This window comes from Anser anser, assembly GCF_964211835.1.
Source record: "Anser anser genome assembly, chromosome: Z".
Lineage (NCBI taxonomy): Eukaryota > Metazoa > Chordata > Aves > Anseriformes > Anatidae > Anser > Anser anser.
The window spans coordinates 36,492,365-36,636,543 of NC_139723.1; the positions used below are offsets into that span (position 1 = coordinate 36,492,365).

General features: G+C 41.7%; 1 protein-coding gene across 1 annotated transcript; it reads left to right on the forward strand.

Moving 5' to 3' along the window:
* Positions 1-8,989: 8,989 nt before the first annotated feature.
* MEGF10 (multiple EGF like domains 10) lies at positions 8,990-113,741 on the forward strand. Its single transcript, XM_083815993.1, has 26 exons — positions 8,990-9,104; positions 20,454-20,555; positions 35,213-35,339; positions 38,271-38,372; positions 39,314-39,414; positions 47,297-47,389; positions 62,764-63,010; positions 63,634-63,754; positions 65,723-65,859; positions 69,124-69,336; positions 75,216-75,390; positions 76,278-76,398; positions 79,336-79,499; positions 82,590-82,692; positions 92,788-92,934; positions 95,129-95,263; positions 95,649-95,777; positions 97,478-97,606; positions 99,252-99,380; positions 101,926-102,054; positions 102,588-102,824; positions 104,130-104,257; positions 104,415-104,538; positions 106,473-106,517; positions 108,179-108,385; positions 109,350-113,741. The coding sequence occupies exons 3-26, from the start codon at positions 35,230-35,232 to the stop codon at positions 109,508-109,510; spliced, it is 3,387 nt and encodes a 1,128-aa protein (XP_083672119.1). The 5' UTR covers positions 8,990-9,104; positions 20,454-20,555; positions 35,213-35,229; the 3' UTR covers positions 109,511-113,741.
* The last annotated feature ends 30,438 nt before the right edge of the window (positions 113,742-144,179 follow it).

Here is a 144,179-nt window from a genome sequence, read left to right on the forward strand (position 1 = left end):
GAACAGCCCCAGGCATGAGGAGATGCTGGGGGCCACCCACATGAAAATCAGCTTGGCAGAAAATGACTTGGAGGTCCTGCTAGACACAAAGTTGAACATGAACCAGCAATGTGCTGCTAAGAATGCTAATGGTATTTTTGGCTGTATGAGGCAAAGTTTCGCCAGTAGATCAAGAGAGGTGATCCTTCTATTCAGAATTGATGAGGCCACACCTGGAGTATTGTTTTCAGTTCTGGACCTCCCAGTACAAGAGAGACCTGACCAAACTGGAAAGAGTCCAAGGTAAGGCCACCAAGATGATGAAGGGACTGGAGTGTTTCTCCTGTAAGGAAAGGCTGATGCAGCAGGGACTTTTTATCCCAGGGAAGAGGAAGTTCAAAGAAGGTCTTATCAATGCACTTGACCTTAAAGCAAACTCTACTGAACTTTTGGACCTTATAGATTGTGATTTCTGTAATTCTACAAGCAGCACCAGTTATTAAATGAAGGAGACAATAGGTTTACTTCCAACAATGGGTATAAACGTGGTAAAGCATATCTGATTGATTATGTCAGTGATTGTGTGCTATTCATGGCTTTATTGCTCCAACAGACATTACTAGCTTGGCTGCATAAGCTGGAAATAGCTTCCTTCTATTGCCTTGACTGTTTCACACATCAGAAATTGGTCTACAGTCTAGCACAGAAACATAAAAAATCAGTGAAATTAAAAGATGCTCCTCTTCTGAAAATGAATACATATCTTTTAACATCTTATGTGGGAATACTGAACTTGAATTAAACTGAACTCATACTTTTGCATTAAAAAGATTTCAGAGACTAGATAACCAATCAGCCTGAAGTTCTGGCAACTTTTCTTACTCCCTCCCACTCCCTTCCCCCTCCCCCCCCCCCAACCTTGCATTATAAATAGTTTTTGTACAAGTATAAGCATTGGTACAAAGACTCTTTTGGGAAAGGTTGTAGCTCTGTTGCCCTGCAACAGAAGTGTACTTCACTAATGTGAATGCTTTGGAACAGTAGCATCATTTAGAAAAGAGAAAGTTTACTGCACATAGATATTCTTTAAATATGCTGTTTAGATTTTTAAGTGGAAATATGTGATTTTGGTCTGAGACAAATAAAAGGAACAGAAACATTAAATATTTTTTCTAAAGATAAAAGAACACCTGTAGCATTGTTAACTGAGGTGATGCTTAGCTGTTAGATGACCTGTTCAGATTATTCTTTCTATCACTGCGTACCACTTAGAGGAGATAAATGCAATATCATATTGAAATATATATCTTTGTTTGTTGTCTGTGCTAGGCTTGACCATATTCTGGAGCAGTATGAAGAAACCCCTTTCTGGCTTCTGCCACCAGCCTCTGTGCACTACTATGAGCTGTTGTAAACTAGCAGAAAATTTGTATTGTATTGTGTGATCTGAACTGCTCATTTATCTTCTTCCAGTTAGTCAATAGCAGAGAGACAGTGAGAAGATATGGGGGCACACTTGGACAGAGCATTCCATGGGGAAGGGGAGGGGGAGGGCAAAGTAGAAGTCTCCTTGACTGGTGTCACCTCTGATTGGAGTATAGTACCACCCTTGGGCATTATCATTTCTGTATACTGGAATGTTACAGAGCAAAATCTTATCTTAAAAAAGAAAATGTATTGCTATTACGTTGCTGGAGTGTTTTTTAAATAGAATGTATCTCTATCTCTGTCTGTAAGCCTGAAGATGCTGTTACAGCTGCTCTTTTTACCAGTGAGTAAAGTCTGAGATTTACTGAGAAGCACACAAGGCAATGCATTTCATTCTGAGGTTTCAGAGCAAAATAAAATAACTAATTCCAAGTTTTGGTGGTGGTGTGGGGTTGTGTGTGGGGAAGTATATTTGTAGCAGTGTAGAGGTCTGATACGGTATTAGCAAATAGGGAATCAGGATTCAAGGCATTCACACTCATTAGAGATGTTAAGATTGGAGGAAGCCTAGGCTGCAATGACCACACCCTGGTTGAGTTTGTGATCTCGATGGATGTGGACCTGGCTAAGAGCAAAGTCAGGACCCTGAACTTCAGAAGAGCCAACTGACAGCTGTTCAAAGAATTAGTGGATGAGATCCCATGGGACACGTTCCTCAGGGACAGAGGGTCTGATCAGAGCTGGCAACTCTTTGAGTATATTTTCTTTGGAGTGTAAGAGATCTCTATTCCCATATGTGATAAATCAAGCAGGGAAGGTAGAAAACCAGCATAGTTGAATAAGGATCTGCTGGTCAAACTTAGGTAAAAGAAGGAAAGTCACAGATGGTGGAAACAAGGCCATTGTGCCCTGGGAAGAATACAAAAATGCTGTCTTGATGTGCAGGGATTGGATCAGAGAAGCTGAGGCACTGACAGAAATAAACTTGGCAAGGGATGCAAAGAATAACAAGAAGGGGTTCTACAGGTACATTGACCACAAAAGAAAGACTAGGGAGAGTGTAGTGCCTCTGGCAAATGAAGACAGAGAATGTGTCTGATGACATGCATCCCAGGGTCCCGATGGAACTGGCTGATACAGTTGTCAAGCCTCTCTCCATCCTATTTGAAAGGTCTGGGCAGTCAGGTGAAGTTCCTGGTGACTGGAAAAAGGGAAACATCATTCTCATTTTTAAAAAGGGTAGAAAAGAAGACAAGGGGAACTACAGACCAGTGAGACTCAGCTCTGTGCCTGGCAAGATCATGGAACAAATCCTCCTGGAGGCAATGTTAAGGCACATGCAGGACAAGGAGGACAGCCAGCACGGCTTCACCAAGGGTAAATCATGCCTGACCAATCTGGTGGCCTTCTACGACGGAGTCACTGCATCAGCCAACAAGGGAAGAGTGACTGATGTCATCTACCTGGACTTCTGTAAGGTCTTCAACATGGTCCCACATGACATCCTGATCTCCAAATTGGAGAGAGACGGAATTGAAGAGTGGACTATTTGGTGGATAAGGAATTGACTCAATGGCCGCACCCAGAGGGTAGTGGTCAATTGTTCTACGTCCAGGTGGAGACCGGTAACAAGCAGTGTCCCTCAGCGGTCTGTCTTGGGCCTGTTTCTTTTCAGTATCTTCATCAATGACATAGACCATGGGATTGAGCACACCCTCAGCAAATTTGCAAAAGACACCAAACTGAGTGGTGCAGTTGATACCAAAGAAGGAAGAGATGCCGTCCAAAAGAACCTGGACAGGCTGGAGAAGTTGGCCCATGTGAACTGCATGAGGTTCAACAAGGCCAAGTGCAAGGTGCTGCACATGGATCATGGCAACGCCAGACAAGAGCACAGACTGGGAGAAGAACTCATTGAGAGCAGCCCTGTGGAGAAGGACTTGGGGGTTCTGGTGGATGAAACGCTCAACCTGAGCCAGCCATGCGTGCTTGCAGCCCAGAAGGCCAACTGCATCCTGGGCTGTACCAAAATAGGTGTGACCAGCAGGTCGACGAAGGTCCCCCTCTGCTCTGTCCTTGTGAGGCCCCACCTGGAGTGCTGCGTTCAGGTCTGGGGCCCCCAGCACAAGAAGGACATTGGTCTGATAGAGTGAGTCCAGAGGAGGACTACAAAGATTATCAGAGGGCTGGAGCACCTCTCCTATGAAGAAAGGCTGAGAGAGGTGGGGATGTTCAGCCTGGAGAAGAGAAGGTTCCAGGGAGACTTCATTGCAGCCTTTCAATACTTAAAGAGGTCTTATAAAAAAGACGGAGATGGACTGTTTACTTGTGTAGATAATGATAGGAGAAGGGGGAATGGTCTTAAACTAAAAGAGGGAAGATTTAGACTAGACACTAGGAGGAAATTCTTCACTGTAAAGGTGGTGAGGCACTTGCACAAGTTGCCCAGAGAAGCTGTGGATGCCCCATTCCTGAAGTGTTCAAGGTGAGGTTGGATGGGGCCTTGGCCAACCTGATCTAGTGGGTGGCATCCCTGCCTATGGCAGAGGGCTTGGAGTCAGATGATCTTTAAGGTCCCTTCCAACCCAAGCTATTCTGTGATTCTATGATACATATTTGGTCTGTTTTAAGCTCTATCAGTCAGCCAGTCTGAGCCTCTGTTTACTAATGTGTGTGAGATATATAAGAATCTCAAGATTATCTGAATTAATGCTTGCAAGAAGCTGAGAGGTTTTTGATAAGCAGTGTTATAAAAGAGTGAAGAAATATTTTTAAGAACTCTACTTAAGTTACTTCTGTTTGTCATTTTACTGGCAGTAGGATAAGCAGTCCTGGATTTTCCTATTACATTACCTTAATAACACAGCATGGCAACATTATTATTTTTCTAAGGAGGATCATTGCAATGTAAAGATAATTTTTCTGTATATAGAAAACACCTCCAAAAAGCCAATACTGTAAGTTATATCTTATTTCTGTTTATTTTGTTTTGTTGGGATGATTGTACAAGACTGCTTGTGTCTGCTGTACATGTTTCATTGGGCTTGGAATGTTAAGTAGTTGTCTGCTGGCAGTACTATATATTTATTTTTTTTTTTACCTGCCAGTGTCCTTGGGTGTAGCCAAGGTGACCAATGTAAAATGAATAAAATCTGGTTTTGAAGTTAAACATAGAATGTCTATTATTTCTTACACAGCAGAAAACTTAGGAATTCCAACAATGAAAGTCTTTATTTTTTGGCCTGTGTCTTCAAATAGTAGACAGTTCCATTATTACACTTAAGTTTTTGACATTTTTTATCTTACAGATTCATTTGAAAACCTGTAATGATACATCCCCAAGTCTACAACAAAAAGAAATTGAGAGCTTTGTTAAAAGAAAGAATTGTTGATTAGAATATTATGTTAAAAAATCATCATTGATTTTTTAACTGTTCCATTCTATTTCAATGTCACATGCCACAGAAGGATTACCTCTGCTACTCGTGCCCAGAAATAGGCCCACAATACTATACAATACAATACAATGCTGTAAAATGATAAGGAATGGTAAAAAAATATTGTTTGTCTTGAAATGCAGCATGGATTTAAAGACCCTGACAATTCAAAAAACATTCTTGCATGTTCTCTTCTGTATATTTTTTCTTACTCCTTTCTCCTTCCTTGTTCAACTTATTGCTTTGCCTTTTTATCCTTGCTATCTTTCTATTTTTCCACACTCATTTCCTTGCTTTCTTTACTTTTGTTCTCTTGTTTTCCCATCACCATTCCCCACAGCCTCTAACATTCAAGTTTATGGCCAGCTGATGATCATTTCAACTTTTACTTCTGAAGGCCAAAGCACAAATAGGAGGAGACAGACTGATCTCAGTGACCCCCTTCTTTCACTTTTTCTCTTGACTGTTTTTACAGTTTCTAAAAAAGTAACACTTCCCCTATCACGAAAAAACAGAGTATAAATGAACCACTCAGGGAAGGCAGCAGCATTACTCTGCTTTCCTGGGCCATTGAGGTTACGGGATGAGAAAAACACTTTGGACTGCGAGTCACACCATTTCTCTTCTTTGTACCTCATTTTCTGAGAAAGAATACGTCAACTTGAAATCATGATAGTGTGAAATTATAGACACAATCTGGACTGTGATTGCAGGTTTTGTGTTCTAATGAAACATGTTGCTGTGTTGCTGTTGAGTCAGTCAAGTTATTTATTTCCACGTGCAATTATTTTCAGATCAAATAATTTTGGTTGATAAATTATTGGTGATAAATAGAAGTGGTCCCAGTCTAGAAAATATTGGGTAGGTGTATTTGTAGATAACACTTCTTGTGCTGTATTTATACATGCATATTTTATGCCTATGTAATTCTTTTTCTCAGTACACAGTGTTCAGCACCTTTCCTCTTCTGGATCTCTACTCTTCCTGTTGCTGCTTTACTACTACCCAGTGTCTCTTAGGCGTGTTGTGTTACATTATGAGTGTGCTCAAAGGCTTTGAGATATTGGTATGGCCAACGACAATCCCCCTGTGATTTCTAATTGCTATCTAGAATCCAGACGTTCCACAAAATAAATTAAAAGTTTTTCATACTAAAAAAAAAAAAAAAGGAAAAAAAAGTATCACAGACACCACCATCATACAATTTATTTTTTCTGGGCAGTCAAAGAGTGAGAATGGCTATTTTCAAGAGGTACATCTGTGGAGAAATAATCACACTTACGTAGAAATTAATGTGGACCACATATGGACACTCCACCTGGAATGTTTTGAAACAGCCTTGTTGGTTGAACTGAAGGACATTACTGATACCGGGAGAGTGTAGACACGAGAAGTCTCATTCTTTGTCTAATCCTCAGAATTATTAATACTGTTTAGCTCTCATTAACAAGTCAGGCATTTTTATCATCTAGCAGTATTCAAGATATATAGCTTTCTTCTACAATTCAGAACAGGAATTACATCTTCATTGCTTCTACAGCAAAAGACTGCAGCTCACCATGAGCTTCTGGCTGGCAATCTGGATGCACTGCCTAGAACATCCCCGAGCATGCAGCATTGAGTGGTTTTCATCTCACACCACCTTTCACTGTCTGAAAGCTAAACATCCAATCTAGGTCGTGTTTAGTCAGCAGTGATAGACAAACACCTTTAGAGGCCGATTCACCACATCCCAAGAGTAGTGTCTTACCATAGCTAAGTTGAATTTCCCTTTGCAATGATGACTAGCTTAACCCGATGTTTAACTTTCAGTGATGACTGTATTTTCTTATAATGTTTGATCTTCTACAGGTACATAATTTTTAAAGCAACACATGAACTGTCAAATGAGTTTGAGCATATCCCCTGAAGTGTTACAAACTTTGTCTGATTAAGGAGGTCAGATTAGGATGGCTGAAATGAAAACACGATATTGTTCTACACTTGCAATTACTGAGAATAATATTCTAAATAACCATAAAACAGTGTAGGCTTTAAGACTGAGAAGTGGGAACTAGCTTCTAAAGCAAATAATGCTGTCTCTGTCCCTAATCTGTACATGTCACAGACCTCTAAAATGGACACTGATTCTTAACCTGATAGTAAGATGTAGACTTTCTGAAGATTTCAGTTGGAAGCGATACAAAGAAAGAGAGAGTGAGAGAGAGAGAGAGAGAGAGGAACTTCTCAAAGAAGATGCAGTTTTCCAGTAAAAGATCTCTGCATCACTTGTTGCTAAGTTTGTTAATTTTCAACTTGGTGTGTGCATTTCCATGACAACTGTGCTAAAGAGGAAGTTGTCTTCAAATGGGCACTTAGGGCCATATTCTTACAGCACAGTTCTTTCTGCAATTTCCCTTAAAGAAAATGATACAACTCACAGAAGAATGTGGTTCTCACTGCAAAAAAGGATGAGGAATATAAAGCACTTTTCTCACTATTTCATGTGCATATGCATACGTTATATTTGAACAAATGATTAAGAGAAACAGAGAAGATGTCCTCCAATTTATAAGAGATGTCAAGGAGTAGCACAGCACTGGCATAACTTTGTTTGATATGTTGACTAGGATCTGAGAATGAATATATACAAATATCCCTTTCTGACACCAAAAGTGGAGGAGCAGTGATTTGTAACTCAATTACAAATTTACCATTATTTGGAATGACTGTTGTGTTTTAAAACACTGCTAAGTTTTTAGGCACACATATTGAGAACAAACAAACTGATACATTCTCCCACGAAGGGCAATGAAGGTGAATTTAAGCAACAACCTCAGAAAAGAGAATAGTGATCTTTTTCACTTGGGTAGACAAGCTCCTTTTGCAGACAAATCCCACTTTGTTCTGGCTTGTCTTAAAAAGTCTAATCAGGACTTTTAATCTGTTTCAACTTGGAAATAAACTTTTTTATTTTTATTTTTTAATATTTGTCATCTTAATGTTAATTTTTTTTTTAATCACTTAGACTTGCGATCTGAGCACCTTCTAGTGGGGTTTGTTCCCATGGCAGGCGGGTTGGCATTAGATGATCTTCAACCCTTCAAACCATTCTGAGATCCTATGAAAACTGCCCTTAGTTCTAACAGGGTTAGACACAGGGAATAGGAGTGCACGTAAAAAGAGCGTTCGGGTCATCGATTTTCCTTTTTAATTTTGATTCCTGCGAGCTGAGTTGGAATCAGACCCGCGGACCTTCACCTGCCGGGTCTCCAGGCGCCCGCAGAGCCGCTGCAGCTCCGCGCTGTGCCCGAGGGAGGGCGGAGGCGACCCGTCCCGGCAGGTGTCACTGCTCCCCGCCGCACCCGGCAGAGGTCCTCGGGCTGAAACCCACCCGCTCTGCCGGGAAGCCGGCGATGCTGCCGTGGCACAGCTTCCCCGTGCGGGAACAGCAGAGCCCGGACCTCCAGCCGCGCTCAGTTTGCCCTGAGCAAAGGGTTTCCCCTTGCAACAGCCAATTTGGCAAGTTGCTTACTGTCCTGAGTATTTATGGTTGCTTTTTTGTATTTAAAGCGTATCAACCAACGCTGCAGAAGCTGTGTTAAGCGGAGTTTTAGGGGATAGGATTGCGTTTGTCAGTCCTTCTGGGGCTCTCTTCTGCAAAAAGACACAGGCAGTGCTTGCTCAGCTTCGCGAAACATTTTCCTTCCACGTCCGATTCACCTGAAACGTGTGGGAAACAACCCCAGACCTCTCCCCACTTAATTTCGCTTGAATATACGGCAGCGGAAAAGCCGTGATGTCCTTCCCCACCCAAGCGGTGCCGAGGCGGGGGACACGGGACGTCTGTCTGTCTGGGGAGGGCTTCGCCCCTCGAGCGCTAAAATCCACCCAGCTTTACCAAACAGCCTCCCCGGGTAATTTTCACGCCGCCCGAAAGGGACTGCACGGGGATTATTTGGGGAGGTGGTGCGGGTTTGGCAGCACCCCGAGCCGCGGGGGGCACCACCATCCCCTACAGCGGCTGAGTGACCGTCCGTCTGCCCGTCCGCCCGTCCGTCCGACGGGGCGATGGGGCCGGGGGCGGGGGGGGGCGCTGGGCCGGGCCGGCGTTGGGGCGGGCGGAGGGAGGGAGAGAAGGAGAGAAGGAGGGAGGGAGAGGAGGGAGGGAAGGAGGGGCAGCGCCTCGCCGGCCCCGCCGCACACACCGACCGCCCCTCGCCCGGCGCAGCGGCGGCGGGGACCCGGCGGCGGCAGCCAGCGCCCGGTCGGACGGGGCAGGTGGGCACAGGGGGGCTGCGGGACGGAGGGGTGCGGAGGGGGGCTGAGGGGTCCTGCGGTGACCATCGGTGTCCTCCTCGTCCTTGCGGAGCAGCTGGCAGCGGCTCCGTGCGCATCTCGCCCCGTGCCACCGAAATTTTTGGGGGTCCGGCTCGTGGCGGGGCTCCGGGTCTGGGGCTGTCGCTGCTGTCCCCCGAGCCCACTCTGCGGGGTAGGAGGCAGCGAGAAGCTCACCCCCGTCCGCCGGCTTCGGGCGCGCTGGTTTGAGCGGTTTTATATATTTTTTTAAAGGTCACCATCGTTGTCGTGGAAAGCTTTCGGCAGTCCTGAACAGAGACTGGAAGTAGGGCGTACAGGGAGGGAGAGGGATGTTTGTGTGCGTATGTAAATAAGCATGACCTGCACATGGAAATGCACATCTGCTTAATAGCTTGACTTCGTTCCAGCGGACGTCTTTCTGCAGAGGCTGCCTAGAAAAATTCGCACCTGTGTGGTATCCCGTACATATTCTGTTTTGGCTGCAGTCGCAGAAGTGTAAATATTTCCTATTTTTTGTTTCAGCCAAGAAGGAGGTTCAAACTGGAAATGTAGGTACAGATCAGTTAGGAAAAACGAAACACCCCAAAACAGCTGCTTTTCCTAGAATGAGCTGGGAATGCCGTTTTATTTGTAATCTTATGAATTACTTAAGTGTTGCTGCCAATCTCTGAGTGTTTTCATGTAGTCAAAGCAGATGTGCAATTCTAGTATCTCTAAATGAGCTCTGACATTTTCCTTGGGTACCCAACTTTTGATTAGAGAGAGAGTTTAAAACCTCAACTTGTAATACGCCATCACTACTGAAGGTGTCTGATGTTGTACTTTCTCAGGTTTGTAACTGAGATTTAGCAGCAGCAGATTAACATAATGACTAAATGTAGGAAAAATGTTTTTATCCACTGGCTTGGAAGCAAAAAAAAAGGTCTGGAGAGGGACATCTTTTTCCCAGCAGATAAGCTACAGACCCACGCGGAAAACTCTTAGATGCTTTGACTGACCAGCATGTCTGTCGTGAGACTGAAACTGAAAGCTGGCTTCAGGCTTCAGCTTCCCTGTCGACACCCCTAAATGACATTTGTGCCCAATAACACAATAACGAGAGAAAAGCATACATAATTAGCTATGTGTGTTCTTTTTGAAGTGAAGGAGGGGCATGCAACTCTGGAGACAGAATTTAGGGAAAAACAGGCTGGGTGGGCAAATTATCTCTATTGGTTGCTACTCTGTGGACCTGCAAATAAAATGGTGTTAGAAAGCCTGCTTTTGTCTTCCATCTCCATTTCCATAGGAGTTGGACTTGAGGACCCTTACGGGTTCCTTCCAACTCAGGATATTCTGTGATTCCCCGATCTCGAGTCAGAAATGCCAGCTGAGCAGGTGTGGTCTGGACTTTTTAATAAGCTGGACAAACAGTGTAATTTAGGTCCAAGTTCTTAGTTGTTCATACAACTCATGTGGCTGCACAGCTTGAGAACATCAGACTTAATCTAGTAAAATGTATTTCACTTTTCTTACAAAGTCAACTGCAATCACCATGTGCCGTTGTCATACGATCAAATTTAAATGCAGATCACTCCCACAAGAGGTAGATCAGTTGCATCATGCTCACATTGATTGTTAACAATGCTTTGGAGACAGCACGATTTTGCATTTGAGTTCTTTGGATGCTGAATTTGTTAGTGTTACAGATTTAAAGAAATCTCTGGTGGAAGCTGAGCAGCTCCCAGGATTGGCAGTGAATTTTCTGTTTCTTCCTCACTGGTTCAAATCCATATCTCGAAAAAAAAAAATAATCACAACTTCTGGCTGCTCAGTGACCTATGGGAAGTGAGTTGGTTGTGTCTATTTAATTTTCCTGGAAATCACCTATCATACTTGCACTGTTCTTTGGGGCAGGACTGTGTATGCCAGTTTCAACCCTCCATAGGCAGCATCAGTAGACAGAAGCTAATATATACATAGCTAATATATACATATAATAAATACATAGCTAATGCCTACACATATATAAACAAATACATAGCTAATATATAGCTAATATATATATATATAGCTAATATATAGCTAATATATAGCTAATACATAGCTAATGCCTACACATCAAACACGACTGTAAGCATGGACTTGTGTCCTCAGGTGGCGGGTGTCCAGGGAGGCCAGAAGGTGGAGGATGAAGGAGCCCAGGGGTGACAGTTCTGGCCTTGTGAGTGGTCCATTAGTGGCTTTCATAACCATGTTTTCCACAAAAGGATGTTCTACTAAATGGGGGTGTACACCCAGGGAAGCAAAGGCACTTTAACAAAAGCAGTTAGCTCAGCTGTGCAAAGAGCACAGGAACTACGCATTAACATACTTAAGTTTGATTAACATCTAACAGAGTTTGGAGTGGGCTTTTGACTGCAGCTGGTAAGTGTCCATTGAATTTATATTCAGATTACTTGGCAGGAGTTTTGCACCATGTCTGTACATACCTTTTTGTTGTCTAGGCATTTTCACTTCTTCTCATTAGGGAAAGTAAGTGGCTTTTGAGGAAGGAAAAAAAAAGATTCTCTTCACTTGTGCTACAATTTTAGTCAAAATTAGGGTAGGTTAATTCTTCTGTGGAGAATGCTGTAACATGGATGTGATCCAGTTTGTTCATTTTAAGGAATACAGAATATAGCAATAAAAAACTACAGTGAACCTTTCCTTAGGTGTGGGGTGGAACAGAGCAGTGGAATTACGGTCAAGGTTCTTACACCTATGTTCCTGTTAGGTGGTGCCTTGCTTGATGAATGATGCCAGTGGCACCAGATTTCGCTATACAGTAGTTATGTTACTGACTTACTGTCAGCAATAGAATTTGATTCTAATTTTTAATATTAAGAGATTGGTTTCCGAGTAATTGGTACTCATATTTCTCTTGAAAGATTTGAAACATGCACTAGAATCAATATATCATGAACTTAGACATCATTGCATTATTTTTTCATCTATGATTAGATTCTGTTTCTGGATATTCCAAATGTTTTTCTTATGAAAAGAGTAATGTCTGATCTAAAGCCATCTGTCAGAAAAGTAGGAGGAGTATTCTGGGCAAGGATTGGCTTTACTAGAATAGCTTTATTGATTGTGTCAGCATTCTTGTTAATTAACCCATTCAAACTGTCTGGATTTTAATTGATGTTTTGCTTGTGTAAGGATTTGTGGTTCATTCCTTTGGATGTACACATTAGGTTTATATTAAAATGTAGACAGCCAGCTCTTAGTGTTTTATCTGTGTTTTGTATCTGATTGTCAGAGAAATTAGACCACAGTCAGCAATGAGGTACTAATTCTGAGCCCTTTCAATATGCCAGACAATGAAAGAATATAGATTGGGAATCAAAACTCATAAATTTAACTTTGAAATTGACTTGCTGTGTGACCTCAGAAAAGATGTTGATTTTTTTTTTTCTGCAGCTGTAAAAGAACACTGCTTCTAACACTGCTACCAAATTATTTTAGTTGAAGAGATGCAAGTTAACATTTGCAAAGTTACTTGAATACAAAGACTTACTATAAAAGTATCTTATATTTAAAGTAGAAATACTAGCACTGCTAACAGCTGTAGGTTGTGTGGCTCTAGTAACAGGAGCTGTATAACAGCACAAAAACAAAAGCAAAAATGATCTTGCCTTTTGTAGTCTAAAATCTAAGACAAAAGACAATAGAAAAAAAATGAAGGACAATGAAATCATGAAAACAGCTGTCAAGCCACAGTCATAGTATTGTTTAGAAAAATCATGAAAATGTTTAAAGAGGTTAATATAAGTTTTTTCAGCTACTAACAGTTCCTCATAAGAGGGGGTCTTTAAACAGATGATGGCACAAACCTATTTCCCTGCAAAACTAGTATATTTCCAGTGAGGGCTGGTGCCATGGCCCTTCCAAAAAAGGGGTCAGCATATTGTTAGATACAAGAAATGATGGGTATGGGAAGAGGCCATGAAAAGCATGAGTTGTGAAAACAGGAAGCAATTGAGGAAGTGTTTCAGTGAAATAGCTGACATGTCACATAGAAATGGGGAAACATTCTTTGTATTAGTCTTCTGAAGGTATATGAAGACGTATTGATCAAATTTCCAATCCACCAAAAAGAAGCTTCAATGGTCAGATAGGTGTCAGACTGTACGAGAGTTTTGTGTGTGGATAGAAAGTTATAATTTGGACATTTGCAGGAAACATCCAGGAAATTTGAATTCAAAACATAGGAGTATTTAGAGAGAAAACTATGTCAAAGATGATTCACCAGATACTAGCCTAAATAGCTAAAAGGATGGTGTCCCACAGATACCGAGAAGGTTTTCAGAAGAGACGAGAGCACTCCAGCTTTAGTGGTAGAGAATTTCATGTGATGTCCTAAGGGGCAGTAAGTAAAATAGCTTGAGACTGTGTGCTGGCTCAGAGGAGTCATGAGCTTATGGAGATGCAGAAGGTGGAGTTGTCAGCCTGGTCTAGAGAAAACCAGCAGGGCTTTGTGGTGTCGGTGAAGGTGTCCAGACATGAGGATGGGGGATCCTGACCTTTCCTCGTGGTGTCTTTCAAGGGCAGTGCTGGTCCAGGAGGAAATGCTTGAAACAATGACAGGATGCTGAGAGCAGCGAGGGCTGGTCGAGGCACCTAAAGAAGAAACATGAACAAGAGAGCAATAATGTGTGCTTAGGGCGACTGACACATCTATGAGCAGTAGTAGGATAGAATATGAAACCTGGGTTTAGCAGCAGTTATGTTGCTTTAAGGGACTGCAAAGGAAAGAAGTATGAACTGGGCAGGAAGCAAATAAACAAGCTGGTAGTTTGTTGTTTCATGCACACTCCCACATCTTTTGGAAAGAAGCCATTGTTTTTTAAAGTTTTGCATACATTGCAAGCACTATACTGTAAGTTCTTGTTTTGTTGCACTTATCTCCTTCAGGGTTAGATCCCGTAAGCTCTCTTCAAAGTGAGTAGTACTATATCCCACAAGCAACAGTATGAGACAAATATATGCAGCACAAAATGCTTCAAAGAGACAGTGAAGACATGAGGATGTAGTTCTTAACATATTTCAATCTTAGCCTTGTGAGAAGATTTTGTATTAATGGAAACAAAGACGTGTTTAGGCTCAATGAGTTCAGCATGTGCACAGCATCTTTTGAAGTTTCTCTTACACTGAAATCTTGTTTATCTACTTTTCAGGACATTTGTTGTAACAAAGTCTGATCGGGTGCTCAGTAAATTTAAAGGATTTACGTAACAAGTAATAATATTTTCACCTGCTAAGTTACTCATTTATCTTGTAGAACTATTTTGATATAACTTTTATCTTGCAGGCATTTTTCTAAGGTACAGGAGAAAAATATTCAAGGTGGAGATAGCTTTGACTTAAAATTTTCCCTGTCTTGGCCTGTTATTTGGAACAAAATACTTGCTGATCAAAAGAGGTTAGGTAAAGTCATGATGAGATCTTCAGCCATAGTTTGCAGCATGTCTGGTGATGCTGTCCACTGGCTGAGCTCGGCAGTCACACCGCAGCTCTGCCACAGTGCTAGCCCAGGTTTTGGGAGCTCTCCCAGAGCTCCCCAGCTTCGGCTTAGACCGTGTGTGGGGGCTTCACATGAGGAACCAGCATGTGCTCGAGGAAGCCATATGCTGCAGTCTCATTGTGACATGCAGTTAAGACGTGGTCATAATTCATATCTAAAGATCAGGGCTGCAGGGTGCATCTGCCTTGCATTATAGACCCAGCCAGGAACAATGAGGTTGTTAGCTGGTGGAACAAAGGGGAGGAATTTGCAGCTGTGATGCTGTGCTTGTCTTCTCCTAAGCTGGATTTTAGGGGAATCCCACTAACATGGTGGTACCCTTATGACATCACATACTGCAAAGGTGAACTAGATTGAACTTTTTTCTATGTTTTCACTCAGTGTTGGCTTTATTCAGACCTTTTGTACCATAGCCATCTGTTTTCTTATTAACCACTTGAGTTTGATTTTGATTCATGCATAATGATTTAGCTGATGGTTATTTTACGTTATTTGCCCCTTTCTTTACGTAGAGAAGTTTTAGAATCAGTTGATTTGGATGACAGCTTTTGAATCCTTATGTTTAAAGTTTCAGAATTGCTAAACTGATTAACTGCAGGAGCGAAAGAGTCTTCATCACAGGGCTCTGCCAAAAAGAGCCCCCAAAGTGAATGTTTTGTGTGAAAGCATGCCTTGCAGTTTAAGCCTGGAGTGACAATAATTGTAACACAACACTGTTCATGTGACAGCCAGACAAAGAGGCCATTATGCATGGCTGGCTGGCATCAGATCCTCCGAAAACCAATAGTCAAACTAAGCTTGGTAGCCCTGAGAATGTGAATATGCTGGAAGCAGTTGCATGTTAAAAAGAAGGAAAAGACATGTATGTGTCTGTGTGTATGCGTGTGTATGTGCCAAGGTCTGGTTAAATTGTACTCCAAAATGACATAACTGGTTTGTGTATTGTTTTTGGAAGTTGCTGCCAGAAATCAGCAAAAAAAATAATGTAATGTAGAACTGAGAACAGACATGGTGGAAATCAGAAAGAGTGTGTCAAGAGACCATGCAGATCTTTCAGTTCCTTTTGCCCTGTGCTACAAGGTTGATTCCATACAGTGCACTTTTAAGCATGCATAATTGAGTTATAATTTCCTCTAGAGTGTTTACAAAACTTAGAACCGCACTGGTCTGTCAACACATACATGTTATGGTTACTAGAACTTATGCACAAATAATGGTCATGTGTGTTTGTGAGAAGCATTTGTTTGGTGACTTAAAATCCCTCTTGAAAGGGTTCAAGTTGATATATGAAGAAATGTCCTTGACAACTTGTGAACTGCAGCAATCTTGGCCCCAGAGGCAGCATACTTGCATCAGCCATTGTAAATGTACTTAAAAAATAGGATACAGCAGCTGGAGTGGAAAGCTCTTCAATTAGAAATGTATTTGTATAATACCAACTGTTCTGCCTTTGCAGCCCTGAGGGCTGGATTGTCTTCTCCAGCGCACAGGCGGTTGCACCCAATGTTGGCCAGAGCTGCTGGGGATCATGCCTGGCAGAGGTGCCTTGGCCTCATTCCCCACCTACTGCCATGCGTTACCTTTTTGTTTGAATTCTGACAGAGGACTCTATTCAACTTGCCCCTAAGCCCTCAGCTAAAGGGAAACATGATTTACAGGGGTCTTTGCCTATTTGTTGGTATATTGGTACTAGTATAAGAAAAAAGCACTATGAGGTCAGTACCTTAAATTTCCTGAAAGGCTCAAATATATGTTTTTCATTTGTGACTATTATAATTTTTGAATACAGAAATTCAGAATAAAAAATAATTCTGTATTCTGTGGTTGTGTTTTGTTTACACTGACGCATAATTCCTACTTTGTTTGCACTTTCCTAGTGAATATTTTACAATTTTACATTAGAAAAGCTTTTGAAGTGCTCAGAGAAACAGAAAGCTTCTTTTTTTTTTTTTTTTTTTAACTAGTAACAGAGTTGTATTAAATAATTCATCTTCCTATTTATTCAGTCCTTTGTCATAAGGCTTTTTAGTGGAGGGTTTTGTCTATACTTTTGGGAGAGGCTCTCACCAAAATTATCTATGCTTGTATTAAGAGTTTTGTGTCAGCAGAATTAAGCTGGAGAGGGTTAGGCTGTATTTTGTGTTTGAGGTACAAGTGATAAATCAAAAAGCATGGTATATTGATATCTGTATGCTAACGAATAAGTGCCTGGAGAGCTGATGTTTTTGTTTCTTGCACTTGCACCAACAAAGGTCCGAGCTCTGCCCTGCTTCATCCAGCCCTTTGCCACCCTCACTTCCCACACACCAAAAACATAACTGTCAGGTGTTCTTGTAGGCTGTATATGGACACAGCACAGATTATTTTTAATGACAAGTTGGTTGTGGTTGAGTGTCAAAACTGGAGACCTTAATGACTTTATCTGAATTTTATATTTCAATAAAAATCCCACCTAATTTTGACCTGACACTTGGACATTTTTTGGTGGTTGTTGCTTCTTTCTTTTACCTTTAGTACGCATGAAGGACACTGCAGAGTTTTGCTGGGAAAATACCAGGAGGTGTTAGTTTTGGGGATCACGACGGGTGTAGTTAGACTCCTGACCAGCTTCTTCTCCAATACTTATCTTACATATTTTAGTAAATTTTTGTGATAGAAAAAAAATTATAGTGAGGATACAATTACCTTAAAGGAGGCTATAGTGAGGTGGGGATTGATCTCTTCTCCCAAACACCAGGTGATAAGACAAGAGGAAATAGCTTCAAGTTGCACCAGGGGAGGTTTAGGTTGGATATTATTAAAATACTTCACTGAAAGGGTTGTGAAGTATTGGAACAGGCTGCCTAGGGAAGGAGTTGGGTCACCATCCCTGGAGGTCTTTAAAAAACATGTAGATGTAGTGCTTAAGGACATGGTTAAATAGTGAACTTGCCAGTGCCAGCTTAAAAGTTGGACCAGATGATCTTAGAGATCTTTTCCAACCTAAATGATTTTATGATTCTGTGATTCTATGATACAGGATACAGCCGAGCTGGCATCCAAGAGAGCTAATCTAAGAAATTCATCCCATTGATAAAGAAACCTTCTGGGATGAGTGGTTTGTGAGTGAGTCAGGTAAATAAAGTCTTCCCAGTGGTAAAGCTGGGCTAAATAGGCTGCTTTTTTTTTGGGGGGGGGCGGGGAGGGAAGGGAGGAGGGGGTTGTTGTTTTTCCCCAAACAGTACTCAAGAAAAGGATTTGGTACTTCGCCAAGGTACTTTACTTTTTAAACTGTGTTAGGAGGATGACAGCCTGCATAGGAGCTGGGCTTCCCTTTTCTCCTGCAAGTGTTATGGAAATGACGCTTGTGATCTCTGTATGTACTGCCACTAAAGGATGTTTGTAGGCCAAAGCACAGCCTTTTTACTGGAGTGGATTTTAATTATCCATATAATTACTTTTTTTTTTTTGTGCATAAGAATCTCTTCAATTATAATGTCATTTCTAATGTCTTAAAAGTGCACATCATATGAAACAGGAAATTGTCCTTTTCCTAAAAAACAGCAAAGCAAGAAGCCTCTTCAGATATGAAATCTGTTTTCTCATGTGGCCATTATTCTCAGTGAGAGGAAATTGTTTCGAAATACCAACATTTGGATTTGTACAAATGAACTCATGTCCCAAGTATGTTTTTCTGTTCAGATCACATCTGTCTGTACTGTGTTTGTTTCTGAGGCCACAAAAGCAGGACATTGGAGTATGTATTTTAAAAATTATGGGTAGGGTATAATGCTGAGATGGTGCTGTATGTTTCTTGTCTTTTTCATACAGTTTGGTGTCACTGTCTCTCATGACATAAGCTCCTGCAGTCCTGCCTGATGCTGTCAGATTCTCCCATTCTTTTGGCCTTTTCTAATGCATTGGAAGTATACAAATTACTTTGCTTGGTGACTATTATTATACTTTTATTACATATATATTTATCTTAATAAATACTAATATGTTTAATATATAAATAAACCAAAGTTTTAGTACATCAAAGCTTTCTCTTAGGCATATATCATAGAATCATCAAACAGCTTGGGCTGGAAGGGACCTTAAAGCTCACCTAATTCCAGTCCCCCTGACGTGTTCCCTGATGCCACCCACTAGACCAGGTTGCCCAGGGTCCCATCCAACCTCACCTTGAACATCCTCCAGGGATGGGGCATCTGCAGCTTCTTCTCTGGGCAACCTGTGCCAGTGCCTCACCACCCTCTCAGTGAAGAATTTCCTCCTAACATCTAATCTAAATCTCCCCTCTTTTAGTCTAAAACCTTTCCCCCTTGTCCTGTCATTGTCTGACTGAGAAAAAAGTTGCTCTCCATCTTTTTTATAAGCCCCCCTTTAAGTATTGAAAGGCCACAATGAGGTTTCTCCAGGGCCTTCTCTTCTCCAGACTGAACAGCCCCAGCTCTCTCAACCTGTCTTCATAGGAGAGGTGCTCCAGCCCTATGATATATGAGTGCTTTTACTTCATCGTGGTTTACAACAATAATACCAATATAGAAAAAATAAAGAAAAAATGAAAAAGGGAAAAATAAAGAAATGAAAAAGCAGACAAGTAAGAGGGCATTATCAGTTTCTTTAGAGATGACCAAGTAACACACACTATAATAATTATTATAATGTACTTGGTTATTATCATTGCCGTAGCAGATTCTGGTTAACCAAATGATTGTTTCATGTGCCAATTAAAAAATAGTTTATTCTCCTGACATAACAAAGTTCTTGACACCCATGACCAGACTGGTGCTGCTGCTGCTTTGTACCTGGGGTTGCCTTCCTGGCATAGCATAAAGGAAAGAAAAAATACTGAAAACTGCAGTTTCTCAGAGTCGTGTTTACAAGCAGGAGAACTGGAAGCCAAAACCCACCCCCTCTGGAGCTTCCTCAGCCTGTACAGACTTCACCACAGAGCTGGGCGCTGGTGGATGCGCGGGCGCTGTACCTATCAGTCACGCCCGGCCTGTGGGGCCTTGTTGTGAACTGTCAGCCCTCCCTGATTGCCTTCGCAATCAAAAAAAATCCGCGAAAAATCGATTCAGTTCCCTGTGCCCATGCCCCTCCTGCCGTGGGCGGCATGGGGGCTGTCTGGGCGCTGCTCCCTGGCGTTGAGGGCTCCCTGGCCCCTGCACCTCACGGCCCTGCCTGCCCCGCCATGGCGCTTTGGTGCTACCCAGGCCCGCGCCACATGCGGGTGGGTGACCCGAGCAAACCCTGTGGGAGGACAGAAGCCCTGTTGTGTGCTCGCAGAGCAGTTGCTCAGAAGCTGGTGTACAGCTGTGGCCAGGCTTGTTTAGAAGTGAAGAGTAACTTGATCCTTTCATCTTTTTTTTTTTTTCCCCCCAGGCTGATACTGTAAATAACAACTGTTTCTGAAGGGTATCTGCCAGTGAGATTGAAGTGTGTATTTTAAATTGAGGAATAGATGTCATGAATATTTATGCTGTCTGCAAATATATGTATTTTACATTCTACCTATTTTAATTTCTTCTAAAATAAAAGGCATAAGAGAACAGAGGCTGATGGCCTGATGTTCCCACTGGCGTCAAGTAAACCAGTCAAAGCTTAAGTGAAATCAGTGGTTAAGGGGTAGATGAGGTGAGGAACACGAATGCGGCATCCTCACACTTTGCCTGGGTAACATGCTGTCAGGTGTATGAGCATTCAGAGATCCCAGTGCTGCGTCCACAAGCAGAACAACTTGTCTCTTTTAACAGATTATTATTTTTTTTCTTTTATAGAAGAGCTGCATTGCCAACTCTGTGATGGACTCTGCTGAGGACGCATAACATCATTAGTGCCCTGTGTGCTTCAGAGTCGCTTTGGACGCAGAGCTAGGTGTTGTAAGTATTGCTGTGCAGGTATACAATGGGGCTTCACCACTCTAAGACAGAAGATGGCACTGAATAGAAGTGAATTTCTGGGCAAGCTACCTAAACCATGAACTCACAAAATAATCAATTTTTAATTATTGAGTAAGCATGTTGGGTGAGTAGCTGTTGAAAACCAAAACAAAAGTACAGCAAGGAATATAATTCCTCGCTGTAAATAGCCCTACTGCTGTCAGTAGATTTTTCCATCTCCATAACCCATTTCAGAGAGCCAGGAGACTTGGTCACATCTCTGAAATGGTATTGTTGTTCTGCAACTTGAATGCACTTTCAAGATGTGCTCAACCCTTTCTTGCTCAATGCTAGTTTATGCCAATTTGCATTATGTATGAATAATAACAGTCAGGAATTGTGAAGTGAACCTCCAAGGATGCAGTGATTTGGAAAAAAGTCCAAATTTGCAGTCCTTGTCTGCACCACTAAAATACAGATATATATATATTTTTTTTCAGTCTTTGAAAACTGTCAAGCTTTCTATGCACACCCCACCCTTTTACAAGTTGAATTCTGTTTTGACAGTGAATCAACTTCAGAAAATAGATTTTTGTTTGGTTTGGTTTAGTTTGCTAAAGTAGTATTGGGATGCAGGGAGGAAATGCTTTTCTCCTGGCAATGAGAAATGTAAAAATTTCTTAGCTTTCTGCTTCTTGTTATTTGGTAGGAAGCTGTTGGAATGAAGTAGAAATCCACTGCAGTCACTCCAAATATGTTTAGTGGAATTCAGAAACATCTGTGGAGTCTGCATGCGAGGACGTACTTGAAGCTTCCTTTTTCCTCTCCTGTGGGAGTCTCTTACCACACTTCCAAAAATTACCCTGCTTTCTTCTGTATTGCCTATCTCCAGGGAAATACCAAAGTTTTAGTACATGGAGGTTTTCTCTTAGGCATGTATGTGTGTTTTTCTTCATTGCAGTTTACAACAAGAATGCCAATGGGAAAAACAAAGAAATGCAAAAGCAAACAGATAAGGGGGCATTATTGGCCTCCTCTGAGACAAACCAAATCTGTTAAAAAATCCTCTCACTTGTGATTCTGTGTGCAGTGATTTCTTTGTGAATGCCCAGTACCCCCAAACCTGTGTTTCCTGGTTCTAATAATGATGCTACAGACATGGTAAGCACAATGTGGCAAAATAATATACTGGAGGCATTGAGTCCTGAGGGTTGGCTGAAAACAGGGACTAGGAGGCCTAAATTCTATTTTCCGCTCTGCTGTTGATGTCTTTTATGAAATTAAATAAAACATCTAGACAGGAGTCTAAATACTTTGTATTTGCGGTGTGGTTCATGGTAGTAGCCTAGAGAACAAAAAGCCTTACATTGTTGGAAAAAAATATTGTAGAACTTGAAGGGAGTTATGCTGATAAAAATACAATATGTAAGATTATTTCATGACATACACTTAAAAGTAAGTGTGCTTAAGTAAGCGAAGCCTAAATTAAAGAGAATAAGGGAGATGAGGTATTTGCAAAAGCCACATAAAAAGAAAGACACCCGCAAGGTAGAGAACCACACAGGAACTTGCTGGAACTCGTTGTAGTCTGGAGTAGCTTTGGACTCCTGAGAGCACAACAAAGACCTTCAGATAGTAGCAGAGAGCATCTGCCCTGGCTCATCTCAGCCAGTGGGGAAGACTTTCCAAAAAATGATCACTTATTGTCATGGAGGGAGTGAATTGGAGTGTCCCAGTCTGCCCTCCAGAGAGAAGAAAGGTTTATTCATGGATTAGTTCACAAGGCAGCTGATAGATTGGGTTGGATGAAGCGACTGTCTTTTGTCCCAGCCCATGGTAGACAGCTTTTTTTTGGCTTTCAACATCAGGACATCCTGGTGCCTTTCAGGAGAGGATGCAATGGATATTGGTAGAGTTTTTGTTGCTCTTTTACGCATTCCTACCTTTCTTCTGACTTGCTAGCGCAGAGCAGAAAATTAGTAAGGAAGGTCAAATAATCCCTTGCTCCTTACTGGATGAACTGGATGAAAAGAAATAATTTTAAGCAATATGGCAGCTGGCCTGTCCATCTTCCTTGGTAACAATAGCAACACACATTTCTGTGCATTTAGTAAAAAGGCTGTGTGAAATTGGAAAAGAGCAGTTAGTTGAGGGAGAATGCCTGAGTAAGCTCAGAATCATTTTGCTATGTCAGGACTGGTAGATGTGAATCGTTCGGATTTTAGAGCCAAAAGAATATCAGCTGTTAGTAAAAACACTGTAATAGTGGTCATATACCAGCCTGGGTGTGGAGTTGTCATAGTAGTCATTACCATGAAACTGAGTCTTCAGTTATAAGAAGTCAGCTGTCAGCATCATCCAGCATATCGCCATGGGCAGGAGGAGAGATGTGCTTCCTCCCAGCATCAGGCAATTCCTCAGGGTGGCTCCTTTGATTGCTCTCACTAACATGGGCTTTTACCCTACCTGGGTAACGGCAGTTAGGTTTGCTACCCCTGCGTGAAGTGCCCAGTTAAGATGCCTGGGTATCCTTGCTGCAGTCAGCCAAGTGACCTGGCAAATGCTGGCAGCTTTGAGCTGTTGGGCTGCTCTGTATCTCAGAGGGAACAAGAAGTTTCATGACTTAATTCAGGTTTCATCCCAAATTTCCACACCGATCAGAGGAGAGTGTCCATGTCGTTTTTGTTCTTCCCAGAAGCTCCCTGACTGTGACCGACTGTGCAATCCCTCTGCAAATTCTGCGCTGTTTTTCACTGTCCTCTCAGCTGGTTGCTCATCTGTTATCAAACTAAAACAGCAGTTGTACTACTCAATGTGAAATTTTGTCCTGGTTGGTTCTACGGATTGCTTATATCGCTCATTAATTAATGAGAGATGACACATTCACACATTCAAATGACCATTGCATTTCCTTCTGAATGTTGTAAATGCTTTAAAAAAGCACTTTTTTTTTTTTTTTCTCTTGATGAATGTCTGAACCAAGGCCAATGTTCATGTAACTTTAACTGAGGAGCAGCAGAAGTTGTAACAGAGATGCTGCTAATACCAGTTGGGCTATAAGTTATAACTCTGCTTACAAAGTTTGTCTGTTTTCTGGCATGGTCTCTGACACATACACTCCAATCAATCACAGTGAAGTGCCTAATAACAGATGTGGCAATTAAGCTGAAGAATTCTGTCTGTCTTTTAATTTTTATTACAGAGAATGACAAAGTACCTCATTAAACCCACCATCATAGAGATTCTTTGAATTTGGCATACAAATGTCTGCAAAAATTAGATCTCTGAATAGGGTGCCTTGTTACTAAAGGTGCTTTGTCAGACAATGCTATCAATAGACCGTTTTTGTAATGACTGATATGTGCTCATGCTACTGCTGTCCTTTTACAACCCATACTGCAAAGAGGTACAGATTTAAAGAATGCAACATGTGTCCTAAAGGATAACAATTTGAGGGATTTAGGGCCTTGTGCTCAAGTTAATAAAAATGCAGTCTTGATTCTTGTAGCTTCAAATTACACTGCTTTCAGCTGGAATTAGCAGCAGACATAATTTTTAGGAAGGTTTCAGATAACCTGGAACCGAAGTAAATTAACATATTTTAATAGGAAAATTTATCTTGAAAGAAATATTAATTAAAACCAGAAAGGTCTTCTTTTGATTGTTAGAGCTTCTAAGGCAATTGCCTTCATTATTTTCTTTTAATGATGAACCAGTCACTCTTTTTAAAGGAGATTCTGGTTCATCATTAAAATAAATGAATTTAAGAATGTAATAATTTGGAATGTATTCAAAATTAAGGTAAGAGAAAACTGAAAATGATATAAATCATGACTGGGAACTTTGATATGAAATTACTTTCATATTATCAAAGTATTTTTATGCATAAAATGCACAGTTGTTTACTTTGTCATTGTTGGAAAGAACATGTTTTATTACTACCAATCACTAGTGTTGGGTAGCAGTTTTATTTCTTTAGAAGTAGTATTTTTTCCCTAAAGCACAGCACCTTGCCTTCCAGCTGCAACTAGTTAGCCAGTAGTATAGTGAATCTGTATGTGCCTGCGTGCATTTACCTGCATCTATATATATGCACCAGCGTGTGTGTATGTGTGCAGGTGTTCATGCATGCAAACATGGAAGAGAGAAAACCTCTAGACCCCATAGGCATCTATCAAGCTGAACTTCTCTCCAGGGGTATCTTTTCTTCTCTGTTGACAAATAGGAACACCAAGAACTAAAATTACACGACCACAAACATATTTTTAAGTTTGATTTTTTTTTTTTTAATAATGAAGTGTTGAATTTAGGTGTCTTAAATGATCAGCTGTTCCCTAACCCTTTTCTTATTTATATGTCTGCAGATAGTACAGGCTACAGATGGGGCAGTGTGACCAATCCAGATTGTTACTCAGTAATGTCAAGGAGCAGTACAAATCAAACAAGCTAGTCTAAAGTAAAGGTCAGGGATTATTTAGAGAGAAGGCTTACACATACAAGCATTGTTTTCAGAACTGCAGATGTTCATAAGCTTTGCGAAGGGCATATAGTTAAGAGTAAAACAAAGTCTTGCCCATGCTCTCCTGGGGGCAGAGGCAATGAGGTAGAGTGACGACCAGTATAAATGGACACGATGTGATCACTTGGCAGCATCTCTTAGGGCCTTCAGATGTAGTAAATTAGCTGTGGTGAAGGAAAATAAGTGAGAAATGAAATGACAAGATGGGAAAATCAGCCTGATCTTGCACGTTAGTCTATATCTTGTTCCATTTATTCCAGCTAGTAACAAATCCAAAAGATGCACTGAAAGGAGCTCCTGCTGTTGTTAAGCCACTTTGCTGTGGTAACCATGGTCTCAACATGTTGTTCACTCTGTAGGTTAGCCTCAGCCGGTTATCTGCTAGGCTCACTGAAAGCTGTTCAGGGAAGAATCGCCTTTGACTTTAAGGGAGTAGGATTTACTCCTTTAACTGTGGGTTTGTTGAATAGAATTATTCAGGCTCTTTTGGTTTTGCATTATGGTCTTCCATTTTCCCCTTTGAGGAAAGAATGGAGGAGTACTATATCCATTCTAACTTTTGCAAAAGCCAAAATGTGAAAGAAGTGAAGGAATGAAATGTGAAGGAAGACATTTTCACAAAGTTCCTCATTCTTTCATCAGAATGTTTTGTATTTACTTTGTTCTGGGGAGGGGAGTCTTGTTCAAGTCATAGATGTTTTGAACTAGATTGCTGGAGATTGAAAACAAAAGTTGGTGAGTAATGCATTAACATGTTGAGAAGCTACATAGGCTGTTAAAATGAGTTGGCATCGGAATTATTTTTTTTCCTTTGAAACTTGAAGACTGTAACAAAGTTATGTGATAAGAATTTCCAGAAATGAAATGCTCAGTCTAAATCATGAAAAAAGGAGCTAACTGAAATAACAATTTTGTTTGCTGTAGTGTCATATGTAAATGACATTTCTTTGGGTGATTTAAAAATATAAGTGTACTGAAGCAGTATTACCAACAAACTTATTCACAAATTACAGCTACTTGTTAGCAAGTAGAAGATATAAACAAATGAGGGTGCTTATACCTGTGTTGTTCATGATGAAAGGGCACAGTGAAAGGCTGTTGCAAGTGTGGGGAACTGCAGATTGAAGATTTTTGTCAGCGATGACAGAGGCTATGACAGGAAAGGAGAAGAATCTAATATAGGAGGGCAATGTATGTGGAAAAAGAGAATGTGTATGTAATGGGGGAAGGAAAAAAACAACAGAGGAGGTCTTTGAAGAGAGCTGAAACAAGAAAGCAAAAGACTGTTACAGGAAGATGAACACATTTGAAATGGATCCTAAAATGCATAGGAAGCTAAAGGAATAGTCAGTCTTGTGGTTGTGCTACTTTATGCATTGGCAAAAAGTTGGATACAATGTCTGGAAGGCTGGTAATTGAGATAAAAGGAAAAGAAAGTTCACAAAAGCTACGGTCAAGAGAGGGTAAAACCATGAATGAAAATTTCCGCATAAGTGGAACCAGGGAATTGGTGTATTTAGGTGACCACAGGATTGTCCCAGGCAATTTGTCAGCAACCACAAAGTTTTCACAGTTGCATCCATGAATACAATATCCTTAGGAAAAAATAAATAAAAAATCAGATGTCTGGTCATGTTATCTGATAAAGGCACTATGCTAAAAATTCAGTAAAGATTACTTATTGTGTTATTCTGTTAAAAACAGAGCTTTTATACATGCCAGTAACATCTAACTTTAGAAATAATTAGCCCTAAACAAATGCATCTGGATAGACCTTAGTGCCTTCACCTGTACTATTGAAACAGTGCTGGGATTAATATACAGACTGATAGTCCAGGAAGGAGTACATTATTTGATTAAAAAGGGAAAAGGGTGGGGAAAGGTCTGTTTGTTTGGATATGGTTTCTGAATCAACTCCTGTGGTGTATAGCCTTTCTTAAAATGTATGTTATTTGCTTTCTGTTAGCTGTCAACAGCCACGCTGGGAAGGATGCCCAGGGCTGATGAGTGCCATCTGTGTATGGACTGAAAGCCGCTGGTGCATCTCTGAACAGTCCCGTGCCTGCCAGCCCAGTAGACTTGCGCCTAGTGCCTGTCCCCCACTCGCTGCAGCTCCCTGCACTGGTGGCATCATTCCAGCTGGGGGACGGCACCAGCCAGATCCCAGCTCCTGCATGTTCCTATGTCCTGCCACTGCTTTCTTCCAAAATGTGGTTGGTGGCTTCCCCAGGAGCAGCTGGCCAGCCATAGGGCCTTCAGATGCTGTGGAGAGGGGCTGGAAGGAGAGGAGGAGGACCTCGAAGGTCTGGATGGAGGGTGCAGGCAAAAAACAGCTGTAGTAGCTTGCTTGTGTTCAGGTGGTCTGCTTGGAAACGGTAACCTCTGAACAGCTACACAAAACTTGAGAGAAAGATCAGGCAAGACAGGCTCCTGTATGCACTTCACTTTGTGTGGAAGAGAGAGACCTACTCTGGGACCAAGGTTCTCCACTGGTGAAAGCTGCAGGTTGTAGTGACCCTGAGGCAATGCTGCCATCAACATATGGACACAACCTGTTAAGATTTTCAGTGATCTCTGTTTACAAAACTAGCTAATTATAAATTCTTTCCAGAACCAATTTCCGTTTGTTTGTTCTTACTCATTTCACATGTAGCTTCTCTGTCCATCACTTACTCTTGTTAAATTATTTGGCTTGGGATGAAGGAACATTAAACATCTTGAGGAATTTCCTTCTTTTTTTTTTTGTTTACTTTTTGTATGAGAGCTAAATAAATCATTCTCCAGGGATACCCAGACCAAAAATAGATACTAAGATACTAAGTACACTTACTTGACATGGTTCACTTAATGTTTCTTGTTTAAAAGAAGTTATATCAGGATTTATGCTCTAGCTGCCATTTCATCTTCTGGAAGTGTGCTTTTCAGATACTTTGGCTTAGATTCTAGACAGCTTTAACTGTCTTTATTTGGTAACTTTTCATCTGAGTAGAAAATAGGTGGACAGCACATTTAGCCAAAAGATTTATTTGTTAACAATTCATCCTTTCAGCTTCCTATGTGGAATAATCTTTAGACATGTTCAATGTGCCATTCACACAGTTCTGTGTGCTGTGACTAACCTTAATGATCACAAGCTTGTATGTTAAAGACCTGTACTTGTTATCTTCCTGGAAAAAGAAAAAAAACTTTTAATGTGAACAGTGCTCTGGGTTAGTTCACAATGACAGCTACAGTGAAATGACCCCATGCTTGTGATGTTTGGCAGCCTGCCCCAGAGGAATAATAATGAGTCCATCTGCAAAGGATCTGGCATGCTGGCATTTGTTCTTTACCATGCCTCCTTGCCCCGTGCAAACTTGACTTCCACTGAACTTTCTTTTCCTCTCCTTTTACTATTGATCTGAGGGAGGAGAAGGGTACTGATGAATGGATGTATCATCCCTGGCAGCTTAACGCCTGTGGAAGTTCTCACTGTGCAGTCAATGTGTTGCATGGCAGTAAGTGAGTCTGGTGGGCCAAAGAGAGTCTTGTTTTTCAGGAGGCCTGAAGATCCTAAGGAAACTCCTGTCTGGTCTTTTACAGTGAGACTGTATCTTGTGAAGAATACTGCTCAGTAACTTGCAGGGAAGTCCTGAGTGCTACAGGACCAGCTAGCGAGTTCATCCCGGTGATGGAATAGCACTGTGTTCTGTGTCTGTACTGCAGTGAGATGCTGGGCAGCAGCGCTGCGGGGTTTCCAGCTGTATGGGACTGTGCTGCAGCGCTGGGTGGCACACCTAGTGTAAAGCTGAAAGTTTGCTGAGAGTTAAAGATTTCTGATTCTTCCAAGGTGCATAGTTACCTTATTTCATTCTGGAAATGGAAATTTCCTTGTAATTGAAGTCTGAGAATTTATTAGACAGTTCTGGAGCAATGAGCAGTGTGACCCTAGCCAGCCTCTCCAGGTTTCCACCTGAAAGTTTTCATGCTTAAGTAGAAGGTGCCTATTCCAAAACATAATTTAACAGGTGCTTTCTGTTATTTAACATAAAATCATATATTATTCCACTTTTTAATTTTTATTTATTTATTTATTTACTTAGAAGGAGCAGTTCAGATATGCAGGCTATGAAATGATATCATTTGTTAAAGGATCCTGATACCACAGCTTCCAAATCAGGCATTTCTGTGAGTTATGGGCAAATAATGCCTGGTCATCTGCAGACTTGTGGGTTGTCAGTGGATTCTCTGAAACTTGGTGAATCAAGACTTCTTTCCCTCCATTAACGTCAGTTGAAATGACCAACAGATTTGGAATTTATTGGAACCATTGGGGCCAATACATATATGCAAATAGTGGGATTACATAAGCCTCATTTTTTTCTTTAGGAACCTCTATAATTAAAAAGAGACAGAAAAAAATAATAATAAAAAAGTAACTAAATCAAAAAACAGTAATTCATTATTTGTTTTTCTTCATAATGTTACCCTTGAAAAAAATAGCAAAACATCTGTCCCCATAAAGGAGAATTTTTCCAGCACACTCAGCCTTTAATTTGGTTATTTTTCAGATATCAGCCTAAATTCATGATTTTTCCATTTAATTTTCATGGTCTGTTTTAAAAAGCTTTGGACTCTTGAAAGTTTTCACTTTTTTCAGTTTGAATCTTAAAGATGCTAGTTCTTAAGTTTGAGACTCTGTCTGAGGTGTAGCTGTTCTTGAGTGTCTTAAGGTTATGCATGTTTTCATGCAAGACCTGCTAACAACTGAGAAGGGGTGTCTGGGACATTGCTGTGTTGCCTTGTAGGCTTAAACTTGTGTTAACTGGTGTAAATGGCTGCCATACCCCTAGATACCTCAGGTATGAAAAAGCCATTGGAAGAATAAATGTGTGAGAAGTGGAAGGCTGGAGGGACTGTTAAGTAACTGTGGCATTGTAGGATGTGGAATCAGGAAATCAACACCCTCTCCTGTGGGAACAGCTTGCTTGGTGACTGGGTTACTACATGTCATGGCTAGTCATACATCTAGCGTATTCAGCAAGCAAGGTCAGGTTGTCATTAAGCATGTGGCTGAAGTGGCGTGTCAGTTAGCAGACATCTGGATGTGCATTAATGCTTAAAAGTAAAGAAGCACAAGTTAACAGGGTTAACTCGATTAAGTTGCGCCAAGGAAGGGCCTTTTGTCATCTCTGATAATCAGGGTGTGAAAGAGTCCTGCAGTTTAGGGCCCTATTGGGTTATCATTTAGCTAATAGTCCCACACATGTTCTGTCAAGAAAAGTTCAGCCTTGCCAGATGAGTTGCAGTTTGGTCTCTTCTGCACTCCCCTAACTGGGGGTGATGCCTTTGGCGTGACATTTTTTTGAGCACTCTTTTCTTAAGACGGTTGCTTTATTTATGTTTGTTGTGATTTTTTGTTGTTTGTTTGTTTGTTTGTTTGTTTTCAGCCAGTCTAAGCTCTGCGTGATAATTCTGCTATTCATGCTAGTTCATATCTGTTTTATGGGTGAGGTTTCATGTGACACTGCATCCAACTGACTTCCAAAGGAAAATCACCTCCTATTTTTCATCTATTAATTTTCTAATGTACTCAGTAAAAGTCACTTTTTTTTTTTTACTTTTTTTTTTTTTTCTCATGGAAGTTAACATGGGACTAAGCATCACTGACAAGATTAGGTCAGGTTCAGATTTTGCTTTGCCTGACATTGGCAGTGTAGTAGATGATTTTATAAACAAATTGTGGCTCTGATGGAGGAGCTGAACTTTGAGAATGACAATACTATAATAATATGGAAAACACTTAACAGGAAGTGAAGAATCAAAGAATTTGCCAGAAAATCTTTACAAAAAGTCTTTACCTCATCTGGAGCTGTAATTTCTAGTGGCTACTAGCAGTCATTAAGCCTATTTTGGGTCTCTGGCTTAGTCATGGTATGGAGATGGTGAGGGCAGAGGTAGTAGCAACAGAGTCTCCAGTAATGAGTGTGTAGTTTACAGATTCAGTCTGGGAGTTCAGCTACAATGGACAGAATGAAGATTTTTTTAAATAGTATTTGCTGTATATATAGGATAGTGCAACGTAAGCATAATTAAAAACAACCCTTTGGGTTACAGCCCAGATAACATTGTTTGACATACTCGTGCTGTATCACTGCAGAAAGATGGAAATGAGTGTTGTAAAACCTTGGATACACCATCACAGAGTATGAAAAGCTCTTACTATCCTGAAGTTCTTCCTCTAGTTATATTGCATGTTCTTGCTGCATTTTTTATGTTGCAGTGGTAAAAATGCTTTTGAAACAGTAATGAGAAAGCTACATCAGCATTTCCCTTGCTCTTGGGTCCATTATGTCATGTTAGCAACTGTATCATCGTATTCTCTATTGCTCATGCAGTTCTAATCCTGCTTAATTCACTAGCAGTCCTTGATTTTGCTGACCATAAAATATTTGTTCACAGCCTTGAGCAACCTTCACTTTCATGTTTTGCATTGCTTTGTCTCTCTCTTCTCCCCCAATTCCACCTATTTTTTTACCTTTTGTGCAGACCAATGTAAGGGAGAGCTGTGTGCTCTGTGTTCTGCTCATAGCTCTGCTTGGGGCAGGTGGAGAAACTCATCTGAAATCATGACTCAGTTTTCAGTAGATGGAGGAGAAATGTTTGGTTTTATTTTTTAGTCGTTTACTCTTTTTCTAGTTTTGATTTTGGACTGTACAGGAAAAAATGTGTACAAAACTGGCAGCAGTAGTAGTCACAGAGAAGGTGCCTACAAATCTCAGATCAGGTGTAGCACTGCTTAACTGTGTTTATGCAGTACACATACAGGCTTTGCCATCTGCTTACTAGTGGGATGAATATAATTCATCAAACATATTTTAGGTGAATACCTGTAATTTGTAGGGGTATATTTTTGGGGTAACTGTACACCTGTTATACCATCTTAAAAATGAACTTGATAGTAATTTTAATATGCCTTGGGATGATCAGAAGAATTTGTTAATATGACTATTATTGATGACTATTAATATCTTCATTTGATATAATAGAGAGATCACTAGCTAAATTTATTTAATAGGAGTAGAGAAACGCATAGGAATAATCTGCAGATGCTTCATGCAGCTGTGCTGTTCTCCTCTTAGTGTTTGAAAACCGTGGGCCTGTATTAAAGGTTGTGGAAACAGAGACAACTCAGAACTAAACAGACCTTGACCACATATTGCACAGGCCTTGCCTTAAAGATCCTGCTCAAATGGGAGTAAAGATGCAGCTTTGTCAACTAAAGTTTTTTTCTCCAAGGGTAGTATTAAAAATGTCAGGGGAGAGTAAGATTTTAGTGCTTTGTTCAGATATATGTGTTCTGTCGTGCACTGTGCTAATAGTACACTGTAGTGTACAACACTAGGAAGACCTGGCAGTAAAATGCCTTAGGCTCAGTTAAATTAATTGTGTGTTCAGTTGGATGTTGAAGTCATAGACTGAGAGAGTTGTACGTGCTGGTTAACAATCAAAATGACTGGAATATGCATTTTGCTAGCTTCCCTATGACTTGGTCGCTGCCATATTGTCTTAGCCAGCAGTTCTATAATTTTGCTGGTTTAAATACAGTTTCAAAAGTGTCATTTTTTTCTGTATATGCAAACATGTTGCTGGATATTAGAGAGTGTTTGGGAACAACCATTTGCCTCCTTGAAGTTGTTCTTCATTGAGGTCAACAGTGCTTCTCATAGGAGAGGGCTGGATGACTTGTAGAAAGTGTTTATGGCTTGGGGATGTGAATTATAAATATATGCTGTAGTAGGTTGGAGGAGCTTTCTGTTTTAGACTGAATTATTATTTCCCTCATACTTGAACTAATCATTGCATAGAGAAAGCATTCTGCAGCATGAGCACTTTTAGTACTGAAACCACAGGTACTATGTATATGTATTTAGACAGCAAAGACACTGATGTAGTATTGGGTGAGATGATTTAAGCAATATGCAAGAAGAAAAGTGAATCTCTGAACAGGGCATCTCAGTGCCAACTGCAGACAGCAAGAGTTAAATCAGTCATCTGCATTTTTTATTGCTAATATAAACACTTTAGCAATGCTAATCAGTGGTACTGATTTTCTGTTTTGATTTTCCTTAATAATTAAGCAAAAGATTGGGAATGCAATCAAGTTTTACACTAGGGGGTTCATGCAAATTATTATTTTTTTAATTTTAAATTTTGTTAAATGTATCCAAAAGGAAAGTTACTGAAGTTGAGAAGAAGAAAAAAAGGAAATACAGTTTACAGTCTGCATAATCAAAGTGCATATTTCTAATGAGGGAAATCACCACTTCGTTGAAATTAACTGAAAATACAGCTGCTTTTATTCCTTCTTAAACAGCTCCACATTGATGACACTGCTATGCAGTGTTTGTGCACAGAAACAGTTATAGACCATGAAATGTCCTTCAGCAGCCATGGTTTTTCAAGAGGGATTTAGCAAAATGGGATCATCTCTGTGTCCTCGGATATCTTAAATACAATATTTTCTTTTTTTTTTTTTTTTTGTGAGCTTTTTATGTTGACTGCTGAAGAAGTTCTTGTAAAGTAAGACTATTACATCTTTTTATTTTCACAGAATAGCGGACTTTTTTTTGTCTTAAAGTAATTTATTGGTGTGTTTTACTCTATTCTGTTCCATAATATTTAAAGTAAGAAATTTCTATTTCTAGTTATTTTATTTTGTTAAAAATATTTAGAAAATAAAATTAGAAGTTATTTTCTTATTGTCCTATGGATTACACTCAATTATCTCAATTTGTGGTGTGATATCAGAAGCCACATAGTATTAAAATTTGTGTGAAAATGAAGATAAAAGGTCAAATGTTTCCCAGAAATGGATGTTTCAATCATTACAGGTTACCTTCTGCCAGCTTTCATTCTGGCAATTGTGAATTAATGGTAGGTTAGATTTAAAGTGTTTTGGTATGCAAATCAAATCATTTGCTTGAAAACTAAGATAGACCCAGTCAAGGTACTGGGATAATCTTTTAGATTTTTATGTTATAATAGTAACTTTTTTATGAGCAGAAAGTTTTTTCTGTCTGGGAATTTTACAACTGGCATAAAACGGGATATTTATGCAAACTATACTGGGAATTCAACTTAAAAGACCATTAACACTGGAGAATAAAATGTGAGACTGTCTGTTAACAATTTAAAGCAAAGTCATTTAAACCCTTCCCCTGACTGATTAATTTGCTTGCATGGGAATTATTAGTTAGTAAAAGGCACTGTGCCATTTTTAGCAAGTCCTAAGCTGACATTGTATCTACTAATAATGATGTTTAACATCTTGAAGGACTGAGGAGCATTCGTGCATATATATATATATCATTTCACGTATACATTTGCGTAAAAGAATAGCACACAGACACGCACGCTCCCACCACAGAACACTATAAAACTGCTTTTTGCTCCTCTGACATCCATCTCTCTGCATTACACTGCTGCGTCACCCCACAGGGAGGCACCTGGGTTGAGGTAGTGCCCCGGTGTTGGGGTGCAGCCTTTCCAGAGCACACCCTGGGCGTCACCCCCTTGGTGGCCCAGGTACTCAGTGCTCTGGCATCCCTAGGGATGTGCAGTCACTGTGTGATTCGGGGGTGAGCTTTTCACAAGAAGGTGCTACGTTGGTTAAAGCTGCTTGAGGTGGGGCTTTATCTGGGGTTTTTAAGAAGTTGGTGCTGCTATCAGTGAATGCTGTAGCATTTTGGTTAAGTTGTCTTCAGGCTTTCTGATGGCATGTTATCAGCAAAACCTTGAACAGGAGTGTTTCTACTCTTGTGGTCTTGAGCAAGTGCCAATCTGTTTTAAAACTGCAGCTCTGTTACCTGGCAGGGATAAGCCATTGCTAAACAGACTGAGCCTGGCTGTCTGCAATGTGATAGGACCAGCTGGCTGCCCTGCTACTTGCATCAACTACTCTATTTGTCGTCTTCTACCACAGTGGGCATGTATTTGCTGCCACTAGGCATGCTTCATGTGTTTCTTGAAGTACCTATTCATATATATCACCAAACCTTTGATTTTATGTATAGCCTAATGAAATGAGTCAATGGTTTTGGCTCTTTTATTGTTTATGTAATAACATTAATGTATTATGTATATTTTTTTCTTACAGGTCACCTTTTTGAAAAGATGGTTCTTAACTCCTTTTTTGGCTTTCCTGTCATACTCCTGTACCATTGGGTAGGGATAACTTTATCTTTGAACCTTGAAGATCCAAATGTGTGTAGCCACTGGGAAAGGTAATAATTTCTTTTATGTAAGACTTTACACAAATTCTGATTGTAAAAGTTTTGGTTTGTTTTGCTTAGTACATTTTAATTGATTTATAGCTTTCAGTTAAATAATGATCTGGGAATAAAATTTTGCATAACCATGTGGGCAAGGTAAGTTCATGCATAACTAAAAGACTATTTCACAGTGGGCTGAAATGCAGCCATCTTTTCAGTAGTGGTTAGGAAAAACACAACAGTGGCACCAGTAATATTACAGAACCATCTAGGGACAAGAAAGAAATTAAAAATAACTTTTTTCAATTTAAGTGAAAAGGAGCTTTTACATATGCAAAATGTAATTAGCCATATTGGAGTTTGGCCAAATTTGATTATGCTGATTCTTTCCTTTTCAACATTGCTGGAATCTAAATTAAGATTTGTTGTTTAATTTTTTTTTGATGAGGTTCAGAAATTTATAATGTGAAGCTATAAATTCATCAGTTTAGTTAGTCCAATTGTTCACCCAATTTCAGGTTAATTGCGAGTGGATTGCTCACAGTGGGTAGGAGAGGTTGAACCGCAAGCATTTGTTGTAGTTTTCTTGAGCAAAGATTATAGTAGTGAAACCAGGCCTGAATGTCTCATTATTATTATTTAATTAAGCCCATGACTGATCAGCTAACCCCTGAGACAGTCTAACTGTTCATTTGAGAACATAAGTATTTCCTCCATTGGAGGTAAATTGTTTTTTATGTTTAGTTGCTGGAAATGCCGCTGAGCCACTGTACATATATTTGCAATTGTTTGGGCTAAATCTTTGTAGAGGAAGTTGAAACTCGTATTTGAATTTTTATGAAGTTTGTATATCAAAAAATGTATTTAAGGACTTCCCCCAGCCATTTATTTTAGCTTATGTGCAGCAAAGGTAGGAGCAGATTCTTGGTATGCAATTTGGCATATACGAAATTGTGTATATGAAGTAATTACCATACTAAATACCTGGTTACAATATTCAGGCACAAGCCTAGATTGCTACTTGATACTACTCCATATTGTGTATCATTTGTTAACTGTTCTTATCTATATAAGTGTTTTTTGAGGGAAGAAGCATTATAGTGAAAGCAAAATGGAAAAAAACAAAAAAAAAAACAACAAAAAAAATGTTATAGTGCATAATGTATTTTAAAACAAAGTAATTAAAGTCTACAGAAGAAAAAAATACTCATCGAGTGTTTCCAGTTTGTTGAATGAACTGAAAGATCCATGCTGTGTCTCAGAGCAGGCAGCAGGGGAACATGGCTACGAATGAGTAAAACCACCAGATCCCAGTTCATTGCTGCTGCTGTCACTGGCAGCACTATATGCTTTAAATAAACCTACCCCGCCCTGTCATGAAACATTCTTTACAAATGAACTGCGATCACAGCAAAAACGGATGGGCTGAGCATCGTGTCCAACAACAAGCGCAGACGTTTTGTCGGGCTTGCTCTGACAGCTGGACAGATTAGGGATGCTTGCCTCTATATGGGCATAAGGAAAACAGGGAGCAAGTGCTGGGCAGCGAGGAGTAAGTAGATCAGGACATGTTTTCTCTGAGTGTAGGTGATGACATTAGGAGGAGGAGACTGTGGCTTTTACCCTAAAGTAGGTGCTGAGGGGGTCAAAGACAGTGTGAGTAAAAGCCAGACGGGCTGTGCGCTCAGGGTTTTGACTGTTCCCGGGAACCAGCACTACAACAGGAATGGACCACACGTTCCCATATTTTCTAACCCCCTTATGCAACCAAGGACTGTCGGACTGCCAGCACAAACAGTCTGTGCAAGAGTTTTCTAGGGTGATTCAATATTTTTCCCTTCTGCAGCAGGGCTCTGTTTCTCTGGCCCCACTGACAGCTCTGGAGGCTCTGGATTTTCACTACACTCATAATTTGACAGGCAGAAATAATAGATCTTCAGATAATAGATCTTCAGCATAGTACTTCTGACAAAAAAAAAAGTATACTTCTATACTAACACCCACTTTTATATGTAAGTACATTGAAAGACCTTTCCACTACTGATGAAAATGTTTTATTATGGATAGAGCTACAGTTTTAAAAAGATTTTTTTTTTTCAGAAAATCCAGTGAGATTTTTCTGTTTTGTATGATAAAAGAAGAAATATAATTTTGTGTCTTTTAACTAGTTCTTCAGCTCTCCAGTGATGTTAGTAAAACAGGAGAAAATGTGCCACACATCTCATTGCCTTGCTGCTTCAGTTAGCTGCTCATTTGAGACAACAACTGCTTTTAAAATTTAGACATAATTACTTTTCTTTAAATGTCTTGTAGTACCATTTCATCAAATGTATTATACAGAGACATGATTGCTTTCTGCATGTATATTTTTCTTCCCTTAGTGGATAAAAACCCTTTCAATCCATATATTCTATTTTATAAAGTTAGCTGGTTCATATTTAGCCTAAACTTGCACTTGCTGGTTTTGTTGCACATGAATATTTTGTTTTTTTTTTTATACCATTATGTTGAAGCATTTTCTGATGAATTTTGATACATATTTTATGCCTACATTTTTAAAGAGGAAATTAAGAACTAGTAGCATTTAGATAGTAGATAAAAACAATAGCAGACCATAGTAGATCCTTTGTAACAGACAGCATTAGGCTGAAACTGACTAAACAACTTTGCTTGTGAGGGCTTATGGAACACCTTTTTAGCAGACTCCTAACCTTAGAAAGCAAAGAAGTATTTGTCAAAGCCATGGTTGTCTATTGCTAAGTGTGCTATGACTGTGTGCACATCCAGGAGTTACAGGATGTGCCTAAGAGGTGTGCTCAAATATGTGCCTTGTTATCCATTCTAACTACAGCTACTTACTAGAACTTTGTAAAAGACTTAATAAAATCACATGTTAAATGTAAAGGACTTGCTCAATAATCTGTTCACTCTCTTTTTCCCCAGTTATTCAGTCACAGTGCAAGAGTCATATCCACATCCTTTTGATCAAATTTACTACACCAGCTGTACTGACATCCTAAACTGGTTTAAGTGCACACGACACAGGTGATGTATAATTGCGAAGATTGTCAAACTGCTGATATTGTAGATATGTGTAGAGATCTCGTGTCTGTTAAAATCAAGCATGGCATACAGGATATTTTATTTATAGCAACTTACTTGTGTAGCACTGGTGGTCGGAGTCAACTGAAAAATGTCTGATCCAAGAAAAGTCACATATCTGTCGTCAGCATGTCAGGGTATATCATCCTACAGAGGACTGACAGAAAAAGAACAGGTTAAGAAAAAAGCATGCAATGCATGAAGTGAAATTCTCCAGATCCTACCAGGTGCATTTGTTCAAAAACTTCATGAGATACCTTGCTGCTTTGAATCTCATGTTCTGGGGAAAATGTGTGTTACTTGAAAAGGAAGTAAAAAGAAGGTTGGAAGGCACATCTGGAGGTTATCTGGTCCAACCCCCATGCTCAAGTAGCGCCACCTAGAGCAGGTTGCCCAGGATCATGTCCAGATATCTCCTTAGAGATATTCAAGATATCCTCAAGTGTCTTAACCAGCACTTCTCTTGTCTTAACCAGCACTGTGTCTCAGCCCCCAGAAACCAGACTCTCCCTTGTAAGGATAAACCCCAGTAGACTTTCCTTGGAAACTGACACCAGTAGTGATCAGGGAAATGGATTTGTTTTGCCAGACTTTAATCTCCATTGGGGATGCTAATGGTGAATGCAATGATACTCTGGTTTGTGATTTGGTTAAGTAGCCAGAATCCTTAACTTTACTGCTGTCTGTCCACCCATGGAAATAAAGCTTGATGTGGAACCAACAAGACTATTAAATACAACAACAGATAAATAAAGGTCTCTTTCTGGAGGGTTTTTCCTCTCCTTTTACTGATATCTGAAGATTTTAAAAAATCTGTAAGTGTATAAATGTTTTAGTTTCTGAACTATGAAATATAAGCAACAACCATTCATTCTTTTCTTTAGAATCAGTTACCGTACTGCCTACAGACATGGTGAAAAAACGATGTACAGACGTAAATCCCAGTGCTGCCCTGGATTTTATGAAAGCAGGGAAATGTGTGTCCGTAAGTCCAGTTTCTTTTTGCTTTGAAATTCCATACATTCATTGCAGGGCTGGTTTGGCTCCCTTTCAGGGGTGATTTGTGGGAGCTGTGTTACTGGGGGCTCAGTTATTCATCAGTGGTGCGCATGCAGATCTCGTTGAAGTCAATTGGTGTTGTGCATATGGAAATGACAGGATAATTGGATCTCAGAAGTCTAAGTAACCAACCTTGATGTGATTCTCACTAATGATTATATGGCACATTACATCTCAGATAGCACAAGTGTCAGAGCATTTTTCAACACAAAAAATAAACACCGACAAAACCAGTAGGGAAATACAAGGCAGTCCTCCTCAGCATGGGCCCTGGTTGATCCCTGAGCAACTCTCTCTTGCAGATACGAAGGTCTGTAACAACTGTTTGAAGGCAGCAGCACCCTTTTGTAGGGCACATGCTGCTGTCTCCAAAGCTTTCTAAACCTAAACTTTGAAGAACTCTGTCCAGACTGGCAGTGCCCCTGGCTTGGCTGTCTTTCTCCCTCTTGTATAGCCTTGTGAAGAACCTAGAAAGGTCTGATATTCATTCAAGATCACAGTAGAAAGGAATTAAAAGAGAGGGTGTGTTAATCCAGAGCCTTGAGAGTGTATGTGAGTGGCTGAACACAGGTCATCTGGAAAGTTGTTCAAAGCTGTAGGGCAGGCTGAATAGCTAGGTGCTTGCACTGGCAGGAGTGACAGCAATGAGCTTGTAATAGGTGAGCACATGTGAAGGGCAGTGTGTCCTCTGAGATGTGTAAATGTGTACAGCTAAAAACAAAATTAATTCAGTAGTATTTAACATTATTTTCCCCTGTGGATACACATGTACACAGCATGGACTGTAGCTGTAGGTTTTCCAGAAGTCAGGACATTGAATATGTCTTCAACTTTTAATCTCCTTGAAAAACTGGTCTTATCAGAGTCAGTCTTTTGTCAGTAATGTCATTTGCTATATTGACCTGCGCATATACTTTTATTAGTTTTAGGGGACAGAATGATCATAGAAAGCAGCTGTCTCCATTCATTGGGTTTGCTTCAGCTGTTCTAACGAGATTTTTTAAAAAACGGAGCAACCCTGATGAACTCCGTCAGAGGGACTGAGTCAGTAGCTGATTTGGGGGTGAATGTAGGTGTCTTTAAGAGCAGCCCAGTGAGGGGCTGGAGCCTCTGGATTGTGGGGGCTGGTCTCAGCTTGCTGCCCAGTTGCTGAGCAGGCCTGTGCTTGGCAAGCCCAGCCAAGGGAAAATTGTGACAAGCCCTACATACTGGGAGAGCCGCAGCATGTATGCTGCCCTGTCGGATGTGTAGGCTGCTCATGCATGAAGATCAGCCTCGTGTCCCCCCAGCCCAGGCCTGGTCCCCAGGGCCTGCATGGTGCAGCCTGCGGGTGGGCTCCTGCCGTCCTGGGGCAGGCCTTGGCCCAGGTCACCACATGTCTGTCACCACACATCTCCTGCCTAACCATCTACAGCATGCTTCGTTACCTGGTGCTTTTCTCATCTGAAAATGGGAGAAACAGAGATGAATTCATAGGTTTATTGTCTCCTTTACTGCCACAACGACAGTGGTGAAGCATAGTGTTCAATGTTTGGAGGAGCTTCTCCAGCAAAACACTCTGCAAAGTAACGGATAACAAGAGATTTGACATTGCTGCTGGATTTTGCAAACCAGTTTAGGAGAAGTCAGTGCAGTGGATGCACCTTTGGTCTCTGGTAAACAAAGTCTGAAAATTAGTATCAGTAAGTACATTAAAATTACTTATTCAATATAAATGTGAAATAGTGCCTTAATTTGGAAAAGACCTCCAAGATCATCTGGTTCAACCATCCCCCCGCCACCAATATCACCCACTAGACCATGACCTTAAGCACCATGTCCAACCTTTCCCTAAGCACCCCCAAGGACGGTGATGTTTTTTGTTTGATGTTTTGTTGTTGTTTGTTCCTTTGCTTGACTTCTCAGTTTAAAAAGCTCAATTAGAAAATTCTACTGGCAGATGATTTTGGTATGACTCAACACTTTAGTGCATTTAGTGATGAAGTGAAATCTTGTGACTTCCTTTTTAAAATACTAATTAGGAATTTACAGCATGAATACTCACCAGTGCCAATTGTCCTAGTGGTAGTACTTACTAATGATAGTGCTACTGCACTATTGTGGGAAGAGAATTACTTGTCACTGTATAGAGTCATAGCAAGAATGTGGGAGCCTCATATTGCTGAAGTCTCTAAATGTTGTATTCACAAAACGAAAGAATGACCAACAGCCAGAGAAAAGCATGGGCTGAAATTTAAGTGGTTTACATATATATTTTTGATTTTTTCCGAGTTCAGTCTGAGCATACGAATTTGAATTTGTCTTAGCATATAAGTTTTCTGTGGAACTGTGACTCTAACTTTCATACTTGTTCCTGAAAACTTTCAGTTTCAGGTGCTTCAGTAGGTGACACTTGTGTTAAGATTTCACTTTTCGGTAAAAATTAAATTTGTGTTTTGTTTTTGGATTCAGTAAATAAACTCATATGTGGAAAATATATAAACAGGCCTTTTTATCACTTAAACAATAATTTGTATTTTGTTTGTTCTTCTCTAAATGACAAATAACTGTTGTAATGTAAACTGTTCAAACCCAGATTCAGAGTTTTAGTATCATCTTTTAATTAATGCCATTGATAAGCCTATGTATCGTGCCACAAAGTGAAAAATCAACAATATAAGTACACATATGATCGCTCAAAAAAATCCAAATTCTTGCACCTTTTAGCCAAGAAACAGTCAAGTAACACTAGTGGCAGAGACTATAACAGAATCAGATATTGTTAGCAGTATCAGCAGAAAAATATCATCACACTGTCTGTTAAGGTTGAGGTATTTACATGGATTGCAGTTCTGACTCGTGTCTTTTATTTAGTTAAATGAAGGAAGTGTAACGCATTGTGAATATTGCAGCTCTTTTTTTTTTTTAATTTTTATTTTATTTGGAATATGGATGCTAGTCTGGGCTACATGCTGAGACCTTTTTATAGAAAGTGTATAATTGTTATTAGTTATTTATTTATTTACTTTTAAATTTACAAAATCCATCCAATTTTTACCATGTTTCTGAAACAAAAGGATTCAGCCTTTAAGATGTCTTCTGGTGGCTTTGCTGTAGATTAACGCACGTAAAGTAGATTCATCCTTATAGCATTTTGGTAGTGTGAACACTGACTTACCGTTTCTGACAACATAGCAGGATTAAGCCTGTTGAATTTCCTTGAGAAAGAAAACGGAGAATAGGCAGAATTTAGGTAGAATTAAGAAGCTATCTTACTACATAACTGAATTTCCCTCACCTTAATAAAAACAGACGTTAAACACAGGAAAAAAAAAAAAGAAAAAAAAAAAAGGATTAACCAAAGGATACGTTCTAGCATACAATATGGAATTGAAGAATTTATTTGAAAGAACACATTTACAATGTAGTTTAAAAGTTATGTGAATTTCATTTTTCACAGAAAATGCTGAGGGACCATATTTTAATTAATTTCAAGGAAGTTGAAGTTAAACCTTGTACAATATGTGGAAGAGTTCTTTTACATTTCCAATCTAAATTGGTTTATGCATTCAAATTTCATTCACAAAATTTTGAGGACTTTAACAGATAAAGAAGCTTATTTTTTTCTTGAAAAGGGATATATCTCTTCAAATTACTCTTTCTGAAGACTAGGAATCCAAAGCAGGATACAATGGTATTAACAAAAATGACAAACACAGAGCATGCAGTCATGCATGTGGTATGACTTCTTTTGTTGGAAGTGATTTATGTGAAAGAAATAATATGGAGATTTACTTACAACCCAAAAGCAGACCTCGTTCAGGTATCACTTTTTTCCTTCTAATACGAATTCTCAGTGCAGTTGATCAGAATTTTATTTAATATGAGATTTATTTAATGAGATTTCAGGCATGAAATTTCATGAAATCAGGTATGTCTTCAGGTAGCTGCTTATCTGATGTTGTGACTCATTTGTTTAAAAGCTGAAAGTCTAAATTGGGAACCATAGTGGATTCTCCTGGTCATTTACGTACATAAATAATTACAGGCAAAATATCTCAAGCTTTTGTTTGTGTTAGTTGGTTTACGCCTGGCTTTTCAAAGGGAATAAATGACAGATAATATGATCATAAAAATGCATTCATGAACTTCCATTAAAGATAAAAATAGCCTTTTCACATTTGATTACTGGAAATTCTTCTGTATCTTCTTTTAACATCAGATAATGTAATGCACAGCTGTCTAGATGTTGTCTGTGGTGACTTATCGTTAAATAACTTCATATCACTTTCTTAATCACAGAGAGCAGATTCATAAAATGCCATTCAGAAATTTCAAGTCTTATCATATTCTGCTCTTCATACATGCTCTAGTTCAGAAGTGGAAGTGGCATGAGGCACTGGAGTTACTCCACTCAGCTGTGATACTTTAAGTAGGTATCACAGCGGAGGAGCAATCTGCATTTCCACCGCAGGTGGTATGGTGGTGCCCATCAGCATATAAGCAGGTATTTGAATTGTAATCCTTTCTTGAGTTGGAGCACTCTCTCTCTCCCTTCATTGGTATCAGTATAAGCCACGTAATCAGCATGTAAGAATGGCAACTTGATCTAAGATTGCATTACACGTGCTATGCTTCTGGCACGACTGGCTTAACCCCCCTTAGTATGAAGCTATGGTGCTGCAGCATGTCTGTGATCATTTTTGTGAAGCCCTTGCCTCACATTGTGTTCAGCTTTCTGTACTAGTTGTGTGGATGATCTGCACAGGTTACACGTGTCTTTTCATGTTGATTCACATTGCTGAGTTTTCTCAACAGGGCATTATCATTTGGCTGGGTGCAGAAACACCAGTGCCTGCAAGTGAGTTAGGAACAGGGACGAAGATACGCTTGTGTCTGGGGAACTGGGCAGCCCCTCCTGCACGTGCATGCAGCAGCAGGTGTTTTGTAGATACTTCAGGTTGGCTGATGATACTCTGTAGTCAGAAAAAGCAAATCTACCTTACGTGTTTAAGAAAATGAAAAAGATGTGATGTGCTGAAATACAGACCTATAAGTTGGACAAGGCAAAATTTTAGGGAAGATTTTGAAAGAAACAATAAGACACAGAAGAAAATGGAAAATAAGATAAAAAAGCAGGTATGCAAGTGTAAGCTCTGATTGCTTTTCGTATGTTAATTGATTTTCCATTGCAAAAGAATAAGATAAGACCTATGCAATTTACTGCTGTTAGTGAATTATTGGTGCTTCTTTACACTGCTCATTATCAAAGAGACTTCACATCAAGTTTTTCACCTGTTCTTGCCCATAAGTATTTTCTTACATCTTGTCTACGAGAAAAGTCTCTCTGTTCCTGATGTAATTCAGGTCTTTTCAGCTTGTTCACTAGTGCTTTTCTCATTGCTCTCACCTTACACACTTTCTAGGTCATGTAGTAAATTGTGGCGCTCTCGTCCCAGTGTTCAGTGAAATAATCTTGGTATATATGCTGTCTCTTAAGAATGTTAACTACAATTCAGTTAATAAGAATCAGTTAGTCCAGTTAGTGTCTGGAGAGTAATTTCTTTTGGTTACAAAATAGGTATATCCAGAATATAGAAGGAAAGTGTCCATTGATCAGATGTGTTTTGGGGCACTAAGTAACTTAAAAAAGAAAAAAGGAATACTGGAAAATTATTTTTTATAAATCTTGAATATTTTTGAAACATTCTTGGCCTTTGTTTAACTTCTTCAAAGTAAAGAATTTCATGTCACCCTTCTCAGAGAAAGAAATTTGTGTATTTGTATGCCACACACACATATATATATGTGTATATATATACACATATATATGTGTATATATGTATATATGTACACACATATATATATGTATATATATGTATGTATGTATATATTTGTATGCCACACACATATATATGTATATATATATGTGTGTGGCATACAAATATACAAATTTCTTTCTCTGAGAAGGGTGACATGAAATATATATACATATATATAATTTTAAGCGATCTTTATAATGTTTATTTGGAAACAACAGTATTTACATTTTAAAAGGTCTTTCAGTGGTCCTTATCTCATGGTTTTTTAATTGCTGAAGCTAGCAGAGGTTTGGCTGTCAAAAATGTATACAGTGGTAATGATGTTGGGTAATGCGTGCTGGTATTCAGTAAGTTTATTCAGTAAGTTATTCAAACGTGTGCACAGAGCACGTATGTGCTACCTCATGTTGTCTTACGGTTTACTGGGAAGATTTTTCACACACTTGGTTTAGGGAGAGCTTCATTGGCCATGTCACCACTTATTAGGCAAGAATCTTCAACGATGTAAGTAATTCATATCTAGATGTAAAACCAATGGAGTCATGGGACGTATTATTTAGTCATTATTTCCATAATAGATAGAGAACAATGAAATGGCTTTGGGAGTATTAATAGACGTTAATATTTTTTATCTTTTGACATTTAAAAATACATATTCTCCCTGTTGAAGGTCATTTTAACACACATCTGGAAAGTAGCTTATTAAAACATAAAAGTTGCAAAGGAAACCTAAAGGCTGTAATACGTAATTAGTGGCTGGGATCCCAGATAACCAATGATTTAAGTAATACATACTGTTGATCTCTTTGTGGCTTTCTTTCTTTGTGACCACACAAAATATAAAGATGACTATCCTGCTTCATCATGTTTAATTAGAAAAAATATCACAGGACGTTTTGCAAGTATTTGTCCCAATTATTGTATAGCATTTTCAATCTGTTCAGAACAGCAATGATTTGTGTGGTCTCATTAAACTTCTTGTAAACACCAACTTTGTCTTTTCCCCATTGTGCACCTTGTATTCATTGATACACTGATCACATTCCTGTCATATTTTTTTTATGGAAATGTAGGTACAAAGAAAATTCTCATCCTGTGCACATTTTTTAAGTTTTATTGTTGTTTGAACTGGATGGAAATGATTCCAGTGTATATATTTTGGAAGGCTGAGGGCATTTCCTTAGGAATATGATGCCAACAAAGTTGATGGTTGCCAGTTCTTCCTCTTCAGTGTAATGTGAGTCAGTTATGTTGGTGTGCTGGATATAGAAGCCATTTCAAGTTTTCTTTTTGTCAAAATGGGGTGTCAAATAAGACTTATTTCAAAATAAGCCTTAACTGCAGAATCACACACATACATTCTTGCAAATCGTAACAAAAATAATAATGAAAACTTTTAAGCAGCTCTGCTTATCACTTATTAAAAAGGTTGCAGTGATTCATAGGGTTTGTACCTTGTGCCTTACCTTAAGTGTCATCAGTGTTTTGTTGTGTTTTATATGAACTGTGCAACCATTCAGAAAAATCAATATTAAAATACTGACGTGTTGCAAATCATATTTTGTCCATGCTGTTGCAAGAGAACCACACGTTTTTTGCTTGCAGTTTTCCCTCTTTCTTAGTGTAAAGGGTTTGGTTTCACCCTTGCTCAAGCAGGGCCATCAAGAGCAGGCTGCCCATGACCATGTCCAGGCAGCTCTCTAACCTAAATTATACTGTGACTGTTTTTTCATTAAATGTGGACAATTTTCTCTTTGTTAAATGCAGAAGTATTTGAGCAGCAGCAACCTGGTTTAGTTGGATCCTTCAAAATATGGAAAAATGGAAGAGACAGAAATCAGACAACTTATTTTGAAGAGCAGCCATCAAATATTAATGTGCTAATATTTATTTTACTTTTAAACGGTATTTGAGGCATGAAACATCTGGAATGAGAGTAAGTTTTGAATATTTTTCCAAGTGTTAGGAGTTGTAATTTATTTTTATTTTTATTTCCTTCTCTGACAGCTCACTGTGCTGACAAATGTGTCCATGGTCGCTGTATTGCTCCAAACACCTGTCAGTGTGAGCCTGGCTGGGGAGGACCCAACTGCTCCAGTGGTGAGTTTTCACCTGCTTCTGCCTGTCTTGGGCTCTTTCCACTGTGTTGTCCTCTATTTTGGGCGGATTATCACTGATCCTGTGCTTGGTCTCCTGGTCAAGGCGTTTGTTTTGAGTTATCAGGTTACTATGTGTGGTCTGATTTTTTTCTTCATTTACTTGCAGACAGTGTTACCTTGTACCAGCACCAAATGTCTTGAGCTATTTTGTGCTCAGAAACATTCCAGAAAGTACAGATCTTAGTATCTGGAGTAAGTAAATAGTTATATTTGAACAGTAAAATCTCCATTTTTTTATTTTCTTGCTCTGTGAAGAATGATGGTGCAAGGTCAGGTATAAAAGCTATAAGTAAATCTTCCAGAGAACCCTATCTTCCTTTTTTTTTTTTTTTTTTTAACCAGCTGTGTTCTTCTCTTCTCTGAATACTTCCTCCCTGTTTGCTCAGTCTCTTTACATTTTTCTCTTACTTCAGTCATCTTTCTCCAACTACCTTCTCTTTCCCCTTTGCCATGAGAGTGTGTGCATAAGAGAAGGGAAGCAAGAAAGGAGTATCGAGGACATATGTAGGAGGAGTCTGGGACACTTTGATATGGTGTCCTGGTTGATGTATGGCTTCAGTCACACATCAGCCAGCTGGTGGTCATACTTAATAAAGAAATTATGAAGGTGGAGGCCATCACACACTTGATACAAGAACATAGCAAAACTATGGAGTGAAGTACTGAAGTAATAGCAATGGATGACGTTTTTGGGCATTGCCATTTTCTGGACCCTCTGAATGTGAAACCAGGTGCTGCAGTCCAGGAGCCAGGCTGTAATAAGACAATGGGTCTTGACAGAGGGCAGAAACCCCTCCATAGTAGGAGTGGCATCTTTGTGTACTGTCTCTTCATCTGTCAAAGGTAAACAATTCATGGTCTGCACAAATTATTTTTTCCCTTTACCCAAAATAGAGTTTCTCAGAGTAATTCTGTATTTTTGCTCATTATAACAGGTTATTTATTCAGTCTTTCTATTCTCCTTCATAAGGTCTTTGGAAGTGTTATGTTTAGTCTAACACTAAACCATGTACTTCATTACAGTCAAGTTCAACGTAGGTCACTGCTAATGACTATCCACTTGAAAGGAATGTATTTTTTTTAGTCAACAATAAAAGAAATGTTTATAATTTAAATTTCACAGACCATATAAAAATATAATTCATAAAACAGAGCATATGTCTTGCATAGCTATTCTGCTACCAGTTTACTTAGTATGGGATTTCTGTAAAAAATAATAACTGTGAAAAACATAGATAATCAGCAGGACAAAAATAATTTTGGTTATATTTTCACCCTCTTTTTTTCACTTAATAAAAATATGGATTTTTTTTTTTTAGCAAGATACTTTAGTGACTCCTCGTCTGGAACTGATCATGTCTTGCTTTGGCAGCGTATTTTGTGAAACATGAGAGAAAGAGAATTAATAAATTATCATAGAATCATAGAATCATAGAATATCCTGAGTTGGAAGGGACCCTTAAGGATCATCAAGTCCAACTCTTGATACCGCACAGGTCTACCCAAAAGTTCAGACCATGTGACTAAGTGCACAGTCCAATCTCTTCTTAAATTCAGACAGGCTCGGTGCAGTGACCACTTCCCTGGGGAGCCTGTTCCAGTGTGCAACCACCCTCTCTGTGAAGAACCCCCTCCTGATGTCAAGCCTAAATTTCCCCTGCCTCAGCTTAACCCCGTTCCCGCGGGTCCTGTCACTGGTGTTAATGGAGAAAAGGTCTCCTGCCTCTCGACACCCCCTTACGAGGAAGTTGTAGACTGTGATGAGGTCTCCCCTCAGCCTCCTCTTCTCCAGGCTGAACAGGCCCAGTGATTACAGTGATTACAGGCCTGTCAGTCTCACGTCAGTGCCTGGTAAAATCATGGAGAAGATGGTTCTCGAACTTATTGAGGCTCACCTGGGGGACAAAGCAGTCATTGGTCCCAGCCAGCATGGGTTTGTGAAGGGTAGGTCCTGCCTAACTAACCTGATTTCCTTTTATGATAAGATCACCCGTATGATGGACCAAGGGAAACCAGCTGATGTGATTTTTTTGGACTTCAGCAAGGCTTTTGACACGGTTTCCCATAGGATCCTACTGGACAAAATGTCCACCATACAGCTAAATAAAAACATCATACGATGGGTGAGCAATTGGCTAATGGGCAGGGCCCAAAGGGTTATGGTAAATGGGGCTGCGTCAGGCTGGCGGGCGGTCACCAGTGGGGTCCCTCAAGGCTCCATTTTAGGGCCGGTACTTTTCAATATTTTTATAAACGATCTGGATGTAGGAATAGAAGGTATTTTGAGCAAGTTTGTTGATGACACCAATTACATGAAAAAGAACTTGCTATTTTAAAATTATTACATTTGGTGTATAGTCTTTGTATGTACTTACAAGTGCTTCTTTTCATAAACAGATCTAAAGAAACAGCAAATTTTGCTTAAAGCATAAAATGGAAAGAGTTGGCATTGCAATGTTATGGTAATGCTGATCTTAATCTAGTGTGCTGAATTGTAAAAGGAAATTGTCAAAAAAATGTTATCTTTCTTTCTGAAAGCCTTATGAATTGAGCTCCTCTGTAACTAATCAAATGTACAAAAGAAATGTGTATCACTATACAACCTAGAATGAGGAAATACTTTTATTTATTGAAATTTCAAAGTTTGAAACTCACTGAAAGGGGAGTTTTGATGAGAGAGGAATCTCTAAATCTCTCTTTGGAAATAATTCTTCCTCTCACAGGATTTTGTAGAGACCATTTCCCTTACCTGCCTGGTATAATTCATTCTGAATACATGTGCGGCTATTTTCCTGTGCTTCTTCCTCAGTTCACTGCCTTTTACTGCTTGTCACGGCAGTCTCAATAGCAAAAATACTTTCTGGTGTGAATACACAACAGGCCAAAACTGAAAGAGCCTTTGTTCAAGTACTTTTGAACAGTGTGATCTCTTGAGAGTTTTGTGATCCTCTGAAGGCTTCTGCATGACATTAGAGCTAACTGGAACTGCAGAAATTTGTTTCAGATTGCTAGTGTGGCCCTAGAAGGGGGGTAGGCTAAGAAGGGGGATAGTTTTGTTCATATGTTACTGGGATATTTGGCTTGGAATTTGTCCCATTCCATGCAGACAAATTTAAGTAAGATGTTGCTTTCACTAGATTGTCCTTTTGAGTGTGAATGCTGCTGTTTGTTGCTAACCATGTGTGATTTACTTGTCCATGTGTCTGAGAGCTACAGTGCAGATCACATCAAATTGTAGAGCAGAGAGTGGTCTTGGAAAGATAAGTTGAATCTCTGGCACTGGCTTTTATTGTTGCTTGCCCTGCGTAGATTTTCACATTTTGCTTTTAAGTGTATTTTCTGCCTGCTCCCTGACTTGATTAGTTTTAGTAACAGAAAAGCAAAATAAAGAGCTTTATTTTTATAATCATTTCAGTTGATACAGTAAGTTATTAATTAAAGCAAAATACATGTAAATTCCCATACTGTATTAATGTGCATCATATAAACACTTGATTACTTAATTGAGTAATGAAGAAGGAACAGTGGTTAAAGGACATGCCAGTACTTTTGTAAGGCATGTAGTGGTTACTGATGACCAAATAAGAGTGTGACTGAAGGGGAGAGACAATTTTCAAAGTGTGAGACACTAGCCAACTCTCAGATTTAGAACTCTGTTCATTTTCATGGACACAAATACCTTGGAAACAACTGTTTTCTACCTAAGCACAGAACTTTTCATAAAACTTCAGAACTAAAGATTTTCTTCCAATATACGATCCTTTCTCTCTTGGGATTGATTATTCTCCTTACAAAGGAATTTCATTTGTAAGTATCTGAACAACACAGTTTGACCTGTTGCAGCATCTGTCCATCTGCCAAATCATACCCTATACTTGATTTTATCTGTTGTTTCTCAGTTCTATTTACCCACTTCGTTTGAAACAATTTTTTAAACCATATGCTGTGGCTTTTGTGTTACAGTGGATTACTGGGTGGTAATTGCAGACAAGTGCTTCCTGAACACTGTAATATTCTCTCTAAAAGTGATAGTAATTGCATGGACTAAATTGGTGTATTGTACAATAAAAGATGGGTAATTAAGCTTCCTCCCCTATCTTTGCACACCACCACATGCTATGGTCTAATAAACTTGTCAGGGAATAAACTTTTTGGTAGACTCTCATTTCCTTTTGTGGCAACCTTTACATCCCAATAGCTTAGGTCAGCTGCTGCTTTCAGTTCAGGGGAGAGGGATAAAGATTTAAGTAGAATACTGTATCAATGTCTCTGAGGCTGTCCTCATTCAGTGCTTATTTCTTACCTAACCCTCAGCTCTCCAGCCTTCACGTCCTCTGCCTTTCTGAAAACCTTATATCCTGCCCAAGAAAAACGTATGAGTGGATGTTTTCTTCTGTGTGTAGAACGTGGGTCATGTTTTATGAATGTGACTAATTAAATAATATCTCCTTGGAGAATGTTTCCTCTGTGAAATGTATTTTTTTTTTCAGGCCATTTTTTAATTAAAGGTATTACAGCCCATTAGATGGTACTTGCTTGCAGTGAATTTCAGTGGGAATAAATGGAGGAGATGATGCTAACATACATCTATCTGAAAAAAACAAACAACTATTTGAATTGGGATGTCACTTATTTACAGAACACTTGCATTCTAGCAGAAGGATAAAAGTCATACAAAACAAGTTATTCTAATAAAGATTTATTGACTGAGCACAGTAGACAGATTAATGACAAATGAGTGGACAGAAGACATGTTGAATCTGTACCTTGAAGTGAGTCAATCAGCACAAACAGCACACTCTCAGCACTACTTTGAAGTGTTTTTGAACTTCGGGAGTGTAAGTTGATTGGTCCTGGGGAGAAGATATGTTTGTAGATGAAAAATGTGAACAAATACATGTTATTGAAAAGAAACATCAACCAACCAAGCCCAATTTTTCCATTCTAAACTAGATTATTGTTTGTATCAGATTTTTAAATTGTGTGTGTCAGGTTAGGTTGTTATATAAGAACATTTTTGACTATGGGCTGTGTATAGAAGTCTGTAAAAGTTGCTAAGTGTAGTGATAGCTGGCTATCTAGACGTGTAGAGCAGATCAGTCTGTTTTCCATTTGTAGATTACATTTTCTGACCATTTTCTTTTCTCACTATTGGAACAGTATTTTGCTGTAATACATAATATACAGACCTCATCATCAGTTTTGAATGTGTGTGCAAGTTAGATACATATGCAGCCTAATGTGGATCCCTAGTAAAGCAATCATGACATTCACTTTGTTTTTCTTCTTATGCCCAGTAGTCCACAAATAATTCCTTCAAAATCAATAGGACAATTTCTGAATAAGCTGGAGCAGAGGCAAAAGGCCAAAATCAATATTTCACTGGCATGTCTGCAAGGAATATAGCCTTCCTGATCCCCAGCTGGCTTGAGTAGTAAGGCAAAAAGTGAATGACATGTATTCCATTTTGGTTTATGACAAGTATGCTAAGATTGTCTATGGAAACATGAATATGCACTTTCTGTTCTGTTCTGTAATCACAGATTTGTTTGAATCATTGGATTTTCATTTGTAATTTAATTCTGTTGGTGATTAATAGAATAATATTGGGACTATAGTCTGAAGGCATGGAGGTAGAACAAGTAGCTTTATGGCATTAAGCAATTTGGCTCCAGAGTTTTATAAAACATGAGAAAAGAACAGCTTTGGTTTTTTCTTTAGTATTTCAAGCTGAGTGTTTAAAGCTGTCAGCTCAGAAAAACATCTTTGTACCTTTAAATGCACCTGTTAAGGAAAGGTACAGTAGCTCTGCTACTGTCAGATTTCATTTACTCTCATGGATGTTTATAAAGTTTACTAATTGCATGAAAATCTCACTGTTTTCTTCATGGCACTTGGCAGATGCAGAATATGGCAGAAACTGGATCCCTTGGCATAGCTTGTGTGAGACACTCACGTGACTTGCAGACACTGCCAGTTTCTCAGTGGAGCTTGTAATATCCGTTAACCCCGAAAAGGTGGATGTGTGAATGTTTTCTGCAGACAACTTTGCACCCCAGATAAAACAGCCCCCAAATTCCAGGTGCAAGGCGAGGTGCCTAGGAGCATCTCATACACTTGACAACACAACTTGTGTATCTTGAATGCTTCTAAGGCATTGCTTTCTGTTTTGTTTCTCAAAAACATTTGAACTGAGAGCTTGCAAGATACACATAGAGAGCCTAGTTCTTCCTTAATTTTTCTAAGCCATTCAACAGGCAGTAGGAATAAGTTCTGGTTTTAATCACATGCTGGTGCTACAGGAGGTTAATTCACAGAACTTAGTAACTGCTAAACACACTAGTGAAACTGCAGAGTGTCCTGATGCGGAGCCATTTGTTTTTATGGAAAATGTAGAGAATTAGCTCATTCAAGTAACTTAGAACTCCCCTCCTGCCCCTCAACTTCAGAATGGTCACATGTAAATGCATTGTGTGAGCAAAAGTGACAGAACATCATAAACAGTCTTAAATTTAATTTTTTCCTATTATGCATATCCTTCCGATAGTTTTCACTTCCCTTAGGTGGAACTTCTATAATTCCATAACTGATACAGCAGTTTTGCCAGCTGAACAATTTATTTTCTCCTCTAACAAGGCTAGTATTTTTGGAATGAGAAACCAACCCACCAGCAAGTTAGGACAGGTGCTAACAGGGAGAACAGGTATTAATGGAAGTAGCCATCATGTTCATTGTCAATGGAGTCACTACAGTGGCACCACGGTAGGTCATATCAAAATTCCCAGGGCTACACAGAGGCTGTGCTTTTCTGGCGTACAACAATGCATTTTAAATTATATTATTATTATGTGTAAGATCATTTCTATAAAGCAAGTGAGTTGCGAAGTTTTAGGGAAATTGATAGGATTTATAGGATGCTTCATTTTTTTTCTGCTGGATTACCATTCCAGTCTGGAAGTGAAAGCATAAACGAAAATGTATCTTCTACTAAACTGAGTTATCAGTTACAGAATTTACTTAAACTGAGATTTACTGAAAAAAGGCACTGAAGTAAATGGCAATTGTTTTATTCATTTGTAAAAAAAAAAAAAATCTGGATCAGAGAAGCCTTTCAATTTGTCTTTGACCAATTTTTTAAACTCAGCGTATTAGTGGTTTTACCTGAGTTGATTTCTTGGATAACCTCTGTTTGTTTCCCCCCCCCCCCCCAGTAACAATGCAGAAATATTTTTAGTATTGGTTTCTTTTCAGTGTGCTTTATATATTTAGTCACTGGCTCATTTAGCAGGTTTTCAAACACGTGAAGGATAAGTATAACATTTTTTACTAACTTAACAATTAAGATGACCTTCAAGTTATTGGGGAAAAAAAAAAAAAGGAAAAAGGCTAATTTATGGTCCTACATGGAGATCTCTGGAATACCAGAATCATGGACAACAAGATATTTTATACAATGCAATCTTTTGTAACTTTTCTTATAGTAGTGATTATTTTTAACACATTTTATCTCAGTACCAAGTAAATTGAACACCAAGAGCCATCTGTATGTGTTTTCCCTAGCCATTATCCAGACTTGTGTTCTGATGTCCAAAGCACTTTAAAGAGTCTTCTGAAATTTATGGCATGTGAAAGGCATATAGTTCCAGTCTTTTACAGGATCTGAAAAACACATTTTCATTGTTCTTCCACTTCACGGATCAAAAGGCTTTTACAAAGTAATAAAATAAAATAAAATCCCTGAATTAAATTAAAGCTTAGCATTTTGAATAAAAATCCTTTCTTTTGCACAAAACAAAAAGGAAGAATGAAAAATATGCCACAGGGTAAAAGGCCTTCAATATACCAAATGAAATCAGATAGAAACAAAAGACTCAAAGGAAATTCAGATGTAATAGAAAGTGTGTTCTGAAAAAAAAAGAAAAAGAAAAAAAAACACTATGCATTTTTGTGTCTAGGTTGTAGGCATACTAAGTCTTTTACTAAAAGTCAATGATATTTTATAATTGTTATAAGTGATTCTCTGCAGGAAAAGATTTATCTTCTGATATGTATGTGCATGAATTTTCATAACATCCTGAGGAGGCTAGAACAGTATATCCAAAAATATATGGAGAATAATCTCATGTTTTTATTAAATCAGACTTCAAAACTTTTCTAGAGGATATTTTTATTCTTGTATTCAGAATAGCCAGCTTTGTTTTCTGGCCTTTTAGGCTCATCTCTGAAATTTTTGTTTGTCCTGTTCCATGTTTACTGTCTTGCAATCTGGGCTGACATACAGGTTGTTGGCACTAGGGGCTTATTGCATCTTGTCAATTTTTGAACATACTTGGTTATTTATAGATTTCAGAATCAGACTTTGAATTTTATTTGGTTTTAATTCCACTTGGGAGATTAATTATCCTGCAGGAATGTTCTAAGGGAAAAAAAATGCCATCATCACAGCTAACCAAACCATAGTATCAGAGAATAGTTTTAATGCCCTATAAACTTTCCAGTAAGGTTGATCTGGATTTACATTAGTGACAACTTTCATATTTTTCTCATGGCTTTTGCTTAGTGAATCAACAGATATTGTTCTAAACACAAACATGCTCAGAAATAAAGATCATTAAGAGTAGCATCTGCATGGCTATGACTTTTCCTGTCCATATCAGCAAAGAGTAATTGAGGATCCATAAAGTCTTATCACATTCAGTTTTGTATAGACCAAAGTTACATAATGTATTAACATAAAATATGATCTGACTGCTGTTATATCAAGAATATATATTCTTTCCTGTCAAGAAGTTTATTGATCTGATTTTCTGACAAGATTTTAATCTGGAATATGGTGTATGCCAAGTCTTTGCAAATCTTCATATTGTAATTATGGCACTCTCCTTGGGGGAAAAGAGTGAACACATGTTCATGTATGCAACACATGAAATAGAACTGAATTTCCTTTTTCCTGTTGACAATTGGAAGTTAGATGGGGCATCTCTTGTTAATGGAGAAAAGGGAAGTATGTGTGCATTTCTTTATTGAGGTCCTCAGAAGGATAGATGAGATGAGTGGCTATTTCACCTATGAATGGAAACACAGCCTTCATAAAAAGTCATTCTGTCTTTACTGAGATCCATCAGATTCTACTTCTTACTGGATATCTGAGATATTAGTTCTATTAACATGTATTTATGTTAAGACAAGCATTTTTTTCACTTCTGTAGTTGAGGAAAAAGAAGTTATTCCAAATTCAAAACTATGGATAGCTTTTGAGTGGTTTATGACAGCCAGATTGTCAGTGGATTACTCCTTTAGATACATCAAAGTTTTCTCAGTGTTAGTCTGCTTCATTAACATCGTCTATTCTTGGCTGTTAATAATCTGTTATTCCCTGATAATCAGAGTCATAGATGGTTTGGGTTGGAAGGGACTTTAACGACCATCTAATTCCCCACCTCCCCCCCCCCCCCCCCCCCGGCATGGACCCCTTCCTCTAGATCGGGTTGTCCAATGCCCCATCCAACCTGGCCTTGAACATTTCTAGGGATGGGCATCCACAGCTTCTCTGTGCCAGTGCCTCACCACCCTCAGGGTAAGGAAAATCTTCCTAATGTCTAATTTAAATCTCCCTCTTTTAGTTTAACGCCATTCACCCTTGTCCTATCACTTCACTCCCTGACAAAAAGTCCCTCCCCAGCTTTCCTGTAGTCCCCCTTTAGGAGGAGTCCCCCCTTTAGGGGGACTACACCCCTTTTAGGTACTGGAGGGCCACTACAAGATCTCCCTGGAGCTGTCTCTTCTCAGGCTGAACAACCCCAACTCCCACAGCCTGTCTTTGTAGGAGAGCTGCTCCAGACTCTTGATCATCCTCTTGGCCCTCCTCTGGACTCACTCTAACAGGTCCATGTCCTTCATGTGCTGGGGGCCCCAGTGCAGAACGCAGTGCTCCTGGTGGGGTCTCACGAGAGCAGAGCAGAGGGGGACAATCACCTCCCCAGCCCTGCTGCCCACACTGTTTTTGATGCAGCCAGGATATGGTTGGCTTTCTGGGCTGCAAGAGCATATTGCCAGCTCACGTTGAGCTTCTTGTGAACCAACACCAATAATGCAAATCACCTGTGGACACTCCTAGAAATGCTACTCTTTTCTTATTTATATCCTCTGCTCCAAAAGACTGGAATACTTTTTAAACAGGGTATGTTACTGTTGATGTACTCTTAGTTGTAGGTGATGGTGGTTCCTGGAGCCCTTGTGGATGTGTTGTCTGTTCCTGCAGGGTAGTCTTAGACTCTTTCTACAAGAAAAAATACAGAATAGAAAGTTGCTTCTGTCCTAGAGAACCTGTCATTGAAGGAAAGGAAAGGAAAAGAAGTAACACAAAGCTCAAAACACATAGGAGACGAGGAAGGAAGCGACACTGACAAATGACCATGGCAGATACAGATTTCATTGTACTTGCTGCTTACATCTACTTTTCGTGAACTTCACGGGAAGAAGGAGTTGTAAGGTAGGGACATGGAGAAGGGCAACGTGACAGTTTTACAGCTTGGGGTTGTGGTAAGCTGTGCCAAGTTGTAGAGGAAACTTGAGAAGCAAGAAAGACAATGGTCTGAAAATGTAACAAAGGGGCTAATGTCATGGACAGTGTAAATGTGGTGGTTGATATTTGGATACTGAATGAGAAATGATAGATGAGGGATAGACCAGAGAGGCCATGAAGTAAGGACAAGTCAATAGATATCTGAGAGTCAATGGAGAGATGCAAAGGGAGGCGCAAAGATTTAGACTTGTCCTTGATGTGGCAGCCTAGAAATGAAGAAAGGACAGCCACAGATATTACAGGCAGCTTCAGTTTGTTTTCCATACTGGAGCGAGGAAAATTAACTTTCATTTAGAAACGGCTGTGATTCCTTGAACACATATATAAAGAAATTTTGCTGACGTTTTGAAGAGACAGAGAGATAGGAATTCTGCATGTTTGCCACTGTTTATTTATTTTAAATTTGTACTTGACAATATTGTGTTTGCAGTGAGAGAGTGGTTTACTATGTTTCTGCCACTTGTGGAAGGGGATATTGTTTTAAGTTGTTTTGAAAGACCCTAACAATACAATAGCCTACTGCTGTGCAGTAAGGGTCTCCTCTGTTCTGACAACAATGTTATATATATCCAAAAACACACAACAGCATTTTTCTGTACAAAAGCAAAGAAATGTAAACCAAAATAAAATCTTGGTGCTACATGTAGGACAGCTGCAAAAAGCGATGGTAAGAAAAGTGAAGTTTTGCTGTGATTTTTTTCCTTTTACCTCCCCGTTAGCCAAAAAGAAAGACTAAAGGAGCAGGAAGTCAGATTTCAAAACAAACAAAACATTGTCTGACTTGAATGTGATGTTATAAAGGGAGCTGTAGCATACTTAAAAGGTAGTTGTAAGTCAGAGTTTCTAAAGAGAATTTTGTTCTGAAATATTCTTTGACTTGATTTGATAGCCTTATTTTGTTCTCATTATGGGCCATTCTTTACAGAGGTATAGAATTGTAGGTGATCAAGGTGGGCTTGTTGAGAATACTTACTTATTCACTTTTTTTTTTTTGCCTTTCAATGAAATCAACTAAAAATGAAATGAAATCAACTAAAAAAAAAAGTCAGAAAAAATGACAAATATGCAACCACATTTTGTTAAAAACATCTTTGTTTAGAAGGAGCAGAAAGAAGTTACCAAATTCTTCATATATGCTTCTAATTATTATAGAAACCAATATTCTGTGATATAAAATATCAGGGCTCCCTGAACCCAAATTTGCAAGTCACCAGCCGCTCACAGAAACCATTTGCATAAAATCACATCTTGCCTCGTATAGTAACTATGTGAGTTAAAGTTATAGGAAATACACAACTTTAATTTTTCAAAGATGCTACAAAAGGCCCAAGAATTATAGCATTTTGCATCACAGATTTTAATTTCTTTTTTTTTTCCTTGAAAGTGTTTTGTTTTTTTTTTTTTTTGAACTTGAATCCTTGAGCTTCTCCCTGTTCCTAAAATCATCATTCGGCACTCAGTTTCAGAGAGCATTTCTTTATGTCTGCAGACTGTATTATCTTAGATTTTCAAACCATTCTTGCTTATTTTACACGAGGGTTTATTCAATGTGGTGTCCCTATTGCCAAAGGCACGCTTTCACTTTCACTGAGCATCCTTTTGAAGGAAAAGTTCTCTGTATGGTATTTGTAGCACTGTATGACGTGCACTGCATGCACCGTGGAGGCTAAAAAGATGCTCCCAGATGAACATAATGTATAAAAAGAAAAACAGCAGCAAGATGTGGCATCAATATCACAGTGTTGTTAAACATTTCCTTTGATGCTTTTTTCCCCAGTGGTGTAAGATGAAGGTAGGGAGGATCCTGGGAATCTCCTACAAAAACTGGTAGTGAGCGTTACAGCTAGCCGTCTTGTCTGTTTAAGTTGGAAAAATATGGGGGTGAATACAACATATGTGAAAAGGGGAAGGAGAGTGACTTTGTAAGAATGGTGCTCTGCATAAAACAGCAATATCTGGCAAGTTTTATGTGAGAAATACAGAAAATTAACTCTGGTTTACAGATTGGGTTTTGCATTTCTGCAGTATTGAGACTGTTCCCAGGAGTTAGTGGGGCTAAGATGCATTGTCTTTTTGTTGAAACCATTCTGAAGAGAGGATTGCCCTCTCTCTACTTTGCTTCTATTTCATGCATACCCTCTGCTGAGACAGATGATGTACAACCTCAGCTCTGTTCAGAAGCCAGGAGCTGGCACTTCGGTGTGTGTGTGCATGTAGTGTTAGCATATGCGCGTGTCTGTGACCTTGGTGCGGTCAGGACAGTGGAGCAGCTATTGTGATTAAACTCCAGCTGACAGTCTGTAACCTGACGATAGTCATTAGCACAAACACTATCCATTCCACCAGATTAGCAGCTGTGCAACTTCCAGTCCAGCTTTCTCAGCTTCTGAATACTAGGAAGCAGCAGAAATAGTCTGGTATTGTAGCTGGTAAAATTAACTTCTAAAAACTAATTAAAAACAAACAGAACTCACCACAGAAAACATTTCTACCCTTTGCCCTTTTCTTTTTTAATAGTAAACTGCGTATCAGTTTCTGACAAATCACTTTAATTTCCTATGGGGAACATTATTGATTAGCAGTCAATGGACATAGAGGTAAAATACATGGTCTATCTGTCTCATTCAAAAATACTGTTTTTTCCCATTAATCCTGCAAATTTCTCCACAGCTCTGCCCATAATTCACAGTTAGGTACTACACTGGTGGCAGAACTTGCATAATGGACTGTTGCGCAGCCACACTATGGTATGGCCATCATGATCCTGGTGGGATGCTTCACTGTTGTGATGTAATGAAAAATTACATAGTCAATATTTGTTACCCACCTGGCCATTGCCAGGAGAATGGTCATGAGACTGGAAATTCTATTAGCAGCCATACCATGCTTTTTATTTGAATGATTTCCTGCAAGCATAATGTGAAGATCACGTAAGGAAACTAATAAATTATTATGTACTGTGCAGTACATGCTCTTGCAGTAAAATAGTCTAGAGAGGTTCAAGTTCACAGACACAGCACGTTCACCTCAAACATCAGTAAATCTGCAGGTGTCAGCAGGATGCATCGAGGGAGGCAGACTGGGGATGGGGCTGTAAAAAGAGCAAGGAGGTACGAGGCTCCTCTGCTTCACAAGTGAGGCAGTCTCTAGCAAGGCAATCTCCGTGCCTGGGTGTCTGATGCAATGGCAGATGCGTGGTGGATGGTTTTGGTCTGTATGGCTCTGAGACTCATTGTGCTGGTTCTACAAACAGCTCTGTGTTGGACTCCACCATTTCCAGCTGTTGGTGGAAGAACACAAGCTGGAATTTTTCAACCAAACACTGTCTGTTGTGTCTTTATATTATAGGGTGGGTTCAGGCTACGTTCATCCTTGAATGAGCTCTGCATGGGAACATCCATGATCTGTTGGTCAGTCTGAATTCTTCTGTTTATCAGACATCTCAGGACCTCTTTTTTTGTTTTTGATTATTATTCCATGAGGAATAACTGAAATTGAAATTGTCTATTTTGTTTGGGAGCAGAAGGATGACTATTATCTGAATCCAGACTAATCTGTTAAGTAAAAAAAAGTATAGGGATCAGAGACATGCAACTGTCTCAGAAGTCCCACTGCCCTTACATATATCTCCAAATATCTAGTTTGCTGAGGACAATTTGAGGACTGATTAAGCAGATTACATGTTCTGTTCCATGCAGACATTGAAAATAAGTATATACAAGTTGTGAATGAACATGAGTTATCAAGGGTAAAGGCATCTTGTGACATGCTGTGTGCCACAGACAGCAGTGTGTTGTGTGTATAGTTCAGAACAGAAAATAAGCATCTTCAAATAGGTAAATGGAGAAACTTTGGCAGTAATCAGATGGACAGTCACTCTGTCAGTTTGAAAGTACTGCTGAGTGCGTATAATACAATGCTTTAGGTTGCTCTGCATTTTCTTGCGTCTAGTTGCTAGCAATATCTCCGTTAAGCATGCACATTCTTGTGACCTTTACTGGGGAAAAAAAATCTTAAGGAAAAGATTCTTTAAAAGACCTTAATCCCTTTTTATTTGTGTAGCCTAAGTGAACAGCTCCCATAGCTCAATAATTTCTACCCTGAGGATGTGTCTTGAATTACGTCGTCTTACTCTCGGAAAGCGTGCCTGTTCTCTGCCTGGCTTTTTTGCCCCAGGAGAAGACGGGGAGAACAGTGCTTGTCAGTCACCAAGGGGAGAGCCCAGACTACCAGTAGCTGCAATTGAGGCTTTTCTGTTGCATTGCTGTTATCAACAAAACATAAAAATAAAACCAGGTCATTTGACCACATGATTAGCACATTCCTGTTGAACTCTGGGTGACCTTAATCTTCCGGCTATTTACAGAATTCCCATGTTTCTCACTTAAGAAAAATTTCTTCCTAAACAATGTGTTTTTTCTTTTGATGCTGAAATATCCTGCCTGGTTTGCTTGTAGGGTTTAATGGGCTGCATTGGGGCAGACGAGAAAAGATGCACTTGAGTGATTGTGACAACACGTTGGATAACCAAAACTGTAACATCCAGATGTTTTAACACCAAGTAGTTAATTTCTATTAAGGAGCTGAGGAAGCACCACATAACCATTTCTGGTTTATAATTTTTTTTCTTTTTTTTTTCTTTCTTTTTTTATGGTTGACTCATAGTATCTTCAGTGCTCTACCACGAGCTATTACAAAAGTGCTATAAATTGTTACTTCTGCCCTTTCAGCATGTGACCCTGACCACTGGGGACCTCACTGCAGCAGCCGTTGCCAGTGCAAAAACAGAGCCTTATGCAACCCCATCACTGGAGCATGCCACTGTTCCTCGGGGTTCAAAGGCTGGCGCTGCGAGGAGCGCTGTGACCAAGGGACGTATGGAAATGACTGCCATCAAAAATGCCAGTGTCAAAATGGAGCCACCTGTGACCATGTGACTGGAGAGTGCAGATGTCCTCCTGGATACACTGGTGCCTTGTAAGCAGAGGGCGTATTATATCCTGGGGGAAGGTTAAGGCTTTAAATAGTGCTAACAGGAGAAAGAAAGTCTGGAGTAAATTCTGCCACTGAGTTGTTGTTCGTTCTGCTGTGTAACACAGGGAAGCAGGGCTGGCTGAGAAGCCGCTGTGCAAACCGTATTTCAGTGCATCCTCAAGTCCTCTTGATCTGCGCTGCTAAGTAAAAGCCACAAAAAGTAGCAGCAGGAGCTTCTTTATGACAACCATGAGGATCGTTTGGCTACAAGTTTGGAAAACTGCGTTGAAACAGTGATTTGGTTTCGTCCTAGCAGAATATATTTTGAGCTTTGTCAGCAGAAGTGAATGAACACCAACCACTGCAGAAAAAAACATGTTTATGAAGAAACAATGCCTAGATTGCTATGTCTGTTTCCTAGTTGTATTTTTTTTTGTTTTGTTTTGTTTTGCTTTGCTTTTTCATGGATGCTATAGAATATTCAGTTTGCTTCTCTTTATTTTGGACTGCTTTCTGTTGCATGCTTTTGGCTAGAAAATGTAACAATAGCATTAAAAATGAAGAGGTGGCTGGAGACTGGGGCGCGTGCTGAAGTAACAGTTGTCTGTTGTGCAACAACTCTCCAGCTGCGAGGATCTCTGTCCCCCTGGGAAGCACGGGCCGCAGTGCGAGGAGAGGTGCCCCTGCCAGAATGGAGGCATCTGTCACCATGTGACTGGGGAGTGTGCCTGCCCGTCGGGATGGATGGTAATAACACTTTCTGAAATCAACACGGCCCCATAAAATTTCCATATTTGTAGATTTCAGGCAGCATCAGAAATGGATAGCCAATTAGTATAGCAAATGCAGTCTCCCTGTAGCCAGGAGTAATAAGAAGTGTATTTTAGCATAAGGGACTGGAATAAAATACTTGCAAAACCATCTGTTACTGAAAGTCCTCCAGTTCTGTGCTGCCTTTTTAACCATGTAAGATTCTGGAATGCTAAGGACATGAATCACACAATGAAGAGACAATATCCTTTAAATTTGGTCTAGAAGGTGCTCATTTCTAGATATAATTTGGTGCTTTAGGGAGATTATAACCTCCCTGGATACCTCCATAGAGAAAGGTTAATTTTTTGAAATTTATTCATTGGTTGTGGTGGATTTTTTATTTGTTCTCAAGTGTATGGTATGCATACATTTCCAAGAAAACACCAAAGTACCATGTTAAATGGTTAAATGGTGGTGACAGAAATAGAACATCAGATCTTGGACATTATCTTTAGACTTCCTACCCTTTTGTCAGTGGGTATGGGAAAGAAGAATTGACCTCTGAGCTACAAATGAACTTCCTCGCTTGCCTGTAGGCTTCCTTACCACAAGGCTGGCATGCCAATTCTGAGTTGGAAAAAAAATGGAGTTGGAAGGTGACCAAAAAGTTGGAAGTAATAAAAGCCCAACTATTTTCTTAAAATACAGTTGCAGATGATATTTATCGATTGTATTTATTAATATTTTTTTTAATGTACATTTCCATGGTGGGTAAAAAAAAAAACATTGTTCTTCTAATTATCTCACAGTACATGAGGACTTTTGTGGTAGGGGTTAGTTTTTCACCAAGTAGAGAACTTTTCGGAAAGTGGATGATGTCTCTTTGTGTGTTTGAATAGCACTGTTTACTGTCTCCCTAGCTTGGATTATGGTAATTTTTACTTTTTATTCCTCTTCATGATAGAAGAACAGAAATTATTGATAAATCTAAGCAAATAAATTTATGCAAATACTCAAAATATTTGCATAAATTCTTTACATTCTCTATTATTCTCAATGCAGCTAATGAAAAACAATATAGCCTATGAAGAAGTGATGGAAATTTTATACCAATGTGTGTCTTAACTGATAAATTACTCGTTATGTATCTCATTGACTAATTTTCCATTGTAGTTATTTAAGCATAACTTGTTAGTTTTAGATTTTTCAATTTTGTGAAACACAATTTTGTCAGCATAATCTTTTTTGCTTTTCATGTAATGATGGCATAAAGAAGCCAGGTACAAGCTCTGTATTATCTTATGTTTGCTAAAATTCCTGTGTATTTTTTGTCTGAGATACTTGTAAATCTGCTTCTCTTGAATTAGCGTCTTAAAAGTCTTAAAGTCTGATACTTCTATCACTACATAGGTGCAGTTAATCCCAATGATGTAATTAGCAGTGCAGAAATTCAAAACCTGTGGAAAAGAAGCAGAAATCCTACCGAAGCTTTTAATATATACTGCTTTCAGTGAAATTAAAGAGCTTTTCCTTTTGTCAGGGAAAAAAAAAAAAGATCATAAAGTAGTATAATTGGGGCATTAGAGTAATTACAGATTTGTAAGCCACTATTCATTGGAGGGCATTTCTGGATGTCTTGACGTATACTACTCCTGATAAAGAAATTGGGAAGAGATTGACATCAATTAGTCTTAAATGTCTGAGTGTTTTCATTGTTGCTTAGAGATAGTGTTTTCCGTGAACTTTGGCCTGCAAAATGGAAATCCTAGCAGATTGTTCCTACATTGCTGAAGTGTACCCTGTGTTTAAAGCTGAAGAGGAGCCTGGCATTTCCAAGATCAGCACTGGATGAGTGGCATGATCTTGATCTTCCTTCATTACAAACCTTTCTTCACTGTCCATCTGACCTGCAATTCCAAACCTAATGTTAAGGCTTTTTTTTTTTTTTTCCTGTATACACAGGGCACAGTTTGTGGTCAGCCTTGTCCTGAGGGTCGTTATGGGAAAAATTGTTCCCAGGAGTGTCAGTGCCACAATGGAGGGACCTGTGACTCAGCAACAGGTCAATGCCATTGCAGCCCAGGTTACACAGGGGAACGGTAAGTAAAATTCTTTTTTTATGAGACTGCTGAAACTGCAAGGGGTCTGCTACAACAGAGAAAATTAAGAAGCTGTTAGAAAGATGAATGAGAATGCCCATGATATGATTAAGAGTTTTGTGAAATGTTTGCGATGTTGCTTAGCTGACGTTGGGTCACATGATTACTATTCTGTGGAGATTTGCTCAGTTTCAGGATTTTTCTGCTGTGTCACATGAGCTGCCAGTATCCTGTGTGTCTTCATTTGAGCGCTGTGCAGAATAATGCAGTTTGGGCTGTGGGGCAAGGTGGGAAGCTCTTGGTTTTGTGCAGATGTTTGGCAGTGGTAGTAGAAAGGAAAGCTCATCCAGCTCCTCTTCAAAATGAGCATGCTGGAGAGTTATCTCATAAAGTATTCCATTCAAACAAAGTACTGAAACTTCATTATTTTCTGACTTTGCTGTTAAAAAATCTGTAGTAGATGTCAGAGAAATGAAAACATAGCAAGACATCATTTGTGAAGGCAGGAAAAAGGTATAAAAGAAGTGCTTTCCTGCATTTATTTTAAATAGCACACTACTCATTTGCTGAAGTCAGCAGTAGCTTAATCACTGGGGTCAGTCCAGGGGATCTCTGCCAACAATAGTAGGTATTATAACCATATGTACTTCCCACGCAACTGTTCACAGGACATGGGGAGAGCCATGCCAGGCATAAGGGAAAACAAAATCATGAAAAAGAGACACAATTAGTCCAGAGCTTGCCAAAATTAAATTTGCTTCTGTGAAGAAACGGTGCAGAAGGTGACAGATGCATTTAAAGAAACACATTTCAGCTGGGAAATCAAATGAGTATCAATGTGAGAATCCACGTACCACACTCAGATGTTTCTTAAAGCAGTTAAATTTTATGTCTTTGAATTTAAATCTGACTGTAGTCTGAAATGCCTTACAGGTTGCAGTATTTTGATCCATTTTGCAAGTCTGAGCTCCCTCTTTCCTGCAAAACAGGCTGTATTTGCAATTCTTTTGTTTTTCAAGATACTCTAAGGGCAGGAATGGGACAGAAGCAAGGTTGTAGACAGCTGGTTCTTATTTCTCGTCAATGGATTGGCAAGGGATGGATGTATTAAAAAAATTGTGTGGGCATTGGCTGCATGGACATACCAGCAGCAAAAAGGACAATCTTTAAAGGTGCTAAGCTATTCTTCACTTTTGTTTGTAACTTAGTGGTGTTTGTCTGAGATTTCAGTGTGGTAGTGACTCCTGGAACTTGGTCTAACAGCAAGAAACAGAGAACTCCTAGGGCATATTAACACAAGGGAATGCAACTTAAACTAAAACTTTTTGAAGCTGAAGAAGATGAAATTAAAAAGAAGTAGGAAGGTTAAATTTTGTCTAATTTGCCTGGGGTCATTGATTGTCATTTGGAGAGATTTCATTCTCACCTTTATTTGTATAACTACGTTAAGAAAGATTGAGACAGGGCTGTCCACTTTAGTGTAATGCTCTACCTCTAAAGTAAAAGGGATTTTATTGCTGGCTCCACTCTGAGCAGGGATAGTGTTGTCCAGAAGTTTCAAGGTATTTATATCAATTTGAGGCAAATACTGCAGAAGTGTGAAATGAACACGACTTCCTATTCTACCTCAGTCAGAGGGCTTTGCTAAATTATTACATGTTGCAGTGTCTTGTATCGTACTAGTCTTTGAAACTCTCCTGAAACAAACCATCAACCATAAAAGAAGAAATAATTACAAAAAAAAAAATGCTATAAGAAAATGCATAAGAAAAATGGAAAGAGACCAACAGGGAGATTCTTTTATAAGACTGGGGAAATGGGCAGGTTACAATCTGATAAAAGCATTAACAGTGTGCCATATTATCAAGTGATCTGTAACTTGATATAATTTACAGGCATCCAAATTGCAGAAGATGTTATGTGGTGATATTCCATGCTAAGTTGACAGCAGACCTCACACCTTCAGTGTCATCATGTTCTGATCTGAAGCTTTGATATTTAACTGTTTTATTTTTTTGTTTCTGTGGACTGGTAAACATAATTCATAGTTTATAGGATGCTTGCATAGATGAATATGGGGATATTTTGTGTCATGTAAGCTATGAAATGTTGTCATCCCTGGCCCCAAGGCATGAACATGTTTAGCTGAGAGGTCTACCCTGATGCACATACAAAATATTTTAAGTGTACTTATTGCTGGAAACTTTAGTTATGCTGTAGAACTATTGACAGTTAAAGCTGAAAAAAATGAACTTGCATTGCGTTTCTTAAAATCACCAAATGAACTTTATGAACTTTAGAAACCAAATGAACTTTTGAAACTCCTTAGTAATTGATTTGCAAGTTATAGAAGTGGGGTATTAGAAATTAGTTTTTAGTAGTCAGGCTGGACATCTAACCATACAGTCTGATAATTAAGTTAAATTTCTTTAATATGTAAAACATTAAAGCAATACAACTTAACTTAAACATTTGTCTTCTGAAAGCTCTGTGAATGAAAGGGAAAGGTTTGGTGAAGACCTGTCTTTATTAGGAAACATTCTGCTTAAGGAGCAACAAAAATTATGACTACTCTTCCATATGGGTTAAACCGAGCTTTTTTTCTAACATATGAACATAAGTAAAGTCAGATGAAAGAAAGAATTTGGGGATCTTGAAGATTTTCCTATTTTGTTCTATGAATTTTTGAAGGACAAAATCGACTTCAAAAAAAAAGTTTAGTGTAAAATTCTGAAAATAAAGGTATTCTGGAAACTTCACAGGTTTGCAAACATAGTTAGAAAATACTCTCTTTGGAGTCAGCTGATAGCAGTTGCCAGGGAACCTCCGAGCCTGAGTCACAGATGTCTGCTGGCTGTTCACAGTATTACTAGGTGTAGAATCCAGAACACTTAAAAAGTGACAATTTTTTCCATTTCATACCTAAGATCTAATTTAAGAGGATTCGTTTTTGTTCTGTTTATTGAATGAGAAATGCAGTGGTCTGCATCTGCATATGCATGTTGTCTCTTTTATTGGAGAGACGGGAGACCTTTTCCAGAGAAGTCTGCAGAAGCAATGTTTTAAAGTCTTTCTTACTAAGCAGCAAAGGAAGACAAAGAGACAGACACTTTTAAATATAAAGTTATATAAATTCCTACTCTACTTATGAGGAGTTTTAGACCTGTGTTAGAAATTCCTCATAAACCCTATTTCCCTTAAATCCCACTGAACTGTAGTTTATGGGAAGTAAACCTAATTTTTGTTTGTTTGTTTTTCTCACAGATGCCAAGATGAGTGTCCGGTGGGGACTTACGGAGTACGGTGTGCCGAGACCTGCCAGTGTATGAATGGTGGGAAATGCTACCATATTAGTGGTGCTTGTCTCTGCGAACCAGGATATACTGGAGAGCGCTGCGAAACAAGGCTTTGCCCTGAGGGAGTTTATGGTCTTAAATGTGACAAAAAGTGTCCCTGCCACTTGCCTAATACCTGGAGGTAGGCTTTACACCTTTTAGTGTGTTTTCTTTTTCTGCATAGGACATAGAAATCAGAATCTGGAAAAAAAAATAAAAATCTGATGTAGAAATGTTTCCTGATGTACTTTCATGCAAACAGAAACAGCTGAAGATTTCTGAGAATGCTTAGTATTTTCTAACCATGTCAAGAAGGGAAACACCAATGCAGACCTTCTGAATGTTGGTGCTTGCAACTATATTTGATCTTAATATTAACCTCCATATTCAATCAATGATTCATGAAATAAGACAAAGTATAACCTTTGTCTATATTTACCACATGAATAAATCTTTATATTGTTCACTATATGAAGCCAGTATCCTCACATATTGTAAATGAGAAGTAACTGAATTGAAATCAATGGAGATATCACATTAAGAGATATGGCATAAGAAGAGAATCCATTTCTCTTTCTCCTCTCCTCCCCCTCTATATGTATATAAGAATTGGAGTAGGTTCTTTTAATAAAAATTTGTGAAGTCCTAGCAACTGTAAACCTAGATTTCAGAAACACTTTTTTGTTTGTTTGTTTCACTTAAACATTTTTTTCTAGAAACAGCTTAAAATCTGATCCCTAGAAATCAAATGAAAATAGTTTTCCAGTTGGCTTACCTTCTAACATCTCTCTTCATTCAGGGATAATGAATCCTATTTTTGAGTTTTGTATGTCTTCGTGGATTCCACACTGGTTGAACATATTGTTATGAAAATCTATAGACTAGCTATTCAGAGACAATCTTTCAGCTGTGAAGGAGGAATGTCAGTTGAAGCAAGCCAACATATTTATAGAACAATTCTTTTCTTATAACAAAACACAATTGTTTTGATGAAATACTTTGGTTGTTGTGCATGTGTTTATATACATGACTTTATTAATAATCACAGTACCTTATATAACTTTTGTGAGCATACTGTAAGGTTCAGCTGTTGAAAGCTGTTGTGGAAGAAATTGCAGAAATCATTGACTGTTGCATAGAATGGTGCTGTACTTTGTATACAAGATGCAATTTTCCTCACAGATGAAACAGAAACCTTTAGTCAGATTTTAAAAGTGATGTTAAAACACTCAAGCACTTATGTGGAAATACCTGCTAGGCCTCTGTGAAAAATTACTTTGTGGATTGCCTGAGTTGTTCAACATATCTTTTGCTGGCAAACCGTGTGACAGCAAACTGAATTTACTTTCCATTCATACTCTTTCACAGTTGTGTGCTTGCACTTCTGTTTATCCCATTTACTTGAAAAGCCTTTTGAAAAAAAAAAAAAAAAACAACCCTGAGTTTTCAACATAAAATCCAGCCATTTATTCATTCTCTGGGCAATGCATTCAAGAATAAATGGAACTATAATGCTGACGTGTCCAGCTCTCAAATTATGCTAGCAGACTGAATACTATTGTGTTATGAATTATGGTTAGCTGCGTTCCTGAAAATTTGTCTGTAGACTGTTGTAGAAGCTTTGTTTGACAGGAATGCATTACATGTATAGTATTTCTGATATTACAGGGATTACTTCTGATTCATGTTCAACACAGCTGTTTCTTCATTTATACTGCTGCAAGACAGCTTGTGGTCAAATCAGATCACAAATGTTCACATGTAAACAGTAACACATGGTTGGTTGGTCTTTTTTTGAACATTTTTACCTCCATATGACAAATGAAAACAGCACTTTAGATATGGGAGCACATTTGCAAAGGCATAATAAAAGTGGGGAAAACAAAAATTTTCATGACTTTACAAGTGTATTTTTCATATCCATTTCATCCCCTAAGGTCAGGAAATGATTAAAACCACCGAATAAGAAAAATCAAAGGGTATCTTAGGAACAGAATGGAAGAGAAAGCTCCCTTGCGGACATGTTCCTTTACGCTTTTGAGAATCTTGTAGGAAGCCAGTTGTGCCTGGCTATGTTCATCTGTGACTAAATATCAGTCATCCAGGAGACAACTTGCTAAACACATCAGGGAATAGCCTCATCCCTTACTTGCTTACCACAAGTAATATTTAGGCTGGTAGTAGCCAAAGAATCTTCATGGTATTAACCATTTAGCAGCGTAACAGTGAGTAATTCCAGGTTACTTAAAAGGGGGTATATTTCCTTCTTTGAATAAACTTTGTGTGTCTGTACACCTAGTATTCTGATGGGACTTCTAGGAACCTTTCATCTGGGTATGACCACTGGTTTAGATGTTCTCAAGGAGGAGCTGTTGGTCAGCCTTGAGCCCCGGGATATTGCTTATGTTTTTGCATAAAAAAATGCTCAGAAAATGAACTAAAGGTTAATTAAAAAATGCTTAGCAGAAAAAAAAAATTGCTGTAAAATACGTGTAGGTAAGTTGAACCATACAAGAATGTAACTAGCCATTTTCTTCAAGTATTTAAAGGGACAAATACATGATATAATTCAAAAATATGTACTTCTATTCCTGTATATTGATTGAGGAAATTTCATCAGAACAGCTTTGCCAATCAGACTTTCTTTTTTTAAACCTGAGTCAATTTACGTTTTGGGTAGGATAAGCTACAAGGCTTTCATTGCTGCTGTTGGTTTATAGCTGTTCCTGGGAATGAGTGGCATGCCCATCATTGTTCTTGGCTATGTCAGCAGCGAAGCATTCCATAAAGGGTTAGATATAGATGTACTTGAGAGATTTTGTTCCTTTGAGGTGCCCAGAGGACAGCAGCAGATAACAACCCTCTTGTGTCAAGTGATTTTTTTACAAATGGTTCTTCTCTGTTACATCTTGTCATATGGATGAAAGGATTTGAGCTAGAGCTCAAATCAGACACAGACCTCCCTCTGTTCTCTGTGACTAGGTGACACTGTTGGTTTTTCACCTTTTCACTACGTAGTCAAGAATAAAACTAGAGTGAGAGTTAGCTGGTTGAGACTATGACCACATAAAACACCCTTCGATATGAGCAGTGCTGTGAGATGGTATGAGCAGACCAATGCGTGCCTGCCACCCACACCCACTGCATGTGGGGCTTGTTAAAACTTGTCATTATGATAATCTAGTTTGCAGGAATGAGCACAAAAGACTCCTTGATCTGCTTTTGTCAACATTACTACTTCATTTTTTACAGAAGCATTCTAGGCTAAAACACAGCTAGGCTTGGTTTCATCATGGCTTTGCTCAAGTAACACCTAATGATTGTTTCAAAAATTTAAAGAGATCAGATCGTAGTTGCATATTTATTTAGAAGCTTTACAAAGGATTTATATTGCACCTATGTTACTGAATGCATACTGCTTTCAGCTTGATCTCCAAGCTAAATTTGATCTCTTCTGTTAAGCTCTTTCTGGTGATCTTTCACTACTGGTTCACACCTGTAGGTAGTATCATCTGTGGTCATTCTGGATCACCAATGATTTCCTACAGTTCAAGGCTGGAGTTAGGGTTTATTCTTGACGTGAGCCCTAATGGCATTTCTGTTGTCTTATGCCTTTTCTGAGAAACATACAGTTGAAGGAAATTTTATGATGTGATACATGCTTAACCCAGGTAGTCCGGGGGTGTTTTTAAAATCAAGATTCAGGCATCTTGTAATTTTGTATTTTTCTGATGGGCTTGTACATACCTGTAGAACTTTTCATGGAAATTTTGTACTGCATAAATTGATACAGAATTTTGGTGTATCAGGTTACTGTAGCAGTTTAGAATCTATATAAATCACTAGAAATGATGAAGTTCATCTAAGTCTTCCTAATATATATTATCAACTATCCAGAAATATTTTTTGTCTGTGTACAAAATAAGGTTGTATTTCCAGAAAGTGTGAACAAAAGACCAGGAATAAGAGCAAATGTACTGGCAGCATCTCTCAACATCTCTTTATTTCCCTATCTTAACATATAAATCTTATTGCCAATTAAGCTAACTGCATGAGAACCCATCAAAAAGCTTCAGAAGTGCTCCAGCTTCCTACATCTAATTACAAATTACAGAATACTAATTTTGGTGTCAATCAATATATGTGCAAGTATGCCTTAGTAACACTCACTGGGGGGCACAGAATATCAATGCCTCTGTCTGCTTCATACCCAATGCTTGCTCATGCATGTAGTCTCCTCTTCTCCTGAAGGGAAAAAAGCCAACAACAAATAATGCTGGGATTTATGTCTTAAAATGACAGTACTACTAATTTTACAATTTAAATATATTCTAATTCATATTCTAATGACTATTCAGTTATGGATTGAACCATCTTTCCATATGCCTGTCCCTGTATTCCTCTGCTGGTAAGAAACAGGGGAATTGGATCCAAAATGCCACTTGGGTGCCTACAAGAAGGAGTTATGACTAGGGTACAAATCTGATTCTCCTGCTGTATCATGTGCTTTCATAATCTCACGTTCGTTTTGTACGAGAATAGTTCTGTTTCAGTTTATTCCACAGTAAGTATACTTATAGCTGAATAAATAACAGTACTGTTGACTTTGAATACCATGAGTTTTGAACCAATTATGCATGTATCATTTAGTTGAAAAGACTTTTCCTCTCACTTTATGTAAACTAGCTTAATACTTTTAAAAATAGATTTTAATTTCTTCATAATCCCCAAATTCTTGGAGTTTTATAGTGCAGGCAATAATATGGAGACATATTAATTATGTAGGCATAATATCATCCCATACCTTTATAATTTGTGCTTTCTGTGATCATCACTACATTATCAGGTGGTTGCGTTTGTCAACAAGAAATTTCTGGTTTGAAATAATATACCTTGAGACCAAGAACAGTTGCAACTAATACTGCTTTTTCTTGTTGTGATGCAACTTTTCCAAAGAACATTGTTATTACTTATATCACCTAAAAGTGTAGTAGGTGTTTTTTCAAACTTTCAGATGGTTAGAAAAATACACACCCCCACACGTCAGCAAGTCTTGCAGAATCAGGCTCTTGTCATGGATCATTTAATGTGTCTGGACGGAGGCACATTTTTTCCAGCACACTTAAAGGAACTTCACTTCAATCAGTGGAGACAAATATCTTTAAACAGTCTTCCCATTGTAAATATATTGGATTTGGATGTTAAGGCTTTCCTTTGGTGAGAATTAAGCAAGTGCTTTGTCTGCCAGAGCGCTACAGAGCACCCCATTGTGTCCACTTTTCCAGCACATACATCTTAGCACAGCTGATGATGTCCATTTGTCATGAGGCAACAGCTGTCTGACTGGCCCTTCAATGGAACTGCTGTTCCAGGTAGGGACAGCTGGTCTCCTACCAGGTATGGCCAACACAGGGGAGATACTCTTCAGAAGGTCACAAGTCTGATGGTATATCTGAAGTTGCTAGTTGTCCTCTTTTCAACCAAAGGTTTATCAAAAAGGAGCTTGCTGTTGATCAGATGTTGTGTTACCACAACATCCAATGCTAAAATAATATTATTTTTGTAAAGCATCATATTTCTTAGACAAAACACTGATGAATATAGGTGGAGTTATGAAAAGGGTCCCAGTTTACCTACAATGGAAACCTAGTGATACATTTTGGGGAATTTAATGCTTTCATCACATTAATACTTGTAACTATTGTTATGCATTTTATAGTAAAACCTATGTTTTAAGACAGAAGTTTGTTTTCAGCAAGCCACAGAAAAATGATCTATCTTTTTTTCTTTCCATGTTCTACCAAAATGTCTATCTGTTGTATAATGCTGCTTTTTCTTATCTTAGTTAGCATGCATTTATATATCCCCTCTGTTCTGCGGTTTGGGGAGGAAAACCATCTCTATGCATAGAATACAAGATCCTTTATGCAACCGATCTATAACAGCATTTTGTTCTCTGGAAAAAAATATTGGTGTCATGTTTAGTTCTGAATTATTTATCCTTTCATCCCCTCCTGGCAGCTGTCACCCTATGTCTGGGGAATGCTCCTGCAAGCCTGGCTGGTCTGGACTCTACTGCAACGAGACATGTTCCCCAGGGTTCTATGGTGAGTCTTGTCAGCAGATTTGCAGCTGCCAAAATGGTGCTGACTGTGACAGTGTGACTGGAAAATGCACCTGTGCCCCTGGATTTAAGGTAAATACATTTCACTTTCACAGTCCATTTTCAACTCCTCTGCCTTTAGTTAAGTGTGAAATTGTTCAAGATGCCAGAGTGCCCTGTCTCTACCACAGGAAAGGAGAGAAAAGGGTGTTTGGGTACCACTGGCTGTATTACAGGATAAGGCCCTAGAAAGGCAAAATTTGTGATTAGCTCTCAGTACTGAAATGAAACCATTTTAACAAATAAAAGTTCATTGCTTTATAAGACATTGGTACTAATGAGCAGGTACTCCTGAGGTGTAAAAAAGGAAGTATAGTTTTCAGTCATTATCCTACTGCATCAACTCCTCATGCTCCATTCACAGAAACTCTAGACAAAGACATTTGTTTTTACAGTTTGGGATTCAGTAGCTTTTACACATTTGCTGTTGTCTGTGCATTGGATGCTTATAATCTAATACAGAAAACATTTTACAGTATGACTGTTCTTCTAGGAATAATAGTTCAACCAAATTAATTAAAAATATCTTACAAGCCATATTATTTTCTATTAAACTACTATATTAGTGCGTTTTGGTTTTGCAAAAGGCTTCCTTATTACTGAAAATACTGTGCATTGATCTCACCATGTGCTGTTCACTATGTGTGATGAGCTCTCATAACAACTGATAGAAAGCTAGTGGTTTTATGTAGACCTAGAAGCCATGAAGAGCACAGCACTAAGGACTCCCTTTTGCTAAATTCAGAATAACTTAGTGACAACGTAGAACAGTCGTGAGTTGTATGTTTTCTGACTGTTGTAGCACCTGAGTCAGTGATCGCAGTCAGTCAATCGCATGTCTAGGTCACTTGTTAAAGATACAATTGTATTGCCTGATCTTCCTGGAAGAGTTTTTAGACTCTGTTTCTGGTATAATCCAGGGTGCTGATTGTGGTACTCCTTGTCTTCCGGGGACCTATGGAGTGAACTGTTCTTCTGTGTGCAACTGTAAAAACGAAGCCATCTGTTCACCAGTAGATGGTTCTTGTACCTGCAAAGCAGGTAAGTATGTCTTCAGGTTAACTTTCTATAATCATAAAATCAAGTTGGGTGCTTGAAGTAGAGAGGAAGCAGGACATTTGATTAACAGAAGACACCCTAGAAGACCATATATTCAATACTTTATGCTTCTGCTGAACTGGGAGGTGAAAAATGGGTGGACATCTGCTCAGGAAGAAGAACATGTACTTTGTGTTCATTCTGAAAGATATGGATACCATGGCTTGGTGAATTACTAGTATTTATTTACTCAGAGATGGGCTGCCACTTGTCTCTCATGGCAGGGCTATGAGCTGCTAGAATGACTACTGGTATGCAATGTATGTGTTGTCAGCCTACCTGGCCAAAACACTTAGCCCCATTTCCGCTCCATCTGGATGAATACCACCTCTGTCTGCTATCCTCACCCATCTCAGTACCATGGAGGCACAGTCTTCTTTCCTGCCATTTTAGCACTGACGTGGATATCTTCCGGCGAGTTTTTCTTCTTGAATACTGTTTTTCTCAGCAGTTCTCTGAAAAATCGTTGTCTAACCCCCTTATTAACTTCAGGACACCATCAACAGTGCTGTCTTCTGCTCCCTGCTTCCAAAACTTTCTGCATCTACCAGCATTACTGTGAGTGGACTCAGGCCTTTCAGCCCCTCTGCTGAACAGCTCTCCTCCCAACAGTAATTTTGATGGTCAGCATACCTCCTCCAGAAACTGTATGTGCCTGCCTGCCTCCAAGTCTCCCAGCAGCATATGCTTTTGGCAGGAATAAGGATGTCTGACACCCTCAGGTGCATTTTGCAGAGATCTTTTCACATTCTAAGATTTTAAAATCTACATGGAGTTCCTGTTTAACCAAAAATATAATTCTAAGCTCCACTTAAAGATCCCCTCTTGAAATACACACTGATAGCCTGTTGCTTTTTTTGCTTTGTTTCTGCTGTGAGGAAGGATTTAAAGACAAGCATCTCTTAGCTGTGATGCTGAACTGCTTAGAAGAGAGGGGGAAAGCTGTTGAATGCTCCCAAGCAAATGCTATGCCAGAAAGGTTGAGAGTGGAGAAGAAATGTAAGAGGAAACGTAGACAAATGGCTGCGAATTTTCATAGGATGGCTCAGGTTGGAAGGGACCTTAAAGATCAACTAGTTCCAACCCCAAATTTTGTTGGGGATTGTTACAATTAAATCAGCCCTGCAGTGAATATGCAGAGTTCCCAGCTTCTGTTCTTCTGTTTTCTGTCCAGAGACAATGGAGCAGATTTGACTCTGTTGCATGTCTACAGAGTAGCTGCATTGTGAGGAGAGAAACTACTTGAGCCACAAATCATCCTATCTTCTTGTGCATTTTAGTCTTGCTGCACTGGAAAAGTACAGCAAATGGTGAAATGGATTTATTAAACTGAAACCCAACACTTGTCGTGTAAAAGATGTTGTTGGATCAAAGCACTAAGTCAAAAGCAATAACATAATGTATCTTTCCATGTTGTCCCTAATAATTAGAGGTATTTCCCACATACGGAATATCTCAGGTGCCCAGCGTTTTGGAGGTTGGTATGACACCACTGAGCCAGTGATGAAAATCCCGTTGATTTCAGTGAAGTGAGAATACCTTCCAGTTTTTGAATGTTGCATATAACTACATATCTTGCCTGCTTCACCCCGTCTTTAAGAAAATCCTGCCTCTGCTTTTTGAACTAATAGTCACATTGCTGTTCAGGCATTATGTTAGGAATGAGGCTGCTCTAGCTCTGAGCAAAACTCAGCGAAACAGGTTAGTGTGGGTGGGTCAGCACGTGGCTGGAAAATATAACCTGTCTGCCTTACAAGGATTCCAAACCTGATGTTATTTCTCATGGGATTGCCACTTTTAATAGTGCTTATGATATGGGAAGCTCTTTTAGGAAGTGTAGAAGGAAACTTTAAAAAACTTGAAAGACACTTAGAGAAAATATCTCAATTTTCTATCTACTACAGTATAACATTTTCCTGAAATGACCCCTAAACTCTGAAGTTATCAACCTAGGGCACGAGGCAGCTTTATTTCAATACACGTGTTTTGCATAGTTTATTGATTAGGCTCAGCGCAGAATTATTTTTCCCTTCACTTAGTGTAAACAAGGTACAAAATTAGCAACTTGGCCTGTGTCATTGGTGTTGTTAACATATGACTGGCTCACTCAGTTTCTGTCATATCCAATAGATGATCACATTTTTGAAAACCTATTTATATTTCTGTCTATCCAGAGCACAGTCTGTGAATCATTGCTATCAGGCATAATCAGTGGTGAATGCTGCATTTTAGAAACACTTTCCATTGCAATCTATTTTGTATTTGGAGAGAAGTATAGAAATCATCTAAAATGTCTTCTATGTGTCCTTGAAGAAATCCAACCTACACTTTACTTTGCTGTTATGCTTTCTCTATAGCGTTTTTTCTTCTTTTTTTGGGGGGGGGAGGGGGGTGGATTTTTATTTTTTTTTAGCAGGGAAGGGAGGCAGGGTTTGGGAAGAGTCTAAGATTTCTGTTAAAACTGTGCTGCAGAACTGTCTATTGAATAATGGTGGAAGAATTATGAAAGCAGCAGCTTAAGTGTAGGGAAAATATTCCTGATTTTTTCAGGCCGTCCTTTAAAACTTTCAACATAATTTGGTGCTTCTCAGCAAAATTTCAAGGTGTCTGTGTTTTCCTTTCAGATCTCTCATCAATAGCTCTCATATGTTGGCACCCATCTGCAAAGTATGTGCTGTGCACAGATGTTACAAGGTGCCCTTCAGCTCCCTTACTCAAATCCGGACAAATCAGCTGAAACAGCTAATAGTGTCCTGTAGTTAATGTTACTGGTACTGCGCATCTCAGAGATTCCAAATGGGACATGGAGGGAAACATGTCCTTAGTGAGGAATGGAGGGAAACCTGATTCATTTGTCACTTTAATTCTTATTCTTGGCAGGTTGGCATGGTGTAGACTGCTCAATCAATTGTCCCAGCGGTACCTGGGGACTTGGCTGTAACTTGACTTGCCAGTGTCTTAATGGAGGGGCTTGCAATGCTCTGGATGGAACCTGTACGTGTGCCCCAGGCTGGAGAGGAGAAAAGTGCGAACTCCCTTGTCAGGTAGTTTAATAATTTTTGCTCAGTATTGCACTGTGGAATACTGGGCAAGGGGACACTCCTGTGATTCTCCTGACTTCATGGGTGTAAATCCTAAAGAGCTCTGTACCTGATAGCCCATATTTTACTGGGTTCAAGATCAGAAACACACACCAAAAAATCTTCTGGAAGAATCCTACCATGCAGCACACTAAAGCAAACAGAATAGATAGCCACACAAAAAATGAATACGTACAATGAAGATGCACAGCTGAACATTTCTTCTGCTTTCATACTGGAACGTTTAACCTGAGACTTTTCACAAGCTCCTGTAGAATATGTGGAAACACTCAGTACCAAATTTTTTATTTTTTTTTCAGCATCACATGCCATCCAAACTGCTTCTGTTAAACTATTTCTAGGAAAAATGATGAGAGAAAAATGTAGCAAAAATATATTCCACATCTAACAACATAATTTTAATTATCTTATATCTGTGATAAACTTTCCTACCTTCTCAGCCACACATGAGAAAGCACTCTTTTCACCCAGTCCCATGACAGATCTTTACTTTTGTATCAGGACTCGAACTTCCATCATCTCCCAGACTTTGAGAACGGCACAATTAGAAATCACTGCATAGACGAAGACAAATTTCTAATCAGTTTTGTTCCACATTGCAATCTGTAACCGAGAGAAGCCATAAAAATATTTAATTTCAAAATACAAAAAATTGAAAAATGCAAAAGCAATTTACTATTCAATTGTTGTAAGTACATTTCATAAAGAAAAAGAAAAAAAAAAAAAGAAAAAAAAAGAAAAATTTTCTGTGGATAAATGTGGCTTTCCAGATTCTGTCTTTTCCAATGGCAGGGTTCAATTTTCTGGGAGATTTTAAACAAACTTCAGTGGTTTTTTTGTTTTGTTTTGTTTAAAAAGTTCCCTCTGCTCTCCTTTACCTGTCCTTTGAATTTACATGAACCATGTAAATTCTCCACCTATGTCGTATTCAAGCTTCTGTCATTTTGGATTAGCTCTGCTTAGCAGTAATATGATAACAGTACCCGAACTACAGCATATGACTGGAAGACACACCTTTGTTTTGAATAAAAATTTGATCTATTGAACTGTTGTGGTATAGCATATGCTGATTCTGATATAGTAAGTTAAGTGGCAAACAAATTCTGAAATATTCTGGAAAGCTGATTAGAATGTCTACGGTGTGTGTTTATGCAGTATTTCCAACAAATGCATCTCCATCAGAAGACTATTTATTTTTGTTTCTAAAGCTGCTTTGTTTATCACTTAGTGTCCAATTTTGAAGATTACCCAAGCTCATTAACTTCCAAAAGTAACTTATTAAAAAAATAGGTATTGTTTTATGCCATTTGTTCCATTGTTCCAAATATAGCAAAATAATGCTCAAAAGAATTTCTGTCTCAAATAACTCAGCATTCCCACACTCAGTGTCTTAGTCTCTCTCTTTTTCCCAGTTTTTCTCTCTCTGCATCAAATAATGTCCATAAACATTTACACACTGTAGTGCATATTCTACCTCAAAATTCCAGAGTGGGAGAATAAAGAGAAATATAATTCTCATGGGTCCAATGTCATCTGAATGTTTTTCTTGTTTGAGCAACATATGCAGACAGTTTATTTAAATTGATGGATTTCAATATGTTTCATTAAGTTTAGAAAATCAATATCCTTGCTCAGATTGTTAATCAAGATTTGACTGAAGTTTGGAAAACATACATAGCAGACTAGAAGAATTACCTCTTTTCAACAATATATTTGAGAGTTTTCTTTCATTCTTTCTCTCCAAATCTGATTAAATGCATAGGAATTGCCTTTCTTAATCTTTTATTTTTCTCTCTATAAAAATGGATTATTGAGATGGGCAAAACACTACTTATTTTCAATTAATATTTGATTTTTTTCTACTTGAGACTTGAAAGACTGGGGATTGAATAGATAAATCCTGTGTAACTTTACAGAAATGTAGGCACGAACATCAAAGAACAGCAGATGAATTTTGATACAGGTTTTATTCCAGTTTTTAATGTGACTGTGACCAATTTTTAGTCTTGAATGTAAATGATTGGTTAAACCTGACATGTTCCCCCCCCCTTTTTTTTTTCCTTTGGTGTGGATAGCCCGAGAAGTATTACCTGAAATTATATTGTATTTTTCCTTGGATCTTTCTTCATTGTTTTTTTTTGCAAACGTTTTGCTCTTTTCATTTTCTTAGAGTGATTTTGTATGGAATTATTGCCTAGAAGTATGTGCCACCTTCTACTGAAGAAGGAGAAAGTCAAATTCAGATATTCAGATATAGTGCCATGAAAACTGGCAATGTTCTTTTGGCACAGCTGAACACACTGAGAAGGATATTCAGCTTGTAACATTACATTCAGCTCTTGATAACCTTCTTTGTGGGTTCAAAAATGCTCCACAGCCAAAATATAATTTTATTTTTTTGTTCTATATCATACACAAAGAACTCTTTTTAACATAGTATATAATGTAGTGCAGAAGAAAAGATTGTTAATTAGAAGAAAGTAGTATAGTTTGCATTGTTTATGCAATAAACTTCACTCTGAACATGTATTTTAATATAACGTTTTGCTCCTCTCTTTTAGAAATTATGGCTTTACATGGCATCCTTTTTTGGCAAATATGGAGATGTCAGGGTCTCAGACAGAAAGGAAACTGAACTATTTTCCCATTTAGGACCCCTGGGTCCCAGAGTAGGAACTCAGCTGTAAGGGAAGTTAGAAGGACAGTACAATAGAGGTTTCATTATTACCACTGATAACATAGGCTACTGTTTTCTGAATCACAGTTTCCAGACCCCTTAGTCTGTGATTTGTCAAGAGAATTTAATTAATTCTTTATCTTCTCCTCTTGGATGAAAAAATGAAAATGTACAACATTAAACTTTTCCAAAAGCCAGAAGAGTTTTATATTAAGTAAGCTGATTACAGACTTAGGAGAGATCTGAGGTTTCTTTCTGAGGCAGGACTGCCCAGAACTTGTTCTCCTCTAACTCTCAGTTCTCGTCATCTCTCTTTTTTTTTTTCTTTTTTTTTTTTTTTTTTCCCCTGGCCACAGGACGGCACATATGGCATGGATTGTGCTGAACGCTGTGACTGCAGCCATGCAGATGGTTGTCATCCTACCACGGGTTACTGTCGCTGTCTACCAGGATGGTCAGGTACAAAAGAGACTGTTGCAAAGTATGATGAAAGTTTCCAGTATGACAGTATTCGATCTTGCCTTTTTGTGGGTAGAGGAGGAATATGTGGGCTTGGAAGAAGAAGGGGCCAGTTCTGTGGCTGTTGTGTCCCTTCCTGTGATTCACAGGCATGGAAACTTTGTTGGGTGTGGGTTCCACAGAAAACTGGAAATAGAAGGCGAAATCTTACAGCTTGGGCACCTCCACAGTATGACTTCTCATGAAACTGGGGAACAACTGTAGATAATCAAGTTTGTGCTGGCAGTTTTGGTAGGGAAGCATCATATCCAGAAACTGAGGAAGCTTTGATCAGGCAGCCAAAAAGATTGTAAATCATGCAGAAGCTGTGTTGCCATATGGGTTTCTCAAACTTTTGAAAAAAAAAATCTGTGTGTGTATATATATATATATATATATTATTGTGTAAACAGTTGCACGTTTTTTTTTAACTAGGTTTCTCCAATATTGTCATTGTGGCTTTAGGAAATATGTGTATTTAGTAATTTATCAGATTCGTGTTTTGCACTGTTGTCGCCCTGTTTGTGGAAAGCAGAATTTCTGAAAACATGATGAAACTATGCAGAAGTGTGAAACATCATGAAATAATTAGTCGCTTTAGGAGATTTAGTTCTCACATAGATCTCTACTGTAAGTGATAGAAAAGCTCTTCCATCATCAGTAATGACTAATTGACACTGTAAGTTTGTCTGTTCAAGTGCTCAGGACTTTGTGTCCCACTGTGATACTGCACTGTTGCAAGCGTCTGATCTCAGGGAGGGACTCATACCATTTAAGGATGAGAAGTCAGGAAGAAAAACACACTGTTTTGTTTCTGCTGGTTTAAGAAAGGATTTTTTTTTATGCTTTCAGGTATAATAGAGATCTAGGCAAATTAGAGAGCTGGGCAATCACCAACAATATGAAGTTTTTAACAAGAGTGAGTGACAGATTCTGCACCTGGGAAGGGGCAACTCTGACTATACATACAGGTCGGGGACAAGAGGCTGGAGAGCAGCCCCACAGAAAGTGATTTGTTTGACAGCAAGTTGAATATAAGTCATCAGTGTGCCATGACAGCCAGCAAGGCCAACTGTGCTCTGGAGTGCCTCAGTCACAGCACTGATAGCCAGCTGAGGGAAGGGATTATCCCCTTCTGCTCTGGGATGGTGTGTTCTTAGCTTGACTGCCGTGTGCAGTTTGGAGCAGTACAGTCTAAAAAGGACATAGAACTATTAGAGAGTGTCCAAAGGAGGGCTGCAAAGATGGTGAAGGGTGTAGAGGGCAAGAGGTAGGAGGAGCAACTGAGGTCCCTTGGTTTGTTCAGCCCAGAGCAGAGCAGGCTGAGGGGAGGCCTCATGGCGGCCTGCAGCTCCCTCACGAGGGGAGCGGAGGGGCAGGCGCTGAGCTCTGCTCTCTGGGGACAGCGACAGGACCCGAGGGAACGGCATGGAGCTGGGACAGGGGAGGGTCAGGCTGGGTGCTAGGGAAAGGTTCTGCACCCAAAGGTGGCTGGGCACCGGGACAGGCTCCCCAGGGCAGTGGTCACGGCACCGAGCCTGACGGAGTTCAAGAAGTGCTTGGACAACACTCTTAGACATCTGGCCTGATTTTGGGGTGGTCCTGTGTGGAGCCAGGAGTTGGACTCGATGATCCTTGTGAGTACTTCCAACTCAGGATATTCCATGATTCTGTGAATATAATATGGTATTGTTCTTTCTCTGATACTTCCAGACATACTAAATGGAGATGAGCAAATAACCTGCAACAAGTTATCTAATGTACAAGTTTAGCAAATTACTCTGCTCAAAAAAGTTTGCTTTGCGCTTGTAATGTCCTGAGAAACAATTGACCTCCTCCTCCCCTCCCCCCCTACTTTGAGTTTCACATGTTTATTTTTTTAGCTCTGTAGATGGATCACAAACATTGTGTTCAAGGTACTTAGTGCTGTGTCTGCAGTTCAGGTTGATTAGTACTTACCCATTCCTTATTTGTGCAATTTGCTTGTAAGATTCTGCCAAGTCCTTTGGAGAGGCTTTTCTCCTTGTACCTCTCTCTTGTTGCGCCTTTCAGTGTGAAAGAGAGAGGCTTCCATAACCAGCACTCAGCTAACTGTTGTAGGATTTGATTGAATTTATTCTTTTCCCACAAGCTACACTGTGACTTGCAGTCAGGAACTCAAATACCTCTGGGAAATGAATACTACAATAATGCAAAAACAATAGAAGTGATTTGAGGGAATTGTAAACAAAACAAACGAACAAAAAAGATAAAAACATACAAACTATTATTCCATTGATTAATATTTCTAGAGATGCTGCTTTGTCTTTTAGGTGATCGTGTTATGACTTCAACAGCCTTTGATGCTCTCATTGTCAGGTAGTCTGAGTAGCATGTGTGTGTTTGGACATACTTCCTCAAATTTTTTGGAACTGTTTAAAATATGATTTTTTTTAAAGTTCATAGATGTATTAAAGAATACCCACATTAAAAAGTATGTGATCGGTTGCTGATCTTGAGCAACCTTGATGTAGACAGATAGGGATGTTCACAAGCTTTAGAGCTACTGTCTGAAATAAGTCTTACAAGTTTTCTAATACTGAGAGAAATCATCAGAGACCAAAAGTATGTAAATGAATAAAGCCAGATTAAAAGAAGTAGTTTTGAAAGGCCATAATAAAAATCTGGCAACTTTTATAACAGATTCAAAAAATTTCCAACCAGTGCAGGATAGCTAATGAAGTATGTGACAAGAACTTCAGGCATAGCAGAAATCTTGACTGTGCTTGAAGTCAGGTATTGAAGAGGATAAAATATTTTTGCCTTTAGTAAAAGCTTGTTTCAATTTCATGTTTAGAAAGGAAAAAGATTTCACTAGGAAAAGACTTCTTACGTGATTATAGATATAATTGAGTATCTGTCCCTGGATGATGTCATCTCAACAGCGTGTGTATCAGACTAGTTCCAACATGTTGGTGATGTCTAGACACACAGCATGACATAAATGGGATAGTTTGCTTTATACTGAGTGCCTGGAAAAATCCTACTCCCACACTTCACATGTCAGAGCAGTACCCCATGAGGAATCTGTTCTTTGTGTAGACACTTATATTTAGAATAATTAAAAAAAAAAGAATATCTTAGAAACAGGTTCTCAAATAGCTGTACTGGAACGTTACATTGCAAGGATAGCATTAGTCCACAGGATTAAGAAAAGTTGTTGAATACATGTGTGGATGCATAATATGTGGAGAAACAGATGGAGAATTTATTTTTTTACACACACACACACAGACAGACACAGACACACAGACATGAAACTACTGAACTGCAACAAATTATATTAGAATAGGTTAGATTTTTTTCTATTAGATTTGTTAAAGTAATATCAGACTTAGTAATTTCTATTTATTGGTATTACTTACTCCCACCCACCCTCCTCATCCCCCCAAAGGGAGGGAGAAAATGACTTTGGATCAGTCTAATGCTTATCTAACCCAAATGAAGGTTTTTCTTTTTCCTTTTATTTTTTTTTCTTTTTTAACAAGAATAAATTACTGAATCCAAGGCAATCCAAATGTTTTGATATCAACAAAATCATATAAAGCTTCTGAGAAGCTACTTTAAATGCAACATTTTTCTCAGCCTTCTGAACAGGGCAGTTTTCTACTGCTCTGTTCTCCAGGGAATTTCATCAGAGGGAAGAGTTTATATAACTTTGCAGAAATAAATCAGGGTTGGAAGATTTTTCCCTTGCTGGATGGCACAGTTGTGCCACAGTGCTGGGGAAGAGGAAATGCACTGCCCTGGTGGCGGTCACCGACCCAGTAGGGTGCATGCTCCCTCTGATAGTAAGGGAGCTCCCTGCTTCTGAAGCAGGCACAAGTGCTGTTGTCATGTACCAAAGAGCAGCCTAGCTGACATGCTACCCTGTACTTTGGTCTCAAGACAGAGCTGCAGCTGAGCATTATGTCAGCACTGAGGTCCTCTGTGGCTTAGTTTCTTAAAGAAGCTTTTCTTTATTTTTGAAAATGCCTGATGTATTATCTGGAAATTGTGGTTATGAATGAAATGGTAAGTTCAGTTTCTGACTACTGCAGTGTCATGAGCTGTTATAAAACTTTAGAAATAATTAAAATTATTTTTATCGACCTTCTGATTTTAATTTAGTTTCTTTTACCTACTCAGATTTTTCATCCTAAACAAGTCACTTCGTTTATAGGACTCCTGTTAGAGATCCTACCCTCTGCGATATACTGAGTGCTCACTATAGAGCAGGTTAATTCTGCTGAGAAAAACAAGAGTTAAGGGTGATGTTTTTTTCCTGGCAATCTCACCATTCCATCACGTTCCAAGAGCCACATGACATGATGGTACAAATGAGAAACATCCGCCCACACTGAAGATGATGTCTGCCCCAAACACTCTTGTCCCTTGACATTTTCACTATAACTTATAAATAGCTTCTCTTCATTTAGAGGGAGTGCAATAGTCAGACAATGAAAAAGAGTAAGAAGCATTAATATACAGAGCCATGAAGTAGAGGAAAGACACAGAAAATGTAACCCCCAGTAGATAATTAAGGCTCCTGGTAGTTTATACCAAAACCTTAAGTTAACTTCTGTGAAAGAAACACCTCTACCACTTTTCTCAATAACCACAATCCATCAAGCACCACAGTATCTGTTAATTTCATCCCATCATCTTATCTGTCCTGCAAGCAGCTGTCAAAACACAGATATTTCAAATTGCCTGAAATATTAGAGAATTCATATTCTTGCAAACTGAGATTTTTCACAGAAGCATTGTAAAAGAGGTAAAGGTTTTATTCCAGACTGTTTGTGTATTACACTGCAACATGGGTGTCAGTGGTAACACATTAATTCCTGCTGTGTTTTCTTGGATGCAGTTCTGTTGGACATTTCTGTTTGTGAAGAAATGTCGTGTCATACTAACAACCACACTTGTTATTTTTAAAATCAATTTAAAGGTTGTGTGGTGCCAGGGATTGTGAAACACCAGTAGTCTGCTATCTGAACCAAAACAATAGCATTAGTTTATGGAAAAGACAGATGCAGAAATATCAGCCTACATTTTACCAGCACGCATAGTGTTTATCCGTATGCTATGGCAGATAGGATATTGGTGACTTTCTGCTGTCTCGGACACCTGCTGATGCTAGTCAGATTGTCCATCGCCAGATGTGTTGTTGCTGTGAGGAAGTGCTGTGTCTTTCCATGTGCTCCCAACATTATTTCAAGAGGCACATTTGTTACTGGATTATAACAGAGAGGATTGTCATCTGACACCCACCCCACTTATGCAAATAACCAGGTCCCCAGGGAAGCACCAACTAGACCTTTCCTATGCTCCTTAGCTTTTAGTGTATACACAATTATTTTTTTCCCACTACATAGAAGAAAAAGACACAAAAGTGTACTGTCATAGGCCTTTCTCACGTTCAGACTGAGAAATGAGATGCTGCTGAGAATGTGCATAGTGTTTGTGTCTTCATGCACCCAAGCTGGCAGCCTCTTCCAAGACATAGTTTTTCCTCCATATCAGCTGATTTTACTTCTGCTTCTGAAGCATGAGTTCATATAGCTGCGAACATCCAGTGCACCACAAAGTGAAGCTGTGTCATGATAAATTGTGTGCTTTCCAGTGCTATTCAGTAAAGGCATATACTCTACCTCTGGACTTTATTGTGTCTGCATCTCTGTTGCCTATACTTCGCAATAGGTCTTTAGGTGAAAGAAATAGTACTATTTTAAAAGAAAAACGTTACATCAGTAAATTAAGTACACTTATTTGCTACCTGTCAAGAAGACAAGAAAAGGAGAAGTGTTTTTTTTTTTTTCTGTTACTTTCCTGTGGTAGACGGTAAGAAAAGTATCACTGGGTCAGACAACAGTATGCAGCAACAATACAGCCTTCAGAAAGACACCAAGCTTATCTCACAAGTGATTCTTCCACTAAAAATTACAGATACTGATGTTTGCTTTCAAGCTGATACAGCACTGATTTTGTAAAGAAGCATTTGTATCTGGCTTTCTATCAAAACTCCTGGGCAAAAACTATTCTACTGCCGCCAGTGAAGAAGCATCAGTAAGAACATCTAGAGAAAAATCTTTGATCCCCTCCCTAGCTCCTTAAAGAGACAATTCTATTTAGTCTTCTGGCTATCTTCAGCTATGGAGCAAGGCCTTCTCTTCCCCTAAGGACAATGAGGGTACTTCTACAGCGTCTCTGAAATGTTCCACCACTTTCCTGTGTTGTGACTTCCTTTTGGCTCTCATCCATTTGACAGAGAAGTAGGGAAGGAATTCTGTCAGTTTTCCCCCATCAGTAGTCTCAGACTCCTTTAACAGCAGTAATCTAATGCTTAACAATTTTTCTCAAATAATTAAATATAATTAAATAAAAATAACTTTACTTTTTATTGTTTGGATAACTTTTATCAGACTAGTGGAAACAAAATAAACTGGGAAGTAGTGCTTAGTCCAATAATAACTTTAACTTGGAAGATCATAAGAAATAATTGGTATATTTTTCCACTTCAAGTGCTAAAACCCATTAACTCTATGTTGAACTGACTTGGACAGATCATTGAGTCTCAACATATTAAAAATATAGTATAGGGAGTATTTAAACACTCTGCTAGCATGGGCAGAAACATTCCTATCCTTAAATAATTATTTTCTTCATTCATGCAATCACAAATGCTGGGGGAATGCTGATTTAGATGTGGGGCCCCTGGCATAAAGCACTGGGCATAAAATGCATGAGCATTTCTTCAGAGCAGCTTAGCTGAAGTTTATCATGACCATTCAGCTATTGCCTAGCAACTTGTGAAGGCCATCAAAGAGCTCTTTGTCCATTGCTCTGGCAAAAACATTTCCTCACAGATATCCTTATCACTATCAAAATCAACATGAAAACTTATCAAAACCAATTTTGTTGCATAAGAAGTTAATATTCACTTAAAACTGTATCAGTCATAAGCTTGCTGATACCATTGTGAAAGATGAGTCTAATCTTGCTTCCAACTTCTAGTAAAATGTCATTTTCTCCTCTCTAATGTCTAGATTTTCTCTAAAAGCATAGCTTTTTTTATGGAAATACAAAGCATCAGACTCAGGAAAATTCTTCTTTTCTTTTTCTGAACTCTTTTAGTATTTCCGACCTATTCTTTCTCAAAAATGCATATAATTGATTTTGGGAAAATTTTAAACTCAGTTTCCCATTTCTAAATGCCTTATGGGCTCACCTAAATTTCAGTGAGTGAGTGAGACTTAAAACAATTTTATAAACAGAGATGCAGTAAATCCCTGAATCAATTTGTGTTTCTGCCCTGCTACATTCATTCTGAACACAGGAGTGTAATTGATTTTGTTTGTTGATCAGTAGGAATTTAATAAAATTCCTTTTATAGTGAAACAGATGCCATATGCAGCACTCTTTCAGTACATTATGTTGTCACAACTGTTATTCAGCGATACCTAGGATGCACTGTTGCTTTTCAAAGTAGAGGGATGTCATTCCGACTACCTCCTCATAGGTGGTGAAAGTGGGGAACAAAAGCTAAATTTCATTTTCCCTGATGCATAATTTTCCCTGATGTGTGCTGGAGGAACTTGCTCCTTTTTCACTTTTAATGGTGCTCTTTGGCTCTTTTAAGTGTAGTGGATATGTATAGCATGGGGTCCCTTGTCTCTTCTGTCCCAGTATGCCCAGTATCACCCTTTGACACTGCACTGTCATAAAGCATCCTCTGTGCACCGATCAAGACGATATAATTGAGCCTGGTGTTATTGTATGTCACTGGTCTACATAATCTCAGATAATGCTCTATGGTAACTCTTGGCAACCACTGACTTGTTAACAGTGACCATTGTATATTGAACACCACTGAAACCCATTAAGACTCTGTGAAAAATGTCTTTTCTCTGGCAGGGTTCACTGAGTGAAGCTCTGTATGATATGACAGATAACACTCAAGTGAACAGAGTGTCAGGCTCAGCACTGAAAGCCCCTGCATGTGCCAACTTGTGCTTTCACAGACATAAACCCAAGTTTTCAGATTTGGGAACCTCAAGCAGAGAAGTCTGAAGTGTGTGAATTAAGTGGTCTTGTTTCTAAAATATGCAGTGATCTCATCCTGCTCATGTGCATCATCATCTCTCTGAATCAAACCGCTCTCTTCTATCTGTTCGTGCAGAAGTACAGACTTTATGAAAAAGTTGTCCCAGACTGCTGAGAAGCCAGTTTATGCTCTCTGCCTCTCAAATGTGGATGCAGCTAGGAGAATGGCATTGCCCGTGCAGGCAAAAAAAAAAAAAAAAAAAAAGGAATGGTAGAAGAAACCTTTTGTTTTTTGTTTGTTTGGTTGTTTTTTTGGCAATAAATTCTTTTCCGGTCAGTGTTAACTAAATGATCTTGTACAAATTAGGCTTTAAAGTGGCCCATATACTGTCTGCAGATGGTTAGTACCTGGCTTCTAAAAATCAAGTGTTTTCTCTACTGCCAGCATTAGTTGGTGCAGTCTATTGAACCACATATTTAATTATTCAATCTGTTGATTTTCTTGCAAAGAAACAAACAATTTGAGTGTCTGGAGTTTCACCTTTCCTCTAATTAGAGACTTGGTCTTCAGATATAGGCAGCTTTACACAGCACATGCTGTGGGGGTTGGGGAATTACCTCTGTGCCTGGCCTATGAATAAACACTGTAATTATTTTTCAGTGTTGCTACAAACACTGGGGTTTGCTCTTCAAAGTTAAAGATTTTTTCTTGTCACATGTGAAACTGTTTTGCTTTTTTAGGATCCTGGCAGCCACTGGACCTGTGGCATATTTTGCTGGAAATACTTACAAAGCAAGACATACTTGTGGTTGGATTCAGTCCACTTTTCCCTTAGCGAAGGGCTTCATTCAGTAGAGGCGCTACAATAATACTTAATTGTTAATGCAAAGTACTGTAGACACAATGCGGTCTGAGTTCCACAGTGAAGCCTGCTGGCATTTAACATGCAGCGTACTTTGTAAAAGCAGATAGTGTGAAAAAAAAACAGGAATTTTATATTTCAAGTTTCTGTGCTGCAACGGAAAAAAGGCGATTAGGTGATGATAGTTAGTGGTTTGTGTTATGGCTTATGTATGGGGGTTCAGATTGTGGTGATCTTCTAATCAATTTTATGCCAAAAATGGTTAGACAAAACACTGACTGACCAGCATCCTTAACACTGTTGCAGCTAAGCATTTTGGAATGCTCACATGGTGTGTTTTGAAACTCTTTGTGTGCACTACATTTTTCCATTTGGTATGAGGCTTAGCAGTAATCAGCTCACTACTAATTAGAAATCATTCTGTGTCCTGCACCCCATTATTAGACAAAATTATCTCAGAGTTGAAGAATTTTTACATTCAGGAGGAAAAGTTTCTGCAATAGCTTTTCATCAAGTATTTCCCTAACAGAAAATTTGAAAATAAGCATTTGCTGTTTTAAAGCAGTCATTATGGAGGTAGCAAAAAACATTGTTTTGCTACATTTGAATTACTTTCTACTTTCATTTCTCTTTATTGATCCCGGTGGTGAAAGTGAGAGGAATAAAAGACTTTTTTTTTTTTTTTTTTAGTATATATGTATAACAGTCCTGGAAAATGATGGAGCTCTTTATAATACCGAGAAATTGGCATTCATCTTTCTAGTAGATCTTAAAGTGCTTGTGGGAAGGAAGCCTAGAGTTAGCATCCCATGGTGCTCTTATGTTCCATGTGAATTGGCTACGGAAGTGCTTTCCTGTTACGGAGCTCAGGATCAGCCCTTAAGTACATCTCATCAAACTGGAATATAAAAGAAACTCACTTTTTGGGGGTCTGGGGAAGGCAGGAGCAGAGATACAGGTTTACCTTCTCATTCTATTCTCCTGATTTTGGTGAAGTTTTCATAAACAGTTTTTGTTAGTAGTGTTTTAAAAAATGAGTCCTCTGAGAACCAAAGGTTTAAAACGGCTATGCATAAGAGTGCTTTCTATTTATGGGCTGACCTTTTTTCTTTTTCCTTTGTGGTTGCAGGCATACACTGTGACAGTGTGTGTGCTGAGGGACAGTGGGGTCCAAATTGCTCGCTGTCCTGTTACTGCAAAAACGGGGCATCTTGTTCTCCAGATGATGGAATCTGTGAGTGTGCACCAGGATACCGAGGCACCACGTGTCAAAGAAGTAAGGACAAAATAATTGCTTTAAAACTTCTGCTTCTTCCTCCTGTAACTGGAATACATAAGATACATGTACGTTGTTAGTTGTCTTGTCAAGTACTATGAAACAGTCCTCGATCAGACATTTTGATTGTCAAAATGTATGAATGCACAGAAAGGTGTTATCTGAACTCAGTAAATGTTTCCAACTAGCAGTGCTCTTCTCTTTGTCGTTTAACTTTACTTTTATTCACATTCTGTGCAGTGACATTGTTATGCACATGACTTTTTGAGAAACAAGTAGAGTAGGGGACTCTGTTCTAAGGCCAACATTTCCAAATATGATTGACAAACGTAAATTTCGCAATACACATTTTGGCAGGTAAATAAAACGTCCATGAGTTTCAGGGGCTAAAATCCTTAGCTTCCCACTGAATCTGGTAGGAATCATTAGTTTAACTATTGCTTTTTTTTAACATTTATTTTGAAGCATCAGAGAATGGCTAATAGGATCAGGCCTCAAAGTAGGTAAAGGATAACATAGGTATGTATGCTTGCATTTAAAAAATTTGTCCTTGTAAATTTTAAGTGTTGCAAGAGGAGAGATACAGATGAACTGAGGCAATTCATACCAGAAACGAGGGAAAAATAAGATGATGTGCAGATATCTACCCAACCAAGAAAATATATCACCATTTTCCATCAGCCTAGCTTTCTTCAGTCTACATTGTTGAAGCTCGGAGGGAAAGATGCTCAGGGCAGAGAAATGTGAGTCCTCTGCAAATGGAGGGTAGCACTGTTTTTCACAGGTCTCCCAGAAACAGGGTCAAGAAGCAGGGGGAGTAAGGCCCAGTGGCTATGCTACTCGGTCCTCTAGAAGTGGCAGAAAAGGAAGAAGGAGACATGAAATGATTACCAAAAGGTAGACTGAGAAACAGAGGAAGATGAACAGTCCAGGAATGGGCAAGATTTCAAGCTGAAGAATGTGATTGCCTCTGGTACTACTAAATCCCACATCAGTGGAGCATTAGTATTCCTTAAGCATTTCTAAATAAGTGCAGTAATTATCCTCGCTATCTAATCTCTAAAGACTTGCAGTTAATCAGATAATCCAAAGGTAGAGTAAATGTAACACTACACGTACAAATGTTCCTTGTGTTTTGGAACTATGCCTAAAATCAGGACAAGTGACTTCCATGCCAGTGCATCTCAGAGCCCCTCTCCGGTGCATGGTCTGGAGGCCGGACAACAGAGGTCATAGGAATAATTTGGATCCCAATCAGAAAGTGCCTTTTCAGTAAACAGGAAGACTTTTTGGCACTGTTTCATTTGGAAAAGTTAGTCTCTTAGAGAGATGTGGCCACCTAACTTGTATTAAGTGTATAACCAAAAGACTGAATCTTGAATGAAATTGAAATATCGAAAGATTCCAAGAGAGTTTTTGTCAGTGCTGATTGCTGCTGTGCAACATGTATTTCTCTTGATGTATCTCATAATATTCTAATTTACAAGGAAGAAATGCTAAAAGGAATTAGAGCAACTAAGAAAGAGATTTTATGAAAAACTCCAGCTCCACCCCCGCACCCCCCCCCAAAGAAACGAGTACCCTTGGCATAAGAATTAAGTGGAGCACTGTGGATTTTTCATCTCTTCTGTAAAAGTTAGGTGATGTGTAGTTGTCTGCACAAGGTAATGAGTTACGGTGAGTATCTAGATGAGAGGATGACTTGAAAACATCTGTACATTTTTCTCAGTGAAGAGATGGCAATTTGTTTGCCAGGTTAGGAAGCACAGAAGAAGTTAAGGTTTAAGGTGACTGTATTCATCTACAGATAAAGCTAAACCTGTTTTTTAAGGTACTTTTCTTCCAATATACTTTAAAGGACATTCACATTGTAGAGGGCATATAATGTATAGGCATGTATGCGTAATATGTGAAATATATATGGATATCAAACATATAAGTAAAATATGGCCTGAGAAGTTATATAATGTCAGATAAGTAGTTACTGACTAGAGTACAGTAAGCTCCATAGGAAGATGAGCAAATCTTACACAGTTTTAAAGCATTGATCTGTGTGAGTAACAATGACCATTGCAACCCTTGTGTATTTAGAAAGCAGAGCTAATTAGAAGTTAGAAACAATTGCACTGAAGAGCATTTCATAACTGTGTATAAAGTGCAGGAATCAATGGCAATTTGTTCTTTCTGATTCCAGTTTGTTCGCCTGGGTTTTATGGACACCGCTGCAGCCAGACATGTCCACAGTGTGTACACAGCAGTGGCCCCTGCCACCATATTACTGGATTATGTGACTGCTTACCTGGATTTACTGGAGCCCTCTGTAATGAAGGTACAAGCTATAGTAAAGACTCTGTGGGATGCAGAGACCAAGCACTGTTTTTCATTCCATCTACTGAAAGTATAAAACAAAAAGTGGTTTCTGTTGTGGTATGTGCAGTTTATAAATATCAAATCTTAAGCAGTCTAAAGTTCTTTGAACACTTGATCCTTAAGTATGAAAAATACCTTTCTTCAAAACAGCACTTTATTCTTATATATATTATTTGTATAATCAGTATGTATAATGGGCTTACCAGAATTTGTAATGCATACTGCTATATTATACTAAGAAATACTTTTCTTGATCCAAATATAAATCTCTTATTCTTGAAATAAAGAAATTACAATTTTGTGCTGATTACTAAGGAATTCTAACGCTGGTAACTTGTTCTCAGTATGTCCCAGTGGCAGATTTGGCAAGAACTGCATTGGAATATGCACCTGCACCAATAACGGAACGTGTAATCCTATTGACAGATCCTGCCAGTGTTACCCTGGTTGGATTGGTAGTGACTGCTCTCAGCGTAAGTATCAGCTTTTTTTCTTATATTTTTGAAACAATCAAGGTTCAGCTATATAAATTCTCTCCTTGTTGGTAAAGAAATGCTGTATAAGTCAGAAATTAGGACTTCATGGTAATTAATGAAGAGATCCTAAAGTTTTCTGCATTTCATTTGCACTATCATAAACACAACAAATTTTCTAATAAGTGGGCTGGAGCATACAACTGGGTAATCCATTTTCAGTCTTCCTCTGCCTAAAGAGGAGTTTTAGAGAATATGCACCGGACTTGTCTCAGAAGTGCACTGCCAAAGGACAAGAGACAATGCTCGCAGGTTACATAAAGGGCGACTCCTATAGGATGCAAGAAAACAATTCCTTGCTATGAGAGTGGTCAAGCATGTCATCTGTCCAGAGAAGCTCCAAAGTCTCCATTCTGGAAGAAGTTGTGAAACTTTTATTGTTGGAGATCCTTGGAGTAGGATATTGGACCAGATGATTCCAAAGGTCTCTTCTAACCTGAAGCATTCTGTGATTCGTGAATCTTGCATTGTGTAGAAGCTACATGGCCTGTTATTTGCTTGTCTGTGCAGTTATGTAGTCTCCTCAACAGTAGTGTTGTAAGCATCCCATGATTTGTATCCTCAGGACAGTTTTATGAATATTCGTGGCCATTTTGTTTTGTTCAGTTTTGGTTTTTAACTACCATTGCATAGAGAGCTACAGGCAAGGCTCAGAACAAAGCCAAGATTTTCTCAAGTAGCAAGTCTGTACTGTGGTTGTGAGAACAAGCTCATTGTTCTTAAACTTGTTAACATCTTATTAGGAAATCTCTTTCACTATGACTTTTTGTAAGTACTTTTTTTTTATTATTTCTTCCTTTCATAAAGAAGTTTCACAGATGCACATTCTTAGTGTTGTTCTACCTCACTTGATTTGTGTACAGTCTGCTAATCATTGAAGACTTGGTTACTGACATAAAAAGAAGGGCTGGGCCCTGGTTTTCTTATATTTGATCAAGTTATTTTATTAAATAATTACTAAATAAGGCATTCTCCAGATGCCTTACTGGATCCATACAAATTACTATTGACAAGAAAGAACTAGATGAAGCAAAATTGTCAGAGGAAGCATAGCTAATTGTATAAGGTACCAAAATCCACACAATCTCCAATGCATGCATGTAAAAATTTCAATGTTACCCACTAAACCATGTCCCTCAACACCAAGTCCAACCTTCGATGTAGCATCTAACAGTGGAAATTCAGGGAGTAATCTTAGTATTGTTCTTCAGGTGTAGGCTACAAGATATGTTTCAAACTTCTCTGTTCTCCTTCACATCTGGGGCTTAAAAGGCTTATCTCTTTAACTGTGCTCAAGTTGCCTTCAACTGTCTTTCTTCAGATGAACTTAAGGAAGCTTACATGGCTTTCTCCACAAGAAAGCTTGTGTTAGTGTCCTAGTTACTAAGAATTGAGTATGTATCACTGGTTTCATACATTCAGTTTTTTTCAGCACTTTTTATCTTTAGTAAAATGAATCCATAGCTTAAAAAAATCTGGCTATCGGCTCTAAATGGAGCAGCCCAAAATATTTGTTTAAAAGAAAAAACAACAAACCCCAAACCAAACAGCCCTCTCATGTGCTTGTAAGCAGCTCTCCATTTCATGAGTACCAAAGAACTTGTCATTTATGATTGATTACTTGCTCTGGGTTGTTTCAGCTTGCCCGCCTTCTCACTGGGGACCAAACTGCATCCACACGTGCAACTGCCATAATGGAGCTTACTGCAGTGCCTACGACGGCGAGTGCAAATGTACCCCAGGATGGACTGGCCTTTACTGTACACAGCGTAAGTGACTGTTATTGTCCATTCATAGTCTCAACATGTCTACAAATCAGTGACAAAATTTTCCTTCGGGACTTTCACATTTTGTTAATTTCTTCCCCTGCTGCTAAACCTTTCCGATCAGAAGATGGAAGGCATAACCTCCATGGTTGCAGGGGAAGGCCCTGTAAAATCACTGGAGGCTTGCTGGCCATTGCATTTGGGCTCCTTTTTAGCCTTCCTTCAGAGGAAGACAACTTTTGGCCACAGGCAGACATCCCAGCGGAGAAGTCTGTCATGTGCACATGCAGAATGAATGACTGCCATTCAGGTGCTACTGCTCTACATGTGCAGTTATGGCTGCAGACCATAGTGTGGTTGATGTTAGCTATGTACCAGGCAAGGTGGTGGTACCATGTAAATCTTTCCCTCTCTGAAACCTCCCCAAGAAATATTGTAGCAGTGGAGACCCAACAACCAAGATAATAACATAACACAGTGCTGACAAAAGCCATGAGAATAGCATCTGGCTTAGCTGTGGCTGTGATCTACTGAGGCGTAGTCCCTGTTGGCATTGCAAAATGGTCAAACTGTACATCTCTCACCTGTAGCTGTTACATCCAGGGGTCAACTGCAACAGCAGCTGTAGCTCAGTAGCTGTAATTCACATTTCTACGTAGAAGCGATTTTACTTGGAACTTAGAAACATAAATTCACTACGTTGTTATTCTATCATTTGTTTTGGATTTTAGGTAATTAGTACATTAATACTGATTTTTTCCTGAGACCTTTTCATCCAAGTGAAAATGCAAAAAGTGCAGCAACTGTGTAGGCATGTGGCACACATTATGTGCTTGGCAACAGTTCATACAAAGTTTGAGAGAGAAACATTAGATACTGACACGTTGTCTTCTTATCTTTATCATAAATTATCAATTAATGGCTTCAGTTTGGTTTATCTTCAATACAGACATCCACACTTTCTGTAATCCAGGCACATCCATTATCTTCAAACTAAGGAAAAATAAGACTACTGACTGTTTTGCATTCCATGTTTAAATAACATTTTCATAAAATCAGAACTCTCTTTTTCAACTGAACAATGTCATAGTGGCAGGAAGTACATTATATTGCCATATGGATGCAGCTCTGGAAAACACTCACTGTTTTGGTTCAGCTGTCAGCTATCATGGTTATTTTGCTTCCTGCTGGTGAATAACGATCTCTTTGCGGTGATATATCTTCTTCATACTGAAATGGTATCTTTGTGAGGAGCTGAGACTCAATATGTTATTATTTTTATTATTTTATGATTCAACATCAGCTGTGTAGAAAATATGTCCAAAGGTTCATTCATCACTAATCAGAATCACTGCTCTGGCTCACAAAGTGCCCTCTTTCTCCTTAAAACTATTTCTTCTAGGAGCCCTTCTTGCTGGCTTCTTCTGCTCATCTGCTGTCCCCAAAATTTGCAATCTCATTTTTATGTACTTGTTGCCTAATGAATATTCTAAATCCCTTAAAATGAGGTAGGTCTTAATCTGTTGTGTTTATAGAATGCCACATTGAAATGGCTTTTCAATAACATACTTAATCAGAATATTTGAATTTTATTGCTAGAGCACCTGTTTCACTCCTTTCCCCCCCCCCCCCCCTCCTTGTTTTGCAGGATGTCCCCTAGGGTTTTATGGGAAGGACTGTGCATTGATATGCCAATGTCAGAATGGAGCTGACTGCGACCACATCAGTGGGCAGTGTACCTGCCGCACAGGATTCATGGGGAAGCACTGTGAGCAGAGTGAGTAGGAACTGGAGTTGTCCATGCTTGATAACAAACACCAAACCCTGAGCCAACCTCCTGTTATTTTGGCAAGTGTTGTGATGCAACCTCCTGGCTTCAATGAGAATCTTGACTGTGCAAGAGCTTTAGGAGTCAGACCCAGACTATTTCCAAACAGATAAATGCCCACAGAATTAGTTATTAAGACTGATTATGATAGTGGTGGTTGTTTCTTTCACCTTGTAGCTACATTTCAGAGGCATTTGTACCACATTCTAGCTGCTTTGGATACAATGCTTAAAAAACAACAACTCTGACATGTAAAAGTAACAAATTAGTCTGAGTAATTATTAGCATAAATCGCAATCAAAATTATTAGTTAGAAAACTATAGATAAGTAGTACCACATCTTTACTAGTGGATAAAATTAAAATTTGCGATGTGTCTTTACAATTCAAATGGATTATAAAAGCATAATAAATGTCATTTTATTTTTCTACATGTGATTCCTTACCCGAGAAAAATTAAGAATAGCACCACTGACATCAGTGGTGGTATAATGTTGTACAACATTAAAAGAATAATCAGGCTTATAAAGACAGAATGCTCGTGAAGACAGAACGCTATTAGTCCAGCATTAGCTAATATCACCGAGTGAGTGGTGCTCCCAATCTTCATGCATTAGTGCAATGTAAAGCAATCCATTCAACATGAGGTCCCACATACCCCTATTTTAACTTAATTACTATTTTGAAGATTTAAACTTGTGTTAGGCATCAGCACTGCGCATAAGGCTTTGGTTTTGATATGAGGGGGTTGTTTCTTATTATCTAGAGCACGTCACACCTGGCAGTACTCTAACGGAAGGGAGGGGAGGTTACCATATACTGAACTTTACCCCTGTAGACACACTTTATTCCCTCAGCAGTGAGCCTAGCTCCAGCTCCAACAGGTGTTTTGTAGGTAAGGCTAACGGGCACCTGGGGTAGAACCACTGAAAATACAGAAAAGTTTTTTTTTTTTTTTTCCTAAGAAAAATACATTTACAATGAAATGTGAATATTTTGGAGGAATATGTTTATTTCAGTGAAATAATACATTGCAACATGTAATTATTAGTTATTTCAGTTTTCTTATTCTACTCTGATGATATCAGGATGTTTCACTTAAAAAGGAGAATAATGCTTAGGAAAAGATGAAGATTTTAAGATCCTCTTCTGATATCATCATATCAAAATATTATTTCAAATACTTTGGCAAACCTAGCTGTGTTAGGATGTTTATAGATTTGACATTTTATACTATAATTTGGTAATAATGATTCAACAATATTAAACTAAGTGTTCTGATATTTATGAATTGGAACTTCAGTTTTAAAAAATTGACTTTTCATTGCAGTTTAGATTTCAAAATGCCAAAATATATCATGGAATAGTACTTTTTGCACAGACATTGACTTCAGTGGTGCTAATATTGTTTTATGGAATGTAACCAAGAGAAGAAGGTGGTATATGAGCAGGAAATTACACTTGCATCTGGATTTATCAAGATTGCAAAGAAGTATCTTTGGCACCTATTGTGTTATATTATGTCATAAATTATTGTAAACTAGGAATACATAACAGATGTGTTAGATTTTTTTAAAAAAAGACAAATTAATGTAGTTAGAAAATCATGAGGTTCAGAAATTTGAGTCTCAGAAAGAGAAATACCACCCTTCCTCAAACCATAGGTACTACAACAATGTAAAAAGCCACAGAGTAACACAGGTATCAATATGAAAGAAGTAATTTTTATCAGTGTAGGATAATTTTCTATCATGCTGATTATGTGATGTAGGAGACGCTTTGATTGGTAATTATTTATTGTATACAAATCATTCTGGGAGAGACAAATGCATGTAAAACTGTTCCAATTAACTTATTTTTCATAATTTAATATTTTTCTACTCCATGTAGTTTCTCAGTGTACACATTATGGTATCAAAGTATGCCATAAGCAGTCTGGGACCAGTTTTATTTTTATGTAAGTAGATGGCACATCTCAGACTCGTGATCCTAGTCTCTTGCCCTGTCACCGCATTAGCACATCTGTCATAGTCATGACACCAGCCGATGTCTGGCACCATTCATGATTACAGGGTTCTTCAAGCACTTGGATCTGTGTGACCTGTGAGACCAGGCATGCCTGGGCAGAACTGTCCTCACTGTCTTCTGCCTTTCTAATCTATTTTTTTTCCACTTTTTTTTTTTTTTTTTTCTGTTTTCACTTTCTTAGTGGCAGCAAGATAACAGGTAAAAGAAAGTCACTTTTGAATGCAGTTTCTTTCTCTGTCTGCATGTGCACACACACGTAGAGCGTTCCCCTTCAGAAAATCTTCTCGGGTCTACCACTCATAAGATATCGCCATCTGCTGGCCATGTGCAAAAACATACGTGGTGAGGCAGCAAATGGTAGCAGGTGTAGTGCTGTAGGTCTGTAATACATACAGATCTGTATACGTTTCAGAAGTGATAACTATGTCTGCTTTTCATTTACACGTATTTTGTTCATTTCTCTGCAGAATGCCCTCAAGGTACCTATGGGTACGGATGCCGGCAGATATGTGACTGTCTGAACAACTCGACCTGTGACCACATCACAGGGACTTGTTACTGCAGCCCAGGCTGGAAGGGGGCCAGGTGTGATCAAGGTAAGGCCTACCTAGGTGCTGAAAATTACTGGAATTATTTTCTCTAAAACTTAGTCAACCTATTTGAGGTCATCTATGTATCAGCCATAAAATTAATTTTGTGTGTGTTTAATATGTGCTTAAATTGTCTTTTACTAAATTGTATACATTTTGTAGATTTGTAAGTATTAGATGCCTCTGTGGTAGTTTATTGGACCAAAGCACTTAGGTGCTGATTGCATGAAATGCTTTACAGTGCTGTACTGTGCAAAGCTGCTGGTAAGAGCATGCACGTTATCTGCTCTGCACTTTTGCCTAGAGAATTTCTTTTCTTTTTTCTTACCTTTTCACCTCTTTCTGTGAAGAAGAAGAATGATTTTCCTCAAGGCTAGGGTTGTTTTTGTGCTGGTTTCTGACATAGTTCTATTTTGGCATTGTAAAGTACAGTTAAAATTAACAGAAAGAAAGATTGAGAAGTGAAATATTGTCTTCTGCTCCTGAAATGTAAGCCTCATAATTTATGTAATATATTTTCATTTCTTTGTGTATTTCAGCTGGTGTAATTATAGTGGGAAACTTGAACAGTTTAAGCCGTACCAGTACTGCCATCCCTGCTGATTCTTACCAGATAGGGGCTATAGCAGGCATTATCATTCTCGTCCTGGTTGTGCTTTTCCTGCTAGTGCTGTTCATCATTTACAGACAAAAACAGAAAGGGAAAGAAACAAATATGCCCTCAGTGACCTATACACCTGCTATGAGAGTCATCAATGCAGATTACACCATTTCAGGTAAGTGAGATTTAGAACAGATTGTTTCCTCTGTCTCTTGACTTTATGTTTTCAGTCGAGCACTGATGGGATTCATATAACAGGGTTGAATGTGTGCGTTTCACCTTTCTACATTAGTGAAGGCTGCTCTGAGCAGGAGCCTATTTGTTTCCAGAGAGTGCATCTACAAGTCTGCTTTGCAAGCCTCCCTCGAAAGAGACAGGGGAGGGTTCTTCCGTCTTTGGGAAAGAGGAGTCAGACTCACTGCTCCCAATGGTGCTTTATAGCAGAGCAGCCCCTGGGACCACACCACTTGCTAGTAAACCAGCACACCAGAGCAGTGGTAGGCTTGTGTCACCTTCCAGCTGCCAGAGACGGTTCACCAGGGTTCAGAAGGATGCTGGTTCAGCATCTGTAGCTGTTTAGTTTGTTCTGTATCGTAGTCATTTCATCTGTGCATTTAGTACAATAAAGCTGGTATATGCTGGTAAAATATGCTAATTGCTGAATAAAGGATCAAGTGATCATATATCTTGCTCTACTCAGTAACATTTTAATCCCTAAATATTTTTCTGTATTAACTGGTGGACATATGGACTTCACTATTCCTCTGTGCCTACTTTTAAACGGACTTGGAAAGTGTGGCAAAATGTAGTTTCTGCTGAGACTTTAAATTCGATGCCAACAGCTTGTATACAGAAAGACTGCTATAGATTGAGAAAAATCAGAATTTCACACTAGCTGCAGCAAGGCTGTGTAGAGGGGCAGAGTGGTCCAAGTTTGAAACAGATGCGGGGAAAGAGCAATGTTCCTGAAACAGGACAGGAGTTTTCGATCCACGGATGTGAGTTGGGATGCAGGTGTACATGAAAATTCAGGTGATCCTGTCTTTTGCACACAGCTATTAAGGAAGCTGGCAGCTAAAGAAGCCAGCAGAAGCAGTTGTCAGAGCAGAGAAAGATGTACCAGAGAAGACAGTGGTGCTGTTTAAGCACCAAAAAAAATGTTGCTGTGAACTCTGTGGTAAAAGTGTCTATGACTTGGACAATGCCATGGTTACAGATGCAAAATAAAACAAGGGATCAGATCAGAAATGCAAATCATTAAGTAACACTTGATAATGCTCTTTGCTAAAAGTGGCTATGCAATTAGTCAGTTACTGCTGTCTCTCTCTTATTCATTTAGATGTATGCAAGATTTCTAGATTTTTATTCAAGAAACTCCAGACTAGATTCTGAAATCCACTTAGCACTATGGAAAACATAGCTTAGGAAAGAAATTGCATGTTATTTTAAGTTAATCATTTTCTTTTCTTTTCCTTTTCAGAAACCATCCCTCATAGTAATGGTGGAAATGCTAACAGTCACTATTTCTCCAACCCTAGTTATCACACTCTAACACAGTGCACTACCCCACCTCATGTCAACAACATGGACAGACTGACCCTGGCAAAGGTAAAGCAGAAAAATCTAGATTCTTCTGTGTAGATTAGCTGCCAGTTTATTTTACTGTGTTCCCTCTCATTGGATTTATTTCACTTTCCCTGATTATCTCCTAGTGGAATGCAGCAATCCCCTACTAGTTTCAATTATCTGTCTTTCTTTGAAATAGGCAAAAAACAATCAGCTGTTTGTGAACCTTAAAAATGTGGAACCCGGAAAACGAGGCACCATCATGGACTACACTGGAACACTGCCTGCTGACTGGAAACATGGGGGTTACCTCAATGAGCTCGGTAAGAAAAAATCAATGTTATTTTTATTGTAGCTGAGATGGAATAGAAAACAGATTTATTTTTTTCCGTGTAGAACGTGTTCTCCAGTCAGGGTATCAAAATGGTTCTTCTGTGACACTAGTAAGCCTTGTTCGTAATGTCAGGTTTGTCAGATTCTGTGAGGCTCAGGGTTATGGGTTTGTCCTTCCTTTAAGGCAGTACCCTGACAGATGAAAAAGTGACTCCTTATGAGGGACTGTCAATCAATCTGATGCCCCATCGAGATGTGATATGCAAAATATCTCATTGTTATAAAATGTTTTTCATATTAATTAATGTCATAATGCAATGAATGTTCTACAGTAGTGTTTTTGTTTGGCAAAATTACAATTTCTTACAAAATAAATGAGAGGTTGCATATATGTTTTTTTTTTTTAATCCCCACTATCTTGAATCTGTTTAAAAATAGTTTCTCATCATCTGACCTGCTTCAGCTGTAAATTCTAGGAGCATCTCCCAAGTTAAGTCTCTCATTTGCCAAAACAAAGGACATCTTAGGAAGAAAAATTCACAAGTGTTAAGTTACTGTATCCTGCTTTATGCTGTCTTTTGCTGTCTTGTCATCATTTCCCAATTTCTTGCATTCCAAAAAGGCTGGATTATATTGACTGTTATCACTGACAAGTGAAAATTTTGTAAGGGTCTTTCAGTGCCAGTGCAATTTTGAGTATCGTTTCTTACCTTCATTTCTGGTCTTTAACAGTAGCAGATTCTGGGAATGAGAACAATAGTATAGAGCCCTTATTTATCATGCTCATCCATGATCTTTTGCTGACCACAACTGAGGCTTAGATCTAGTCTGTAGAAAAGGGTTTCAGTCATAACGGTGGTCAACTTCACATTTTCTTAGTCAAGAGTGTTTGTAGTAGCACATTAAGCTGTGGTTAGTCCACTGCAGTGTACCTTGAGTAACAGGGAGATTCGAGAGGACTGGGTGAGTGCTGATATTATGTTTGTTTTCTAGATAAACAGAGATGACTTGGGTAGCTGTAGGCTGGTGACCTGTGCATTAGTCTTAGCAAAAACAATAGAACAGCTAATGTGAGATCTAATTAGTAACTTATGGGGTAGGAATACAATTCATTGTTTTAGGACTTCTCAAATAGAATAATTTCGTTTTTGGAAACAATGACTTTTGTTTATAGAGATGCTGTATAGGTAAAATGGTTTTAGGCTTTTGTAAGCCTTCTAGCATAGTACCACCATACAGTCTGATTAAAAAATCAGTACTGCATAGTATCAGTCAAAGCTTTTTGAATAAATTAACAACCAGGCAAGTACCAGGTCTCTGAAAACAGTTGTCAGTCATTGCTGATGTTTAGATTGAGATTTATATTGAGATAAATTTGTTCCTAACAGCTAATTGTAAAGCTGTAGACCGAGGCACTAGTAGCTCAGGCCATTCCCTCAGGTCAAAGAGCTGTAACAGAATGACCTTGGACAACACAGTGGGAGTGATTAACTGTGAAAGCAAAATACCAAGAACTGGAGTGAACTTCCATACTCTGAGGTTTTCAGGTCAAGATGGGATGCCTTTCTGGTAGATACAGTTTACCCAGACAGAAAATATGCGTTAATCAAACAGCAGTTATTAGGCTCATTCAAGAGTAACTGGGCAAAATGTAATGGCCTGTGACATGTGTGAGGTCAACCAGATAATTTAATAGTCCTTTATAACCTTACCCACCTTTCTTGTTCAGAGAGGTACTGAAAGCTTGCAAATATGAACAATGCTTTTGCAACCCTATATTGGGCAGTCTCATGGGGTTTATGAGAGAATACTTCCACTAAGGTAGAAATCAATCCCAAAGCTAATTTGAAAGACATAGAAGCTGTTATGTAATCGGTTTTCTTTGATTTTAAAACTGCTCTGTTTTTGGTATCATTTTTCTCAGGTGCTTTTGGACTTGATAGGGGTTATTTGGGAAAATCCCTGAAAGGTGAGTTTTTTTCTGGTGCGTTTAGATGAAATGACGTCAATAATCAGTTTACTCTTATAAATTATATTTGGTTTCTGTGCAAAGAGAATATAAAATAATTTTGGACTAAATTACTGTGTCATTGAATCAATGCCCTAAATGCATGAATTTTTATTTGTGGATTTATTTTCTTTCTTTTGTGAGGGTAGGTTTCTTAAAACAAACAAACCACACACACACACACAAAAAAAAAACAAAAAACCTCAAGGCTTTCTAAGTTCCTTATGTGTCCCATACAACAAATGTTTCTGTAATGCACGAGGCACAAAATGGCTCTATTCTAGCCATTCTAGAGGAACTTCAGTTTAGTGAGCTAGGTAAGGATGCATGCTGCCTCAGATGAAAGGCTTTAAAAGAGAACCAATTCCTCTTGCAAATGGCATGGACGGTGTAGGACTGCATAATCACAAGCAAGCCTGCAATGCTTCAACATGCTCACTGCAGGACTTTGGAATGTTTATCGAAGTATGAATGCATAGAGAAGAATGAAAACCTTAGGAAATTTGGGGTAATTATGGTATTTTGATATTCTGAGTTATCCAGTTTACTTATAAGACTTTATACTGCACCATACTTGTGTATGCAACTGTTTTTGTTTTATGACTGAGGTATAGCAAGGATGATTAGAATGTCTGGATATCCAAACAATAAAAAAAGTGTAGCTAAATAAGTTAAATATGTTGACAAGAACAGCTGGTTTGTCACCTTATTTATAATACTGGACAATTTAAGCTGGAGAAGTGATTTGCTATATATTGCTACTTGAGATTCCCTGGTTTTGCAGAACTAGAGGAATCTTAATGGAACATATCTTAAAGGAGACACAAGTCTATGAGCACATATCCACTGGCAGGTTTACCAAAGTCATTCTCAAGCTGGATCTTCACTCAGGAACCAGTTGAGAAAGTCTCAGCTCTGAAGTTTAAATAATACAGCATACCACAAAGCAACACAGAGAACAAAGTAACACAGACACCACAGAGACTCTTCTCAGCCTGAGAAGATGCCTCTTCTCTTAAACTATGGCAAGCTGTCCTTCACCTAAATCCTGAAATGATAAGACACTTGGTGTTTCTTTTTCAGCTTTCCTATACATACTTCAGAGAAACTTCCAAGAAACTGGTTACTCTTTTGGTGTGGCTTCATGCTCAAGTTTTGCACCAAATAGGCCATCTCTATAAACCACCTTGCCATCTGCCTAGCCATTGCTATCAGAAACAGTCTGTTAGGTCACTTACTTTAATCATGTCCTTAGTTCAGCACTTGCAAAGGCAAAAATATTCTGAAGACCGTATAAAAAATTGATTCTACACATTATCTGTATTTAATGCTAGCTTCTATCTTAATCAGAAGTGAAGTTGGTCAGATGTTTTGCTGATGGCAAGATCAATCTCATAAAAGAACAGACCAGTAGAGGTGCTTTCATTAATGGCTGTATAACAATTGTGAAGTGTTACGATTAGTTTCAATTTAAATATTGAGTGACTTTTAAAACTCAAGATTAAAGAATGTCTGTATAATTTCAGAGTTGTGTAAAAGTGGAAATGCATTTTGCTCTGTTTAGTATCAATGTCCAAATTATGTAGTGTACTTGAGAGAGTAGTTTGTTTTTCTTTTTTCAGATCTAGTGAAGAACTCAGAATACAATTTAAGCAATTGCTCATTGAGTAGCTCTGAAAACCCATATGCTACTATAAAAGACCCACCAGCTCTTGTACCAAAGAGTTCAGAATGTGGATATGTTGAAATGAAGTCACCAACACGCAGGGACTCCCCGTATGCTGAGATTGCCAGCTCTGCTTCAGCCAATAAGAATGTTTATGAAGTTGGTAAGTAGAAATTCTGCTTCGAGATTTTGAAGGTTAATAAGAGGAAGCACAAAACTCTTTTCCTTTGAATCAATTTAATGAAAACACATGAAAAAATACTCACTGAAAAAAAATTGTGATGCTTTCAAATTCTGTTTTCTGCTCAAAAGCTGTAAAAACAAGCTCATTCTTTTCAGATGAGTGGTGTAATTCACAAGAGCACCATTTAAAAATACCTTCAGGTCTGTGTTCAATAACCCACAGCTACCTCTGGATTTCCTTAGTTTGAAAGTCTTTCTGTAAACAACAGCAGAAGGTATGCTCAGCATTTAACTGCAATATAATTCAGATCTGTTAAGTACTGAAAACAGGTGGAACAAGTGTATGGGAGGGATAGAAAAGGTCTGTTTCTTCTCCTTGAGCAGAAAAATGCATTTTCACCCACAGAAGTGGGTTTTTACTGAAAGGGTTCCTATATGGTTGCTGCATTACTGTAGTTACAGAAAACATTGGAGTCTTGTAGCATATTATTTCCCTAATGGTCTCAGGACCAGAATAATGTGTGTCACGCATTACAGGACACCATTTTCCATTACTGTCCCCAGTTAGCTATTCTTCTGAAATCCATCACTATCTGTGTTGTATTTTTAAGGATTTTTATAAGATCTTGATTTAAATCCCCCATTTTTTATTACTATTTTTTTTTTGTCCACACACAGAGAACAGATGCTGATCCACTTGGTTCTGTCATTAAATATACTCATGGTAAGTCCTTGATGCAAGCTTAGAGGCATTATTTAGTGTAAAGCTGGAATGCCTTAGCATCAACTTACCAACACACCTTCATTTCAGGACTCAGCATGACAAGGAATCTTTGTCTTGGAGCAGATAGGACAGAATATTTTGTAATGCAAACTGCAATGAAATACAGCGTCATCTCTCTGCCATTTCTTGTGATGAGTGTATGTACTCTCTTTTATCGCAGAACCAACGGTGAGCGTTGTCCAGGGAGCATTCAGCAGCAGTGGACGTTTCAGCCAGGATCCTTATGATCTCCCGAAAAACAGCCACATTCCATGTCACTATGACTTGCTACCAGTTCGAGACAGCCCCACATCCTCTACAAAGGAGGTTGGCAGTGAATGACCCCAAAAGCTGGAGTGTAGCACAGTGGGACTCTCAAGGGGACAAGTGGCATGGCTCCTTCCTCTAGTTTACGATCCTATTGCTCCTAATCTGTCCAGCAGGCAATTGCTGTACATAAAACAGGAATCTCTACATGAAGTTTGTATTGTGTATACAAGTGATGGATGGACAAATGCCACACTTGGGAGACCCTGATTGTTCTTTTCTTTTTTTTTTTTCATGGCAGTTAATTTTATAGAAACAGGTATACAACACATTTATACTGTAATATACTTGCTTAAAAATCTTAGTTTGCAGGTCGGTTTTGCTAACAGATCCCACTTCAGCTACTTTAAACGTGGACTTGATATTTGTCATGTTTCAAAGTAGAAATACTCCCAGGACAGTGCAACTTGCCAAATGCCACTTTATACAGGTGATTAGTTATGTAGAAGAAAAACTGCCTTGCCAAATTTTACCTTCCATTCTGATCTTTAGTCAAGACATACTAAGAAACAAGATCAGATGGGGTGTGAGTAAGCACAATACTGCAGTTGTTTGGGAATTCCACCATCAGGCATTCTTTGTCCCTTACTGGTGGTGGGAATACTTTGCTTGAACAGTTTTGAAGATGACAAAAGCATTGCATACATCAATATTACATGATGCCTCAAGATCTCTGGGTACTCCAAACCCAGCACCAGTCCTCAACAAATCTTTTGCTACATTTCAACTCCATATGCTGCAGTTCTGACCACTATTTCTTCCATTCACTACTAATAATCCACAACATATCAGTAATTACTTCATAAAATATGTAAATTAAATCAGTTTATTTTTGTCAGCATGGACTGAGTGTGTAAGGAGTGGAAAAAGGTGATGAATTATGTAAACCTGACTTGCAATGAACGGTTTACATTTTATAAACAGGTAGTAATAATTACTGTAATATAGGGTAAAAACAGTTAAATGTTGTGATTTTTTTCTTAGAAATAACTAAGCAATCTCTGTGCATACTTGCTAAAGGCACCTTTTCTTTTTTTGTAGTTGATGTAGGGAAAAACATGCTTAAGCTGGTCTTTTGCATTGCTAATAATGTGACACATGTACCCCCATTCTTCATTAACTTCTGTCTCAATTTTTAAGGTGTACGTCTGTGTCTCTAGTGATCTAGCTTGTAATTGCAAAAATATTCTACTGTGTGTCTTTTTTTTTTCTTTTTTTCTTTTTTGCATTTTTGCCAACTGGCCTTTACTTTGTCTGGTTAAAGAGACCTCTGGGTGGAGGAAGAGGATTAAAGTAAGGATAATGTCATACTGATACTATAAGAGGTGGTTAGCAATTACATAATAGTTTAACTTTATGAAATGAATTCATTGGAAGAATAAAATATCAAGGTCTTTTGTTGGGGATAATAACAACAACGCAGAAAAAGTAAAAACAACAACAACAACAACAACAACAAAAAAACAGAAAAACAGACTCCCGCTTTGAAATTTAGCTCATTCTGTTGACTACATGGATGGAGACCATCCCTCCAAAAGTCTCCTTTCTCTGTCTGAAACAGTCTGAAAAAGTAAAGATACCTTTAGAAACCTAAAAAAGATATTCTCAGCTGTGGCAATATTACTTCCAGCTGCTTCTGCTGTCAGTGATGCCATCTGCTGACATGCTTGTGACACAATCCCAGCAATCTTCACCCTGCTCTAGTACCAACTCTGTAGCTTGTTATGAGGAGCTTAGGGATATAGGTAGTTGCATTCTATGGCATATAATGGGAAGCATAAAGTCCTACTAGTCTCTTCTTTCTGCACTGGAGTCACATTTTGGCACAGAGACCTGTGATACACTCACTATGTGATGTGGAGCTGATCGGTCAGTAGTCTGGTGTGTGTGCCAGCTCAGCACAGGGACTGCTGTGACAGTTTTAAGGCTGGACTGCAGCAGAGCCCGAGACAATGAAGTATCTATCATGGTGGAATAGATGTACTCGTGTGAAAATCACAACCAGTTGCCTTTGAAATACTAAATGCAACAGAGTATCAACTGGAAAAACAAACAAACAAACAAACACACACTTTCAGAAATGTTTTTGAAAACAAACCCCTGGTTTGAAATGGAAACACCGTGTGCTTTTATTTGTTGTCATTGAAGTGGTGATAAATGAGAGTTCGGCATCAGAGACATTGTAGCAGGTGTGCTTAACCCTGGGGAAAGCATATGCCTGTTTGCAGCGCCCCTTAACATTCCTGGTTCTTACTGGTTGTAAGCACTGACCCTTGCACATCCTTGGAACAAACAACTTGATCAGCTTTGGTCATTGCCAGCATAGCAATTAAATACAAGGTTTTAAAAGCCAGTCACCATTTAATCCCTCCGTAAAACAAAATATTGACTGGATCTGTGTGCATATAGGAACATGTAGCGCTAATGGTATATACATGTGTTTGTACTGTGTGAAACAGACTTTAAAATAAAACCTGTCTTTGAAGCCGTGAATAGAAAATGCTGTATTTGGCAATTGTAAGCTCACAAAAAATTATTTTCTTACTCTGTATAAAATTTGGAGACCTCTAGATAAATAAATCCTCATCATAGAAACAGTTCTTTTTTAATATGCAGCAACGAAGAGCTCAATACGTGATTTTTAATTGGTTTGAAAATCTCCAGTATGACACACATTTCCTCTAGTGATATATTCAGCCAGATATTTGTGGGAACAAATGGATTTCTGATACTTTTGCCTATTGTGTATGTTCGAAGTATATACGTAGCCATATATACATAACCAGCCTTTCTGTGAGTAAAAATTCTGCTGTGTAGTCAGCGTAAGCAATGTCTGAATATGTCTGAGCTATATTTGCAGTACATCTAGGTCAAGTAAATGACTTGTGAATTCACTTCAGCGGATGGTTGTTGGTAGACACTTACAAAATGGGTTGCCTGTAGGGGTAATACATTCCTCTTGAATGGTATCTTTATATCATTCGTTTGAGAGGAAAAAAAGCACCTGGGACTTCTGTTTGCAATCCTTCCATCTCCTGCATGGCTGTTAGGGAGGCTAGCTCTGGAGTACATCTGTTGTCAATTTAACAGATTCAAAACTCAACTCTCATGACTGTAACAGTCCTTTTTGCAGATCATAGTACGTTCTTAAAGAACTAGAATACTTTTGACCATCCATTCTATATTCTGGTGGGAACTTAATGAGTAAGTTGATGCAATAATTTTAGCAAACACCAGCTACACAGAGAGAATTGGCTTCACCACAGATAGGATTGGAAAGAGATGCTTGTTTCTACGTGTTCACATGATAAGAGTGAGAAATATAGCACTGAAAAAATGAGGTAGCTATCCCCTAGCAAGTTGTTTAGCAGTTTAATAAAGTGCAAAATTCTGCACAAAGTGAATAGCTGATTTTAAAGCATGTGGTAAGTATAAACTTTAAGTTTAGATAGTACAGGCTTATTTATTCTGGTCACTTAGAAGCATAATAAACTGCAACAGCTTTTTGTTTTATCAAATATTTTTAATCAAAACACACTGTTATGTGTAAACTTTGTCCTCATCTTGATCTACCCAGAGAGCTCCCATCAATTTTAATTGCAAATGCACATACAGATTAGAGGAGAATGAAGATTTTGTTGTAATCGTACTTTCTTCTGAGACAATCTGCAAAGTCAAGTTAATACTGAAATTAGAATAAAAATTCAGAAGCAGAAAATGCATTATTTAACATATGTTGAATTTTCAAAGTACTGTGACTACAATTGGATATTTTAATTAGATGTTTTCAAATAGTAATCCTTACGCTGAAGCTCCATAATCCAGACTGAAGAATACAGAGCTAATTTTGACAAAAATGCTTTATATTAAAGATTATATATATAGTAGTTTAAATGACTGAAAACAATTGTGTGTGTGTTTATTAATTACTGTATAGAAAATCTTTCCATTTTTGGTACGCTTACACTAGTGCTAGAGCACTGAACCTAACACTTCTATTTTCAGTTTTTTAGACCACATGACTTCACTTTGATAAGACTGAATTGTAATATATTTTTAAAGAAAACCTATCAAGTATGTCTGGACTTTTTTTTTCATAGCTGTAACAAAGCAAAAACAAAAACCTGTTTTGTTGTTAAAATATATCTATTTTCCAAAGATGACTGATGTTCATCATTTTGCCCTTCACTACCATTTATTTCACTTCACATACTTGTAGGTTAACATAATAAAGTTTCTAATGAAAGATGGGAAATGGTTGAATTTATTCCTCCCCCCCTCCCCCCCTCCTCCCTTAGGCCCCTTAGGATGAATATTAAATTGAATGGGAAATATAAATAATGTTATCGTTACCAACAAGTAATGTATTTTATTTTCCCTCTTATAAAAAGCCAGTAGTTTCTGAGGTGCTTTGCAGAATAGCAAGGTTGATTTTGGATTTTAAACTGCTGAACTTTTGTTATTACTGTCAGATCACACAGGAATCAACTCTGTGAAGTGGGTGATTATTTCAAGGCTGTCTCTTGAATGCGTAAAGCTCTGCCCTTGGAAAAGACGTGGAACTGAACTGCCGAAAGCAAGGTGTTTTCCCTTTTTTGTAGGACAATAACCTTCGACTGACCTTTAAAAAGCCAATAACCGAAGTACAAACATGGAGTAAAATGAGATACTGTTTTGACTTTTAACTTTGACTCTTTATATGAACCTAAAAGCAGTGGCTACAAGTAGGTGGTGTGGGAAATTGTTCTTTGCTATCACTGTTTGCTCAAGGATGAGGGATTTAGCATTAGGTACTAACGGGAAAGTGTTACATCCCACAGAAGATTCTTAAGGACTGGTTCAATTATGTTTCACCTTAAGCAAAGAGGTAGTAGTTAGTCACCATGACACCTCCACCAAACATCATGCCTCAGATACGTGAGTGGTCGTGTGGGTTATACGGGTTACTTCTAGGATTCTAACCACCAGTAGAAAGTAAATGGACTCTCTAGTTCTCCCAAGACCCTTGAAAACACTGAGTGAACTGCCTTCAACAGGATAGCCAACAATAAATGAAATGCCTCAAACATATTTGCACGTTTTCCAAAAATGACAGGATCTGATGATATTTGCATGGGTTAAATTACCTCATTAACACCTTAAATTTGTGGTGAGACTTTACACTGCAATCAGCCAAAGTATAACCTCAGCAGGAGTTGAAAGGTAGTTTTTCACACCAATCACCTGCCTTTGAACAACTGCCTCACCTCACTACAGCCTCCAGCTCATCCCTTCTCTTCAGAGATAATTATCAGAGATAATATAAAGAAAATTTGATTTCCATTCACTTTAATCTTCCCCTAAATCCCTATCACAGCAGTAGTAATGGTGTGTAGGATTTTGTTCCGCGTAAACATAATTTTAAAATAGGAAAGTGGAAAAGATAACACTTTGAAAACTGCAGCAAGACAAAGAAAAGACTGGATACAAGCTTTTTCTAGCCATTGGTTTATTTTATCACTGTGGAACCTAGAGTGGTTAATGTATGCTCTGTGTGGCACATGAAGAGTGCTCCATCACTCAGATTCTTACTGTCATGAATCTGTGACAAGATCAGCATTAACGGATGGTAATGCAGAAGCTCTGCTACATTCGTCTGAAGAATGAAAACAATTTCTGTGTACCATTATGGTTAAAACCTGCTTCTACTTATTCTTTGAATAACAAAAAAGTATGTTGCAAAAATATTTGGAAGGTAAGGTATTACCAAATGTGACCTAGAAAAGCACTTTATTCTTTTCTTCAAAATAAAAAGGAAAACCTGCACTTTGTTTTCTACTGCCCCTTCTTAGTATCTTCCTACTCTTTTCCCCTTTTGTCTATGGCATTGTTGACTGACTGAGGATGGGTAAGAGCTGCAACATTAGTTCCTGAAATGACAAGACAGCGCTATAGTGCTTTTCACGCTGGCCAAAACAAAAACTTACCAAACAAAAACAAAAATAAGAACAAAAATAAAACAGATTAGTGAGTTACTAGTTTGAAGAATAGGGTATGTGAGTCACCACTTTGACTGCTTCTCCTCCTCCCTATAAACTTTTTTTAGCTACCTCTACAGTCTCCAAAGAGTACCTTAAAATGTCATTTCTATTTTAAAAGAAAGAAATCCATTCTGCACACAAAAACATGTATAACAACCCTGATTTATCAATGTTTTCTTTGTAATCACTAACTGACTTTCCTTTTGGTTTATTATTTTAAAATGTGCAGAATATAAGGTTCATTTGATGCACCAAAGACATCTTTGAAACCCTATATTACAGTCACTTAAATGATATGTCACCAAATGTTTGTACCCCTGTTCAGAATCTGATCAGAATTTGTAGCTGAATGAAATTACCCCTCATTTCAAACATGTTATATATAATTTAAATCCACAGAATCATAGAACATCCTAAATTGCAAGGTACCCACAAAGATCTTTGAATCCTACTCCTGGTTCCACACAGGAACAACAAAAAAATCAGACCATGGGTCTGATCGACACCTTCCCCCCAGCTTGGTGTCACCTGCAAACTTACTGAGGGAGCACTCAATTCCCTCATCCAAACCGTCAATAAAGGTATTAAACAGGATGGGCCCCAGCACTGACCCCTGGGGAACACCACTGGTGATCAGTCTCCAGCTGGATCTCCATTCACCACCACTCGCTGGGCCCAGACGTCAAGCCAGTTTTTAACCCAGCAAAGAGTGTATCTGTCCAAGCCACGGGCTGCCAGCTTCTCCACTAGAATACTGTGGGAAACCATATCAAAGGCTTTGCTGAAATCTAGGTAGACTATGTCAACAGCCTTTCCCTCATGCACTAGGCAGGTCACCCGGTCATAAAAGGAGGTGAGGTTGTTCAGGCAGGACTTGACTTTCATGATCCCATGCTGACTGGGCCTGATTCTCCAGTTGTTTTGCACATGCTGTACGATTGCCTTCAAGACAACCTGTTCCATCACCTTTCCTGGCACCGAGGTCAGGCTGACAGGCCTGTAGTTCCCCAGGTCCTCCTTACGACGCTACTTAGAGATGGGCATCACATTAGCAAGCCTCAAGTCATCTGGGACTTCTGCGGACGAAAATGATGGCTGAGAGATGCTGGAAAGCGGCTCAGCAATCACATCCACTGGCTCCCTCAGCACCCTCGGGTGGATCCCATCTGGCCCCATGGGCTTGTGACAGTCCAGGTGGAGCTGCAGGTCTCCAACTCTTCCCACCAGAACTGTGAGAGGTTTCTTCTGCTCCCCAACCCAGACTTCCATCTTGGGAGGCTGAGTACCCCAAGGACAAGTGGTCTGACTAGGAAAGACATACGTAAAGAAGGCATTAAGAACCTCAGCCTTTTCCTTATCCTCAGTAGTCATGTTTCCCCCTGAGTCCAATAAAGGATGGAGATTCTCCTTGGCCCTCCTCATACTGTTAATATACCTGGAAAAACATTTTTTGTTATCATTTACCATAGTGGCCAGGTTGAGCTCATGTTTGACTGTAGCCTTTCTGATTTTCTCTCTGCATATGCTAGCAAATTCCTTGTACTCTCCCCGAGTGGCCTGTCCCTTCTTCCACTGGATATAGACTCTCTTTCTCCCGGAGACTCAGCAAAAGTTCCCTGTTCAGCCACACCAGTCTTCTTCCCTGCCAGATCATCATAAGGATTGAGATGTGGGCAGCGTAGAGATGTGCTCCGCCGTGGGACCCGTGGGCTGCAGGGGGACAGCCTGCTCCACCAGGGGCCTCTCCACAGGCCGCAGGGGAACTGCTGCTGCGTGCCTGGAGCACCTCCTCCCCTCCTTCTGCACTGTCCTGGGGGATTGCAGTGCTGCTTCTCACTCCTCACTCTACCACTTGCTGTTGTGCAGTAGATTTGTTTTGTTTTGTTTTCTTTTGTTTGTTTGTTTCCTTGCTTTTTCCTTTTCTTAAATCTGCTCTCAGAAAGGCGCAAAAGACATCGCTTACTGGCTCGGTTCTGGGCAGCAGTGGGTCCCTTTGGATCTGGCTGAAACTGGCCCTAATCTAACATGGGGCAGCTGCTGGACTCTTCTTACAGAGGGCACAATTGCAGTCCTCCGCTACCAAAACCTTGCCACATAAACCCACTACACCTCGACTGGCTAGGTGCCTGATAGACCTCAGGATATGGATGGCCCTCCTGGCTGCCAAGGCACACTGCTGGCTCATGTTTGGCTCGCTGCTGACCAGAACTCCCGATCACTTTCTGCAGGGCTGATCTCCAGCATCTCATCCCCCAGGCTGTACGTATAGCCAGGGCTGCCCCTTCCCAGGTGCAGAATCGGGCACTTGTTCTTGTTAAACTTCAGATTGTTGGTGACTGCCCAGCTCTCCAACCTGTCTAGGTCTCTCTTCAGGGCCTCAGCACCCTCGGTGGAGTCAACAGTTCCACCCAATTTCGTATCGTCTGTATTGGTATCCCAGTTTGGTATGGGATATCCCTCTTGCCAATTTGGGTCAGCTGTCCTTGCCCACTGCTCTTGCAGAGCCTCTTTGTCCTCTGCAGAGCACCGTAGGGCTTCTCTGCCTGCTCTTGCATAGCCTCTATACCACCATTTGTCCCTCGTGGGGCCTGGACCAGAGCTTTCTGGGTGCATTTTGATCCAGAGCAGAAGGAGCTGAGCCCTTTAACCTTGCAGGGGACCTTTTCCCTTTCTTAAGCACCGTGGGGCCTGGTGCTATTGACAAATCAGCTTCTTGGTAGTGAGTTGAGCACCTCTGAGTTGGGTGGCATGCTCAAGCTGGATCTCTTTCTGATCACTGATGTCCCACCACTACTGGTACCATGGCTTTTTATGTTGCCCTTTCCCTAAATCAAGCACCACGGCACCTGGCCCTCTGCTCCTACAGGGCTCGAAAGCCCTGCTCTGAACCCCACAGACAGGGGACGTGTGCTCGACCAGGGGCTCTGGCCCTGAGGAGAGAGCCCAACGGGGCTGGGCCTTCTGCATCTGTAGGGCCTCTGCGTCTTGCTTTGGCTGCAATGAGCTCATTTGGAAACCCTGTCTCCATTTCACACTGGTGACGCTTTCCCTCCCTGGACTTCAGGGAGGTAACCTGGACCCCAGGGAGGTAACTAGGAAAGGTGCCCTCCTAGATCTGCTGCTGGAGGCCAGAGAGGGACTTGTGCGGGGTGTGGCAACTGGTGGCCGTCTTGGTCATAGTGACCATGAAGTGGTTGAGTTTAAAATTTTTGGTGACAGGAGGAAAACTGCCACCAAAACTTCAGCCCTGCATATGGGGAGAGCAGACTTCAGGCTGCTCAGGGAACTAGTTAGCAAGGTCCCCTGGGAAACTGCTTTTGAAGGCGTCTATCAGGGCTGGTCATTCTTTAAGCCCTGCCTCCTAAAAGCACACGATCAGGTAATTCCAAAACATCGCAAGTCAAGCAGGCGGCGCAGTAGGCTGGCTTGGATGACCACGGATCTTCTTCTGGAGCTTAGGCATAAAAAGAAAGTGCATGGCTGCTGGAAGCAGGGTCAGGCAACGTGGAAGGACTACAGGGATGCTGTTCACACTTGTAGGGAGAAAATTTGTGCGGCCAAAGCCCAACTGCAGTTGAAGTTGGCCAGCTCTGTGGGAGACCATTAAAAGGGCTTTTAAAAATACATGAATAGAAAAAGGAGGACCAGAGAAAACATAGGTCCACTACTTGTTGGGGATGGTCACCTCACAGACAAGGACATAGGCAAAGCAGAGACGTTTAATGCCTTCTTTGCCTCTGTCTTCAATGCTGATGATGGGCTTTGGGACCCCCGGTGCCCTGAGCTGGAGGACCATGACGGTGGGAACGATAAACTCCCAACCCACCCTGAACATGTGCAGGATTTGCTGCTCCACCTGGATCCGTATAAGTCCACGGGTCCAGATGGGATTCATCCCAGGGTGCTTAGAGAGCTGGCTGACATCATCGCGGGCCCTCTCTCAATTATTTTTCAACGGTGTTGGGAATCTGGAGAGGTCCCAGTTGAGTGGAAGCTGGCAAATGTTGTACCAATTTTCAAGAAGGGCAGGAAAGAGGACCCTGGTAACTACAGGCCTGTCAGTTTCATGTCAGTGCCTGGTAAAATTATGGAGCAGTTCATCCTGGGAGTTATTGAAGGGCACCTGGGGAACAATGCAGTCATCGGTCCCAGGCAACATGGGTTCATGAGGGGTAGGTCTTGTTTGACAGATTTGATTTCCTTTTATGATAAGATCACCCATCCAGTCGATCAAGGGAAACCAGCTGATGTGATCTTTTTGGATTTCAGTAAAGCTTTTGACACAGTTTCCCATGGGATCCTACTGGACAAAACATCTAGCATACACCTGGACAAAACCATCGTACGATGCGTGAATAATTGGCTGATGGGTAGGGCTCAAAGATGTGTGGCAAATGGTTCCACATCAGGCTGCTGGCCGGTCACCAGTGGGGTCCCCCAGGGCTCCATTTTAGGGCCAGTTCTCTTCAATGTTTTTATAAACGATTTGGATGTAGGACTAGGTGTTTTGAGCACATTTGCTGATGATCCTAAACGTGGAGGAGTTGTTGACTCTGTTGAGGGTGGAAAGGCCTTGCAGAGAGGTCTGAACAGGTTGGAGAGCTGGGCGATCACCAACCGCATGAAGTTTAACAAGAGCAAGTGCCAGGACCTGCACCTGGGACAGGGAAACCCTGGCTATATGTACAGACTGGGCGACGAGACGCTGGAGAGCAGCCCCGCAGAGAGGGATCTGGGGGTTGTGGTTGATAGCAAGTTGAACAGGAGCCAGCAGTGTGCCCTGGCAGCCAGGAGGGCCAACTGTACCCTGGGGTGCATCAAGCACGGCATCACTAGTCGGTCAAGGGAAGTGATTGTCCCGCTCTACTCTGCGGTGGTGCAGCCCCACCTCCAGCACTCTGTGCAGTTCTGGGCACCACAGTATGAGTGTGAAAGACTCATGAGAGAAAGAGTGTGAAACCATGGCTTTTTATGTTGCCCTTTCCCTAAATCAAGCACCACGGCACCTGGCCCTCTGCTCCTACAGGGCTCGAAAGCCCTGCTCTGAACCCCACAGAGAAGGGAAGTGTGCTCGCCCAGGGGCTCTGGCCCTGAGGAGAGAGCCCAACGGGGCTGGGCCTTCTGCATCTGTAGGGCCTCTGCGTCTTGCTTTGGCTGCAATGAGCTCATTTGGAAACCCTGTCTCCATTTCACACTGGCGACGCTTTCCCTCCCTGGACTTCCGCATGTGTCCCTTTGCAGGCTTGTGACCCTTGTGCTCTGGGCTGGCTCCACTCGGGTCAGGAAAACCTCCATGCTCAGGGGTGACACCACCTTGCTAGAAAACCCACTCCTAAGCCTGACAGGACTTCTTGAGTGTCCTTTGGAACCCTGAGAGGACTTCTCTGTTTTTCCCTATCACCAGCCTGGACTTCTCCAGATCTGCCTCCGCTCCTCCTGCCAGCTACTGCTGGGAAGATCTCGTCCCCGTTGCAGTCATCCCATTCCCACGGGCTCCACGTTGTGCCCCTAAGCGTACTCTGCTCCATGCTGAACCAGTCCCGGTCCCACACCCTCCTCACGGGGCGAGTGCTCCAGCCCCACCGCATCAGTGCTCTCCCCTGAATTCCTCCAGCTTGTCGATGTCTCTCCCGCCCAGGACCCCAAAGAGGACACGATGCCCAGATGAGGCCTGATGGGTGCTAAGCAGAGGGGAACGCCCTGCTCCCTCCAGAGAGGGTCAAAATCAAGGAGATTCCTGAGGGCAAGGCAAGGGCTGCCATTAGCCTGCTGTGGGGAGAACCAGGGCAACGCGAGGGCTGGCCAGCTGTGCTGGAGTGTAGCAAGAGCAGTGTGAGGACTGTGTCGTGCAGCTTCAAAGGCAGGCACGAGGTTTTATGGAATGGACGCTCTTGCTTTATGGGCCCGGAGGTGTCTGCCATGGCCTGGGTGATCTGATGGTGCACTGGGAAGACACGGCCAAGGCTGCAGTGACTGGTGGATAACACCGACACCAAGATGAAGGCAAACATTTTGTTGGGCAGAGTGGTAAGTGACATTGTCCTAGACACAGACGCATGTGCTGGGGCCAGAGCGCTGCCAGAGCGAGCGCTGCGGGGCAGGACGGCCCATTGTGATGGCTCCGAGCGACGCACTGTGAGTGCCTGGAGCGACGGATTGTGACTGCGTGGCCCTCGCTGCTCATATGCAGGCGCAGAGTCCCACCCCGCTGGCTAGTGCCCGCACTCCAGCTGAGCGTTTACGCGAGGTCTGGAGTGAGGAGCAAGGTTGGCCTTGGTGCTGGTGTCGTGCTCTGGGAGTTGCTGCAGCAGCTCTCAGTGCCCTTCCCAGAGCCATCGGAGCTTCTTCCGCGGCCCTGCCTCATTCGGGCCGTCGGGAGACCCAGGAGGAGTGCTCGCGGCAGCAGAGGTGAGCGCGGTGGGGACACCTTCCCCTGGGCCCTGGGCAGCTGGAAGGGTTTCCTCCTTGGGGGACCTGCACAACTCTTCCAGCCGCCCCTGGCTCAGCCGATGACCATGGCCTCTTCTCTGCCTTTTGCAGCGTGACACCTGCTGCTGCAGCGCCGGTGAGAGGGAGCGGCTCGTCATCGCCAGTTCTCCCCAGCTCACCTCAGCAGGTGGAGAGCATGGCCACGGCGCTGGACACCCGCTGTCCCATCTGTCTGGACAGCTGGGTGAACCCCAGCTATGTGGTGCCATGCCTCCACCGCTTCTGCTTTGAATGCATCCAGCGGTGGGCTGAGAGCAAGCCCGAGTGCCCCCTCTGCAAGAGGAGGGTGAGCTCCATCGTGCACTCGGTGCGGGCAGACAACAGGTTCAAGGAGCTCGTCATCCCACCACCTGCGGAGGCACCGGTCACCGCCCAGCAGGCAGACGGAGCTCCTGCCCACCCAGCCTCCCGACCAGAGGCTGCAGGACCACTGCCCACAGCCGCTGTGGGCGGCCTCCACCCCTTCGCCTGGGCGTCCCTGTTCCGGCTGTACCCTGCTGTGCTCCAGCCCCTGCTGCCCTGGCTGCGCCACGAGCTGGGGCAGCTCCTCGGGGATGACGGCAGGGCAGCCTCAGAAGCGCAGCGCAACGTCATCTCAGGCCTGCGCTTCTTTGGCCTGGACGAGGGGGCCCTCACCCTGCTCCTGAGGACCTCCCTGGGAAGGCAGACGGCCAGCTTCGTGCAGCGGCTCATTGCCACCGCCGTGCAGCGGTGCAGCGGGGAGGCCCAAAACATCCTGGGCCTGGGGGCCTCCCGCGCTGCCGGAGGACAGGGGGGCAGCCCTGCAGCAGTCCCCAGCCACACTGCCACATCGGTGGGGACACCATCAGCTGGCCCAGAGAGCTCGGAGGGAACCAACGCAGAGGAGCTCCCTGGGACCTCAAATGCTGCCTTCCACGGGAGATCGAGCCGCCTTCCATCCGTCCCGGTTCCTGAGCCTAGAAATCAACAAGTGCCAGCGGAGGAACCAGAGGAGGCTGTGGCCGGTCCCTCCACTGCCGGCCAGGGCAGGGACCAAAGACGCAGGGGGCCCCGGCGAGCTGCAAAGAGGAGGGCCCCCACTTGCCAGGACTCTGCCCCACCCGCAAAGAGGCCACCCCGCCGGCGACACTAGGACAGTGCCCCAGGAGCTGGCCAAGCTGGGGCTGGGCCAGCAGATGGGGCACACGCCGGCAACCGGGGTGGGGGGGGGGGGGGGAACAGGAGGGCTCACAGCAGTCTAAGGCTTTTAGACAAAACAAATAAAGCCATGAAAACTGCAGAAAATGTCTGAGTATTTGTAACAACACACTTGGTGTCCCTGTCCCTACCCTCGCTGCTTTCTCCCCCTTTTCCTCCTGATACTCCCACCGCTTCCTTGTGTGTCCGCTGGACCCGAAGGCCAATGGGTTCAGACAGGTGGGAGAAGGGTACGTCGATGCAGCCCTTTGCAGGGCCAGCTGGGGTGTTGGTGCTGGCGTGCTTTTTCCCCACGTACAAGGCACTATTGAGTTGCTTCCCCAAAAACACATGCTACCCATTTCCAGGCCTGCACGTCTGCAGCTACGCTGTGTCCGGCCAAGGCAGGAACCCCAAGAAGTTCAACGAGGTGAAGGGCAAAGTCCTGCACCTGAGCAGGAACGACCCCAGGAAGCAGCACTTGCTGGGAGCTGTCCAGCTGGGGATAAGTGCTTTGCTGGGAAGGGTCTGGGGTCCTGCTGGACACCACCTTGGAACCATAGAATCACAGAATGGTTTGGGTTGGAAGGGACCCTCACGACCATCCAGTCACACCGCCCCTCCCACCATGCCCCGCCATGGGCATGAACAGTTTCCACTATGTCAGGAGGCCCAAAGCTCCATCCAACCTGGTCTTGTCCGCTTCCAGGGAAGGGGAATCCACAGCTTCTCTGAGCAACCCATGGCAGTGCTTCACCACCCTCTGAGCAAAGAATTTCTTCCTCAAGTCTGATCTAAATCTACCCCCTTTTAGCGTAGAACCGTCACCCCTTCTCCTATCACTGCCCTCCCTTGTAAAGCGTTTACCCCTCCAAAAAAATAAACAAATAAAACCCTCAGCAACCGGCACCGGGCAGAGCAATGCTGAGCAGGGAAGTGTATTGGGTTGACATGGCAAGGCCATGAAGGGGAGCGGCAGGGACGGCTTCTGTCAGAAGTGGGACGCAGCTGGCTCCCCCAAAAGGGACCCGCTGATGGCCAAAGCTGAGCCAGTGTGCAATGCGTAGGGTGCAGCTCAAGTTGCACCAGGCTTGCCTGTTAGGAAGAATTTCTTCATGGACAGGGTTCTCAAGCCTTGGAACGGGCTGCCCAGGGAAGTGGTGGAATCCCCATCTAACGGTCTTTTCTAACGGTCTTTTTCATCAGTGGTTGTATCCTGCTCGTGAAGAGCCCAGCCATGGTATCCACCCAGCAGAAAGCCATGGCCTCTACTTCTCTTGTGGCCTCTCCAGCCACAGCTACCAACGTGGCTACCCAGACGTAGGTCTTGGGGAAACACGCGGCCATCCAGGTCTTGGGTGCAGGGTGTGCCCGAGTCTTCTGTCAGTGTCTGACAGCAGCAGCGGTGGGTATGCCTGTGGGAGGTGTGCCCAGGTTGAAGAATTGCTCAGCTTGGTGGCAGAGCTTTGGGAGGAGGTGATGCTGAGGAGCATCAGGGAGTCAGAGAGGGAAATTGACTGGTGGAAGCATACTCTACCCACCCTGAGACAGACTCACGAGCCAGCCACCACACAAGAAACAAAGGTTCCCCCATCCCACCAGGCAGCCACTACACAAAAGACAAAGTTTCCCCCATCCCACCAGACAGTAGGAGGGGACCTAGGTCAAGGGGGGGGGAATGGAAGCAGGTTTTTGCTCGGGGTGGTAGGTGAGCCCTCTCCCTGCCCACCTCACCTTCCCGACTACCCTTCCGTAGGAGGTATGAGGCTCTAGAACTTGACAGTCAAAACAACGATGTAGATGAAAGCCCATCCCGGTTGGAAGGGGTGCCAAAGATAAGGCAGCCTACCCCCCGCGTCACTACATCTTCTATCACGAAAGAAGGAATGGTTATTGTCACGGGGGACTCCCTTCTGAAAGGGACAGAGATTTGCCGTCTGGACCCAACCCACGGGGAAGTCTGCTGCTTCCCTGGGGCTCGGCTAAGAGACATTGCCAGGAACGTCACTCGCCTGCTACGGCCCTCTGACTACTACCCTCTACTGGTTTTTCAGGCTGGTAATGATGACGTAGGAAGGAGAAGTCCAAGAGCAATCAAAAGGGACTTCAGGACTTTGGGGTGTCTGGTTGAAGGATCAGGGGCACAAGTCGTGTTTGCCTCTGTCCTTCCGATAGGAGGGATCACCAAGGCTGTTGGAGTTTAAGAAGCATTTGGACTGTGCTCTTAGTCATATGGTCTGAATTTTTGGGTAGACCTGTGTGGTGCAAGGAGCTAGACTCGATGATCCTTATGGGTCCCTTCCAACTTGGGATATTCTATGATTCTACGATCCTACGATCAATGTTGACAGGCAGACTTGGCTCATCAAAACGTGACTTTGAGACTGGTGCCACCGGCAGAACTTTCGGCTTGTTGATCATGGGAAGGTCTCCGTGACACCCGGCCTGCTGGCACCAGATGGGATGCACCTCTCTCAGAGGGGGAAAAGGATTTTTGCCCAGGAGTTAGTGGGGCTGATAGATAGGGCTTTAAACTAGAGTTGAAGGTGGAAAGGGATAAAACCAGGCACGCCGGTGATAAGCTAAGGGATGGTGCACTAGAATCAGAGGGACCGTGGGCTAGTGAGGTCCTTCGGTCTGCTCCATGAGGTGCTGCGTCCAATGAAGCACATTTGAATTGCTTCTACACAAACGCACGCAGTATGAGGGATAAAGTGGATGAGCTAGAAGTCTTGGCCCAGTCCCACAGCTACGACATCATCGGCATACGCGAAACCTGTTGGGATGAGTCCTGTGACTGGTGTGTTGCAATGGATGGTTACAGGCTCCTCAGGAGGGACAGGCAGGGCAGGCGAGGCGGTGGGGTGGCGCTGTACATAAAGGAGGGGCTGGACTGTGTGCGGCTTGCCGTTGGTGATGGCAAAGTTGAGAGCCTCCGGGTAAGGATAAAGGGACAAACAATTAAAGGGGATGTCGTCGTGGGAGTCTATTACAGACCACCCGGCCAGGACAACAACGCCGAAGAATTATTCCTTGAGGAACTAAGAAATATCTCGAGATCAGCTGTCCTTGTCCTAATGGGGGACTTCAACTTGCCAGACGTCAACTGGCATTACCACATGGCCGGCCCAAGCATGTCCAGGAGGTTCCTAAAGCACCTCTATGATAACTTCTTGGTGCAGGTGCTAAGGGAGGCAACTAGGAAAGGTGCCCTCCTAGATTGTTGCTGGAGACCAGAGAGGGTCTTGTGCGGGGTGTGGCAACTGGTGGCCGTCTTGGTCATAGTGACCATGAAGTGGTTGGGTTTAAAATTTTTGGTGACAGGAGGAAAACTGCCACCAAAACTTCAGCCCTGCATATGGGGAGAGCAGACTTCAGGCTGCTCAGGGAACTAGTCAGCAAGGTCCCCTGGGAAACTGCTTTTGAAGGCATTGGCGTCCATCAGGGCTGGTCATTCTTTAAGCCCTGCCTCCTAAAAGCACACGATCAGGCAATTCCAAAACATCGCAAGTCAAGCAGGCGGCGCAGTAGGCTGGCTTGGATGACCACGGATCTTCTTCTGGAGCTTAGGCATAAAAAGAAAGTGCATGGCTGCTGGAAGCAGGGTCAGGCAACGTGGAAGGACTACAGGGATGCTGTTCACACTTGTAGGGAGAAAATTTGTGCGGCCAAAGCCCAACTGCAGTTGAAGTTGGCCAGCTCTGTGGGAGACCATTAAAAGGGCTTTTAAAAATATATGAATAGAAAAAGGAGGACCAGAGAAAACATAGGTCCACTACTTGTTGGGGATGGTCACCTCACAGACAAGGACACAGGCAAAGCAGAGACGTTTAATGCCTTCTTTGCCTCTGTCTTCAACGCTGATGATGGGCTTTGGGACCCCCGGTGCCCTGCGCTGGAGGACCATGACGGTGGGAACGATAAACTGCCAACCCACCCTGAACGTGTGCAGGATTTGCTGCTCCACCTGGATCCGTATAAGTCCACGGGTCCAGATGGGATTCATCCCAGGGTGCTTAGAGAGCTGGCTGACATCATCGCGGGCCCTCTCTCAATTATTTTTCAACGGTGTTGGGAATCTGGAGAGGTCCCAGTTGAGTGGAAGCTGGCAAATGTTGTACCAATTTTCAAGAAGGGCAGGAAAGAGGACCCTGGTAACTACAGGCCTGTCAGTCTCACATCAGTGCCTGGTAAAATTACGGAGCAGTTCATCCTGGGAGTTATTGAAGGGCACCTGGGGAACAATGCAGTCACCGGTCCCAGGCAGCATGGGTTCACGAGGGGTAGGTCCTGTTCGACAGATTTGATTTCCTTTTATGATAAGATCACCCATCTAGTCGATCAAGGGAAACCAGCTGATGTGATCTTTTTGGATTTCAGTAAAGCTTTTGACACAGTTTCCCATGGGATCCTACTGGACAAAACATCTAGCATACACCTGGACAAAACCATCGTACGATGCGTGAATAATTGGCTGATGGGTAGGGCTCAAAGATGTGTGGCAAATGGTTCCACATCAGGCTGCTGGCCGGTCACCAGTGGGGTCCCCCAGGGCTCCATTTTAGGGCCAGTTCTCTTCAATGTTTTTATAAACGATTTGGATGTAGGACTAGGTGTTTTGAGCACATTTGCTGATGATCCTAAACGTGGAGGAGTTGTTGACTCTGTTGAGGGTGGAAAGGCCTTGCAGAGAGGTCTGAACAGGTTGGAGAGCTGGGCGATCACCAACCGCATGAAGTTTAACAAGAGCAAGTGCCAGGACCTGCACCTGGGACAGGGAAACCCTGGCTATATGTACAGACTGGGCGACGAGACGCTGGAGAGCAGCCCCGCAGAGAGGGATCTGGGGGTTGTGGTTGATAGCAAGTTGAACAGGAGCCAGCAGTGTGCCCTGGCAGCCAGGAGGGCCAACTGTACCCTGGGGTGCATCAAGCACGGCATCACTAGTCGGTCAAGGGAAGTGATTGTCCCGCTCTACTCTGCGGTGGTGCAGCCCCACCTCCAGCACTCTGTGCAGTTCTGGGCACCACAGTATGAGTGTGAAAGACTCATGAGAGAAAGAGTGTGAAACCATGGCTTTTTATGTTGCCCTTTCCCTAAATCAAGCACCACGGCACCTGGCCCTCTGCTCCTACAGGGCTCGAAAGCCCTGCTCTGAACCCCACAGAGAAGGGAAGTGTGCTCGCCCAGGGGCTCTGGCCCTGAGGAGAGAGCCCAACGGGGCTGGGCCTTCTGCATCTGTAGGGCCTCTGCGTCTTGCTTTGGCTGCAATGAGCTCATTTGGAAACCCTGTCTCCATTTCACACTGGCGACGCTTTCCCTCCCTGGACTTCCGCATGTGTCCCTTTGCAGGCTTGTGACCCTTGTGCTCTGGGCTGGCTCCACTCGGGTCAGGAAAACCTCCATGCTCAGGGGTGACACCACCTTGCTAGAAAACCCACTCCTAAGCCTGACAGGACTTCTTGAGTGTCCTTTGGAACCCTGGGAGGACTTCTCTGTTTTTCCCTATCACCAGCCTGGACTTCTCCAGGCCCAGATCTGCCTCCGCTCCTCCTGCCAGCTACTGCTGGGAAGATCTCGTCCCCGTTGCAGTCATCCCATTCCCACAGGCTCCACGTTGTGCCCCTAAGCGTACTCTGCTCCATGCTGAACCAGTCCCGGTCCCACACCCTCCTCACGGGGTGAGTGCTCCAGCCCCACCGCATCAGTGCTCTCCCCTGAATTCCTCCAGCTTGTCGATGTCTCTCCCGCCCAGGACCCCAAAGAGGACACGATGCCCAGATGAGGCCTGATGGGTGCTAAGCAGAGGGGAACGCCCTGCTCCCTCCAGAGAGGGTCAAAATCAAGGAGATTCCTGAGGGCAAGGCAAGGGCTGCCATTAGCCTGCTGTGGGGAGAACCAGGGCAACGCGAGGGCTGGCCAGCTGTGCTGAAGTGTAGCAAGAGCAGTGTGAGGACTGTGTCGTGCAGCTTCAAAGGCAGGCACGAGGTTTTATGGAATGGACGCTCTTGCTTTATGGGCCCGGATGTGTCTGCCATGGCCAGGGTGATCTGATGGTGCACTGGGAAGACACGGCCAAGGCTGCAGTGACTGGTGGATAACACCAACGCCAAGATGAAGGCAAACATTTTGTTGGGCAGAGTGGTAAGTGACATTGTGCTAGACACAGACGCATGTGCTGGGGCCAGAGCGCTGCCAGAGCGAGCGCTGCGGGGCAGGACGGCCCATTGTGATGGCTCCGAGCGACGCACTGTGAGAGCCTGGAGCGACGGATTGTGACTGCGTGGCCCTCGCTGCTCATATGCGGGCGCAGAGTCCCACCCCGCCGGCTAGTGCCCGCACTCCAGCTGAGCGTTTACGCGAGGTCTGGAGTGAGGAGCAAGGTTGGCCTTGGTGCTGGTGTCGTGCTCTGGGAGTTGCTGCAGCAGCTCTCAGTGCCCTTCCCAGAGCCATCGGAGCTTCTTCCGCGGCCCTGCCTCGTTCGGGCCGTCGGGAGACCCAGGAGGAGTGCTCGCGGCAGCAGAGGTGAGCGCGGTGGGGACACCTTCCCCTGGGCAGCTGGAAGGGTTTCCTCCTTGGGGGACCTGCACAACTCTTCCAGCCGCCCCTGGCTCAGCCGATGACCATGGCCTCTTCTCTGCCTTTTGCAGCGTGACACCTGCTGCTGCAGCGCCGGTGAGAGGGAGCGGCTCGTCATCGCCAGTTCTCCCCAGCTCACCTCAGCAGGTGGAGAGCATGGCCACGGCGCTGGACACCCGCTGTCCCATCTGTCTGGACAGCTGGGTGAACCCCAGCTATGTGGTGCCATGCCTCCACCGCTTCTGCTTTGAATGCATCCAGCGGTGGGCTGAGAGCAAGCCCGAGTGCCCCCTCTGCAAGAGGAGGGTGAGCTCCATCGTGCACTCGGTGCGGGCAGACAACAGGTTCAAGGAGCTCGTCATCCCACCACCTGCGGAGGCACCGGTCACCACCCAGCAGGCAGACGGAGCTCCTGCCCACCCAGCCTCCCGACCAGAGGCTGCAGGCCCAGTGCCCACAGCCACTGTGGGCGGCCTCCACCCCTTCGCCTGGGCGTCCCTGTTCCGGCTGTACCCTGCTGTGCTCCAGCCCCTGCTGCCCTGGCTGCGCCACGAGCTGGGGCAGCTCCTCGGGGATGACGGCAGGGCAGCCTCAGAAGCGCAGCGCAACGTCATCTCAGGCCTGCGCTTCTTTGGCCTGGACGAGGGGGCCCTCACCCTGCTCCTGAGGACCTCCCTGGGAAGGCAGACGGCCGGCTTCGTGCAGCGGCTCATTGCCACCGCCGTGCAGCGGTGCAGCGGGGAGGCCCAAAACATCCTGGGCCTGGGGGCCTCCCGCGCTGCCGGAGGACAGGGGGGCAGCCCTGCAGCAGTCCCCAGCCACACTGCCACATCGGTGGGGACACCATCAGCTGGCCCAGAGAGCTCGGAGGGAACCAACGCAGAGGAGCTCCCTGGGACCTCAAATGCTGCCTTCCACGGGAGACCGAGCCGCCTTCCATCCGTCCCGGTTCCTGAGCCTAGAAATCAACAAGTGCCAGCGGAGGAACCAGAGGAGGCTGTGGCCGGTCCCTCCACTGCCGGCCAGGGCAGGGACCAAAGACGCAGGGGGCCCCGGCGAGCTGCAAAGAGGAGGGCCCCCACTTGCCAGGACTCTGCCCCACCCGCAAAGAGGCCACCCCGCCGGCGACACTAGGACAGTGCCCCAGGAGCTGGCCAAGCTGGGGCTGGGCCAGCAGATGGGGCACACGCCGGCAACCGGGGTGGGGGGGGGGAACAGGGAGGCTCACAGCAGTCTAAGGCTTTTAGACAAAGCAAATAAAGCCATGAAAACTGCAGAAAATGTCTGAGTATTTGTAACAACACACTTGGTGTCCCTGTCCCTACCCTCGCTGCTTTCTCCCCCTTTTCCTCCTGATACTCCCACCGCTTCCTCGTGTGTCCGCTGGACCCGAAGGCCAATGGGTTCAGACAGGTGGGAGAAGGGTACGTCGATGCAGCCCTTTGCAGGGCCAGCTGGGGTGTTGGTGCTGGCGTGCTTTTTCCCCACTTACAAGGCACTATTGAGTTGCTTCCCCAAAAACACATGCAACCCATTTCCAGGCCTGCACGTCTGCAGCTACGCTGTGTCCGGCCAAGGCAGGAACCCCAAGAAGTTCAACGAGGTGAAGGGCAAAGTCCTGCACCTGAGCAGGAACGACCCCAGGAAGCAGCACTTGCTGGGAGCTGTCCAGCTGGGGATAAGTGCTTTGCTGGGAAGGGTCTGGGGTCCTGCTGGACACCACCTTGGAACCATAGAATCACAGAATGGTTTGGGTTGGAAGGGACCCTCACGACCATCCAGTCACACCGCCCCTCCCACCATGCCCCGCCATGGGCATGAACAGTTTCCACTATGTCAGGAGGCCCAAAGCTCCATCCAACCTGGTCTTGTCCGCTTCCAGGGAAGGGGAATCCACAGCTTCTCTGAGCAACCCATGGCAGTGCTTCACCACCCTCTGAGCAAAGAATTTCTTCCTCAAGTCTGATCTAAATCTACCCCCTTTTAGCGTAGAACCGTCACCCCTTCTCCTATCACTGCCCTCCCTTGTAAAGCGTTTACCCCTCCAAAAAAATAAACAAATAAAACCCTCAGCAACCGGCACCGGGCAGAGCAATGCTGAGCAGGGAAGTGTATTGGGTTGACATGGCAAGGCCATGAAGGGGAGCGGCAGGGACGGCTTCTGTCAGAAGTGGGACGCAGCTGGCTCCCCCAAAAGGGACCCGCTGATGGCCAAAGCTGAGCCAGTGTGCAATGCGTAGGGTGCAGCTCAAGTTGCACCAGGCTTGCCTGTTAGGAAGAATTTCTTCATGGACAGGGTTCTCAAGCCTTGGAACGGGCTGCCCAGGGAAGTGGTGGAATCCCCATCTAACGGTCTTTTCTAACGGTCTTTTTCATCAGTGGTTGTATCCTGCTCGTGAAGAGCCCAGCCATGGTATCCACCCAGCAGAAAGCCATGGCCTCTACTTCTCTTGTGGCCTCTCCAGCCACAGCTACCAACGTGGCTACCCAGACGTAGGTCTTGGGGAAACACGCGGCCATCCAGGTCTTGGGTGCAGGGTGTGCCCGAGTCTTCTGTCAGTGTCTGACAGCAGCAGCGGTGGGTATGCCTGTGGGAGGTGTGCCCAGGTTGAAGAATTGCTCAGCTTGGTGGCAGAGCTTTGGGAGGAGGTGATGCTGAGGAGCATCAGGGAGTCAGAGAGGGAAATTGACTGGTGGAAGCATACTCTACCCACCCTGAGACAGACTCACGAGCCAGCCACCACACAAGAAACAAAGGTTCCCCCATCCCACCAGGCAGCCACTACACAAAAGACAAAGTTTCCCCCATCCCACCAGACAGTAGGAGGGGACCTAGGTCAAGGGGGGGGAATGGAAGCAGGTTTTTGCTCGGGGTGGTAGGTGAGCCCTCTCCCTGCCCACCTCACCTTCCCGACTACCCTTCCGTAGGAGGTATGAGGCTCTAGAACTTGACGGTCAAAACAACGATGTAGATGAAAGCCCATCCCGGTTGGAAGGGGTGCCAAAGATAAGGCAGCCTACCCCCCGCGTCACTACATCTTTGTCCTGGTTCCAGTTAGGACAGAGTTAATTTTCCCCTCCTAGTAGCTGGTAGGGTGCTATGTTTTGGATTAGGATGAGAAGAGCGCTGATAACATGCTGATGTTTTAATTGTTGCAGAGCAGTGTTTACACCAGGCCAAGGACTTTTCGGCTTCTCGCTCTGTCCTGTCAGCGAGCAGGCTGGGGGTGCAGCAGGAGCTGGGAGGGGACAGACCCAGGACAGCTGACCCAAACTGGCCAAAGGGGTATTCCATACCATCTGACGTCATGCTAAACAATATATAGGGGTGGCTGGCCGGGGTGGGGGGCCGGCTGCTCGGGGGTAGGCTGGGCATCGGTCAGCGGGTGGTGAGCAATTGCGTTGTGCATCACTTGTTTTCTTACACATTATTATTATTAATACTATTATCATTATCACTATTATTATTATTATTGTTATTATTATATTCCTGTCTTAATAAACTGTCTTTATCTCAACTCACCGGCTTCACTTTCCCGTTTCTCTCCCCCATCCCAGAGAGGGAAGGGGGAGGGTGAGCGAACGGCTGTGTGGTGTTTAGCTGCCAGCCGGGTTAAACCACAACAGCCCTTTTGGCACCCAACGTGGGGCTCGAAGGGTTGAGATATCGACAAAATTTGACCAGAGTGTGTTAAACTAAAATTGGTATAAGTATTGGACCTGCTTAATAGTTGCTAGTCACGATGTTGATAGCCTTAATCTCCAGTCTGCTGTACCTGTATTCCAAATTGAGTTTTATAGTGCGTTACTTTCTGTATGTGCTCCCTGTTGCACTGTTTATCCTTTCCGGGCCCTGGTTTAAGATTGTTATGGTACTGTGCGGTGTAACAATGGCTTATGAAATGATGAAATATCTGGTCACGACTTTAACCTGGTATTTGTACTCAGCACTGACGTCGACTCTATACTTTGGAACCCATATCTCGGAAACTATTAGCAATTACACCTATTGCCTGTTTTCGTTAGGGAGACAGTCTGTGAAGGGGACAGGGGAAGACATGTTTCCCTACCTGTTCACTCTCCCTTTCTCCTTCACCACTCTCTTATCCCCCGAGCTAGTTACGGTGTTTCTCCGAGATGTTGAATATCCTTGGGATACTCAGACCAGCCTGCTCTTGTTGTTATGTCTCCTGAATGCGCTTCAGGTTTTGTTGAGGGTTAAACAACTACTTAGGAATCTCATCCGGAGATCTGTCTTGAGGCGGGATAGTTGCGAGTGGCAGGGAGTGTGGGAGGATATGGGCAGGTTTCTAGAGCAGTGGTCACCTCCAGTGTTTTGGACATTCACCCCTGAACAACTGCAAAATCCTAAAAAGCTGGCAGAATGCTTGAAAAAAAGGTGTCATGACTCTGGCAGTTCCAAAGTGACACAAATCACTGTAGCGTGCTGGGGTCTGGCTTGTGCCTATCGAGCTGCAATTGATGCTACTAGCAACCTAGCTCCCGCTCCTGCAGCCGCTCCAGGTCCAGCTCCTGCAGCTGCTCCAGCTCCAGCTCCTGCAGCCGCTCCAGCTCCTGCAGCCGCTCCAGCTCCTGCAGCCGCTCCAGTTCCAGCTCCTGCAGCCGCTCCAGCTCCTGCAGCCGCTCCAGCTCCAGCTCCTGCAGCCGCTCCAGCTCCAGCTCCCGCAGCCGCTCCAGCCCCTGCAGCAGCTCCAGCTCGTGCAGCTGCTCCCACTCCTGTGGCTGGGTCAGAGAAACGAGCTGTAGCAGTGCAAGTTGACCCCGCAGAGGGTATTCCAACCCCTTTGGCAGACCCTGTGTCTGGGTTAGAGAAACGAGCTGTAGCAGTGCAAGTTGCCCCTGTAGACAAGGTGAAAAAATGGTATAGAGGCTCAGGTCGTTTAGAACGCAGACAGTCTTCTGCTAAGTCTGGGCATAGTGAAGACGAGGCTGGGCCATCAAAGGTGCAGGAGACTGAAGATGAGGATGAGGATGTCGAAAAATCAACAGTAACTACCCGGACTCTATACCAGCGTGAGCTACGAGAAGTGCGAAAAGATTTTGGTTGCTGTATAGGTGAGCAGCTTGTCACCTGGCTGCTCCGGTGCTGGGACACGGGAGCCAATTATGTGGAATTAGAGGGCAAGGAAGCCAGGCGGCTGGGATCCCTTGCTAGGGACGCATGCATTGACAAAGCAATTGGAGATGGAGCACGACCTCGCAGCCTCTGGAGGCGTCTCCTGTCAGCTGTGCAGGAAAGGTATCCCTTCAAGGAAGAACTTGTATGTCTACCAGGCAAATGGACCACCATGGAGAAGGGAATTCAGTACCTGAGGGAATTGGCCATACGGGAAGTCATTTATAAGGACCTAGACGACGCACAAACATCCACAGATCCAGATGCAGTCCGGTGTACACCACCCATGTGGCGGAAGTTTGTACGGAGTGCACCATCATCATATGCCAGCTCATTGGCAATACTAGCCTGGAAAGCGGAGGAGAATCCCCCAGTGAATGACGTGGCTAAATTACTCCGGCAGTACGAAGGAAATCTCTCCTCTTCCCTACAGGCCTGTGTCTCGGCTGTGGAGAAACTCTCTGAAGAGGTCCACCAACTTAAAGAGAATTTATCTTCCCCTCCACCTGAACGAACCAGTGTCCACCAGCTAAAAGAGAATGCTTTGGAGAAAATTTCTGAAAAGATCCACCAACTTGAAGAAAGATTATCTTCCCCTCCACCTGAACGAACCAGTGTCCACCAGCTAAAAGAGAATACTCTGGAGAAACTTTCTGAAAAGATCCACCAACTTGAAGAGAGATTATTTTCCTCCCCACCTGTACAAACCAGTGTCTCAGCTATTAGGGGTAAACGTTCATCTATGCAAGGAAGACAATATGGTGGGCACACACACCGCGCCACCCTGTGGTTTTACCTACATGACCATGGAGAGGACATGAGAAAATGGGATGGAAAATCTACTGCGACCCTAGAGGCACGGGTACGTGAGTTGCAAAGGAAAACAATTGGGAAAAAGGAGTTCTCTGAAAAGTTTGCTGCTCCAACTTCCAGCAGGCAGTCCTTTAAACACAGAAACGAAGATTCTGACCAGGACTAGAGGGGCCCTGCCTCCAGCCAGGGGGAGGAAAGGGACAATCGAGTTTATTGGACTGTGTGGATTCGATGGCCTGGCACATCAGACACACAGAAGTATAAGGCTTTGGTAGACACCGGTGCACAATGTACTCTAATGCCATCAAGCTATAAAGGGCCAGAGCCCATCTGTATTTATGGTGTGACGGGGGGATCCCAGCAGTTAACTGTATTGGAGGCTGAAGTGAGTCTAACCGGTAATGAGTGGCAAAAGCACCGTATTGTGACTGGCCCAGATGCTCCGTGCATCCTTGGCATAGACTATCTTAGAAGAGGATATTTCAAGGACCCAAAAGGGTTCCGCTGGGCTTTTGGCATAGCTGCCTTGGAGACAGAGGACATTAAACAGTTGTCTACCTTGCCTGGTCTCTCAGAGGACCCTTCTGTTGTGGGGTTGCTGAGGGTTGAAGAACAGCAAGTGCCGATCGCTACCACAACTGTGCACCAGCGGCAATATCGCACCAACCGAGACTCCCTGAGTCCCATCCATAAGCTAATTCGTCAACTGGAGAGCCAAGGAGTGATCAGCAAGACTCATTCACCTTTTAATAGTCCTATATGGCCAGTGCGAAAGTCTAATGGTGAGTGGAGACTAACAGTGGACTATCGTGGCCTGAACGAAGTCACGCCACCACTGAGTGCTGCAGTGCCGGACATGCTAGAACTCCAGTATGAACTGGAATCAAAGGCAGCCAAGTGGTATGCCACAATTGATATCGCTAATGCATTTTTCTCCATCCCTCTAGCAGCACAGTGCAGGCCACAGTTTGCTTTCACTTGGAGGGGAGTCCAATATACTTGGAATCGGCTGCCCCAGGGGTGGAAACACAGCCCTACCATTTGCCATGGACTGATCCAGTCTGCGCTGGAGCAGGGGGAAGCTCCTGAACACCTGCAGTACATCGATGACATCATTGTGTGGGGTGACACTGCAGAGGAAGTTTTCGAGAAAGGGAAGAAAATAGTCCAAATCCTTCTGAAGGCCGGTTTTGCCATAAAACAGAATAAAGTTAAAGGACCTGCACGAGAGATCCAGTTTTTAGGAATAAAATGGCAAGATGGACGTCGTCAAATCCCAATGGATGTGATCAACAAAATAACAGCTATGTCTCCACCAACTAGCAAAAAAGAAACACAAACTTTCCTAGGTGTCGTGGGGTTTTGGAGAATGCATATTCCAAATTACAGTCTGATTGTAAACCCGCTCTACCAAGTAACCCGTAAGAAGAATGCTTTTGAATGGGGCCCTGAGCAACAACAAGCCTTTGAACAAATTAAGCAGGAAATAGTTCATGCAGTAGCCCTCGGGCCAGTCCGAACAGGACCAGATGTAAAGAATGTGCTCTACACCGCAGCCGGGGAGAATGGTCCCACCTGGAGCCTCTGGCAGAAAGAACCTGGGGAAACTCGAGGTCGACCCCTGGGGTTTTGGAGTCGGGGATACAGAGGATCTGAAGCCCGCTATACTCCAACTGAAAAGGAGATATTGGCAGCATATGAAGGAGTTCGATCTGCTTCGGAAGTGGTCGGTACTGAAGCGCAGCTCCTCCTGGCACCCCGACTGCCGGTACTAGGCTGGATGTTCAAAGGAAGGGTCCCCTCTACACATCATGCAACTGATGCTACATGGAGCAAGTGGGTTGCACTGATTACTCAGCGGGCTCGAATAGGAAACCCCAGTCACCCAGGAATCTTGGAGGTGATTATGGACTGGCCAGAAGGCAAATACTTTGGGATATCATCAGAGGAGGAGGTGGTTCGTGCTGAAGAAGCCCCACTGTACAACAAGCTACCGGAAAATGAGAAGAAATATGCCTTGTTCACTGACGGGTCCTGTCGTATTGTGGGAAAGCATCGGAGATGGAAAGCTGCTGTATGGAGTCCTACACGATGAGTTGCAGAGGCTGCTGAGGGAGAAGGTGAATCGAGTCAGTTTGCAGAAGTGAAAGCCATTCAGCTGGCTTTAGATATTGCTGAACGAGAAAAGTGGCCAGTTCTCTATCTCTATACTGATTCATGGATGGTAGCAAATGCCCTGTGGGGGTGGTTACAGCAATGGAAGCAGAACAACTGGCAGCGCAGGGGCAAGCCCATCTGGGCTGCGGCATTGTGGCAAGATATTGCTGCCCGGGTAGAGAACCTGGTTGTAAAGGTACGCCATGTAGATGATCATGTGCCCAAGAATCAGGCTACTGAAGAACATCAAAACAACCAGCAGGTGGATCAGGCTGCTAAGATTGAAGTGACTCAGGTGGACCTGGACTGGCAACATAAAGGTGAATTATTTATAGCCCGATGGGCCCATGACACCTCAGGCCATCAAGGTAGAGATGCAACATACAGATGGGCTCGTGATCGAGGGGTGGACCTGACCATGGACACTATAGCACAGGTTATTCATGACTGTGAAACATGTGCTGCAATCAAGCAAGCCAAACGGTCAAAACCTCTTTGGTATGGAGGACGATGGCTGAAATATAAATATGGAGAGGCCTGGCAGATTGATTACATCACACTCCCTCAAACCCGCAACGGCAAGCGCCACGTACTTACAATGGTGGAAGCAACCACCGGATGGCTGGAAACATATCCTGTGCCCCATGCCACCGCCCGGAACACTATCCTGGGCCTTGAAAAGCAAGTCCTATGGCGACATGGCACCCCAGAGAGAATTGAGTCAGACAACGGGACTCATTTCCGAAACAACCTCATAGACACTTGGGCCAAAGAACATGGTATTGACTGGGTGTATCACATCCCCTATCATGCACCAGCCTCTGGAAAAGTTGAACGATACAATGGACTGTTGAAGACTACACTGAAAGCAATGGGTGCTGGGACATTCAAAAATTGGGATACACATTTGGCAAAGGCCACCTGGTTAGTCAATACCAGGGGATCTGCCAACCGAGCTGGACCTGCCCAATCAAACCTGTTACGCACTGTAGAAGGGGATAAAGTTCCTGTAGTGCACGTAAGAAACATGCTGGGTAAAACAGTCTGGGCTACTCCTGCCTCAGGAAAAGGCAAACCCATTCGTGGAATTGCTTTTGCTCAGGGACCTGGATGCACTTGGTGGGTAAAGCAAAAGAATGGGGAGGTCCGGTGTGTACCTCAAGGGGGTTTGATACTGGGTGAGAATAGCCCATGAGTTGAATTGTAGTATGTTAATTATTATATAATACTGTATGTCATCACTACCACGATTGCTATATATCATAGATGAAAATGGCGATTAATTAGAATGTATTGGAAAGAGTGTAACCTGAGCATGACATAAATGGTATGGAATAAGGGGTGGATATCTGTCCTGGTTCCAGTTAGGACAGAGTTAATTGTCCCCTCCTAGTAGCTGGTAGGGTGCTATGTTTTGGATTAGGATGAGAAGAGCGCTGATAACATGCTGATGTTTTAATTGTTGCAGAGCAGTGTTTACACCAGGCCAAGGACTTTTCGGCTTCTCGCTCTGTCCTGTCAGCGAGCAGGCTGGGGGTGCAGCAGGAGCTGGGAGGGGACAGACCCAGGACAGCTGACCCAAACTGGCCAAAGGGGTATTCCATACCATCTGACGTCATGCTAAACAATATATAGGGGTGGCTGGCCGGGGTGGGGGGCCGGCTGCTCGGGGGTAGGCTGGGCATCGGTCAGCGGGTGGTGAGCAATTGCGTTGTGCATCACTTGTTTTCTTACACATTATTATTATTAATACTATTATCATTATCACTATTATTATTATTATTGTTATTATTATATTCCTGTCTTAATAAACTGTCTTTATCTCAACTCACCGGCTTCACTTTCCCGTTTCTCTCCCCCATCCCAGAGAGGGAAGGGGGAGGGTGAGCGAACGGCTGTGTGGTATTTAGCTGCCAGCCGGGTTAAAACACAACAATCTTCTATCACGAAAGAAGGAATGGTTATTGTCACGGGGGACTCCCTTCTGAAAGGGACAGAGATTTGCCGTCTGGACCCAACCCACGGGGAAGTCTGCTGCTTCCCTGGGGCTCGGCTAAGAGACATTGCCAGGAACGTCACTCGCCTGCTACGGCCCTCTGACTACTACCCTCTACTGGTTTTTCAGGCTGGTAATGATGACGTAGGAAGGAGAAGTCCAAGAGCAATCAAAAGGGACTTCAGGACTTTGGGGTGTCTGGTTGAAGGATCAGGGGCACAAGTCGTGTTTGCCTCTGTCCTTCCGATAGGAGGGATCACCAAGGCTGTTGGAGTTTAAGAAGCATTTGGACTGTGCTCTTAGTCATATGGTCTGAATTTTTGGGTAGACCTGTGTGGTGCAAGGAGCTAGACTCGATGATCCTTATGGGTCCCTTCCAACTTGGGATATTCTATGATTCTACGATCCTACGATCAATGTTGACAGGCAGACTTGGCTCATCAAAACGTGACTTTGAGACTGGTGCCACCGGCAGAACTTTCGGCTTGTTGATCATGGGAAGGTCTCCGTGACACCCGGCCTGCTGGCACCAGATGGGATGCACCTCTCTCAGAGGGGGAAAAGGATTTTTGCCCAGGAGTTAGTGGGGCTGATAGATAGGGCTTTAAACTAGAGTTGAAGGTGGAAAGGGATAAAACCAGGCACGCCGGTGATAAGCTAAGGGATGGTGCGCTAGAATCAGAGGGACCGTGGGCTAGTGAGGTCCTTCGGTCTGCTCCATGAGGTGCTGCGTCCAATGAAGCACATTTGAATTGCTTCTACACAAACGCACGCAGTATGAGGGATAAAGTGGATGAGCTAGAAGTCTTGGCCCAGTCCCACAGCTACGACATCATCGGCATACGCGAAACCTGTTGGGATGAGTCCTGTGACTGGTGTGTTGCAATGGATGGTTACAGGCTCCTCAGGAGGGACAGGCAGGGCAGGCGAGGCGGTGGGGTGGCGCTGTACATAAAGGAGGGGCTGGACTGTGTGCGGCTTGCCGTTGGTGATGGCAAAGTTGAGAGCCTCCGGGTAAGGATAAAGGGACAAACAATTAAAGGGGATGTCGTCGTGGGAGTCTATTACAGACCACCCGGCCAGGACAACAACGCCGAAGAATTATTCCTTGAGGAACTAAGAAATACCTCGAGATCAGCTGCCCTTGTCCTAATGGGGGACTTCAACTTGCCAGACGTCAACTGGCATTACCACATGGCCGGCCCAAGCATGTCCAGGAGGTTCCTAAAGCACCTCTATGATAACTTCTTGGTGCAGGTGCTAAGGGAGGCAACTAGGAAAGGTGCCCTCCTAGATTGTTGCTGGAGACCAGAGAGGGTCTTGTGCGGGGTGTGGCAACTGGTGGCCGTCTTGGTCATAGTGACCATGAAGTGGTTGGGTTTAAAATTTTTGGTGACAGGAGGAAAACTGCCACCAAAACTTCAGCCCTGCATATGGGGAGAGCAGACTTCAGGCTGCTCAGGGAACTAGTCAGCAAGGTCCCCTGGGAAACTGCTTTTGAAGGCATTGGCGTCCATCAGGGCTGGTCATTCTTTAAGCCCTGCCTCCTAAAAGCACACGATCAGGCAATTCCAAAACATCGCAAGTCAAGCAGGCGGCGCAGTAGGCTGGCTTGGATGACCACGGATCTTCTTCTGGAGCTTAGGCATAAAAAGAAAGTGCATGGCTGCTGGAAGCAGGGTCAGGCAACGTGGAAGGACTACAGGGATGCTGTTCACACTTGTAGGGAGAAAATTTGTGCGGCCAAAGCCCAACTGCAGTTGAAGTTGGCCAGCTCTGTGGGAGACCATTAAAAGGGCTTTTAAAAATATATGAATAGAAAAAGGAGGACCAGAGAAAACATAGGTCCACTACTTGTTGGGGATGGTCACCTCACAGACAAGGACACAGGCAAAGCAGAGACGTTTAATGCCTTCTTTGCCTCTGTCTTCAACGCTGATGATGGGCTTTGGGACCCCCGGTGCCCTGCGCTGGAGGACCATGACGGTGGGAACGATAAACTGCCAACCCACCCTGAACGTGTGCAGGATTTGCTGCTCCACCTGGATCCGTATAAGTCCATGGGTCCAGATGGGATTCATCCCAGGGTGCTTAGAGAGCTGGCTGACATCATCGCGGGCCCTCTCTCAATTATTTTTCAACGGTGTTGGGAATCTGGAGAGGTCCCAGTTGAGTGGAAGCTGGCAAATGTTGTACCAATTTTCAAGAAGGGCAGGAAAGAGGACCCTGGTAACTACAGGCCTGTCAGTCTCACATCAGTGCCTGGTAAAATTATGGAGCAGTTCATCCTGGGAGTTATTGAAGGGCACCTGGGGAACAATGCAGTCACCGGTCCCAGGCAGCATGGGTTCACGAGGGGTAGGTCCTGTTCGACAGATTTGATTTCCTTTTATGATAAGATCACCCATCTAGTCGATCAAGGGAAACCAGCTGATGTGATCTTTTTGGATTTCAGTAAAGCTTTTGACACAGTTTCCCATGGGATCCTACTGGACAAAACATCTAGCATACACCTGGACAAAACCATCGTACGATGCGTGAATAATTGGCTGATGGGTAGGGCTCAAAGATGTGTGGCAAATGGTTCCACATCAGGCTGCTGGCCGGTCACCAGTGGGGTCCCCCAGGGCTCCATTTTAGGGCCAGTTCTCTTCAATGTTTTTATAAACGATTTGGATGTAGGACTAGGTGTTTTGAGCACATTTGCTGATGATCCTAAACGTGGAGGAGTTGTTGACTCTGTTGAGGGTGGAAAGGCCTTGCAGAGAGGTCTGAACAGGTTGGAGAGCTGGGCGATCACCAACCGCATGAAGTTTAACAAGAGCAAGTGCCAGGACCTGCACCTGGGACAGGGAAACCCTGGCTATATGTACAGACTGGGCGACGAGACGCTGGAGAGCAGCCCCGCAGAGAGGGATCTGGGGGTTGTGGTTGATAGCAAGTTGAACAGGAGCCAGCAGTGTGCCCTGGCAGCCAGGAGGGCCAACTGTACCCTGGGGTGCATCAAGCACGGCATCACTAGTCGGTCAAGGGAAGTGATTGTCCCGCTCTACTCTGCGGTGGTGCAGCCCCACCTCCAGCACTCTGTGCAGTTCTGGGCACCACAGTATGAGTGTGAAAGACTCATGAGAGAAAGAGTGTGAAACCATGGCTTTTTATGTTGCCCTTTCCCTAAATCAAGCACCACGGCACCTGGCCCTCTGCTCCTACAGGGCTCGAAAGCCCTGCTCTGAACCCCACAGAGAAGGGAAGTGTGCTCGCCCAGGGGCTCTGGCCCTGAGGAGAGAGCCCAACGGGGCTGGGCCTTCTGCATCTGTAGGGCCTCTGCGTCTTGCTTTGGCTGCAATGAGCTCATTTGGAAACCCTGTCTCCATTTCACACTGGCGACGCTTTCCCTCCCTGGACTTCCGCATGTGTCCCTTTGCAGGCTTGTGACCCTTGTGCTCTGGGCTGGCTCCACTCGGGTCAGGAAAACCTCCATGCTCAGGGGTGACACCACCTTGCTAGAAAACCCACTCCTAAGCCTGACAGGACTTCTTGAGTGTCCTTTGGAACCCTGAGAGGACTTCTCTGTTTTTCCCTATCACCAGCCTGGACTTCTCCAGGCCCAGATCTGCCTCCGCTCCTCCTGCCAGCTACTGCTGGGAAGATCTCGTCCCCGTTGCAGTCATCCCATTCCCACGGGCTCCACGTTGTGCCCCTAAGCGTACTCTGCTCCATGCTGAACCAGTCCCGGTCCCACACCCTCCTCACGGGGCGAGTGCTCCAGCCCCACCGCATCAGTGCTCTCCCCTGAATTCCTCCAGCTTGTCGATGTCTCTCCCGCCCAGGACCCCAAAGAGGACACGATGCCCAGATGAGGCCTGATGGGTGCTAAGCAGAGGGGAACGCCCTGCTCCCTCCAGAGAGGGTCAAAATCAAGGAGATTCCTGAGGGCAAGGCAAGGGCTGCCATTAGCCTGCTGTGGGGAGAACCAGGGCAACGCGAGGGCTGGCCAGCTGTGCTGGAGTGTAGCAAGAGCAGTGTGAGGACTGTGTCGTGCAGCTTCAAAGGCAGGCACGAGGTTTTATGGAATGGACGCTCTTGCTTTATGGGCCCGGAGGTGTCTGCCATGGCCTGGGTGATCTGATGGTGCACTGGGAAGACACGGCCAAGGCTGCAGTGACTGGTGGATAACACCGACACCAAGATGAAGGCAAACATTTTGTTGGGCAGAGTGGTAAGTGACATTGTCCTAGACACAGACGCATGTGCTGGGGCCAGAGCGCTGCCAGAGCGAGCGCTGCGGGGCAGGACGGCCCATTGTGATGGCTCCGAGCGACGCACTGTGAGTGC

Coding starts and splice junctions, on each gene's coding strand:
- MEGF10 (XM_083815993.1), top strand. CDS start 35,230: ATGGTTCTTAACTCCTTTTTTGGCTTTCCTGTCATACTCCTGTACCAT. Junction 92,935..95,128: donor AGGCACCACGTGTCAAAGAA/GTAAGGACAAAA, acceptor TTCTGATTCCAG/TTTGTTCGCCTGGGTTTTAT. Junction 97,607..99,251: donor TGGCCTTTACTGTACACAGC/GTAAGTGACTGT, acceptor CTTGTTTTGCAG/GATGTCCCCTAGGGTTTTAT.